Source organism: Juglans regia, chromosome 14, assembly GCF_001411555.2.
Source record: "Juglans regia cultivar Chandler chromosome 14, Walnut 2.0, whole genome shotgun sequence".
Lineage (NCBI taxonomy): Eukaryota > Viridiplantae > Streptophyta > Magnoliopsida > Fagales > Juglandaceae > Juglans > Juglans regia.
In genome coordinates this window covers 2,086,492-2,195,379 of record NC_049914.1, presented here as the reverse complement: position 1 = coordinate 2,195,379, position 108,888 = coordinate 2,086,492, and the positions used below count along the sequence as shown (strand labels likewise).

Here is a 108,888-nt window from a genome sequence, read left to right as displayed (position 1 = left end):
TTCAAAATAATTTGGATTTCTGCTATAGTGATTGGCCAAATATGAAGAATCAAAATTGATTCACCAAACATTAAAATATTAATTTCTCACTCCAAGCAAACAAATTAAATTAATTAGAATATAATTAACATTTAACATTTAGAATATAATTATTATTAACATTTAATAATACTTTTTTAATATTAATTTAATTAGAATATAATTATTATTAACATTTAATAAAAAAATTTTGTTAATAATTTAACTAGAATATAATTATTATTAACATTTAATAATATTTTTTTAATATTAATTTAACTAGAATATAATTATTATTAACATTTAATAATAATTTTTTAATATTAATTTAACTAGAATATAATTACTATTAACATTTAATTAGTAGAACTATAAAATGTGATAAAAATAAATTTAATTAATTAATTATTAAAATAATAATATTTTAGTATTATATAGAATGTGAATGGTTAATCCAATGTGAAGATTGAATTTAAATGAAATAGATAAATGTAAAAAAATGTGATATTAACTAAATTTTAAAGATACATTTATTCAAACCAATGAAAATGCTCAATACAGCTTCATACTATTTTCTCAAACCTTCACACACCTGCCTGACTTTTTTTTATTTTTATTTTTTTAAAACAAATCATGCGTTTCATTTCATTAGCACAGGATCCATTTCGAAATCAACCCCCCTGGGGTGTTTGTTCTTTCTGTCGATACCCATCATTCGGAAATTGAGAGCGAGAGATATGGTTGGGTTAGCACGAGATCCTTACAAAGAGGATTCGGTGAGAGAGAGATCAGGACTTAAGTGGGTTAGGGAGATGGGATCTTTATTGAGGATAAAAAATAGCATTTCTGAAGTTTTAAGAGTGAGGGGCGTCAGGGTGATGGGTGAGAGAAGAATAAGATTGGGTTAAGGGAGAAGAGATGAGTATCTGCCAGGGAGAAGAGATGGGTACTGGAGTGAGAAACAAAGGAGGCTCGAGTTTGAGAGAGAAGAGGATGGCTACGAGCATTCTCATTGGATTAGCTAAAAGTTAAATTCAATGAGAATTTAACTATTAGGTCATAAAATTGTTCACATTGAATTAATTATATTCTAAATATTTGAAATATAGCTACAGTAAAGTCTAAACTAATTTTTAAATTTGAAACACACTATTCATTCATCAAATCACTTTTATATTATTTCTTTCTCTCTCATTTTAATATTAATTATTTATCTCTCCATTTTAAATGACAATTGAAAAAATATAATTAGAATATAATTACTAATTAATATATAATATTATGAATAGTAAAATATGATAAAATAAAATAAATTCATAATTAAAAAAATTAAAAAAATTTTAAAATTTTTAATTATTCATTACTATATAATGAATAAATAGATAATTCAATGTGGATATTTGATGTGAATAGTTAAAGTTAAATTTATTTTATATTATTTTATTGTCATATAATAAAAAAATAACTATTCTAATATAAAAATTTATATGAATGTAATAGTTAAATATTAAATTTATCTTATATTCATTAAAAATATATTTTAACTTTAACTAATTCAACGAGAGTGATGTAAGGAAAGCTTGGGAGAGTGATAGGTGAGAGGGAAGCACCGTGACGTGGGAATGGGATTATAGACCGGATTCGCGAATCCACGTGGATGTGTGTGATAGTTGAGTAGATTTTTTCTTTTTATAATGGACTTGGCACTCCTACTCTGCGACCTACAAAAGCAAAATTGCCTCTTGGTCACTAACGTTGGAAACACTCGCAAGGCAATATAGCTATCATGACACGAAAAAGGTGTTTGCTCTTTAAGAACAGTTAGCTCTTCTATCGAGGAGAAGGATGCTTATCTCGTAACCATACCACTATGCTAGGACCCTAAAATAAAGGTGAAATGTGAAAGAGAAAGCACAAACTTTAGCTTTCAAGTTAGGTCGGTGGATGATAAATTTTAGAGAAGTGATACTTATTATTTTCACATTTATTATTTTTATTTAAATATATATATATTTATACATCAATATACATGTATTTAAATAGAAAAACAAAAATAATAAATTTTATATTAGTGTATGATGTAAAAAATTATAAATATAATTTTTTTAATATTTAAGTTTTTTTTTTTCCTATGAGGATCTTTTTTGGGGTATACGAGATTGATAATGGGAAAATATATATATATATATAGAAGATGGGTTTATTTCTCGTATTCTTTTAGTTAATGAAGAGGTACTAGTGTTTTGATAATTTCATTGACTTGGGGAATGTGCAGTGCATACTCAAGTATAGTATCGGATTAACCTTTCCAAAAGAACTAAAAAAAGGGGGAGAGTGGGGGTTGGATCAATAAGCCCAGAGTTACACAAACTCGACAGCTCAAAAAGTTCATGGCCACTAAGAAAGGGATGGGACACTGTGATGTTACTGGTCCTTTTTTCCTCTTGATGACTGATGTTTGGTAGTCTGCACGAACTCTATAAATGATTTATTTGGTACAGGTATCCATCCTGTCCAATTGAATTGAATATGGGTGATAATAGAAAAGAAGCACACCTGTTTCTTGTGGCAGACTCCATTGCTAAAAGGAACTTTGCTCCTCTCCTTTGTGTGAAAAAAAAAACAAGAAGAAGTTGATTTCCAACCAGCATCATGACCCCATTTTATGTGGTTCTAATACTATCTCTACCCCTTCTACCATATATGATGATCTAAGCCACCACACTGCATTTCTTCTTCCAAAAAAATATATATATGAATTATTTAGTTTCGTGTTATATTATTTTATAGATATTGGATTGGATTATTTGATGTCCTCCTTAAAAAAAATAACAAAAAGTTGACACCAACAGTAGGGAAAGTCAAATTTTCTTTAATATTCTTATAAAATTTTATTAGAAATGGTTTCCAAAATGTCAGGAAAATTAATAAGATAATATAACTTGGTTTACCTGGGAAATCAATAAGATTCCTTCTTAAATTATTACTATAGAGCTATGAATTTAGATGATTAGATTTTTAATTTTTGGGTAGTACTTAGAATATTTCACTATTATTTTTTATTTTTTATATATTTTTTATTATTATTTAATATTCTATCATTATTTTTTTTATTACTATTCACATAATATTTAATAAATATCTCATTACCCAAACATAATCCGAAATTGCTAGGTTGGGTGCATCGATCAAATGGAACACATTGAATATGGTCCGACAAGGGTCTTGATGGAATATTAGAGGTTCCACCTCAAACTTTGGCGTCAAGGAATATAAATATTATTGTATTGTATTTGGTGCTGAATGTCACCAAATCCAAACTAAATCACGAGCTTGCTTGCGTATCCTTTCTGTTTGGTAGTTGTAAATCGAAGACTAGTATCTTGTGTTAGACAATTATTGAAAAATATTTAGACCTCATTTTTTTTTCAGAAATTATCATCTTATATCATCTCATAATTACAATTTTATCAAATTTCTACAAAAAAAAATAAACAATTTAAATTTTTTAAATTTTAAAATAAAATTAGTATTAAAAATATATTATAATAATTTTTTATTCAATTTTTTAATTTTAATCTCAACTCTTCTCATCTCGTCTATTAAAACAAACGAGCTCTAATGCCCAAGTTCCAAGGAGAGATGAAACTTCCGTGCCATCCGGGATTATTTAAATTAAATCCTAATCTAATGCATGTATGCTCTCGATCATTGTCATTTTATTTTATTTTATTTTATTTTTAAGTATTATAATTATAAAGTGATTTTATAAAAATAATTTCACAAAAAAATATTTTAGTTAGAATGATTTGGTGGTGAGCATAGAGAACCCGGATACAATGGTCAAAGAGATACATCATCGGTTGAATTTGGCTTGACTTAAAAACTTTATTTTTCTAATTATGGTTAGCAATTAAAGAGATATTTTTTTTAAAAAAAAATATGGAAAGATTTTGACAGAAACAATAAGTACGAATGTTGTTCTTTAACAAACAATAATGGGTATTATTATTACAAACAAGTAGGTCAGAGGGAATTAAAGGAAAGGGGCTCTGAAATTTAGTAATTATATTGTTGCAATTATATATTGCGTAGTGCTGTTGTTGCTCCACTGTCTCTATCATTCATGTCTACCTAGACGTCCTCTCTAGTCTTCAAGTCTTTGCCCTCTTCCAATATCACCATCACTCAACATATCCATGCCTTTTTTTGCCCACCCACCATATATATCCATCACCCTCGATCGTCAACCTTATCCGGCCACCACCATTTTTTTAAATAAAATAATTATTCTTAAATTGCATGAGAAGCCATTTCTATATAAAAATAAATTTATAAATTAATATAATTTAATATAATATATCATATTTATTTTATAATAAAAAATTATAATATAATATGTCCCATAAAATTATATTAATTTATAAATTTTTTTTTATAAGATTTATTTATAGATAAAGCATTTATAAAATTATATATTAGTGACTCATAATCGGTTATTAACAACAACAAAATTAACACGATATTAAAGAAGTGATCATCATCATATATAATACTATTTTCATCAGATATTGTTGAATCTACGTACATGATTTTATTTTCATCTGATCTGTTAAAACCAGCCTGCATGCATATTATGTATGCAGGAATCTAAGGAATTTCAATCTTCCTGCCTTGTCTCATTTGTTGTAGTTGCTCTGAATTCTCAATGACAAAATGCATTATATATATATATATATAAATACTTGATGGGCCTATTATAAGATGCATAAGAGGATCTAGATAATTAATTAAGAACATTGAACTTATCCCATGCATGCATAAACTTGGACTCTCCGTTGCATTGAAATCTTCACCAATGTCTAGCAATATTTTTTGAGATTGGTATGATTCATTAATAACGGACGAACCTTCCATTTATAGTAAGCATGCATGCATTTTGCCAAAGAGTACGTACTTGGATCATAAGCAACGATCGATATTATTATAAATTATTCAAGCTAGCATCGGGAGGGGACAAAACTCACATGCATGCCTGTCCAACTAGACTCTGGGAAATGTAAAACCCAATATCAATACGATGTAAATTAGGAGCAAAAACCAAATAAATAGTGTTGTTTAAATTGGTGGAAGATATGTCATGAAACAACACAAGAGTTTATATCCTTTAATATAATTAATGTATATTTTCTCAACAACATATAATAAAAAAACAACCACGAGAGAAAAAATAGTAATTATATTTGAAATATCATCTACGTAGCATAATTTAATTTAAAAAATACATTTTAAAATCTGAATATTACAAATAAAGTATTGTTATAAGAATTATATGTGATGTAAAGACTTTCAAATAACACTACTCAATAAAGAAGTATAAACAAAATAAAAAACACGATATGATCAATAAATTTCCAAATCTATATACATATGAGTTTGGTGTGTCTCATTATTACCTTAATCCCATATTGTTGGAATGATCTAAAATATTTGTATATAAAACATGCATGTGGAAAAGCAAGGCATCTATTAAAGTTGGAGTGCTTTTATGATATAGATTCAGCCCCTACCTTTGTTAAAGAGTCAAAGACCCATCACCCATGCGTGTGGACCATGACTCTAATTTGGAGGCATTGATCCTAATAATAAAAAAATAAATAAAAATAAATAAAGAAGCAAACTACAAAATGATGTTATTGTAGGGTATATCGCGTAAATGAACTCTTCCCATCATGGTATGGTCCATGTCTTGGCAACATCCCATGTGACACTTTCTTTCCTTTCACAAAGGGTGTCTTTAGCCTAGTCGGTTGTTCATTTCATCATTTTTATTATGAAAAATGATATTTATAATTTTAAAATGTTTATAAAAAGAATAATATTATATATCAGTCATTATTCATTCTAATATTTCACACTTATAATTTTTTCATAAGGTGTGAATATGTTTTTCATAGAGTGTGCGAGTGTTTTTCACAGAGTATGAAGTGTGGGTGTGGGGCGATAAATAATAGTTGATGAAAATAATTTTTTTTAATAAAAATTTAATAATTAATTATTAGACATTTTATTCCATCATACAATAATATGATATTATTATTTATTATGACAAAAAATGACACGTCATTTGCACTCTCGTGATACATAATCATTTCTCGAACTAGATCGGCCATTAAAAACAGTACGTGTGCTTTTTTATGTTGTATATATAGATATGTCAATTAGTTAATAATTAAGCCTCACTTACCAAATCTTTTTAGATATGTTACTTTTTATTGGTATTGGAAGCACATCAAATCATAGTTGGATAAAATTACCCAATGTTTGGATTGATACATAAATATTTTTCACAATGTGACAAACCATAATGACATGGCAGGATATGTACACCCACCCCACGCACGTAATAATTGAAAATAAAAAATATTTACAATCTTTTACGTATTTTACGACTGCATATGACATTATTTTTTTTATTAAAATCAAATATATAAATAAGACATATGTTGTGCTAAGTACAATTTACAATGCTCTAGAAAAAAACTAGAAGCAAGACCCCTTACTATTCTTATAAAATTTGCATTTTTTAAGACTCAACTCCTAACGTTCTTGTCTTTGAATATCATTTATCTAAATTAAGCAATTTAGAAAATAAAGAATAAAATAAGAAATGATTTATTGGCCTGACGGATGGAGGAGTGGCCATATAAAAAAAGGCAGAGAAATTTAAGGCGTGGATAAAACTTTTGTTATAATTATATAAAATTTCTAAATATCTATGAATCGATTAGTACGAGAGAGATAAATATATAAATAAATGTTATAATATTTAATATGAATTTAGTATTATTTATTCAAATAATAATCATAAGTCAAGAGTTTGATGTCCTATGACATATGACTCAGCTCTCAAAATGAAAAATATGGATTCAAAACCCCATCCCCATTGGGAAAAAAAAAGAAAAAAGAATCATATGAATCTTTGACTCTAGAGCAATGCTATTTATAAATAAGAGTTGGACTACGGCCATTGAAAAATGTCACGAAGAAATGTCTCGAATTTTTTTTTTAATTTTTTATGTATTTTTTTAATTATTATAAATATTTAAAAATAAATAAAAAATTAATAACATCTTTAAAAAATACTTTTTTAATCACTAAGTTAAAAAAGAAAAGTTTAAAGACACTTTCGAAACCTAAATTCGGTGAATTTAACATTTCAGTATAAATAAATCAAGATACATTCTCTAGATTTAAATGTTAAAATAATATAATTTTATTCACACAGACTTATTTTCTCTCCTTAAAACTAAGCCATTAATTATGCCCAAAACCACCCTCTCATGCATCTATATTCGAAATTTATTATATTTGTTTTGAAAATTTGAATTAATAATAATTAATATATAAGATTTGTTTTTAGAATTATTGTTTTGTTTCCAAAAATAAAAATAAAAATAAAAATAAAAATAAAAATAAAAATAAAGATGAGATGAATCAGTTAAAACAATAAAATAAAATAAATGTAAAGAGCGTTTCGGAATCTCCGAAATCATCACTAAAAAAAGCTATTTTCCCCCCAACGAATCTAAACAAAACGCCACCCCATAACACACAGGCCACCCACCGAAACAGACATACACAGAGAGAGAGAGAGAGGGTGGGAGGGAGGCTCTCATCTCATGGACTCCGCTTCTCAGATCTCCTACAAACCCTACCCTCGCCATACCCATAAACCATGAACAATATGCTACATCCATTTATATTTCCTCTCCCGAAAGATTTTTAGATTTTCTCCGTTTCCCCCTCAAGAATCTCTCTCCTTCTTCCAAGAAACCTCTCCGTCCCCCACCTCGGCTCCATTACGATTCCTTCTCCTCCATTTTCTTGGAATTCTTCTTCCAGAATCGAATTCCGTTTTCTTCTTATTTCTTGGACTGATAGAGGTTTGATTTCTCGTTTATCGGATTCTGCGATTTCCGGCGGCTCTTAGACCGTTCTTGTTGGTTCTCTCCACGGCATTTCCCCGTTTCATACTGTACGGATATAATATCGCCGTTTCTGTCTGGTTTCGTTGATTCCTGGTTGCAGCATTCTTTGGATTTTTGTTTGAGTTTGATTAGACTATTGGCTTGAATTTCGGTTTCGGATCGGTGTGGAAGAGATTGGTTAGGGTTTGTGAGGTTGGCGACGAAGGTAGTGATCGTGTAGTGGTGCGGTTTTGTGGTAAATATGGACGATAGAGGAGGGTCATTTGTCGCTGTCAGGAGAATTTCTCAAGGCCTGGAGCGAGGCAACACCTGCCATTCAACTTCCGGTAAATTTTATTCTGTTCCAATTCCCTTTGTTCTCTAACTGTCTCCGACTTTCTCTCTCTCTCTCTCTCTACGTTACTGTCTCTATCTAGAATTCTTTCTCTCTCTCTCTCTCTCTCTCTGTACACGCACACGTATGCATCTGAATTATTCTTTCTTTTGGAGGTTTGGATCTGTGACTTGAAAGTGAGTCATGGATTTATAATTTTGAGCATGAATGAGGTTCTACTCTGACTTCAAGTGTTCTGCTATTCTAGTTTGCTGTGGTGGGTATAGTTTTTAGACGGCCTCGAAGGCTAGGCCTTTTGAGTTCTATATTAAAATTATCGATTACTGGTAGAAAATTTTTTTATCGCGTAACCCATCAAATTTATTTTTTTGTTGCGTAAATTCAGTGCATGTGAAGCTCACTCACTACCACGTCCATGTAATATTGGTTTGGTTTTTTCTACAAAGCAATTACAGTAGATTTCTCGGCGAGTTACTTGATATAAAAAAAGTGGATTTCTACACTAGGTTCTTTCTGATGGTTATACATCTTGTCCCATTGATGCCTATATGATCGAAACAGTGTCTCTGGATATAATGCAGTGTTGGAATTCGTATTCTTTTTCTTTCCTTTCTGAAGCAGCTTCACGTAATTGTAGCTTTTGCTGGATTTGATAGGTTAACCCATAATGCACTTAGCGGTTCTGCAAATTCCCCCTTCTCACAGTTTTTAGTTTAGCTAGTTGTTAGGCCGTACATGTCTCTCACTTTTGAGTCCACTTTAGCATTGCCGCTTTATAAAATAAATAGGATAGTTTTTAGAACTCTAGTTATTATGTTGCATTGTAGTAACCTTACATTCCGATACTAAAACTTTGTAGCTGAACATTAAGAAACTTGATTTTCATCAGCGGGCAGTTTTATTGTGTTACAGCTGAAGTTGTGGCAGGATCGGCAGCATGGCTTGGCAGAGGTCTTTCTTGTGTGTGCGCACAAAGAAGGGAGAGTGATGCTCGTCCTTCATTTGATTTAAGCCCTGCTCAGGTAAAATTCATTTGGTTTGATTAATTAACTGCTGTTATGCATAAATGCCTCAGTTCATTTGTTCTCTTTGGGTACCCATTCAATTCTAAGTCTCTAGATATTAAGAAAAAGTATATTTAGCAAGGAAATTTTCATGTTCTCTACGGATTGTTATAACCACCATTTTCTCCCAGATTATGTTTGCTGGATGAATATTTGGCTACTGGCTGGTATTAAACAATATATTTTTTTGTTGATCATGGCTACTATCTTGTTGGACAGGTGTCCAATGTATTTTAGCTCTTATTTAATCCACATGGAGATTTTCATTTAAAGGCTATATTATTTTTTCAGGCAGTTCTGTCTTATGTGTGGCTTTTACAAGCCTCTCTGTGGGTTTTGGAGTCATATCTTGAGTTCTTGAATTTTGGGTTTCTGTTGATTTTTCCATCTTGGCATGGCCTTAAATGCTATGTTGTTGAGTGCTATAACAAGGATCATTCTGACTGGATTTGTTGTCACATGGAGAAATTTAATGTTATTTATTGATTTGTTCCTTACACTTTATTTACCGCTTATATCTGATGTGTGCATTTGCTTGGATGTAAATTGAAGTGACACCCATTTTCATTTTTCTTTTATGTTAAATGTCATTGAGTGCTTGTTAGGGAATGCACTTGACTGATGTGGAAACCAGCCCTTGGTACATGACAATTGATTATGAACTGACTTTATGGGTATGTATTAATACATGTTTCTTTCTGGATATCATCCTAGAAGGCTCTTCTCTTTTGAATAAAGAGTGCCAAAAGGTGTAACGGGTTGGCCATATAACTTGGGACTGTTCTTCGAACAGTCATATGATGTTGCAGTAAAAACTCGAACAATAGTTCAAGTTAATTACTCAAAAAAAATCAATTGGGAGATCTGGCAGAATAGAAATACCAGTATAGTTTATTGAAGGCTCATGCTTCCAAAGATGGACAGTAGCTGTATTAAGGTACCGATTATTATGATGGAAAACTGACAATTGAAATGCTGTGAGGTGGCAGCTCTGTTGGGACTATAAGGAAACTTATGGGAACTATAAAATACTGCTTTCTGCTAGATCTTCCACCGCATTTCTGGTGTGACACTGTTTTCCATGTCTGGCACTATTTGAATTTTACACAAACTTTGTATGTGCCTTTAAATTTTTGTGGTTTCCTGCATTTAATGAACCTTCACGTTAGGCCAGTGTAGTCACGAAGGTGTTTTTATTTATTTATTTTTATTTTATTTTTAATGACAGTTTCATCTTATTTCCCCTTATCATCAACTACCATTTAAATTTGTGAACTAATTTTATTTGACTTTGGTGCTGTCAGGAGGAATGCTTGCTGATGCTACAGAGTCGTATAGATGTTTCCTATGATTGTTCAATCCCTGAGCACCAGGTACCCCATTGGCTGAAGACCATGTTCAGTTTTTGCGAGTAGAGTTTATTTTTAATTAAATATAGGAATGTACATGAGATCCTGCATCTTCTATCTATATGGTCCATTAGTTTGTTAAACATGCATTCAGAGAAAAAGTTGTTAAATACACATGGCTTAATCATGCAGTCCAGTATTTATTGAATTTTGAAGGCTAATATTTATGACATCTCATTCTTATAGGACGCTTTAAGGGCTTTATGGAATGCTGCCTTTCCTGAAGAGGAACTTCGTGGTCTAATATCTGAGCAGTGGAAAGATATGGGTTGGCAGGGGAAGGATCCATCGACGGATTTTAGGTACATATGATCTCATTCCTTATTCCTGTAGCATGTTCAATGCTAACTCGTGCTTTTTTTTTACTCCTTTTTATTTTTTTTTCACTAATTAATGGAACTTGATTTTTGTCTGGTAGAGGTGGTGGTTTCATATCACTGGAGAATTTGTTGTTCTTTGCCAAGAATTTTCCGGTATAGCCTGTTCCTTATCTTGTTCTCTATCCCATTCCCCTTTTCTTTTCCAAAAGCATCTCAAATGCTGAGAAATTATCAATGGATATAACCCTTTTGCTATGAATAGTTTATCAGAGATGGCTCACTAGTTTAACATGCATAGGTGATGCTATTGTATATGTCCTGTGTACTTGGGCATTTGCCTATTCCTTTATCAGTCTGGGCGTGGATGTTTTTATTTGGGCTTCTTGTTTGGGCTGCTGGATTTATGTCATTAATTTCCTGGCATGGATATTGGCAAGAATTGATTGAAACTTAAGGATGTGCTCATGAACACACACCTTTGGCTATTTGCTACCGTCAATTTGTTTGAAGTGTGATTATATGAAATGTTGTGCATTTTTTTGTGAATTTAATAGTAGGAACAAAGTTTTACCTATTTCAGTTAATGTTATGCATTCTTAAAAAGTCAAGTAGGTCGAAAGGGTTTATGCAGTGGGGATATTTCGTTGAACTGAAAGTTAAAATGATCTTTCATTAGGAGTCCTTTTCACTCACTCTAGAGCTTGAAATTTTCTTTAGTATATAGTTTGCAGTTCAAAAATTTGCCGTGGGTTAGTTTTTCTTGAACTTGTACTTGAAAGGTTTCATCTTACGTATGACTTTCTTATACGTGTATATGTATGGAAGTATTTTTCTTTTTCTCCTCCTTGCTTACTTTGCCCATGTACCAAAACTTTAAGGGTAATTCACCATTCTTTATTCCAGGAATAAAGATATCTACTTGAGGATGAAAGCTGTAACCCCTTGAATATGGAAAATCTTAAAGTCTTTTGCACATTTGAACATAACTCATTTAGTGGGATGCACTCTAAATATATCTCTGAAGATGAAGTTTGAAACTTTTTGCCCATGAATCTGGAAACCTCCCATATCTGTTCCCATTTCAATAGTGCGTGGACATTTTCATTGTATATTGCATATTTTGATGCTGACATGGCGCGAGCTGTTCATTTTGAGAAGCTTGTTGGGAAATGAACTGGGAAGATATATTACTCCTGTTACTGATCTGAGACACTTTGTGTAAAACTTTGCATGACTATACTAAGTTCGTATAGTAAGTACTGGATGCATAAAACCACCTTGTCTATGTGTCTGATTAGCTTGGTTTTATTTCTGGAGAATGCTGCCGAGTTTTTAAAATTTTAAATTCCAGCAGGTTTAAATATGGTCTTTTATGCAGCTTTTGTCATTCTTTTTAATCTTGAAGCTCACTGAACCTTTTTAATGTAGAAATCCTTCCAGGATCTTCTCCGAAAGCAGGAAGGTGATCGATCAGTCTGGGAATACCCATTTGCTGTAGCTGGTGTGAACATCACATTCATGCTTATACAGATGCTTGATCTGGAAGCAGGTTAATAATTTTATCTGCCTTTTCTGAATGGAATGCTGTTTTTACAAGAATATTCATCTTTTTTGGTTGCCAAATCACATTCTGTGGCACACTTTGCCTCTAGAAATATTATTTGATTTTGTAAATAGTTTTAAGTCCCATATTTTGCTTTGTTCCTGTGCACATTGGAGTGTATTGAGTATAGGGTACTGCTTCCATTGTGGAAATTGAGCCTCTGTCTGTAAAATGATTCCATTAGTCTTTCCCCCTTATTTTTTTTTCTTGTGGAGTTTTTTTTTTTTTTTACTCTGGGAGTGTGGGGGACACTAAAATAGATTTTTTGGTACTTCTGGTACTAAGTTAAGGATTTTATATTTGACATGGATCTTTTTTTTTTTTTAACAAGTATATTTGACAGAGATCTCTCAGCCAGTATCTTTTTGACACGCACCCTGTAGGGATCATTTTTCCACATTTCATGTCATGTAATTTGAATAAGAATTGATCTATCTCATCATTAACTGTGTGCATCAACTTTACAGTCAAACCACGGACACTGGTGGGAGCAACATTTTTGAAGTTCCTTTCAGGTAATGTTTGGATGGTTCTTAGTTTTCCACTGCAGTTTTACGTTGTTGTTTATATATATGGAAGTTGGTAGAGAACTAAATGGGAGGAAGCTCTCCTTCCTGCAATGCAATGCAATGCAATGCGTATGGATTTGCTGGGCTATTGCTTTAAAAATTACTTCTGATTTGAATGCCCAATATGAGGATTTATGGTTGTAATGCATCTACTTTATTCTTTTTATTTAACCTCTTTATTTGCTGTTTCAAGTATTTTTGCTAAAGACAACATGATGTTGTTTGCATGGCAGAAAGTGACTTGGCATTTGATCTTCTCTATTGCATCACATTCAAGCTAATGGATCACCAATGGCTTTCCATGCGTGCATCATACATGGATTTCAATGTATGTATTCTCCAACCAGAAAGTTCCTTGTAGACATAGGAAAAAGCTATGAAGAGAACATTTTTCAGATTTAAGGAAAATCTCATATGATAGTATCTGAGATTTGTTTGTGTAGCACCAGAGGCTATTCACCTGGCCACTTTTTGATTGCTCGTAATTTGTCCTAGTAAATTTTGTTCTCTTATGTTGTGTATTTTACAGACAGTGATGAAATCCACTCGGCGTCAGCTGGAAAAAGAGCTGCTGCTAGAAGACATCACACGGTTGGAAGAGTTGCCCTCATACAGCCTTCTTACCCGATAGTATAAAGGTTTCTAGAGTTTTAACGTGTAAGGGCTTGTAACAGCAAGATACATGCCATCAATGGAGACACTTGATTTTAGCTAGGTGGTAATTGTATATGACACTGCTTGCTCTGGCGACAGCATATTACCGTTTGGTTTCTAAAAAAAGCGGGTTTCTAGAGTTTGTAAGGCTGAAGAAAGTATGAAAAATGATTTCAATCAGCATGTTTTAATGCTGAAGTTCAAATCTTTTTCTTTCGGAGAAGACTTGTCTGACACATTACTGCAAATTCCATTATGTTATGGAATTGGAACCAATGTGGTGGGTTTTGGTTTTCATTACACCGCTTTTTCTGTAAATGTTTTACTGGGTATTGTTGGTTTATGTTGGCGCCTAAATGCTTGGAAACCTCTTTACATGTATCGTTTTCAAGTAGCCAGATTATGGTTAGGATATTACCGGCCAGTGGATAAACTTGGAGTTTGTTCTTCTCATGGAGAATTATGGCAATGAAATGATTGGATTTTTCATCCTTAGTGACCCCATCATCATCAAATGTCATTATTTTAAATGGTAAATGGAAAAGTCATTTAAAATATTTTGTTAGTTGGTACTAAGATGACACATTCAAGATGAATAACAATACTTACTTTGAAAGAGATGATGAATAATACTCGGAAACCTTAATTAAATGATTGAAAGTTTGCTGAAAATAAAGAATAATCTTCCAATTACTTGATATCACATCAATAATGGATGATGCAACTTTGGAAGGTTAATTACATGGTGTTATGAATAACATTTACCTTATCGGCAAAACCTAAATGGTCGAGAATTCCAGAGGCACGGAAGAACAAATAAACAAGTAAAAACTCCCATTTCACCAGGTTTGCATGCTTTTCACTTTGGCCAATGCAGGAAACACAAACTCAAATAGTGATTTAAGACAGAAACTGTGTGGTGAAGTATAGCAGGTGAACAATCTTGACCCAACACTCGCATAAGAGACCGACGGACGTACACGTCCACCACTCCAATGATTCCAAAACCAACATGAATGCATGACCATCATATCACATCAAAGACCACTAATTTGGTTCGTGTCCAATGTCGACAACTTTCATCTAGTTCAATCCACTCGTATCACACAAACATACAATCTTTGGGGAGAGATTTCAAGCAAACAATTCCCGCTAGGGCTGCAAACGGTCTGGTCCAGTCCGATCCGGAGATAGACCGAATATTTTTGGTCCATAATTTTTCGTGATCGGACCAGACTGAACACCCAAAGGGACCGGACTGGACCGATAGCTATCGGTCCGGCCTTTTTTTTTTTTTACTAATTAATAAAAAAAAATTATTTAAAATATTAAATTAAATTAAGTGACTTATTAATGTGGATTATGTAACAAACTCAATAAAAAAATATTTTATATGATCAATGATAATAAATTAGATGAAAATTATATTATTAATTTATATAATTAACTAATTGATATTATATATTTATTAATTCATAGAATATTAACAAGTGTTAATAGCATATTTAAAATTTTATATTATTAATAGTGATAGGTTAGATGAAAATATATATAAAATATTGTTAATTTATAAAATATTAACAACTATTAATAATATATTTAAAAATTTATATCGTTAATTGTACAATTATTATGTATAAAATATATATAATATTTTTTTAATTTTATTTTTCATTTGGTCCAATCCGGTCCGAAAAAATCATGAACCGTGGACCGGACCGAATGTTTTTTATCCTCTAAAATGAGGACCGAACCAGACCGATCTAAGTCTCGGTCCGATCCGGATTAAAACAGTCGGTCTGATCAGTCCGACCGGACTGTTTATCACCCCTAATTCCCGCTAATGTTTTCATTCAAAATGGCTTCCATTGCAATGGTCATCAGAAGCAGACCATTTAAAATACTTAAATTACTTTGTGTTGATTTAATAAGGCATGTATAAAGTAGAGTTCCCACTTCCCAGGAAGCAGACGTAACCAAGTTAAGTCAAAACTTCATAACCAGCTTATCAAAACAGTAGTGTTTTCAGCGATTTTGTTTTTATCAGATTGTGATTTTTGTTTTTAGTGTTTTCCACCGCTTCCACCGTTTTCTACTGCGAAGAGAAATCATATTCATCTTCTTTATTTCCTACAGTTTTGCTCTTATCAGATTCTGATTTTGTTTTTCCTGTTAGACGCTTTCACCGTTTGCCACTTCGTTACCTACCATAAATAGAGTGCTCCCGTTACAACATTAATCACAAATCTGATTCTCCGCTTTGGGTTCTAAATTCGCCACTCAACACTCCAGTTTCAGAGGTATGTCTTTTTATGTTCATTGTTCCCTTTTTTTATGTTCATTATTATGAACTAAATATTTCTGACTATTTCTTCAGTTATTTATTTATATGCAATAAATAATTGTTAGAAAAAAAAATAAAAAAAAAAAGAAAAATTCAAAACGAAAAAAGAACAATAAAAAGTTATATTAATATTTGGAATAAGAAATCTCAATTTAGTTAGTGACTTTTGAAATCAACTAGCTATGTTTCAGTTTGTATTTGTGCTCGGTTAATTACGAACTTTTCTATGCTTTAATGAAAACACATGTTAAAAAAAATTAAATTATAAACCAAAAAAAAAAAAAAAAAAGATTTGTAACATAATAGACATTTACGTGACAAAGAAAGTAGAAATTGCAACTAAAAAAAAAATTCCAGCTACAAATAATAATGTAAAAACTAGAAATTACAGCTAGAAAAAAAAAACATTTGTAAACAGAGTGGGTCGTTCTTTATATGTAATATATAGATGAAATGTTATATAATATATGTACACACACTCATTCTGTTTATATATAGCACTCATTATTTATATGCAATATATAAATATCTGGATTTACATCTTAGGTATAACATCTTCGATTTCATATTTAAGATAATAACAAAAAAGAATAAATAAATATGCACATCTGACAAGTAAATAATATTACCATATTAGACAATAACATCAAAGATTTCAGATTTGAGATAATAACAAGTGTAATAAATCAACAACAGATCCAGAGATGCACAAAACCAAAAAAAAATCTATACTTTTACAAACACAGGTTCTAAAATAAAAGAACAAACAAAATCGTTCAGATGTAAAGAATACCTGTTGAGATCCATGAACATCTGTTAAGTTCTCTAGGAAACAAAATAAATGGAGGAAAAGAAGTATACGACCAATAACAACAAGAAGAGTAAAAAAAAAAAAAAAAAAAATTTTGAAAAATAAATAGAACATAGATTTGAAACATATAACCTAAGAGTAATAAAACAACAAATAAATATCATATCGAACCAAGCAAAAGTGAAAAAATGTATATACAAATTAACAAAAAGAGGTAAATATTAAAATTTCCAGATCCGAAAAACAGATCTAGAGATATGTAGGCATTTGAAAAAAAAAAATAACCCTGCAACTAAAATAATTACTAAATCAACCCAGAACACAAAACTAGAAGTCAAAAACAAAACAAAAAATGAAACCTTTCAAATAGAAACTTATATCTGTGTGGGTTGACAAAAAATTATTTATGCAAAATAAAAAAGGACCACAGAGAAAGAAACAAAATAGATCAGGAAGAACAAACTAACATACAACAAGCGAAAAAAAAATCATTAAAGATGGAGGTTCAAATTCGTAGGGTTGCGAAAAAGAACCTTGTGAAAAATCAGGAAAATACAAAGAAAGATAGAGTCAGCGGTTTTTTAAATATCTCCAGATCTGTAAGCATTCGAAAGAAAAAAAAAAAAAAAATGGCCCTGCAACCAAAGTGTGAGGAACCATGAAAACCTCTAAGAGTGGATTTGAATGTTGAGTTGAGTTGATATGATAAAATATTATTAGAATATTATTATTTATTATTATTATTATTTTAGAATTTAAAAAAGTTGAATTATTTATTATATTTATGTTAAAATTTAAAAAAATTATAATGATAAATTGAGATGAATTAAAATGAGCTTAACTTCCAAACGAAGCCTTAGATATGAAGAGATGAGAGAAAGAGAAGAAGAAAAGTGAGAAAAAGAAGAGAGAGAGAGAGAGAGAGAGGGGAAGAAGCATCTAGAAGAGGCGACAGGAGAAAAATAATGACTAATGAGTTTATGCGGGCTGGCATTGAGTTAGGGGTTTTCTTTTCCTCAAAACGGCGCCGTGTTGGTTTGGGATGGGTCGGCTGGATGAGTTTTCCTCAAAACAGTGTCGTTTTGTGGTTTGGGCTGGTGGATGGGTTGGGATCCATGAATGATTATGGGCTTAGATATATTGGGCTGCTTTATCTTCTTTATTCTAGTCTTCATATGATACAAAAACTCATTGTCATGTGTTTGTAAAGCTAGCTACTAGCAAATATTTTATTTAGGTATATGAATTGCACAAAAAATTGTATTAAGGATTTAAAATGTCAAAAAATTAAAATTCACATTGTTATTAAAAAAAAAAAAAAAAAAAAAAAACACAAACGGGCTGGATTGAAAGATAAAATTAAGAAAAGGAAAAAGAAAAAAGTAGTTTAAAAATAAGATGAAAAAAGTTATTTTTATGAGAAATCTCACTGTTGAGATTTTTATAACTATAATAAAAAGGTTGTTTGTTTACTTGTTGAGATTTTTCAAAATCTCACTGTGGTAGTTTCTACTACCATTCCCCCACCTGGCAGCTTGAGCACAATGTTGGTCGCATGCATATATTTCATAATTGTAACTTGGTTCTTGTAAGTCATTGTATTATAGTTATAAACATTATATACGTAGATCATGTATATAATATGTATTGTAAACAAGAAAAAAAATTCTGAAAAGATAGACATAAATCTGTACTCCATTTATAGTTAAGATTTCTATGTTATGGTTATCAATATTTTGCACATAACATATGTGATTTTTTTATGATAAAAAATAAAATCTTAAAATATAGATGAAACTCTATCCATTAATATTTAAAATTAAGAAATTGTATAAATCTAATATAGATGACAAGTAACCAATTTTCCATATTTTTTCAATTGGGCACACGTGCATGTACGTGTCTGGGGGAGACATTTGAGTTTCATGTTATTCAGGCTTGGTTATGCAATTACTTTATCCGTCGGTTGTGCTGAATGATTGGGGCTTAGGATTGTCAGCCCAAATGAACTAGCTGGGGCCGAATGTTATAGGTTTGCTTTATCGGGCTCCTGGGCCTTTGCAGTACGCGAGTAGGCCCATTGGAAAGAGGGAATTTTGATCCTTCGAGGAGCATTTTTTTTCTTGCCTAGGTTTTAGTTCATATCACCGTCGAATTAAATAAAGGATAGAATTATATCTGGCCCAGCGTAGAACTGATCCTCTCACCTTCACGTATTGCAGAAAAAACCTATACATATGTGGAAGCTGATCAGCCTGCAATAATTAAGATCGGTTGAAACTTAATCCTAGCTAGTGGAAGTGGGAATATTTAGCAAACATATCCAAGCTAGCTAGCTAATTCCTATTCGTTCCAAACAAAAATGGTATATAGATTTGTCACCCTGATGAAAGTCAATGGAACTGTCTTATTTTGTGGAAATTATGATCTTGTTGAGCATTTGGATAATATTACAAAAGTCAATGGACCTGTCTTATTTTGTGAATAAATCATCATGTTTTCAGGAAGATAAAAAGATGGAGATTCGGACAAGATCATCTCAAACTGCAGGCAATTTGGATCCCGAAATGACCATGATCTATTTTGGAGATCATAAGTAGATCAGGGAATTGTGATCCCCAATGTAATCCAGTACTGTACTTTGCGGAGAGAAGATAAAAAAAAATATACTATAACGAGACAACAGTTCGAGAATAGCTTAAGTGAACAGTACCACATCTGGCATTTGAATTCTGCTGATGTCTGTAGCCCATTTCTCCACTTTTTCTATTTCCACATGATTGAGAGAGAGAGAGAGAGAGAGAGAGAGACAAAGAGCTGTTGTACGACATGCATGGTGGATTTCCGAGCAGAGCCGCTGGGCATGCTTCATATATACATGAAATCATAGCCGCGCTTTAATGATGATCTTCATGTTCAGCTTGTGATTCTTTTCTGCGCGCTAACTTGTTACTTTGGTGTTGAAAAAAGGTTCAGAGCAATAAAGATACGTATAAATATTGCAATCACTACCCAAAAGCTGCATTATATTCGTAATAACATGATCATGATGATCACTAGCTAGCTAGCACTTCGATCTAGAGGCCTAATTAATACACTGCAAGACATCCTCTTTTGAAACTGATCATGACAGAGAGGTACGTACGTATGAACATTAATAAATATATCAGCGATTAATCCCTCAAAATCATATCGACATAATTTAATTCTGTCACAAACTGATACAATATATATATATTCATTAATATTACAACAACGTTTTTGGTTCTCGATCGATCGGATTGAGGCTGCGCCATGCATCGATATTCAATCAGAATGAGGTAAAGCATTCGTGTTCGGATGAGTTTGAGTCATCACAAGGAGAGTGGTTGTGTCTACCTTCATAGGTTGTTATCACCATTCGACAATCCTCTGATAATCGTTCCACTCTCTTCTTCACCCGGCAGTTATTATGGGTACATCGGTAATAACTTCTGCCATTAGCCAACATATATATAAGTAAACATATAAATCATGAGTACCCTTTAATATTCCTGTTGTAAAATTTGTAAAGGAAAACAAAATCTAGTAGCACTTCATCAAGTGTATAGGCAAAATTAAACATGTTTTCCCTTGATCATAAACAGTCTTGTAATTCACACAATAAGAGATCATGATAATCTACTGATCATCAGCAGTACTAAGAAAAAAAAATTCTATTCTTTTGATCATTTTCTCGCTTTTTTCTCTTCTCAAGATCAAATTCATTATGATCAACGAGATCAAGGCATAGATAAACCCAAAAACAGTATCATGATCATCAAATTCATGTAAAAATTTCACTTCATAGCTAGCAGTCAAAAAGGCTTATTATAAACATATAATTCATATGACAGCCAGATCGTGGCTAGCTAGTGGCCGGTGTACCAACCATTTTTGCCATGCGTAAATTTAGCATGTGTGTGTACATAAGTACATAAATTAAGGAAAAAAAAAAAATATATATATATATATATTATTATCAAGAAAACTGAGCAGTAGCAGTGTAGCACTGTAAATTGAATCATCTGCAATCATGCAGCCTCCTATTGAACGTTACTAGCTAATATATCATAGATTATATAGGACTTGGCTGAGGTAATTGTCCACTGGTTCAAGGGCTGATATCTTAGTCTAAGTTTCTTTTCCTACGGTTTCTTCATGTATTCTCTCGCTACTATCAATCTAAATATCCCTTCTTGCAGCTATATATTTTAGTTGTCAGTGTATTATCGTTTTTCAAGTACTGCAAGATGATAATTAGCAATATTAATCGTTCCTTTTGTTTGCAAGATGAGAATTAATAGAGAGCAAGAAACACAAGCACAGGGGCGCACGTCCTTCAGGATTCAACACAAAGCCTAGCTAAGAAATGCAACACATGCGCAAGGGAAACAAGATGAGTAGGAGAAACTATATAACGGTTAAAATATCCTTAGAAATGCCCGGCCCCAAGAACCTCATCCCCGCATGATCTACTATTTGTAGATTTATAATGTCGCAGGAGGAATATAAACGGCTGCAGCTAGTGAGCATCAATTTCATGACAATCATACTCAAAAGAGATCCATGATTCTTGAAGCGCTGCTTGCCATCCATTTCACCATGTCGATCTTCAAAGTTAATACGAGCCCATGCATGCATGGTAATTGGGATCTAATTACATTCTCATAAAATGCACCAAATTATATATTTTATTGTGAGTAACCGGCTAGCAGCTCATTAGGCCTTTCTTAATCGACCTAGATAGCTAGCTTGGACTACTAGCTAACAAGGAAATATCATGGCATGCTGATGATCAGTAATCATCCCTCCAGATTAATTAACCAGATCATAATCTAGTCATGAATGCGCGTTTAATATTATTATATGCTACCAGATTCAATGCATAACCCTTTTTTTTGTAATTTTAATTTTAATTTTTTATGTTCTAAAAAGTTTATCAAACTAGCACACAGAGACCCAGCAGGTGTAACTTTCAACTCTCAAATATTTCAAAAGTACACCGACACAAGCACTAGCCTATGTATTATATGTCAGGTGATGATCTTTTCATTACTGTGTGTACGCAAAATGTGAAAATTCGCAACTTCAGGTTATCCTGTTATTCCTGATCTTAATTTAGGCATGCATGTTTATCCTAGCTAATAATATAATTGGTCTCTAGTGGCCTATTCAATAATTGCATGGTAGTTGGTATAGCACATACCAGCTTCATGGTTCTTAATTAACTCGATCTTTCTGGGGCTTCCTTTAATTTCTGAGACTATATATGCAGTAGCTATCATTAATTAGCTAATTAATGCATTGTTTGGTTAATTTACTTTATTATTTATAAGTACAATTATACTTTCACGCTTTCTAAATGACAAGGGAAAATTATAAGTTAATTTCGTAGTTAATTCTCACGAGAACAGCAGGAAGATAAGCCTACCTGAACCGTAAAAAAAGACCTTTATATTTTATACAGAAAGCAAGAAGTAAGCAGAGCCTTTTTCACAAACCGAAAAAGAAAGGGCAGACACGTGCACAGAAAAAGAAAGAAAAAGAAAGGGTATGCAGAGATAAGACCCATTGTTCATCATTCAACTTGCCGCGCGCTAGCTGTTGTAAGCAGCTGGGTGCATGTCAGGTACTTCTGGGTTTTCTAATTTCTTTCAATATATCTCCTCCAATTATTCATCCCGCGTTATATGACGTATATACGTACATGATAATAGCTCTCTATTAATCCTAAATTGGCCACTTTTTTTATTCATTATATTTTAGTTATAAGTACGTACTCGTCATGCAGCAATTTTAATGCCGTTTATATCATATATTTAAGATATATATATATATATATATATATATGCTCACTATACACACAAATTAACAAAAAAAATGCTACACCCAGTTTTGATTTTGGAACAATTGTGCTTAATTAAAGATCATGGATATATAGTAGTGCTAGTACTTCATCAATCCATGATCACACCCATGCAATAATTACGTACTTATAATTTTACATGCATGTTTTTTCTTGTGACCAATATATATATATATATATAGGAGGAAGTACTAATTCAAAACTATCTAGAAAATTACATAAATTATAACCCAACATTAGTTGATCAGGAGGAAGATGATCAACATTGTTGTCACGATCGAGAGGCCGGAGACGATGACTTTCGCATGTCTTTTTCTGATTTAACATTTCATAATGACAGAGAACTCACTGCATGTAATATATATATGATTATATGGCTCTTACAACTCTCAAAAGCTAATTAATGACACTAATAAGAGACCCTTTCTAACCCTAAATTGACTACGATTAAGACGACTGATCTGGTGAACTGGAGGCCGTAGCTAGAAATAGTGCGGACTACGTACTCCTAGCTACGGCCTCCCGACCTAATTAAGTACTACATTTACATATAAGTGATTACGTTCCATATAATCTTTTAATGATTGAATATGTCAGCCAGCCCACGATGGAGTACTATCGTTAGACTGAGCAGAGAAGGAATGACACAAGGGAAAAAGATAGAAGAATTTGAGAATATAAGTTAATTCCCATGCAGTATAACTCACGTACTAAAAGAACAATATTCCATATTTACCAAAGATATTAATTAATAAAGGATGTGCGAGCTAGCACCATGCATGCATTCGTCGTATGGTATCTCTACAAACATCTCCAGTACTAGTCTGTCTTGTTCATTGAATCAAGTAACTGAACTAAAGAAACAATATTTAAATTTTTAAGCTGGAATTGAATTCCAATATGCATGGAACCACATTTAGGAAATTTATTTATATATTATAATACCAGCAGGAATATTAGATCATGAATGAGTGAAATCATAAGACATATTTTGGAAGTACTGAGTCCCGATCGAGGAGCATATAATATCATGTGTGTACGTGTGTGTGTGTGTGTGTGTGTATCTTGATCGAACAATAATTTAATCAGGCCGCCACACTACAACGTACGATGTATATATATGTTTCTCCTTCATGATTAGACGTCCCTCCCTCTGCTAGCTAGTTTAACATGATGATTTACCCGGTCGAGACGATATATATGTACTACTTCGATATTACATATGGGCCAATAGTAGTACAACGTTATAAACATAAATGCATGTCATGATCATGCTGTGCATGCATGGTGATCAATCGAATTAGCTAATTGGAGTACATGCATGCAAGAAAATGGACATAACTTTCTGGCCGGGTCTGGCTAGGCCTATTTATGCAGCTTGAACATGCATGTAAGCTAGCTAGCTAGCTTGATCCAGAAAAGTAACTTGTTTGATACTCCTTACCATCCATAAACTAAAGATATAAATTAATTATGATCTATAAGTTAGGATCAGATATGTACTGTAATACCAAACCTCGATCGGCTTGAAGCTAAATCTATGATATTGTCATGTAAATTCGACAAAATCAGTACTTAGGCCAGGTGACGTACGTACTATAAACCATTAATCAATTAATAAATCAGAGCTAACTAATTATGCATCAAAATTAAACAAACTTATAATTACTTTTGCATATATATTGTACTTTTTCCTAAAATTACTTGAGTCTTCTAATTAGTTATGAATTTTCAATGCCATCCACAATAGTAATTATCTAGTAATCGATCGAGAATTAAGTACTTAATTAAGGCGTCTTTATTTTGCATGAACGGGTTTTACATGAGTACTTTACAATGCTATATATAATATGGACGCGAGATTAAGCATAAGAATGAGTACTAATACATGAATTTGCAAATAATATTTACTAATCAAATCAGCTTACCTTCGTTTATTATAACTAATTATTACCATGAATATATATGTTGTGTTAAAGCTAATAAATGTATGTTTTATCCATATAAATGTGACATTAAATGAAAAGCTAGCTAGCTAGCAACGGAAAAGAAAGAGTACCTTGGATGAAGGCTATTCTTGACAACTTTCTGGCCATATTTCCTCCATTTGTAACCATCGTCAAGGACATCCACATCACTCCTTGTTTGGAAACAGAACCTTGGCTCTCTAAGCTTCCTTCTCACCTTCACCTTGCTCTTATCCGAGTTTGAGCTCCTCCACCTGCCAAATTCCTAATTAATTAGATCCATTTACTTCTTTCTTTTCGTTTTAAAGACAAGCAAAGAAAGAAATGAGGAGAACGGGGTTAATAATTGGAAGAAAAAGAAATCCACTGATGGAGTTGGGGATTCGGGTATCAATGTGTATCAAGACTTTTATGCCATGAAGTACTACTTGTGCTCTCGCACCCACGAGTGAGAGAGAGAGAGAGAGACAGAGAGACAGAGGGAGAGAGAAAGAGAGATTAATGCAATGACATGGTGTGCAAAAAGCACGCTTGCTGTAAGGAAACAGAAGCAATATCTCTACCATATATATGCGTAGATCTCCTTAGATTCTGTGGAAGAATGTAAACTACTATAATTTCTTTTGAGGTAATTGTCTTATACGTGCATGTTTGTTATTTGGGCATTAGGGGGGAGAGAGAGAGAGAGAGAGAGAGAATACCCATGAGAAGAGAAATTAAGAAAACGATCAAGTTAGGAGAAGGATACCATGAATTGTTGCCATCGCTAGCATTACCGGTACAGTTTTCATCGTTGACGGCCTTGGGATCCATTGTTCCGACCTAAATTTTCAACAAGAAAATTGAAATACAAAACGATCGAGCAGCAACTCCATCAATAGATATATACTAAAGTATTGAAAGAAGCATACAATAAACTAATCCCTCATTAAAAAATAATGTCAAGGGGCACAATAGTATATAAATTTGGCAAAAATCTAGATTAATTCAGTCATGTTTTTTCTCAAAACAGTGCGCTAACCACCTGATCATTATTCCAAGAAGATCTAGTAACAAGGTCGTTATGGCTGAACCCCATGTTGGTGGGGTTTGTGTTGGATGTGACGCCAGTACTAGTGGTGGCGGTGGTTGTGGTTCCGCCGCCGCTGAGCGGCTGAGAAATTTGGGAAGACTGCGAGGGAGCCAAGAAACTTAGGACCTGGTTATCTTCAAACTGTACAAACCCCATTTCTGGGATCGCTTGTGGAGTAGTTGAGAAAGAAACTTGCAGCTCGTAATTTGGAGCTGATCCTCTTTGATCTTCTTCCATTATTTCGAAGCTTTTCTTTTCCTTGATCCTCTTCTAATTGCTAATAGCTAGCTTTGGTGCATGTTGTCCGTATAACAAACAGTCGGTAACGAAGGGTTTTTTTTTTTTTTTCTTTTGTGGTGTGGTTCACACTTCACACCCGGTCATGTAGTTTTGGTCAACTAGTAAACGCTAAATAGAATGTTTCTTGCAGATGAATTATTCCTTCCCATCTTCTTATGGTTGTCTACGGAGTCTACATATACAAGACTGGCACACACTGTTCTCTGTCTCTCTCTCTGACGCACTCACACATGCACGCACAGTATACCAACAATTTTTCTTTTTCTTTTTTATTAAATAAAGTTCAAATGTTTCTCATGTATATTGATCACACACGCGGTATGTATATATGTATAAGGTCAACAAAAATATTATAAATCCAGCCAAGATAATATATATATATATATATATATATTCCTGATGTACATTTCAACTTAGTACGTAGTATATATACTCCTCTATTCGGGGATATATATCAGACATGACATGATATATATAGGAACACATGTACCATAAAGATTGAAGTGAGCATGATGACAAACTCATTTAAATTTTACAGCACAAGAAATAAACATTAATTAAGCAGCTTAGTGCACGTTTAATTAAATCCCTTGTTCGAACTGTATTTTCTTTTCATACGATCGATCGAGGATACATATTCTCTGTTTATAAATTTGTAGTACTACTGCTGTATATATCTTTGGTTTGTTATATGAATTATAAGGGAAATGAAATTAGTTACCAAACGGGATGTATATAATATACATATATATATATATAGAGAGAGAGAGAGAGAGAGAGAGAGAGAGAGAGAGATTTGTGGACATAACCATGGATATATTATGAGCTAGCTGGATCCTGATCCTTATACAGTGTAAAATTAACACACACATACACACATATACAGGATATATATATATATATATATTTAATTTGAAGAGTTTTATCCTGATCCCCTGCATGCATGGCCAGCACGTTTATATTTTCTAAATGTTATTAGATTCCGGGAGGGAGCGTGTTTAAGCTATGATTACGAGATAATTTCAATCCATCTTAAATTAATTATTGATAGAATTTACTATTTTTTTAATTTTTTTATAAAAAATTTAAACACATCTTAACATAATTTATACATTCAAACATATATCAATATATTTATATTTAAACACATCTTAACAGAATCCATAAAATTTTATTTTACAGATTAACTCAGATGATCTCAAAATACAATTGTAGCCTTACTCGCTTCGACGCGCAAATGACGCTGTCATCAATGGCCAGTACCGTCTTGCCCTCTTTCATGCACGAGGTTCAGTACTGCTGCTACGAACCCCAAGCAAAGATATTGTATTTTACATCAAATGACAATTATATCATGGGTCAATGTGCAAGGATTTTGGCATTTTGCAGTAATAAGTTCAACTAACACGTACGAATTTTTTTTTTTATGAGCCTAGTTTAAAGTAATAGTTCTTTTTATGACATTAATTTACAGCAATAACTTCAAGAAAGGGAAATAGAATTTAGCATTTATTATAAAATATTTTATTGGTATTATTGAATATCTTTGCCACGCGGCAATTCCCACGACTGATCACCAACGATAGAAATTAATCGTTGCAATTATTTTTTTACAATATATAAAAGTATGACTATTACCATCAAATTTTATCGAACTCTATTGACCTGATCGATCCCTTACTTCGAAAAAATTGGCTTCATTGCTGATCTTATTAACCTAGCTCGATCGCTAAGAAATAACTAGTAACAGTACTTAAATGTATTTGTATTTAGTAATGTAATATTATATATATATATATATATATATAAAAATTAATTAGGCCTTATTCATAAGTAGTACTAGTGAATCAGTCATGCTAGTAGTGCAAATGAAGCAAAAGAATTTAATTAATAATAGAATGAAGAGTACCAAACTCAATCTTAGTTTACCAAACACCTATCATCATCATCAATACTTTATCTTGTAGTGTCTGTTTCTCATTTTATTTAGACAAATCGTCGTGCACGTTTCGATCGAAGTTCCTAGCGTAGTACAGACTCAACAGAGATATATTATGGAGCTGATCCATATATATATATATATAGTTGATGATGATCATGAACCGTACCAAAACATCGATCCCTCAAAGGATTAATAACCGGTTTCGAAGAAAGTGACAAGGTTGTCCTGTGCCTTTTTATTTAGTCCTTATCACTGAAAACATTATAATTTGCTCATAATTTAACTAAAGCAATTAGCACCATTAAGATGATTTTTCTAGTTATATCACGTACCCACCCTAATTAGCTATAAGGGAGTCTTAAGATCCCACTTTGAGAAGTACTTTTGCCGCTTTTCTCTGTCCTTTTTGGTGGGATGAGGGGTTCGGATCGAGTCTTCGACCGGACACTTTAACGTAAAATTATGAAAAGTAGTTCACATCTCTAGCTTGCTGCGCATAGAACTAGCGCGCATATATTCTTCCTTTTCTTTCCCTGATCAGAACCCAGAGAAAAGGAATATTTGTACGATTCCATTACACAACTATTCATGTCATTAATTATATTATTTTTATAACAATTTTTAATATTGATATTTTTTTTTTGGAGTGTGGTACTGTGTGATCCACGGTTCACCCCCAGGCCACAGAGATCAGAAAAAGGAGAAAGATCAGGAGGGGTGGGGGGTGAGGCTGTTGGGATGTGGAAGTCTAAAGAGCAATGAGTGGTGAGGGTACATCAAAACTTCCATTCATGTCAAGGGTGTCTATGGCAGTTGAAAGAATGAAAGTGATAGAGCCCCTCAAATCCTGCCAAATCAAATTCCAATATATATGTTTATATATGTCCACTCAGACCACCCTTCACTGCAAAAAGAGAGAAAAAAAAACTATCATAACCCCCACACACAACATTTTTCTTGGTAATCTTCCCTCTTCCCCACTCACTCTCTCCTGTTATGTCATCCACAGTCCCTTTCTCTGAAAAGACCCTCTCAACTCCTCCCACAATACCAACACCAACAACAAATAGAAAAAAAAAAAAACCCTCTTTCTGTCTTTAATTATCTTGTATGCAATCTCTTTTGGAATCCTTAATCTGAGTATTAACCTATTGTCAAAAAGCTTCTGCCTCCATATTGTCACCAGAAAGCATGACCTTTTGACTACTACTCTACCAAATTAAGGGATCTTCACTCTTCAGTGCTAGCTGCCGCGCGCTGCAGATAGCAGAAAGAGCCAACCATGTTATCTTATAGCTTGAGTACTAAGCATCATGTGCTCCTGATCAGACTTGATATCAAAACACAAAACTCCACTTCAATATATAATAAATATATATATATATACAGAGAGAGAGAGAGAGAGAGAGAGAAAATATTAAAAAATCTAATGTTCGAAGATTACACTATGATCATCAGCATTTATCAGAAGTAAGTTACACAAATTTAAATGATCATCATGATTCATGGCTTACGAAACTTGCCTGCATATAGAGACTGTACTTGTTAATTTACATCCTGCATTTTCATTTATCTGGATGCTTATATCATTTGATGGGTTATTTTTCTAACGTGGCAATTTCTCATTGGAGTTAGATAATCGATGTCGGTGTTTTAACATGTGTTTTGGCTAGAGATGACACTAATGTTCACACTCGAAAGCGTCGTTTCACCAATTCTATATACAAAGAATATTCTTAAGTGGCTGTCGTAGTTGGTTTGTCCTTTCGGCTTTTGGAAGGGGCTGCGAAAGGATAAAAAGTAGCTGCAAAGGTAGAAATGTAATTAAACAAGATCATAAATATCAAAAGTATAATCTTCCCTTTGTTTTTTTGAGCGTATAATCTTCCTTTTCACTTCTGAAAGATCTTTCTAGATGAAGCAAGAAACACGGAGCGCGATGCCTGGAGACATTAATGTGACCTGGGTTACAGTGAGAGAACCTGAATTAATTCGTGTTACACCATGCCCATTGCCCGGCCAAGCATATCTATATTTAGAGCTCCCTCAATAGATTTTGTAAAATTTAATTTTATATAAAATTTGAAGAAAAATAGCTTAAAAATATTTTTAATAGATCATTTATTTTCAAATTTATTTTACATTTTATTACAGTGTTCAGTTATATTTAGCATGAACTATTCACAAATGTAAAATTATTTTATTTATTTATTTTCTTTTCATATACTTTATCTTCCACAATAATTTCTCTCCTTGTACTTTTTTTTTCCAATAAACTATTAAATAATATAATATAAAGAAAAAATAGATAAATTGATATGTGATATATTGTTAAAATCAATATATAAGATAGAAAAAGTAGATTTTGGTGATATATTTTAAATGATAAGATACATAAATCATTGGAAGTGCTCTTAAGTGCATGTGGATAGTTATGAAGAGTGATTTTGTCGTCCTCTGTGTAGCTGCTTTTTTTTTTTTTTCTTCTTTTTATTCCTCTATTTTAGTATTTTTGTCTGTTTAACTGGAGATATTTTGATCTTTTGGGATATTTTAATCTTTTCATTTTTCAAGAGATATATTTCAGTTTTAACTTAAAAACCCCTATCTCTCTCTCTCTCTCTCTCTCTCTCTCTCTCTCTCTCTCTCCCCCTTTATTGTTCCACTTTAACTCTCTCTTCTCTTTTCTCTCTGTCTTTTCCCTTCCCGAAAGCTCTCTCTCCTTTCTTCTCTTTGTCTTTTCCCTTTCCGAAAGCTCTCTCTTCTCTCTTCTCTGAAAGTGATGCTCTCTCTCTAGTTTTGTTTTTTCGATATTTTTTTTTCCTTTTCGGTATTGTTAGTTTGAGCATTTTATAACAGTTTGCTGGGTTTTTTTTTTTTGGGATGTCATTCGTTTGGAGATTTTATATGGCCGGTTTGCATGTTGGGTGTTGTTTGTTTGCGAGGAAATAAAATTTTCTCCTCGCATTTGCATATTGTGGATTTGGATGTTTCGGGTTTTTTGTTTTGTTTTTTTATTTTTTAAGAAAAAATTAACTTTTTTCTTCATATTTGCATGTTGCGGGTTTGCATGTTGTGAATTTTTGTATTTTTTGAGAAAAAATATATTTTTTTGTGGGTTTGTTAGTTTTTTTTTTTTTTTTAATGTTATTTGTTGTTTTTTTTTCGTGTTTTGGTTTTGTTGATGGTTTTTTTTTTCATGATTTCGTTATCTACAGATTTTTAAGAGATGGGATTTTTTTGGTTGTTTGATTTTTTTTTTTCCTTCAAATTTGCATGTCGTGAGTTGTCCTGTGGGTTTGCATGTTGTTTGAACTCAATTTTTTTACTTCTCATTTTGTTTTTTAAAAGATATAATTTTTTTTGATTGTTTGACAGATTTTTTTTTTTCTTTTTTTGCGTATTTGCATGTTGTGAGTTCTTTGTTTTGAGTTTTCTCTCTTCGGATTTGTTATTTGTAGCATTGAGTTTGTTTTTGTTGATTTTTTTTTTTATGTGGATGTGCATGTTGTGTTTTTCTCTTTATTGATGGATGGTTTGTCTTTGATTTTTTTGGTTGTTTGAATTTTTTTTTGTTGTGTCATTTGTAGTTGTTCTATTTTTTTGTCTCTTATCTGCAATATTTTTTGAGTTATATTTATAAATTTGTAAGAAAATATATATATTTTTATAATGAAATTATGTTATTTTTATTTCTATCTATATATATATTATATATATATATATATATATAATGACCATATATATTTTGTCTCCAATGGGCAAACGTCCCTTGGACGTTTTATCACTACTAGTATATATATAAATATATATATATATAATATGTTTATATATACTGAACACGTAGTACTGTATATATTTTAAATACTATAGAAAATAACAAATATTTATTCATCAAATAGATCATGAGCTCTAATAATTAATTTAATTAGCTCGGAATAATGAAAATAATAAGTACACAATTACTTCAAGCTTTTTGAACGTTATATATGTATGCAGTAATGTCATATTCATTCTCAACAGATAATAAGGTAACTATAGTTGATCACATGTTTAATCACTTGCCAACATCCGAGGGGAAATATAGCTATCTAGCTAGCTAGGGACCCCTCTCCCACCTTAATTTTCGTAACCAATTAGGGGGCCGTCTCCCCAGCTCCCCTCAGTTCCTCGATCGGGTGGAAGCTGACCGAGCCTTATACTATGATCTGGTCCAAAGGACATTGGCTACATCAGAAGTATTGGTTTGACTGATCATTTTATAAGTTTAATGAGTTTATAGAACAACCTAGCTATCCATTAAACAAACCACAAAAACATACTTAACTCCTTGATTTATAATGAAGATCAGTAGTGCTATATACGTATAATTATAATTTTATTTATAATTTTACTTACAAAATCAATTTTATCAGTTTTTTTTTTCAAATTCAAATTTCATTATAATCTTTAATATATTAATAGCTGACATATAAGTACATATTGTTATGTAAGTAAAAATTATATGTATAAATAACATTTTTCTGTATGAATTAGTCTACATGCATACAGTATTTATTTAAGGATTATTTATGTAAGTTCATATAATTATATTTTTAAAAAAAATTAAAATTATAATAATATTTTTTTAAAAATAATATTTTTTTCTTTTATCACTATTTATCAATGAAACTGACAGTTTCTCGGGACTGCAAATATAATATTTTCTCATATAGATACATGACAGGACGTGCATGTGGACCAGACTGTAACTCAGCATGTAATGTGCTCCACATACTGCATACAAAGACTTTTTGATTACATGTCAAAGGAAATCAACTGAAATTCATGATACTTCGTGGGCGCCTTTGTTCATCATGATGATCACTTGGATATATATCCAGTATTGCCTTCCGTCGACGTTGGTTGCACGGTCGACGTTTAATCTCCTGCTAAAAATAGTGCAACCTTCATATGTTGATGATACGGGTAAATTAAATTTATGATTTTTACTTTTGCAATATACTAATTAAATATACACCTAGCTGGCTAACATTTACTTATCAAAATCATGTTTTACAGTATTTGTAGTTTACCTAGCTTATATATATTTTATTGTTCCAGCAATTTTGATGCTTTCAGGAGGAAATTAAAATGTTGTAAACAGTATCAGTGCATTATTTAATTAAGAGTAGCTTTTCTGCAAGTTTTCTTAATTAAGTACTCTATCTCCAGCTACCTGCATGCTGCATTGTTCCTTTGACGAAGCTTTCAAAACCCTTGTTCCTGCGGTACGATGGGCAAATAATAAGGAACCCAAACCGCCCGAAGGTTTTGCTAGCATGTTGGTTAATTTCTGGGATTGAGAGATTACTTTGAATATCCCTTGCATCTGTTTGTTTGTTAATTAATTAAATTGGGTTGATTCTGTTTGATGATTATTTATGAAACCAATGATCAGGTCGGGGCGCTGGATTGAAAATTAATTAATTAGATCTCCAAGACCAAGAATCCAAACTGATCCCATGCACACCCCCTAAGTTACGTAATTAATAATCATCATTTGATGATAATAATGATGCATGATATACTATCCTTTGGAAGATCTGAGACTTCATATATATATATAGATGATTGGATATCGGATCTTTTATGGGGTTCAGATAATATTGTGTTTTTGTCTATATATAATGAGTAAAATTATAGCCAAGTTCAAAGGAAAGTTTGATTGCTTTATATATCATGAAGATAATCATGAAGCTAGTTAATCACCCAGAAACTAGCTAGATAAAAAACTAGCTAGGACCTGATACAGATATTAATTAATATAACGCATCAGTAACCATTACATCTAACTATATATACCTGTAAATATATATCCATTTTGGATCATGATTTGAACTCCTACCGGCCGGTCTCACAGTACACACGAAATGCTATATGACTGTATTTGCAATATATAGATCATCTTCATAGCTAGTGAAGATCATAATATATATATAGCTAGGCCAGGTGATTTGATGCTTACTAGCTTGTAAGAATTTATCTAAAACAATATCTTTTGATCATGATTTGATATCTCATTTTAGAAATTATATGCCTAGCTAGATCAGTACCTAATTAATTAGCTTGTCATGCGGATATATATATATATATATATATATATATATATAGCCATCTAGCTTAGGCTGATCACGATAGGATTTGAAGATAATTGATTAATATATGCTGAAGTTTTATGCCAGCGTTTTCACCATTAATGAGCTTATACCCATTCAGCTCGTTCCGTCAAGCTGCCAATATTCTGAAAAGCTAGCTGTAAATAGTGCTATATATAATTTGTTCGATTTTATATATCTTGTTCTAATTTGGGTCGAGGCACAGTCTTTACACTGTTAAGTACTAAATAATCAGCTTGTAGAATATTCTTATTGTCCTCCAAATCATTGACATGCAACCCCCCCTATGCATAATGCAGATCAATTGTGTGTGTCACATGCTGCATGATACTAGGTCATACAATATTCTACTAAAATAATGCATTTCAATCAATACTGAGCATGAACAAAGTTGAATATAATATACCATAAAGGCAAAGTACTATTATTGAATGGAAATAATTAATCCAATAAGCCCTGATAATGATAACAAGAACACACTACAAGAAATAAGGCTTTTTGCGACGATTTTATGACTGTTGGAAATAAAATCGCCGCAAAAAGCCTTTAATTGCGGCGATTTTTAAATCGTCAGGAGCTTTTTATATAAAATTTTTAAACTGGTCTTTTACAACGATTTTTTAACTTTTTGCAGCGAACGTATTCGACGCAAATACTAATATGGTCATTTGTAGCGATTTTTAACTTTTTATGGCGAAAACAATCGCCGGGATGTTAAAAAACTTGTTACGACGATTTTTAAATCGCTGCAATTGCAAAAGTGGCCTTTTGCAGCGATTTTTAACTATAAAAATCGTCGCAAATATTAATTAGGCTTTTGCAGCGATTTTAAACGTGTTGCAAAAAATAATGTAAAAGGGTGTGTGTATATATATATAAATATATATATGCAATTCCCAAGATCCTCTCCAGCCTGCATGAGAAAGAGATCATCAGATGGATGTTTGTGGTCAATTATTGTAAGTACTGGCCGGCCGGGGAGGATCTTAGGGTTTTGAAATACGATATATATATATATTCTCTGCATATATAACTAGTGCTTCTACGTAAGTAATTATTCTCATGTGCACACACATACGTGCATGCTAGCTTGATCTCCAATTTCAGTGGATGGAGAGATGATCATCATCACTAGAGAGAGAGAAACCTATATATGTTAGTGTGATTGTTTCCATGATGAGAGGCACAATGGAATATTGACAGAGTTGTTGTGCCATTGGAGCCTTAAAAAGTAGTGAAAGTGCAGTAGTAATGAAGTCGACCTATTATATATTGATCCATAAATTGAAGCAACATCGTGAGAATTATTAATACTACCAAACAATCCCTAAACACATAGCAACAAGGAAAAAGTAAGTTTACCTACGGATCCGACATCTTCATGATTTCTGTATTCAAAGTTCAAAAGTGTCATAAATAATACTCTAAAAAGATCACAATTTGAAGCAATAAGAGAGAGAGAGAGAGAGAGGCCAATGCAGGCGGAACATATATATGCTGAATTCCATGCAGCAATCATGGCCTTTCAATTAATTTCTAAAGACTTCCAAATCTCATGATGATAGAGTGAGGCATCGGATATTTGGTGGGTTCCACTTTGTCTTACTACCCATGTCCCTTATCGACTTTATTATATATTAATTTGTTTCAAAATTAAGTTTCTTAATTCATGAGCTGTCATTAGATCAGTAGTACTTAATTAACAATATATATATGATCTTCACCAACTGATCAGTACTTAATATAATTTGTATCCCCTAGCTCCCAACTACTTTAAGTTCTATAATCTCTGTATTAATTATTATAATATGATAATACAAACTAATTTATATTAATTATAAATTCATAAGTGATACAGTCCATGCAGTACTTTAATGGCCTATATATATGTGTGTGTGTGTGTGTTTGTACGTAGTGTATATAGGTACTGCTGCATGAAGAATTATTTTCGAATTAATTATAATGATTTGCAGATTAATCTCGATCGAGATCAACGTCGAGAAAGAATTTCACCGTTACATGATATGATACTTATAATATTTAATTAGCTAGGTTTTCAAACATATATATATATATATATATTTATATATACACTTCATTAGTTGTCGGCCGGTGATCTTAAGATCAAACACGTACGTTTCGACTGAAAGTGATCTCGATCTGTTTGTCAACCTAAGTTGTACGTACGTAAGATTTTCTAAAAAATGTACGTCTTAAGTATGGGATACAAATATTTTTAGATATTGGTTTTCAGGGTTGTATGAGGGTGAGGTTTTTAGGTAAACAAACAGAGATTACAAAACGCATGATATTTTATTTCTACAACTAAAAACTAGCTAGCTAGATTTCTAAACCATATATTATGTACATGTATTTGATCTAGAGAAATAGATGATCAGCTGAGACTATATATATGGGTATAAACCTGCTATTTGCCCTATATATACTAGGCAAGGTTTGCACGTTCCCCACCCCATAGAAATTTATTATAAGAGATTCGAAGAGAACAAATTAAAATAGATCATATGAGAAAAAAGGAGAATTCAAGCAATATTGATGGTGGCAATATGCATAAGGTGGCATGGCATTGGTGAGGTAAGCTAGCTAGAACGGCTGCAAAAAAGATGGCAACAAAAAAAAATATTCAAGTGGGGGAAGACATGAAAAATCCTAAATGGATTTAGAATTTGAAATCTTTTTACTTTAACATTTAAAATCTTACCTTTTGTCTTTTAAAAAGTAATAATTCTTCGCATCAGTCATTATTCATTATTCCACACCTTGCATCCTATAAAAAATAATATTTACTATCCCACACCTCACACTCTATATATATATATATATATATATATAAATTGTCAGGTGGAAGTGTATGAGTAAATAGTAGTTGATATATAGCAAAATCCTTTTAAAAAATATAGTACTTTTTATATATTAACTAGGACATATTGACAGAATTTTAACGCGTTCGTCTCTCGTCTATGTTTTGTAATATTTTTTTTTTAAATAATATATATATATATATATTAAAAATTTGCATCTAATATTAGTCATCCAATAAATCTATCCACTTTGTATGTATTGAATGATGGGTGAAAAATCATCCAACTATTTTCAAGGATAAGGCGATTGAAGCAGACGGACCAGGATACGGGCTGTGCAGCCCAGCTTAAACATTACGATATTGATTTATTGGTGGAGACGAGCTAAACTTGAGGTTATATAATATAGCCTCAGCAAAATGGATTCTAGAATAGGCTTTCCCTATACAAAATACGTAATTAGAAGCCCAATAGCCCACCCCATAAACAACATTGCTATACTTGATGGCCCAACCCCTCTCCTCGTCCGTCTGCCTGCTTGTCTCTCTCGCTGTGCTCTGACAATGGCTCCAAAATCTTCAACATGTCTGGAGCGTTACGGTTACGATTTGCTGTTGGGATCCATTGCTGCGTTCTACGTGATCATGGTTCCGTACACTAAGGTTGAAGAAAGCTTCAATGTTCAGGTATTCTTTTCACTACTTTTTTTGTTTTGTTTTTTTTTTTAATTTCAAGCGAAAAGAAGCTTCATTTGCTTCTTGTTAAATTTCCAAGAAAAAGGGAAGGGCCAGGAGTATCAAATAAATAAATAAAATTTCGAGTGTTATACTGCAGAAACTTGCTCGACTTGCGGGATCAAGCGCCCTGGCTTTTGGTTGCCGATTAAAAGTCGTTTCGGGAAATGAAGATTATAACTTTACTTTCTCGCAGTTGTGTGTGGGAAGTTAAGTTTAAAGGGATTTCAATGGTAGCTTTACCCATAAAATCTGTATAAACGGTAAAACGGAGAGCAAAAGAGAAAACTGGGCACTCATCAATGTTAACTATGATATACGATTTATGCCCTAATTCGTTTCGAACATTGAACCTTAAATTTTTTCTTCCTTTTAGGGCTCTTTTGTTTTCAGAGATGAGATGAGATGAAATGAGATGAGTTGAGATTAAAGTTAAAAAGTTGAATAAAATATTGTTAGAATATATTTTTTAATATTATTGTTGTTTTGGGATTTGAAAAAGTTGAATTGTTTATTTTATTTTGTGTGGGGATTTGGGAAAGTTGTAATGATGAGGTGAGATGAGATGAGATGAGATGTTTTTGAAAAACAAACAAGGCCAGTGTTTGGGACCTGAGTGAGAACCCTATACTTTGTTCAATATTATTCAACTATGTGGCAGAGATGATTTGATATTTTATGCCAGACAGAACAAGAACCTTAACTCGAGTCTACCGAATAGGCCTTAAACCGGACATAACTTGAACCCTTTGATTCCACATAGAGGGCTTGAAGATTCTGAGACTTTATTCTCGACATTCTGTTTTCATCATTTCAGAATCAACTTCTTATTGCATGTCATAGTTTTTTTTTTTTTTAATAATAGTTTTGTCAATCTTTTATTTACCCAGGCAATGCATGATATTCTTTATCATCGACATCACTTGGATAATGTAAGTTTTACTTGTCTGTATCTTCAATATCTTTTGCATATTCTATTAAGCTGGGAATTCTACTTTTGATCTAATTGTTTAGTTTGGATCCTTTGTTTCCATAATCAGTATGATCATTTGGAGTTCCCTGGAGTGGTTCCTCGCACTTTTATTGGTAATCTTCAATTCTTCTATGGTTAGGGTTAGTGCTTATTCATTCCGTTAGGGTCGGCATACTACAGTTTGAATGTATTTTTTCTAACTATATGAAATAGTCGAATAAAGATTAAATTATTTCTTCTAGTAGGCCAAGTGTTCTAAGAGCATTAAATTAACTCCTTGCAAAATATTGTCATTCTCGTAGGCGCCTTGCTTGTATCAATTTTGGCATCTCCACTTATATTGGCAATGAAATTGCTGCACTTGCCAAAGATTTATGGTCTTTTTGCAGGTGGGTTATTTGAATACTTGGACATAATCATATGAATTTATTTATCTTAGATTGGAGTGAAAGTTGGTTCTGTTGAGGTGCTGCACCATCCGTAACATAAAATTCGCGGAATCTTTTTCTTTTTAATTTTAATTTCAGCACTTCCTTTACGCTTCTTTTTATGTGTGTGATTGAAAGAGGGTCTACTGTAGTTACAAGTGGTTTTGACTGTAAAATATAAATCTTTTATGAAGAATTTCTCTGTTGTAAACACTGAATATATTGGTCCAATACAGAAGGATTTACTAAAAAATTACTTATCAAAAAAGGATTTACTAAAAAATTATTAAACCATCTATTTTATAGCAAATAGTAGAAGGCTTATTAGTTTTGATGTGCACATACAGATCCAGAATAGGTGATACAATTTTTTTGTTATGCCTAGAAGGCTTGTTAGTTATGGGAGTCAAGCACAAGATTTCACTTAGATTAAAAAAAAAAAAAAAAACCGTATTTAAGTTGTAATATTAGCAGCGCATTTAGTCCCTTTCCTTTTCAAGGATTCAAAAAGTGGACTTCAGTGTGAACATATATAATTTTTTATGGCAATTTCATATCAATCAGTATTTAACTTATGGTTATTTTGTCTTTTATATTTATTACTCCTTGAAGTAAGCTAATCTATTTCTACTGTTGTCTAGTTCGTATGGCATTAGGGTGCATCATATTAAGTATGCTACGATTTTTCCGTCTTCAGGTACACTCCTTCTTCTTGATGTTTTTCCTTCTTGAGCAACTGGTTTTATTTGCATGTACTGATGCCTGGAATGTTGCTATGCTTGCATGAGGACCCAACATCTACCTTTCTAAATCTTGATTGGAAATAAGAGACTGATGCTGCATGTTCTTGATTAGCTTTATTGACTCTCTTAGAACCAAAGTCATGGCCAACTTGCATGGCCAGGATACCTCATAAACAAGGTTGAGTTTAGGATGCATGTTTTTGCAGCCAAAATAATGTGATTCCATAACTATTGATAGTGGTATCTACAAATATAGAATAAAAACTAGTCAATTAAAAAAAGAGGCGACAAGAAAATTCATGAACCATCAGGGTGAACCCTTGCCAAAGGTTTTTAAGGATCTGGCTTAATCTGATATCATGCCACCTTAAATTCTGATCTTTTAACCAAGAATTTCCGCTTATGCTCTTTTTTTACTCAATAGAAATCATCTTACTTATCATAAAAAAAATTATTGTTGAACCCCATTATTAGCCAGATATTTTTAATCAAAATTGTTGCCTAGAGAAATGAGTAACTGACTCTGCTTGTTCTTAGAAAGATATGAAAGATGCAAAACGTTAATTTGGATTTGTAAATCAATTTTCTCTATAACGTATTGGCCTCTTGGTATTTAATCTTTCATGGATCTAGGTTGAAAAGTTAGTTTTTCTTTTTGAGCAGGTTAGAGATAAGTTTGGAAATCAGGTAGAAGCTTTCCTTGTAATACTAACTGCATTCCAGTTTCACTTGCTGTTCTACTGTACCCGTCCTCTTCCTAATGTACTAGCTTTTGGTGCAGGTAATCACTTCTTGCTGTGATTGTTTTTATAAGTTTGCTCATTAACAAATTATCTTATGGCAGCTGGCACTGATTTTCTTTTTCCTGTATGTTTTAGTTAATTTGGCTTATGGACATTGGTTGAAGGGGAACTTTTATGCTGCATTAAATTGTTTGGTAAGTGTTTTATTTGCCAATGTATATATCTATATATTTAGTTGTTTATGATTGGGCGTATGTTATTGAACCATGAATGGTATACTTCCTGTGTACCTGGGCTATGCCTAATTACGTGGATTAATAAATATTTATTACTTATAAAAGAAAAATGTTATTGAACTATGAATGGAACTTTTTTCTCTGGGATACTGATACTTATGCTTTCACATGGTCAATCTGTAATTCAATATGTTTGCTGTTATTCCTTATTCATAGAATCTTTTTATTATTTTAGTTGCTTAACTAGTAATTGCATGGGTGGCTTTTGCTGAGATATTTTTACAGCTCTCTGTTTTTTAATTATAACAGATTTTTGCTACGATCATCTTTAGATGTGACATGCTGTTACTTCTTGGCCCTCTTGGACTGATGCTTCTGTTGGTAGGTTGCTTGTCATATCAATTCTTTTTGTTTTGTTTTTTTTTGTTTTTTTTGTTTTTTTGCCCCCATCTCTTGTATTGTCACTGTAGGATCTGGTCACATTGTGATTCAAAGTTTCATATATTTTATTGTCCCTGTTCATCATTTCCATTTATTGTCCCTTTTCATCATTTCCAGGTTGATACTCTTGTCATTATAATTTATTGTAAAAGTACTGAGAAGGAACTGGGTTAAACAATATAAATCAAAATCCTTATTTAGCAAATGTTACATTGTGGGTTGACACAACTAAGTAGAATACTTAAAAGAAATCTACACAAACTACCAGACTTCAGCTTAATAGAAAATATAATTATAGGAAGTCCCCAGTTGGCACATCATAACTTCCTAGCTTGAGCTTATTTCTTTGAGTGTCGAGGAGAAGAGTCTCTCTCTCATAGGGCAAGGCTGGAATTGGACTCACTTGGATGTGGAACATGTGTCCCTTATTTCTTTTTATAGGACACGTGTCCCATATCTAATGGATCCAATTTCAATAGAAACTGGACCCATGCCAAAACCCCATCACATGTAGCTTTCCTAAGCCTTCATCTCCACTATCTCCAAGATAGACTCGTGCATTCTTTTCAGCCTTTATATGATATACATGAGAATTTACCTATCCAAAAACAAAATGATATACATGAGAATTTAATAGTATCAATGACAGACCAAGTCAATTTCACCATGGAAGGCATTAAAGCGCTGCATTGGGATGACTCTGTTGTGCATAGGTTGGTTAATTGATCATCTTTTTCTTTTAATGTTGTGTATATATACACATTTTTATTACATCTTAATGGTATTTTCTACATGATGACAGCTCCTGAACTAATATCTAGTATTTAAATTCTCCTCAGCACAGGTCTTACCATCTTTGTTGATTCAATTATGTGGAAGAGGATACTGTGGCCTGAATTTGAAGTTTTTTGGTTCAACTCTGTTCTGAATCGAAGTTCTGAGTGGGGTGTATCCTTCTTAAAAGGATTTTTCAATTATAGATATGATCTGTTGCACAATTGATATTCTATAGAAAATATTGAATTACACCCTCTATTTATGTGATTTATTTTTATTTATTATTTATTTCTCTTTTAGATCCTCATAAGCATATGCATGCAAGCTAGTTATCTGTTTGCAACTTGCTATATGCACTTGCGTTACATTTAGGCAATGCTGAGTCAGCTTTGCTTGCAGACATTCCGTATACTGGTTAATGAGAATAAAAGACTAGTCCCGCTTGTATACTGAAGTGATTAAGTGTGGTAGTGCAATCTTTTCTTTTATAGCTCCTTTTTTATGTCTACTCATAGAGAAGTCTCATCTGACATTTTCTTTCGTAAGTTAGTGGAATCTTATTATTTACTGATGCTTGAGATTATTATTTCACCAATTTTACACTGTCTGTATTCCTTAACATCTTGTTTTGTTAGACACATCCCTTTCACTGGTACTTCACTTCAGCGCTTCCACGCTCATTGCTTGTTGCATATCCTCTGTTTCTGGTGAGTTCGGCGACTATTGTAAAAAGTACAAGATGTTATCATGCTAGGTTTTCCCTTATGTATTTGTTATGGTGCTACTTGGCATTATGTTTTCACTGCTGAAAATGGTTACTTAGTTTCATTTGGATGGTGCCTTATAGTTTCTATAATGTAAATATTAGGGTTTCCTATGCTCTAGACTTTAATGGCCTGAATTTTCATGACTTTCTAGTTTCTCTTACTTCGACCTAGATAGGTCTTTTCTCTTGTATATCATCTTGTGTACTTGGGTTTTGCCTATCTCTATTTATATATATCGATTACTTATAAAAAAAAAAATATATTAGGGTTTCCTATCATCAATAAGGGTGGCCCCAAACACTGTATGTATTGACATTTGTTGATCCAAATGCTAGTTTTGGGATTAAGGAAGGTTGGTGCAAAATAACACAATGGAAACAATGTTGCTGTCATGTACTTTTGAGCCATACTTTGGGCAGTATCAAGAATCATAACCTTGGTCCTCTAGAGATTTCTTTTCCTGTTGAAAAATGATAGGTACTAGGCAGTGTGCCATGTTAGGGCCCATGCAATAGGATTTTTGGGATTGATTGGGAATTAAAAGGGTATTGGTTAAGATTTGGTTTTGGCTCCAAAATTTAGTCGGAACTATAAAGGAGAATAACTTTTTTTTTATAAGTAAAAGAAATTTCTGTTGTAGGGTCCTAAAGCTATCTTTTTCGCAGATTGGGCTGTTACTTGACAGAAGGGCCTTGTCCTTCGTGCTTCCAGTTTTGTCATTTGTTGTACTTTACTCTAAGCTTCCCCACAAGGTATTAGCCATTGAAATATTGTAATTTTCCTCTCTTTATATACGGTTCTCAGCACCTATTTTCAATATTATTAATAAAATTTTCTTTCTTTTGCCTTTTAATAAAAAATTCTGGCTTATATTCAATTATTATTTTTCATCCTTGAGAAGGCACATTATACCATGTCAATTTGATGATGCAGGAGCTTCGTTTTATAATTAGTTCAGTTCCAATCTTCAACTTATCTGCAGCAATTGGAGCTACTAGAATGTATGTTGCAAATGTTGAATGTTCATCAATCTCTGAAGTATTTTGTTGGCAATGTATATGGATTCTCATAATATCGTTTAAAGTTGTTTATCCTTTTGAAAGATAAATTGGGATGAACATGTATACTTCCAGTGTACCTAGGCTATGCCTACCTTTATATCAATAAAATAACTTATTACGTATAAAAAAACAAAGATAAATTGGGATGCCTTGTCGCTTCCTTAGGACTGTTGCTAGAAAGCTGTAGTCAGATGAAGCAAGAGTCTAGGGCTTGTTTGGACATTTGGAGTATCTCATAATTCTGTGAATAGTAGTGAAATGGTATGTGAATAGTAGTTAAATAGTTTGAGTTACGATGTTTTATTGAGTTTTGGGAAAGGAGAGAGAAAAAGTTAAATAAAAATATTATAAAGTTAAAAATTTGTTTGAATATAATATTTTAATATTATTTTTATTTTGAAGTTTGAAAAAGTTGTATTGATTTTTGTTTTGAAGTTTGAAAAAGGTATATTGATTTTTGTGTTTTGTTTTGAAGTTTGTAAAAGTTGTAATGATTAGGTAATGATTAGATGAAAAAACTGAAGATTTAAAATTGGAAAGTGTTTCGTGTTTGAGTAATGTTTGGGAGGGAAATTGTGAGAAGTCTGAGAAATTTTGAGAATTTCTCATCTTATCTCATTACCCAAACGTACCCTAAATCTTCTTCCTTAGCTCATACTTTTATTCTCCCTTCTTTTCTTTTACGTGCTCGGATCCATCCACTTAAGGAAAGTGTTTGAGTGGCGAAAAATAGTATGGCTGGTTTTTCTTGTATGTTACATTTGTCACTTCCTTAGGCCTGTCACTATAATGGACGAATAAAAAAAACAACTATAATGGATAAATGAAGCTTTGAGTTTGGCCTAAATATACATTGGTTCGAAACATCAGTCAGTCAGTTACTTTTGTTCTGATCAGGGTTTTCAGTTGGTTTTCTTTTAACTTACATCCATTTTCATCTCACCATTTATCCATCTTGATATGCCCTCACTTTATGAAGAAGTGATTCAAGTGTTCTTCTACTTGTAAACACTGAACTTTGTAGAACAGCTGGTCTTCTAGCAATTTTAATGTAGTAACTTGTAGCTTGGAAAGAAGAAAATAAATAAAATAGAACCATGCAATGAAATGACTGGAACTTTTTGGCTTTCATCTGGCTGTCTACATGCAATATTGCTACAGGCTGCATGGGCAATATTAAAAACAAAAAATAGTCTCAAAACTAGAGGATGTTTAACTTCCATATTCCTTTATCTGAAAGCATGCCATTTTGCCAATAATGTATGCACATTTTCAAGCCTTTCTATGCTTTCAATTGCTCATGTATTTTGTGGTTTTGTATCCCAAATTCTTACAGCTACAACAACAGGAAGAAAAATTTCTGGAAGTTGCTTTATTTCATTATGATGGGACTCCTATTAATCAGGTTGGATGATAAACCATTCTTTCTCCCTGAAAGGCACATAATTAATGTAACTCTACTAAAATGGATGTATAGGCCAGAAAGATACTCTAATATGTAGTTAATTCATTCGTCTTTGCTCATAAGTAGTGTTTAATGCACATTTCCTATAGCTTCCATGCATGTCTATCATCTATAGTATTTTTATGAACGCTGATCAAGAAATTTTTTTTGATGAACGATTTCGAAACATTTCCTTTTCCAAGCTCACTGAAACAGGAGACTGAAATCTTGCTCCTTGGATAGCCATTAAGTCTTATGTCGGCTACCATTTTTGGATGTCCTATTTGAAAGGTTGATGTACAGGATTTAATTATTTTCCTAAACTGGGCTTTCTTATTTATGTTTTTTTATAAGAAATTCTTTTCAGAACACAGAGGGGTGCAACCCAAGTACATAGGAAGTGTCCAATAGAAAACATCTACTATAGAGATGAAAAACATTTTGGGTCAAAGAAGACATTTTCTTGCATAATATAAGAAATCATATTTTTGAACTTATAATTGAATGCTTGAGAATGCCCTTGAAAATCTGACTCTCCAAGGTAGACAAATAATTTGGATGAAAGATGTTGTTTCTGCATTTGTACTCATTTTCTATTTTTCAGTGTAGGATGTACCATCATTACTTTCATGGCATCATTAGAGAATTACCCTGGTGGTCATGCTTTGAAAGATTTGCATCAAATTGGTAAGTTCTCTCTCCCTCTCCCTAACCCCTTTCTTTCTCCTATAAATTAATATTCCTGTGCGCTTATTGTTAAAAATTTAAAAGTTGCAATTTTGTTTTGATCCCAAATCAATTATCTCTTTGAGTGACAGAAAGGACTACCTCTTTGAAATACTAAATATCTTAAAAAATGAGGAAAGAAAAAAGAGGAAATACGGTCCCTAAAAATGAGCCAAAATAATTAGTTTTTGACCATACTTATAAAAAAATAGCTTTTGACCATCTGATGTGTCAGCAATTATGGTATGTATTGTTGTCTGAGATCCGGGCCATACAATTTTTACCTTAATTAATTTTTCAAGAAGATTATGCTTTTCTGGGGAAAAAACTGAGCATTGATTGTTTTGACAGGCCATCTTGCTAACAATACAGATGAGCAGTGGGTGCACATTGATCCCTTTTCAGCCATGAATGGAATATCCCGCTTTTGTGAATATGATTTCCCGTGGAGGTAGACAGTATTAGTTCTTAGTCAGATGGATCATGTCTTTGATCGGTAGTTGTCTATTTTGGAGGAATGCACTGTTGAATATACTGACTTGTTGGGAACAAAACTAATCGATAATTTCAGGGACGACAGTTAAATGGTGCAGGGTGATCTATTTTGTGACTATATTCTTAATCATTGCAACGCTCTGAACATAATGACATTTCTTTAAGATGGCTGTTTTACTCTTTATACGAACTGTATGTATCACTCAGTCTATGTTTGCATTTAAAAAAATAGTCTGAGGAAAATAGTCATTGTGCTTCAGTCTGATTTTGTTACTGAAAAAAGATTACACCTTTAGACCATTTCCATTTGATATCCTCTTTGACACCATTTCTGGTTAAAACATCGTAGAAACATTAGGAATGGTAAAATGAAATGTTATATGTAGCCTCTTTTTCTGTGACAACTTTTGTTAGGTGGATATTATTGATTGATGGATGCATGCCAAGGTAATAATAAATTAATCATAATAATGGTAGTAGTTTCTGGATGAATTATAAAAAACAACAACAATAAATGAATAAATAGATTGGTAAATAATAAATAAAATCTTTGACCAGAAATGAAAATTGAAAAACCTGAAATGAAAACCAAACGAAAGAATGAGAAAAAAATATGACTGCGCCATATCTTTGCTATTGCTGACGATAAATACATAGACAGTCCTCATTATGCTTTATGTATTTATTTGTCGAAAACATAGCTTATTGTTACATGGAATGCTTGAGATTGTTTTATTTGAGTGTATGTAATGATGTCTATGGGGTGAAATGTTTATGTTAATTTATACTCTGACTGCTATGTAACGCAGGTATTCTAAAGAAGAAGGGATCCCATTACAAGAGTTTTGCCACAGAAATTTTACCTATCTTATAAAGTGAGTTTTCCTTCATTCTCTCTTTATTTTCTCATCCTCAAAGCAGCCATTGGCCCATTAATGTCAACGGCGTATCTATTTAGAGAAGTAATCGTTCCCACACCTCATCATATACCGCATCTGACAAAAATGACCTAAATAATAGCTCACAGAGGACTCAATAGTATTGTTTAGGAGTCGTACTTCTGTACTCCATTGTACTCTTATCCAACCGTGGCACACTCACTCACAAAAATGCGCGATCATGAAGTCAGTTCGCATACACACACACAGAGAGAGAGAGAGAGAGAGAGAGAGAGATCGTCATACACAAACATCCATACACAGGAGAGAGAATTTGCCTTTTCTTTTTTCTTCCCGAGATACTTTGCAGAGCTACGCATTAAGTGCTATGCATAGCGGTCACCACTATACCACACACACAGTGGGATGATATCAATTATTAAGATGTAAGCATGGAAAAAGAATAATTCTTGGATAGAATTTTAGGAGAAACTGTTTGTAAATGTGTTTGGGTGCTTATCTCAATTGCTGCCTGACATTTTTTTCCTACTCAACACTGAGAAACGGGATTGAAAGAGCATGCTTCATCCTACGCGAAGCAAGCCCACCAAACTCATTCTGCCTAATAGTGGGCATTCAGCTTAGCGAATGTTCCTTTTGCCCTGACTCTGAGCCATTTGGACAGGAAAATTACTTTAAAAATATACCTCTATGCTAAAATTCTTTTTAACTTTTCGTTCTCTCCTTCTAAACAATATACACTCCAGATGGACTACTCTCACTTCTCCCGCCCCCCCCAAAACCTTCCCCCCTTTCGCCATCCCTTTTACCAAACATAGTCTTGGTGCATATTTGGGTGTTGTTACCATATCATATAAATATCTTCTTTTCATCTGGTAATAAGAAAAAAATTACGCTAAATACATAACCCTATGATTGTATTCTTCTTCAACAAGGTGAAAGACTGCAACAGCCTAAATCTTAGAAACTATTCTTCTTTTATTCTTTTAGATGGGGGCAGTTTGAGGTGAATAGGAGAAGAACACATGCTGTTTTATTTTATGCATTGATGCACTTATTTCAATTATTCTTTGTATGTGTAATTTCATTATTGTTCCCATCTTTGCAGTGAACATCCGACTGTTGATGGATTCAAGTGTCTATTCACCATAAATGGGTTCTCACGTGTTCGTCTTCAAGCTCGCTTCCCACCAGTTTTACTGGTAGAGAATCAACATTACATGCAGATTCAAAGGTTTGATATGCTCAACACTCAATATTTTCTTTTGTATGTCTTCTGCAGGTTAAAGAACCCAAAGTTTATATTCATAGAAACATACTAAACAAAGATGTCATGGATAGAAATTGGCCAGGGTGCTGGTGACTGACTATATGAGGTAAAGTCCAGTATCGTGAACTTGAAACGAAGTATTATATAAATTGCATTTGCACTTTTCAAAGCTTTTTTCTGGGCAGTTGGAACCTTTTGTTTGAAGTTTTCATTCTATGTGATGAAGGCCGAAGAGTGTAACAAACTGTACCCGATGGAGCTCCTACTTTGTTGAAAGATGAAACGGTGGCCAGTTCTGCAATGTTGTTTAACTCGTTTCTTTGTCTAATTTAATTTACGTTCTTAAAATTCCAAGTAAGAGTATACCCAGTTTTCAGACCAATTTTGACTTGATTAAAACACAAGTGTCGTATTTTTATTAGGACACCTATTTTTATTTATGTGGATCCGAGCAAAGATTGTACTGAGATCCAAAATATTCGCATTTCCAACCCCATACAGCAAGCAGTAGCATTCATCCAAATGTGGATGGGTTTGGCTCTACATCCGATAATGCAATGATGCTTTTAAGCCAAACTAGATTCAGTTTTTATGGCATGAGCAAGTCTATAGATACAAGGAGTGATAGAATATTTGGGATGTAATTCAAAACATTGCCAATTATAAACTCAATTTACACCTAGAAATATTTTTTCTTTCCTGTCATCAAGAGCTAGAGCCTTATGTACTACAACAAGGAATATAAAGAAAAAAGGGGCAAAAAGACAAAAGAAAGACCGGAACACTTGGGGAGTTTGTTTACTGAAAAGGTAGAGTTGGTCCATGTTGAGATTGGCTGTATAGTTGCAGGTCCAACAGATGACGCTTGAATGGTAGTTCATTGTTGGCGTGGTCAATTTGTATTCAATATAACAAAGATGTTATTGGTCAGTTCCTCTGTTCCTAGTCATGCCTGACCTTTTCAAAGTCGTGCCCGACTCCCTTCCTAGAAGGAGGAGCTAGCTAGTTCATATATCAAATTTCATCTCATCTTTTATACTAGAGAGCATTAAGAGGCTTTTTGAAAAGAACATTCTCACATTCTCTCCTCAAGGTCCGAGCATCATGGCATCGTATCATTCGTATGGAACTATGCAAAGGCCAGCTACCTCAACAGCACCCTTACAGGTTGATCAGCCTGACGATTCAAAGGACTCGACACGAAAGAGGCACAACGACTTCAAGCTCCTATGCCCTTTCAACATCCCCTTAAGCCCCGAAGCCGCTGCCGTCAGAATTATCAGAAACTTGGGAGATTTCGGACTGTACTACACGCTCTTTGTATGGATTATACTGTTCATAAGCCTTGTGCCAAAGCGCAAGGTTTCTTTAATTTTCTTGGTGGCTATGACGGTTGTGACATGCTTGTACCTATTACTGCTACGTGCGCTGCCTAACTCTGTTGTGCTGCAGAGTTATTGACAAACGATTGGTGCTAGCTTTGCTAGCCATCGTGACCGGGGTTGAGCTCATCCTGACACGCGCAGCCATCCATCTTCTTGTTACTTTATCCTGTGGAATACCCATCATTTTGGTTCATGCAGTTTTGCGGGTGAGAGTTGATCTTTTTGTGGGCGAGGAGGCTTGTGCTGCTGGGGAATTGGTTCCCTTGGTGGCCATGAAAACTGGTGATGTTGAGTCTCCAGCTTGTGTGTGATGGAAATTGAAAGGACTGTATGAAAAGATATTTAGACTTTCTTGGATGTTTTGGACCAAAGAGGTGATTTTGTTTTTTATTTTTTTGTTGTTTTCCTTGATAGATGGGAGAATTTACAGTCCACAATTCAAACCGATCATAAATTTCTCAGTTGATTGAAAGATCCCTCCAATCTCTACCAAATGACTTGAAAATCTAAGAATCTCATGAACAGAAAGAAATATTTATTTTTCTCATTCGATTTGAAGAAATAGAAGAACGTTATGCCAGAACCATCTGCATTATGCACGGTGAATCAGCAATATCCACACACCTATTGGTATATGATAATTCGTTTTTATTTTCACAGAAAATCGTTTTCTTGGATGGTTTCAAACACATAGTAGTAGCGGTTTTGTTATGTTTGTTTTCACAACTTTTCTTAACTCATCTCATCCAAAATAAAAATAAAAAATATATATATATTCTAATAATATTTTATTCAACTTTTAAATTTAATATCATCTCATCTGTAAAAATAAACTAGGTATTCGACTAAACTGGTGTAATGCTCATTGTGCCCCTGAATAATTAAGGCAAAACGTGAAGCGTTTTTTTTTTTTTTTTACAAATTTTTAAATATTATTATTTTAAGTTAAAAGGGAAAGAAAGTAACTTCCTTAAAAATCATTAAAATATTTATCCCAATTTTACAAACATACAATATTTTTTATTTTTCCGTTTAATTATATAATTATATTGTTTTCTTATATAACACTAAAAATAGCATACATGATTAGATGAGAAATGAGAGACGTCTTTAATAAAAGTTTGCTTAGTCCTGGCTATAAAATTTTGAGAATTATACAATCTACTTCTTTTAAATAGAAAAATTAAATCGATAAAAAAAAAAAGTAAAATTAAGATTTTAAAATTTATATTTTAAATAAAACCATACCACGTAATGGTATAGTCTAAGAACTCGCAAGTGAAATGTAACAAGGGACTATGTTTCTTGTCCTGGGAAAAAACAAATTTGAGAAGTCCCTTGTTTGTTCCCAGGGCAAAAAGACCGACCCAGAAAAAAAAAATCCTCTCTTCACTCTTTCGTACCATTGCACTTGCATAAACATTCCAAAATCCCAACAAAAAAATGATTCTCAAACCCTATTTTCACCACTACAACGCTTCCCTCTCATCATCCCTCTCCTACTCCCGGCCACTGCCATGCAGGGTTCCCACTTTGAGACTACCCAAAACTGCAAATTACCGGGGCGTGTCCATCCCCATCACCTGCTCAACCTCAAGATTCCGCAGATATGGGACCGTGGACTTTGAGCGCATACCCACGGTGAAATGGAACGCCATATACAATAGCATAGCGCTGATGGAAAACCCTGAGCTGGGCTCTGCGAGCGTTCTGAACCAGTGGGAGAAAGAGGGCAGGAAACTCTCAAAATGGGAGCTTTGTAGGGTGGTCAAGGAGTTGAGGAAGTACAAGAAGCACAAGCAAGCCCTTGAGGTTAAAAAAAATTATAGAAAACAATGATACCCTTTTTTTATTTAACGTGTTTGGTCTGTTTTACTGAACGGGTAGTGCTATTTTTCTGCCGAAAAGCCAAGCTCTTGGGTTATAACTGAGAAAAAAGAAGATGTTTTTGGTGTTTAGTGATTCTTTAGGTATTTGCTAAATGGGTATCCGTTGCTATTGGTGGAATTCCTTATAAATGATGTGCTGGTTCGATGGGATTGCGAGTTTGTGCATCATTTCTGTTTCTTACTCTTTAGGTAAAAGCTACTTAATTGGTTATTTGGTGCTATGTTAACAAGCTCTGTAGATTTATCAGAAGTCAAGGAGAAGCCAGATACTTTATTAACAAGTTTTGTATATTTGAAGTCTTATTCCAAACAAAAAAAAGAAAAAGAAAAAGGATTTTGGCCAAATATTACAAATGATAATGTTCTCCAGTAGAGGCACAAAAAAATTCTCCTTGATCCCTATTTTATGAAATGGATCACCTGTTTCTTGGTCTACCAATAAATAGTGTACGTAGATGTTCTTGCATCAGATAGCAATTTTATATCTCATCGGGGACCATCATTTTTATTTGGCTGCATTTCTTATTTGGCTTTCCTGTAAATTAAAGAATGAAGAGCATTTATTCTGCTGGGTTTTTCTGTTCAGAAGTTGCTTTATATTGAATTAGATGGTAAAGTTTATTCAACTACATGCTAGAGTTATCATAAATGAGCATTTCGTTGAACTAATTCATTCTCTAAAGTCGCATGATAAGGTTTTCATTAGTTGTGCTGGATTTTTCTGTTCACGAGCTTCGATTTATTTGATGAGGGCATGAACTTCTAATTAGTTATATGAATGGGTTGGTAGTAAGCGTAAATCATTAAAATAGTTCATTCTATGCATGTGACCTCTTGGAAGTTTCTGTTAATTGAATGCTGAGCCCTGAGGCATTGAGTTATGGCTTTGTCCTTTTCGTTGATGAGCCATGTCATGATACCTTATTTTTATCTTTTGGATGATATTAACCCCTAGGGGTTGGTTCAAGTGATAGGCGTTGGGCTTGGGGGTATGCTCCCCCCAGATCTAAGGTTCAAATCCTATTGGGTGCAAAAAATCTCTATGGATGATCGGATTAGGGGATTTTCCCCTTGAATTACCTGAGGTGCACTTGCAGGAAACTTCTTGCCGAGGACCTGTGCACCCCTAGGATTAGTTGGGACATTGTTCCCGGACACCCAATGCCAATCGAAAAATCTTTTGGATGATATGCCTTGTCTTGCATTATTCTCAGTTTTGAACTTTTATGATTTTCAGGTGTATGATTGGATGAATGACAGAGGAGAGAGGTTTATATTATCCACTAGTGATGCTGCAATTCAGTTAGATCTTATTGCCAAGGTTCATGGAGTTTCTGGTGCTGAAGATTATTTCATGAAGCTGCCAGATTCTTTGAAGGACAGGAGGATCTACGGAGCTCTTCTCAATGTGTATGTGAGGGCTACAATGAGAGAAGAGGCAGAATCTTTACTTGACAAAATGAGAAGTAAAGATTATGCCACACATTCACTTCCTTTCAATGTGATGATGACTCTCTATATGAACCTCAAGGAGTATGATAAAGTTGAGTCGATGGTTTCAGAAATGGTAGAGAAAAGCATACCGCTAGATATATATTCCTATAGTATTTGGCTATCATCTCGTGGATCACAAGGATCTGCAGAAAAGATGGAAGAAATATTTGAACAGATGAAACTGGACAGAACCATTAATCCCAACTGGAGTACATTCAGCACAATGGCTACAATGTACATTAAGATGGGGCAGTTTGATAAAGCTGAAGATTGCTTGAAGCAGGTGGAGAGTAGGATAAAAGGCCGGAATCGGATACCTTATCATTATCTCATAAGTCTTTATGGTAATGTTGGTAACAAAGAAGAGGCTTATCGTGTGTGGAAAGTTTACAAAACAAGTTTTCCAATTATTCCAAATTTGGGATACCATGTTATAATATCATCTCTTGTTAGGCTAGGTGATATCAAAAGGGCAGAAAAAATTTACGAGGAATGGTTACAGGTGAAATCATCTTTTGACCCTAGAATTGGAAATCTTCTCATGGGTTGGTATGTTAGGGAAGGAAGTTTGGATAAAGCTGAGAGTTTCTTCAACCATATGATCGAAGTCGGAGGAAAGCCAAATTCAAGTACATGGGAGATTCTTGTTGAGAGGCATATGGGAGAGAAGAGGATTTCAGAGGCTTTATCCTGCTGGAAAGAAGCTTTTATGGCTGCGCGATCAAAGAGTTGGAGGCCAAAGCCTGTCAATGTGTCTGCCTTCTTCAAGCTCTGCGAAGACAAAGATGACACGGAAAGCAAGGAGGTTTTGGTTGGACTATTGAGGCAATCAAGATATCTTGAAGATGAAGCATATGCATCACTCATTGGTTTATCACTTGGAGACAGTGGGGGCAGATAAGGATGGGTCTGAAGTGCTGCCCAACCAATTTTAGAGTCGCCTGTGATACTTCTGCTTCTGTTATCTACATAAGGTGCAGGGAAGTTCTTACTGGGGATAGGTATGCATCACTCATTGGGTTATCACTTGGAGACCAAAAGATCCCTTATGTATTGACTCTTTATGTAATTCTCAGCACTTTGTTACGAATTAAATTGACGAGAGAAAGAAGCTTCTAAGCGAGAGGAAATGTGAAACAACAAAAAAGAAAAGGAATATGTTAGAGCTAGCTTTACTTTTAATTAATTTCATTTCTCGAGACTTTTCGTTGAGCTTCTTCTTCTTCGATCTTCTTTTTTTCTGAAAATAATTTTGGTAGATATGTTATATATACACACTCAAGTCCCTTGTAATTTCGGTCAGTCATCGGATCATAGTTTTGATGTGAAAATATTCCGTTTTCAAACCTATTTCTCCTTGTTCTTCCAATGTATTAACATGATCCGGAAATCTGATTCCTAACGGACGAGTGTGAGCGCGAGGAGTCTGATTAATTTGAAGTTTATAGGGTGGATTAATGGAAGTGATCACAGGGGGAGAGGGATTTGGAGGAAGATCATTATGATCAGGGTGGACACATACAGAGCTAGTTCTGATGGTTCTTCTGCATCTTACTCCTCTATTGATCAGATTCCTAAGCAACTAATTAATTGGTCATTACATTTAGCTATAGTTTTGACATTTTAGCTGAAGAATACTATTTAGCAAACATGAGGCTTTTGTGGCCGCTGAAATCTCTTTACAAAATTTTTCAACTTATCTCATCTCATTTAATTATTACAATATTTTTCTAAATTTTCACACAAAATAAAATAAACAATTCAATTTTTTCAAATCTCAAAATAAAAATAATATTAAAAGAATATATTTTAACAATATTTTATTTAATTTTTAACTTTCATCTCATCTCATCTATGAAAACAAATGAGACAAGACAAAACTTAACTAATAAAACATAAAGATGAAAGTTTTTGTGAGGGAACAAAAGCAGCTTAGGCTCAATTTGGATTGAGAAACACTCTCAACCCATCTCATTTCATCACATCTTACAATTACAACTTTCACAAATTTTCACATAAAATATAATAAATAATTCAAAATTTTTAAATTTCAAAACAATAATAATATTAAAAAATAATATTCTAACAATATTTTATTCAACTTTTAATTTCATCTTATCTCACTATCTAAACCTAACCTAATAGAGAATTAAATGCTCGAGCTTGAGAAGAAATAGAAGAGTACTAGATTTAGAAATAAAGAGACAAAACTCCACCAAATTGATGAAGAACAAAAGAGAGAAAGATAAGAACAGTACACACGAATTCAACGCTAAAAAACTTCATCATAATTCTAGGCATCAACAACCCCGGGTGAGTCCTCAGCTGCAGATGATTTCTTTAATAAGTACTTGATAAAGATTCAAATACAAAACCTCATTGCAAAAGGCACAACAGCTGCGATCAGAATATAGCGAAACTTCATCGATTCCTTAGGCGTGATAGCGAATACAACAGACCCACATGTTACAATCATTGAAGCCATGGCAACCAACACTTCGAGATGAAAAGGGAATTTGTATGTTAGGGACATTATGACCAAGACAGCTGAAAATGCCAAAGAGTTGGAAATCAAGAAAATATAATAAGCTTGTTTTTCGGATGCATAAATGGCTCTTCCTGCTTTGTGTCCATCTTTGTTATCTTGCCAAACTCCCCCACATCAAAATTAATTTAAGCATCAGAGGTACTACAATGGACCCTGAGTTCCCTTTCTCTACTGTGCAGGTAATAGTCCGAGTGTTGTCAGCATAGAGTCGCCCAAGCCTACGAAACACGACATCAACCTTTGGAGCTTTTCTCATTTCTGCCCACCCATCTGATCTAATTCCTTTCCATTGCTCTCATATTATCGGTTAGGGCTTATTTTGCACTTGCAACCAATTTAGAGAGGGGTGGAAAAATCTCGTTGGGCCTAGCTCAATTCAGTACACGGATTTCTCTCTATTTTTTTTTTTTTTCTCTTTTTGCTGAAATACACGTGAATTTCTCAGTCCAATTCTTGCCCCTTTCCATCCGGCATCCACAGAATCATTTGGAAGGTCCGAATATGGAGAAAACCTACTTTGCAGTGCCCCCCATTGTCCAACACCAAGGAAGGTGTCTACATATCCAACAGGCTCCCATGTGCTTAACTGGGCTTGGCCTTTTGAGGATTCTGTGTTGGGCAGAAAAGGACAAGAGAGCAGCAACCCCAAATTGTTTCAGCACTCAAAGCTCCATCCGAAGTTGAAGCCAAACCACAAGTCTAACAACCCCTTGTAGTTAAAGGAGGAAAACCGACGAATTCCAAACCAAACCTAACGCCCAAACGCCAACCGAACCAGATGGAAGTTTTGGCTGCCGAACATCGGGTGTTGACGGTTCCACCATATAGCATAGCTATCATGCTACTTACCCAAAGTTGCTTTCAACCACCCCTTCTCTCTCTCTCTAAAAAATGCCACCCAAAAATAAGTCACAGCCACCTACGCCCACCCCGTGCGGTTGATTACATGACACTATTTGATCGTACGAATGATATCTATCCCATATTTTGTTAAGAAAGACTTTGATGATGATAGTGGCCCCAAAGTCAGAGGTGGACCTATATAGACAGACAGACAGACAGACAGACAGAGAATTGGTGTGGGAGAAGGGTGCGCAGCCTATCACACCCTTCCCCCACGGTGCACGTTAGCCCTCCCCACCCCCTCCACCTATGCGGTGGCCTCCTCATCCATCTAGATAGATCTCAAAATCAGCCGCACACTCCTCCCTCCACCTCAATATGTCACCAAACACCACTTTCTTCCTTATCTCCTCCACTCCCTCATCTCCTTCTCCACCCTTGTACCCCACCACTACCTCTCTGCTTTTCCCTCTTTCTATTCTGCGCCACCCACCTTATCCTTCTTCCCCACCCTGATTTCCCAACCACCACCTCTACTTCCATTTCCTCCGCTTTCCAACCTGCGCTGCCTTTCTTATCCTCACCCCAAACCCACCCCTGGATCCTCAATAAGAACGAGAAAAGAACGTCCTTTTCCGTTATCCTCCACCATGGCTTCCTCATCCTCGCCGCCACCCGCAGACGACGCCGCCGCACCCACCACTCCTTCGGGCCCACCCACTGCCGTGGGTATAACGCTGTCGCTACCCGCACCCCCACTGCCTCAATCCGAGACGCAACCGCCCGCATCATCAGCCACCACCGCATCCCGCCGCCTCCCGCCGCCCTGCTGGTCCCACGACGAGACGGTCGCTCTGATCGACTCGTACCGCGACAAGTGGTATTCCCTCCGCCGTGGAAACCTCAAGGCTACCCATTGGCAGGAGGTGGCCGACTCCGTGGCCCGACGCTGCTCCGCGGCCTCCCCTCCCAAGACCGCCGTCCAGTGTCGTCACAAGATGGAGAAGCTCCGCAAGCGCTACCGTACAGAGCTTCAGCGCGCCCGCTCCATGCCCGTTTCTCGGTTCACCTCCTCCTGGGTCCACTTCAAGCGCATGGACGCCATGGAAAAGGGCCCCTCCTCCGGATCCTCCAAAAAACGCGTGAACGTGTCCGACAGCGACAACGATAACGACATCGACGCCGAAGATGACGAAGATCAGGATTTGTACGAAGAATTCAAGAATGGAGGAGGTCCCAATATGAGGCATATGAGTAAATTGTATAGGAATAATGGGATTGGGGGTGGCAGCGGTGGTGGTGGGGGTGGTAGTGGAGGAAGTGGGTTTCGGATCAGAATCCCGTCCGGGGTGGGTATAGCGCAGCCCGGATCGAAATATTTCGGTAAGGCTGAGCACAAGTATAACTCTAATCCTAATTCAACCCCTAACCCTAACCCTAGTTCGAGTTCTGGCGGTAATTTTGGGGCCAGGGTTTTGAGGGAGTGTAATTCGGCAGGGTCGGGGAAGAAGGAGAGGGACCCGGTGACGGAGATGGTGTCGGCGATAAAGGTATTAGGAGACGGGTTTGTGAAGATGGAGCAGATGAAGATGGAGATGGCGAGGGAGATTGAGGCGATGCGGATGGAGATGGAGATGAAGCGTACCGAGATGATCTTGGAGTCGCAGCAGCGGATTGTGGAGGCGTTTGCCAAGGCCTTCTCGGAGAAGAAGAAGAAGAAAGCAAAGCGAATGCCCTCCCCGGAGTCTTAGAATGCCTTTTTGTACTTGGATTTTGTGGGTTTCATGGCCATGTTATTCTCCCAGAAGAAGGGTCTTTGTTTCTGTAATTTTTTTCTTCTGTTAGCAATTGAGAATTTGGGAGTGGTTTGGTATTCAGACATCCGTGGAGCTTGCTCAACAGGCCAAGTGACAGAGATGATTTGAGTTTCCTAGTTTAGTCGTCATGTTTTATTCGGCTTATGCCACTTTTCTTAGAATTAGTATAACTATGTGGAACCTAACTAGCTGTAGCTTGATTTTCACTGAAAACGTAGCTTTATTGTCGATTCTGTGTTTTGATTCCAAGCTTATTAGGAACAAGCCGTGTCTTAAATAGTATTCTTTTTTCTAATGCTAGTTCTGCATTTCTAACTTCACCGGGCGATGTTTTATTCTCGGTATTGTTCATTTCTGTGTCGTTACCATGTTTTGTTTCTCTTGATCTGAAGTTGCTAATCTTTTGTAGATTAGTGTGACGCTGTGTTGATTGGTAAAGACTCCTGGACTTGCAATTCCTTTCACATGTTTCTGCTGTTGCTTTTTATGATCATGTAACCTTAAATTTTCATGGGTGTGTTTGTTAGACTACAGAGATCTCATGGCACTTAAATCGAATTATATTACCTGATCGACATGATAAGATTTGAAAACATGAAAAAGAACAGTTGGCTTGATTCGGATCATAGTGTTTGGTATGCTTGTTAAGCATATATCCATGAGGATTTGGCACCCTGCTGCTCCTGCACATCACATTGCCTCAGAAAAATTTTCCATTACCACCGGATGAGCTTTAGATCTAGCACCACTTTGGCGATAAAACACTGTAATCTCTATTTCTAGGCAATTCTTTCAATGAAGAGCCAACTAATGATGGTGATTGCTGCAGATGCAAGCACTGAACTGGGCAAGTATGTGAAAGCCACTTTCATGTCTCTCCAGTGTAATGTCTGTCTATGAAGCCAAATCTGGATTTCCCAAAGGGTAATATTCAAGGATAAATGGTGTTTCAGGTTGGCTAAAGTCCTCTCCATTAAAGACCGGGTTAATCAAGATCCTCTTCATACTTGTTGTATATGCAATATGCATGCTTTATTGGTTGAGCAGAGCTATGTGCCATTGATGAACTGACGAGAAATTCGGTATCATTAGCAGTCACACTGGGAAAAGTTTTCAACGTCACGTTCGGAACCAAACAATGAGAATTTGAAAGAAGGCAGTAGAATATTCATCAAGGCTCCGTTTTGTTGATGGACTCAATTGAGATTAACTCAGCAATTAAATTGAGTTTAATATTTAAATACTCAATCTTTAAATTATTAAATTTATCTCAATTTAAAACTTCTTTACATGTAGAATTCTTAACTTTTTTTAATTCAATACTTCTTTATACGCAGAATTCATAATTTTTTTGAACTTTCTATAAATATATCTAAATTCATTTTAACATTCAAATATATTTAAATTTATCTTAAGTGAACTTCATAAAACTCATTTTATCATCTTAATTTATTACTAAAGAGTACAACTCAGATTAAGTTTACTCAAATGAAAAGGGTGTGTTTCAAATAAAAGAGAGAGAAGTGCGATCCCATGAGGCCTTTACACGAGGTTTCCTAAGGGTTTCCGATATAGGATATTTCGGGAGAAAAATGGCAAAAAAACATGTGGAAGGGAATTGAACCCGACGTGAATCGAACACGCAACCTTCTGATCTGGAGTCAGACGCGCTACCATTGCGCCACGGATCCCACCTGATTTAGTTAATGTATTTATTATACTAATCATATTCTTGGACTTAACCACAAACCCTTTTAGTTAATGCGTACTTTTTTCAGCTTTTACTGTACTGCTATGCGTACTCACGATGCATTTAATATTTCTGAATCTACTATTAACAATTGTATAGGCTAGGATATTGGTTTTATCAAAAGTCTAGTCAAATGTAAAATTTAATGAATTTGATCAAAATTTAGCTGTATTGGATTAGATAGAAGTTGTGAGCTAAAATAAATTTATAGTATTCTTCAAATTTAAAGTATTACTATTCATCAAATAAATGTATTTTTTATTATAATTTAATCCCGCAAACTGAATGCCATTAGAGTAAAATGACCTGACACTCTTCCTCCCAGTTGTCATATTGTATTGAATTAATGATTTTGATCAAAAGTGTAACCGAATGATTTTTTTTATATATTTTAAATTTCTGTTCGAATAAGAATTAATGATTTTTCTAACTAATTTTCCATTTCAAGAAAAAATTGATTGAAAAAATGTATTTGTTAGATAATTAAGTTGAGGAAAAAAATTAATTGGGAAATAATAATTTAAGTATAAATTAAATTATTAATTAACATATATGGTTAGTGTAGTTCTAAAAAATTAAAAAATATTATTATTAAAAAAATAATATTATATTATTATTTTGATGAATCAAATGACTAATCCAATGTAGAGTTTTGACTAAAGAGATTTTAGATTTATGAAAAACATGTAATTTTTATCAAATTTTGAATATGGCTTTAATGAAGCCAATGCCAATGCTCTAAATTGTATGAGCAGTAATGAGATAAAATAATTTTAAATAAGTTAAATAAAATATTATTAAAATATTATTTTTTAATATTATGATTATTTTAAAATTTGAAAAAATTAAATTATTAAATTTTATATAAAAATTTAAAAAAATTATAAAGATGAGATGAATTAAAAATATTCCTATATTCAAACAAGACCTAAAAAATAAGCGATCAAATATTTTCATTTCTCATTTCCAAGTATGTACAAATTTTAATGGCTAATAATAGTTACAAATCCCACTCTGGAGCAATATAAATTTCCCAGAAATCAAATCCCTTCTAAAAATAAAAAATAAAACTTACAAAGGTTCAGTAAATTACTGAGCCCATTAGCGATTTGTTGGAACCATGATGGTGCAGGTTTTTGCCAACCCTTCGAATATATATCTATGTTTCTGTTGAATTTCAGTATCCACTATTTTGTCTTTATTCTTTCGAACATATAGCGAGAATAATATATTCTATGACCAACTTGAATTTGAATCTGCCTCCACAATTTCATCGAGTTTCAAGATTCAGGACTTGTATTTGATTCTTCGGACTCCGGACCTCGGGTTTGGTAGGAATCTGTACAATCTTTTCCACAATTTCCAATTTTCCACTCACTGTGATTAGCCAGGCTTATTGAAAACTAAAAATTATGGGAAGAGCCGACCACCCATACAACTGATCGATCCTCTTCTCTTTCTCATGGAGGGGTAGGTCTCTCCCCTGGAGTATCCTTGAATAAATACATACCTCGTGCAAGGAGCCTTTTGCGTAACAAAACCAAATATTAGAGGTAGCCAAAAATAATAATAGGTGGATGGGACAGACATACAGACAGGGCGTTTCATCTTTTATGCAGCTCTCTTTTTTTCACAATAGAAAATAATGGGCTAAAATTTCAAGCATTACACTTCATTATTTCAGAATTGTGTTTATAAATTCAGAATACACAATCCAATTGAGAACAAACTCCAGCACCTAAAAGGCAATAAGACTTTCAAGGCAACTTGGCTTCTGCTGCCAAGCCAAAACAAAATTGTGAGCTAAGCAAAACCGGAAACGAGATAAATGTATACTTGAATTCCCACTCAAGTTATTAGAAATGGCAACTGTATCCGACCCAAACCCCTACCGAGTTTTTTCTCAAAATGGGTAAGAAAAAACCAAGGAATCGCATAGCTTCAAACCAGCAATGCAGATTTATAATATTCCTAATGGATAAGTCAAGAATGCTCAATTTGTCCAAAGTGCATAACCATGAACCTCAGTAGGACAAAACCTTAATGAAGTGTCAAGTGTGACGAAATACCCACATTTTTCTCCATCAGTATAGCAACAACACTTATCTATGATCCAGATAACAAAATGCCAATGCTTGATTTGTTAAAAAAGCTCAGATTGATTGATGGTAATCAATCACAACACGTCAGGATCTCCCATCCTCAACTTCTCCATAAACTACACGACTCTAAATACCAATAATTTGGCAGAGGCAAGTTTCCAATGGATCTCTCACAAGGTGAGATATTAATATTAACAAGTGCGAATCATGACAAAATACAACTCCATTCACACGGTATATTCAGTTGATATTCCTCAAACAAAAATATATACACTTCATTAAGCACCATCCATTTAGTTTCATCTTCTACATTTCATTGGTTAGGGTCTTCTCAACCAGTCAGGAAGTAGCAATAATCTTCCATAACCAAAGAAATACACAATTCCCAGTCTGTATTAACCAGCGTAAACAAACTGATTTGATTCAAAATCATTTCATTTTTATCATTTTTTTACTAATAGCACCAAAGCTTATAATACCAACCAAAGAAAATCAAGGCCAACATTCTATGACCACTTACTTTCCCATACTTCATAGGTATTCCAAACAAGCTCAGTATATCTACTACCTTCAAGAAGTAGCCGGTTCACTAACTTTACTATTCAATGAAGGCTGTATTGCTTCAAAAGAGCAAGTGATCCAAAATAACCAGAGTGTCAGGTAGGAGCCACAACTTTACCAGTGAATTCAATCACAAGAAGATTTCCCAAAATTCCTTGTCCAATTACAGAACCCTCAATCTCATCATTCTGTGTCCAGAAGAACAGATGATGCAGCACACCTCCACATTTATCCATCCAGTGAAGTCATACAGAAAATAAAATGCGTGATCATACATATAGCATGCTAAGCACACTTCGTCTTCATTTCTGATCAATTAAAAATTTCCTTACAGGCATATATTCCAACTTAGAAAACTAGCACTTCAGTAGATTTCTAAAATGGCTTGAACCAACACAGCTCCTTTTTCCCACAAAAATCCCCTCAACATATCAAAGGCTTTTAGACTTGTCACATTCACTCCACTGTAGGCATCATAATGCATAGTCTTCATTTAGTTCACATCCTAGAGCAGCATCTTTGTCATGACGCATCTGTCCATAGACAAATTCACTTGTGACCACACTGCTCCAAGTATTACCAAGCACACTTCTTAGAAGATCAAAGAGATGCCATGCTTCTGGGGTAAAGTGATCTCCAATAAAATAATACTTGGGCATACTGTCTAAAATTCCTCATGTGCTTTACCAAAGGAAACATCAAGAAGATAAATACTTACCTTAGTAATATGATCCAGAACTACCAGTTCCCATGTAACTGCTACCACCCATCCCACGACCAGAGTACATTGATGAGTAAGAGCTACCACCAACCTATACAGAAGCCAGATATAGAATAATTACACAAAATAAAAAAGATTTAATGCTAAACACTGCCATTCAATTGGAGAAGGTTAGCATACATCACTTCCACGGGACACATAATCACCACCATAGTTTGCCGAGTATATTCCACCAACATCACTACCACTGAAAGAGCCTGGAAAAAAAAGCAAAATTGGAGAACAAGATCACTTCAACAAATGCACAATTGATGGTAAATGCAAGTCAGGTTGCTACCAACTTAACACACCTCCTCCATAACTCATGCCCTGACGACTGCTGCTGCTGTAAAGCACATGTGAATCCTGATTTGAAGCAGAACTTCTGCCACTACCATATCCAAGATTAGATCTCCCAAGCCTACAAACCATAACAACGAAAAGTGCATTAACACAGCAACAAATGGATTAGAAAATGGGGATAAGTAAAAACTACTTTTAATTCAAAAACAAGAACATACCTATCACCATAAGCATCACCATACTGAGAAGCACCAGTACCATATTCATAGTCTAATCGAGCTCTAGATTGGCGGACACCAGAGTCGGCATAACGCGGGGGTACGTCGTCCTAGAATTATAAGAGACAAATCAAATGCACCTTAGAAATTACTCATATATGAAAGAATTGGAAAAACATAATATGGTGTAAAAATAACATTATGGCAAAACTGTATACACAGTCAATACTAACCAGAGCAGCATATGGGCGTTTTGAACCAGACATGGAGTCATAATCACGGGCACGTCCCTCACGGTAACTTGGAGGAGGAGGAGGAGGTCTTTCAAACCTATGGCCATAGCCACCATCCACATAAGCTCTCCTTGGTGCTGGACGTGCTGTACTTCTAGGAACATCAGAGTAACCAGGACCACGGGATGAGTAGTCATCTCTATATGATTGGCGTCTCTCTGGGATGGCCCTAGGACCATAAATTGCAGCAGCTCTGCTCCTTGGAGGAAGTTCATCACGCCGACCATATTCCCTCTTCAGGCTACTTTTTGGATATGAATTAACTGTCAAGAAAGTGCAAAACTATTTATTTATTCATACAGGTAAAAGTGCAGTTCTGCATCCACACAATGCACAAAATTAACCATACCAGGCACTCTCCTGAAATAGGGCCTAGCTGGAGGAGCCAGGGGCCTGCCTCTTGTCGGAATGGACACAACAGGGCGTCTATCTCTCAATCCACCAGGTCTCTTCATACTGGCTGGTGGGACACGACTTCCAATGCCTCTTACTCCACGCACAGGTAGATTGCGTGGTGTTGGACGACCCCATGAACTCCTCACAACTCGTCCAGCCCCATGACTAGATCGCATATCTCCGCGACCAACATGCTTTCCTTTGCCTCTCTGAAGTGGTCTTGACAATCTGGCCCTAACTTTAGCCTAAAAGGTGATGACCATAGCTATTACTCAAGACAAGGCAACTGATGCCAACAAGGATATCATTGAGTAATACTGAAAGCATCTAAAGCTCTTAAGAACCAAGACTAACCTTGCTGTCTCCTTCGCCCAGCTCTGCATTGTTAATACTTTTAGCACACGTCACTGCAGCATCATGAGTGTCAAATGTGACAAAACCAAAGTCCCTTCTCTTGGCAGAAGGCATATTCCGGGCAAGCTCAATCTTTTCAATCTCTCCATATTTCCTAAGAAGCTCTCGAACACGGTCCTCATCCCATGCAGCAGGCAGACCATCCACAAATACAGTTTTAACCTGCAACTTAAAGTATGTCATCAGCAATTCCAAAAATATTCACTAAGCACGTTCAATTGAAATTCCCCAGACAAACAAAAAAGAAAGTATAATACCCAATGATATATTCAACAAAAACTAACAAAAAAAAGCCTTTAAAAAAAGGCCCTGAAAACACAACTTTTGAGAACTTCAATCCACTTTTTTCAAAGGGATGCTGTATCCCATATAAAACTTAGATTCAGTGATGTTAGAGTAGATTGATGCCCATATCCAAAATCTAATCTCCAAGAGCAAATACAACTTTCAAGTACTCAGTAAGATATTACTAGCATCCCTACAAGCTTAACAAGATATATCCAAGATCAACATCACATTTCAAAAAGAGTCAAACCATCAGGAGCTGCAATCACCCTAAAGAATGCAGAAAGTTGGAGCCAAAAATTACCTGTGCCATAATTTCATCACCAGGGTCAATGAAGGAATCTGCAAAAGAAACCTTTGCAGGCCTATCAACTCCAAACACAACATCTCTTTTCTGAAGGCGCTTAAAGGCATCCATGGCTTCTGAACGAGATGAAAATTCCAAAAATGCAAACCCCCGATTCATTCCCTCATTGTTACTATCTTCAACCAACGTCAAATCCTCAACATTCTCAACTCCATAATGTTTCAACTTCTCTTTCAACTGGAACCAAAGTTGACAACCAATTAGTCGGGAATTTAGCAACTCCTACTAAAGACTAGTTAGGTTGATGGTGACATTAAGTGAACCAATATACTTACGGCTTCTTTTGTCCATGTCTTGCATATGTTACCCAGAAAAAGGGTGTCACTGTCTTGGCTTGGAGTAACACCACATTGTTTCCCATTAATCTGGAATTGCAATCATTAACACGTACAATTTACAAGGTGAAGACATATAAGTTCCTATTTCAAACCATGAGAAGATCAAAAATTACCATCGGGTGTTTGAGCTCAGTAACAGCTCGTTTTGCTTGCTCCACAGTTGCAAAACGCAAGAATGCAAAACCCTTGTTCTTCTTAGTCTGAAGATTCATCATCAACCTGACTTCAGTAACCTCACCAACTGCACCGAAAACTTTCCTAAGATCATCCTCAGTTGCAACCTTGTCTAAGCCACCAACAAATACTTCAAACTCTTTACGTTTGCGTCTCTCCTTCACAACTTCGTGGTGCTCCTCTTCATCTGCATCAACCAGTGTTGCATGCTCTTGATCCTCACCAGTATGCTCATCCTCCTCTTCGCCCTCAAGTTCTTCATGAACATCCTCCATTTCCTCCTCAACCATATCACCCTCTTCTTCTTCTTCTTCTTCTTCTTCTTCTTCTTCATCTTCTTCCTCTTCCTCTTCATCAGCATCCTCCTCATGTTCTTCCCCTCCAACATCTCCCACCTCCTGAACATCCTCATGTTCTATTTCCTTCTCATCATAATCAACCCCACCATATTCTTCAGGTTCATATTCAGGGTCATTATCCTCCAGCTCCACCCGTTCATCTTTTTCATATTCATCTACAGACTCCTTCACCACGTCTTCTTCTGTCATGAAATAAGGGACGATGAACCAGCCAGTCATAAATAGGCTCAAGGAAACTTACAGTGCAAAAGTAACAGAACCCGCAACAAGTGTTCATCCTATTACTTATGCAATTCCCAAAATTATGACAATACATGTCTATCAGTATATGATAATGAGATCTTATGTGACTCGCACCCTATAATAAATATATAGCCGTCATCCTAGGCTCCAACAAAAACAAAATTCTCAAGAAGAGGAAAACAATAGCACATGATCTCTCTGTGGTCACTAACTGGATTATCAAAGTCGCAATGTGCATCCAGTAGGAAAAACAACTCAGCCCCTGATCATAACATGTGGATTGAACACCACATGTTCGACCCAATCTGCATGTTCCAACTGAACCAATTCCATAGAGATCCATTCTACCCTTATCACTCTCTTTTTTATGAAGTTTTTTTTTCATGCCACCAGGTGTCTTAAAACAGTGTCCCAACTAATTCCAGGGGTGCAGGCTCTCGGCAAGGAGTTTCCTACAAGTGCACCTCAAGTAATTCAAGGGGAAAATATCCATCCGATGGGCCTTAGAAATTGTTTACATCCAAGAGGATTCAAACCTTTGATCTAGAGGGAGCATAACACCAAGACCAAGGACTTCACCACTTGAGCCAACCCCTAGGAGCATACTCCAAGTTTTACCTCATTTTTCAAAGCCTCAAAAGAGACTGTAGTAGTGAGTATTTTAAGACGTTCAATTTTATACGCCAAATAAACATAAAATCCAATAAAGATCGCAACTTCCTATTTCATCCATGAGCAAAAACTATATCAACTAAATCGGGCAGCCAACAAAAATATACGTATTATTCAGAAACAAAGTGAGCGGGTTTACCAATAGAAACGCAAAAAAAAAAAAAAAAACAATACCCAAACAGGGAAAACCGACACTGAGCCTGAAGCAAAGAACCACACAAGCAATTCCTCATAATCTGCCACAGCCCCATAGAGAAAAGGAAAGCTTTTGAACAATTCCAACAAGTCCAACACACACACAACGAATGCATAGAATCTACTTTTTCAATCCAATCCAAAATAAAGTTCGATGTCCAAAACAAAACTTACTTTTCACCGGACCCAAGCCGTTCACATCCGCTTTTGCCTCCTGTTCCAGTTTCACGGCAACCGGCTTGTCCAAGACCTTGACTTCCTCTACGATCGGAATCGAGACTTCCTCCACGACCGGAATCGAGACTTCCTCGACCTTCACCGACTCCTCAGCCGCAGCGTCCGGCGGCTGATTCTGAGCCTTCGCGGTCCCTCTGGTGTTTCTTGCCGTTCTCTTCGGCCCCGCCGCACCCCTCTTCACCATCCGCGGAGGCATTGTTTCACAATTTAGACGAACAAAGGCTCAAAATTTCAAAGATCGACTCAAAAAAACCTTATTCGGCCTCAATAAGAACGCAAGAAAAGCTTAATTTAAAATTGAGATGAGAAAAAATCAAAGGCCTAAAAGAAGATCCCAAACTTGAGAGTCAGGACTCAGAATGAAACCCCCTGTGAGAGAGAAAGCCGAACCCTAAAAATAAAGATAGAGAGCGCCCTGAAAAAAGTGATGCGAAAATTAGATTAGATTATAGAAAATAGGAGCTTATTTATAAAGAGGAAAAAGCTACTTTTCCGGAGCCACGGGACTTTTTTTTTCTTAATACTTAAGAAATTAATTTTTAATAATATTAAGATTTTTTTATTATTTAAAATATATATGAAAAATTAAAAATTAAAAAAAATTAACGCCCCTCTCACAGCTTTAAGCCACTTAAAGTATTTGTGGTCTGCTCAACAAAATTAAATTTTAGTTAAAAGAATAATTAAAGTGTAAATTAATAGATAACAATGTATTCAACAAATAAATAGTAATTTTAACTATTACTAATCAAATTTGTTCAGCCAAAGGATTAGCCAAATATTATTTTTGAATTAAAATATTATATTTTTGCTTGCTTCTCTTCCGTACAAGTAAAAATATATTATTTTTTGCTACTTGCTTCTCTTCTTAACCATGTGATGACTTTTTAAATATAAACTTTCAATATAACTTATCTATATATATATAAAATATATATATTAAAATCTTTATTACGATTTCTAATTTTGTAACACTTGTTAACTCATATTTTCTTCATATTATTTTAAAAAATAATTCGAATTTTTTTTTTTTTTTTTATATTGTGGACGTAATCGGAGAGAACCCTTTCCCTTTGTTTAAGTGCAGAAGAACATTCACAAAAAAAATCCAATTTTCATCATATAAATCAACTAAGAATTAACTCGAACCTTATATATATGGTTTTTCATAATATAATTAACATTCATAAACTAATCGAGGCCAGTCTCAGACTCTCATATTCCTATTCATTATGAGACAACACAATTAGTTCCATTTCTCTGTTGCATATCGTCTTCAAGTTTGGTTCTGGTCTGCATCCTTTAAACTGTAATCACACCAATGGCAAAAAAAGAGAAAAAAAAAACATATTTGGGAAATTTGGAAAAATAAAGGAAGAAAGACAGATGCCCCACATAACCTTTATATGCATCTTTTAAACTAAATGCCATGTATGCCTGAAACTATGCCACGTTACAAGGCTGCGTGGTTCACTGTTGATAGGGAAAATATCAAGACGTCTTTTAAAAGGGATTTCCAAGATCAAAGTTCAATACCTACGTGATGCATACAAATATGCATCAGGAGGATTGGGAGTGGGGCTTGTGGTTCTCTTATGATTTCCTTCAACATGGGGATTTTTTAAACCATAACATCACCTACTCACATATAGACTTGACAATTGCAAAAATTGAATGAATGTGAATACTCCGTCTTGAACCAACCCCCTACGGTTCCTACCTCTTCCTCCAGCAAAAAGCAAATTTTTAGAAGTTAAAGAACTTGAAAGCCTTCAATATCTAGTTCTTAAATCGTAATCTATTAAGAAAATTTTATTTTACCTCTATATATAAAGAGAACTTGAAACCTCTAAGAAACACTGAGAAAAAGATAAATTTTGCCAGCAGAAAGGCAACAAAACTCCAGTCATTTATTCCCAGTCACTCTCGTTATATCCTTGAAACCCTCCAAATCATGAACAGAAATTGATTGGTTCCCAATGATTTTTTATTATTATTATTTATTGGTTCTCAATGATAATATTGAAGTTAATAATATCAATGATGTATAGAAATTGGAAGAAAAATGGTTTTGAGTGCTTACCACTAAGAGAACCGTCAGGCGTTCTAATCACGAAACGGTGTGAGATCAATGTTTAAGTGCTGCTTCCCCTTGCTTACCCTCTACAAGATGTCAAAAGAGGAAAACATCCAGCTCAAGGGCTGTTAAATTATTTGCAGCTAAAATTCCAAAAGAGAAAAGAGAGAAAAAAAAATTGTGTATTAACTCTTACAACATCAGCAACATATTTAATTATTTGATTTGATTTTACATGGAAAATAGATTAAGCATGTTTTCGTTTGTCCATAGCAATCAAAGTTAAGTTGACAATTAATTGTAAGTACTACAGTGATTAAAAGAACCATGTACAATAAGTATGGTAACAGACTTACAGCGATTGCCACAAGCTCTTCCAGCAGTTCCTCCAAATGACGAAGAGGCTATTTCCAAAAAACAATCAAAACATAACCTATTTAGAGCTTCAATAAAACTCATTATAATTAAAAATATCTCTACATATGGGAAAACCTCAAAGGAGAGTAAAGTGTCGGAGAAAAATTCCATGACTCCTAGGAAGCATGATGTATGGAAAACTCACCCATTGAGTTGGACCATCACATGGTGCATTCAAAGGATCATCATGCACCTAATCATCCAAAGAAGATGTTAGGAAAATAATAATAATAATAATAACGATGAAAATGAAAATGTTATACTTCAGTTATAAAAAAAAATGTCATACTTCTAAAAGCGAAGCCTGTTCATAATTCATATTGCACTCATTTGATTAGCATTCAATTTATATTAGACAGAAGGGAATATTTAATAAGGACAGTTCCTCCTTCCTGGCATACTCAAGGAAACACCAGTGTGCAGGAGGTACTGCCTGTAATTTCATTATTAACTCTCAAACATTCGAGTTTCACATTGACACAAATCAGCAATGATCAGCTTCAGCATATTCCTGGTACCTCCATGAAAATTCCATCCACTCCAACAGCAACTGCTGTCCTTGCAATACATGGTATCAGTTCACGAAGACCTCCACTGGCAACACCTCCACCATCCAGCTATATGAGAAAGTAGAAGTTTAACCCCCTTGATATGGGAAAAGTGAGAACCAAAAGCAAAATCAGGAAATGACCATCCTACAACATTTTATTTTTTTTTTGGCACTAAAATTGTGGGAAATCTTGTCCCGTGAGAGCAACATAGATATATGGCAAAGAAAAGCATGCTACAAAATTGAATACTCCAGTTAGAGTCGGTACAAACACTGGAAGGAAAGAAAAAAAAAGGCTGGACACAGTCCATATCACCTGCATCATAATGGTATTCATTTAAAAGGAGTTGAATTGCTAATGATGACACCCTAGACCCTGTGACTATCAGCTTAACAAAGGAATCAAATGCCTTTTCTTTAGAAGAAATCATTGGCCAAAATTGCTACTATACAGCACCAAAAGAATAAGGACGCCACATAAATGAGGCATTATTAAATGGAACATTCAACATCAGCAATGCCTTTCTTTCAACTATCCATATTCCAACATAAAAACCAGTTTATTATCTTGATATTACTAAATAACTATACTGCTCCCCATATAAATTGCTAGCCATTTGCATTTTTGACAGGGATGTCATTCATGACCTCTCTTTTGACGTAAATAACAAGGTTATTTGCACAATTCACAGAGAAGCAGCTGTGCCACGTCAAGATTTTCCACACCTTTTTCCCAGCAGGCTGTTGTAATGCATGTGTGACATCAGCTACCTGTAGTGCAACACCTGGTTAGACTGGAAGGTCTTCCAGACAATAGTACATATACAGATGCAGCATGCAGCATGCAGCAAACATCACCCTCAACAGGTTAAGATTGAAAACACACATGCACATATTATAGTTGTCTTCATGATGCTTCCATTTAGTTTTTTACAAAACTCTCTTGTTGATGTAGAATGTAAGATGTTATATCTTTTAAATTAAAAGATAAATGAAGAATGACAGAGATCCTCGAAGAGGGAGTTAAAGAAAATACATTTTAATGCTTGTTGATTAAAATAAATCATTATTAAAAAGAATCTAAGCAGTTGAAGAATATGTCAACATGTGTGGACGTAGATATACGTTTGGGTTTAGTCTACCAGTTGAAAAGTAATACAAAATTAATTTAGAGATGGCTTGTATGCCAAAAAGAAAAGGACCAAACTTCACCATCTAGTTCACGGCCTTGTTACAAAATTGTAGATCTAGAACCTTGAAGGCACTTAGCAAGTTTAACTTACAACAGGACAATTAGCATCTCTAATCCATTCCAAATTGCGAGGATCAACAATCAAATCATCTGCAGAACAACAACCAAATATGCTTAAAGAACCATTTGAATCTTTGAAAGTACAGAGCAGAGTCAATTGGTCGAAGTTTTAAAGAAAGTATAGGGCTCACAAAAAATTTGTAACAGCTTCCAATTAAGCATACTTGCAGAGGGAGAGCAACCAACTACTTGTGCATTTGAAACCAAAACCAGAAAACTTACTATAACCAAACATAGTTCCTCTTTCACAAACCATCACATTTGGATTTCCAGCCGATCTAACCTTCTCGGCAGAATTTACCATGACCTGAAAAATATGAACAATATATAAATTAGAAGAACAGTTGAAGCAGAAAAGCTGTATAACTATACAAGTCAACAGAGGTTCTAATTTGTCACATTCATAAAAATACTCACAGAAGGAGCACAGAATTGGCCTTTCTTGATATTTACAATTTTGCCAGTCTTCGCCGCTGCAACTAGAAGATCCGTCTGCCATTGTAGTAGGTGATAAATGAAATAAATGGTTTTTTTTTTCTAGATTTGAATAAGAAGAGATCACATGCCCATTTATCTTGAAAAATTTTCTGATCATGGATGCTGAATGTATGGTAGAAAAAAAGTTAACCTGACGGCATAAGAATGCTGGAATCTGAATAATATCTGCAACTCTACCAACTGATTCACACTGGCAAAAGAAAAGATAAACATCAGATTAATTGTGTCCTTCACAGTTTGAACAAAACCAGTTTCAGACTTAGAATGTTATTTCATTCTGATAAACTCGTATTGACACCTCAAGCAGCCATGAAGAAGGCTTAAGTAGTGTCTTTAGGTTAATTTTCAGATTTGGCAACTTGGAGCTTTTCATGTGTAGTGATAACAAACAACTTTCAAACGAAGCAAGACTTGCATCATCTTAAAGCTTACATTATAAGAGTCTAAGGTTTACAAAAGTTTTAGGCCTCGTTTGTTTTCAGAAAACATCTCATCTCATCTCATCTCATCTCATCATTACAACTTTTCCAACTTTCAATACAAAATAAAATAAACAATTCAACTTTTTCAAATCCCAAAACAAAAATAATATTAAAAAATATATTCTAACAATAGTTTATTCAACTTTTTAACTTTAATCTCAACTCATCTCATCTCATCTACAAAAACAAACGAGGCCTAATCTTTTCCTGCTACTTGGACCAAAAGAAAAGTGTTTTTTCCAGTACAGGGCCAGATCAGTAGCATCAAATTACTTTTTAAAGTGTTATTTTTTCAATTGTATTGATCTATACTATTTTTGAATTTCTATTGTGGACATTGCTACAGACCAAAATCAAGGTTTCCTACAACTGAAGATGCATGACGACATCGGCCACAGTTCTTCATTTTCCTTGTTTTACACGATTAAATGCATAGACTTCAGGTCATATAGGTATATGTTCAGAAATGCTCACGTGGTACACAATTAATCTGGCCAAGGAAATTATAACAACGCTTTTCCCTGTTTAAAGAAATCACAGTTTCCTTTATGTTTTCTCTCTTTTTCCCTTCCCTTTCCCTTCTTCAATTCATCACAACTTCATCTTATGCAAAAAAAAAAAATGCAATTCACTCTTATATCCCCAAAAAGATTCATAAAAATTCCTATTTCTCATTGAGTCGTCAACACCCACCATGGGTGTAGCCCAACAAATTCTCCTGAGAAGGCCATTTGGCCTTTTTTTTCATACATTTTTTAATACCCTTAAATATTTAAAAAAAATCGCAACATCATTAGAAAATACTTCCTTAATCATTTAGTAAAAAAAACACCTATCGGGACCCACTGTCGGTGGGTTTAGTGTTTTCCTTTCTCATTTGCTTGGGAAGGATAGTGAAATACATCTGAACACCTAATTCTGAAAGCAGGGATGCTATGCCAATGTATTATCCAATCTCAATTGACAACAAGTACACATCCAGTTAAGAAATACGGCAGCAGCCTTATGTAAAGTGAAATCAAGGTAAAAATCAAACAGAAGGAACAAGAGTACCACTGTAAAGAAAAAATACTTGCCTGGATAGTTTCATGGACATCAGTCACTACAGGAATGTCATATGCTATTTTAACCTTCTCAAGTATCTGCAGATGAAGTGGAGAAATAAGAAAGATGTTAACCTTCTCAAGTATCAATTCAACTTTTTAGTTCATATCCACATTCATGGTTTCCAAAAGTATATCACAATGGCAATAGTGACCTGAGCAATGTACTCAGCAAGAGAGAGAGAGAGACCTGAGCTATGTTATCTTAACCTAATATCAATGATAACCCTGACACTTTGGTCATAATTTTATTTTATTTCATACATCTAATTATAACACCCAATGGTATTTGTATATGTATACATACATCTGTCATATAATATATGATAGATACATATACTGTCTATATACTCATAGCACCACCTTGCTGCTCAGTCTGTTCACTGTCCCCAGCTCACTTCACTTTGATCATCCCCCCCCATGGGGGAAGTATTTCTACACTCGCTCTATATGCGAGCTAGGCCAGATGCTATGCCCCTGAAATTCCGGTCATAATTTTATAGAAAGAAACTTCCAGGCCTATAACTGGCAGTACCAAGCATTTTCTTTGTCTATAAACATTTTGTTCTAGAACCTTCTCTGTATTTCAAAAGAACCTTCTCTGATTCTGACTATAAGTTCAAACAGCAGAACCAGCCTTTGTCAACCACTTCTATCTTACAACCTCTCAGTGAACTCTTCTCTCAGCTGCAGTATGTACTTTTTTTTTTTTTTTTTTTAATGAATGTTAGGTAGGACAATAAAGTTTATAGCTACCGTATAAACTTTGTTGTCCTAACATTCATAAAGCAGAGTCAGAAATTTCAAACCTTCATCCCAACAACTTCAGATGCAAGAAAAAATTCTCCCTTCCATTATGTATTGAGACATCCAACATTATCAAGATTCAAAACCTCAAAAACTACAACGGTTGAGAACTACATAATAATAATCAAAACCTTCAAGCCTTCGATCGAGCCAGGGCCTCGAAATGATTTTGAGGATGTTCTGTTAGCTTTATCGAAGCTTGACTTGAAAACCAGAGGCAACCCAAGTCTACAAGATTCAGAAACAAACTCTATCAGAAATTCTACAAGGTTAACTGGCAATCGAAATGAATCTGTTTAGCTGCATTTCTTGAAAATAAATGTTCTCCTTGATATTGTAGAAAACTGCCAAGAAAAAAAATACAGGAGATTCAAGGTTATCATTTTTGCATGAAACATGAGTATCAGGGGTATTTTGATACTGTGTGTTTTCAATAAGTTTCAAAGTCCTAAAACTAAATAACAAGTAATATAAACGCCCCAAGCAATACAACCTTTATAGAGAGAAATGACTCTTTTAATCTCCATAGAACAAAGGAAAAAGTTACAATTTTCTTCAACCAATCTATTTCTGCATCAAAACAAAACTATGCCATTTCATTAGAACACCCAATTTTGCTCACGAAGAAAATGGCATAGATCATAAATAGAGGGAGCATACTTTGATGCAACAGTCTTTAAGTGCTTGGCCATTCGAAAAACATGCTCCTCAGATTCAATCACATTGGGACCCGCTAATAGGAAAAATGGTTCTGCTGCCTGTTAAGATTGAGAAAATCAAATAAGTTATGAGGATCTCAACTCACATCTAAATAATCCAAAAAAGCTAAGCAATACAAGCCTTGAGCTGGTTAAATAGCACTGCTGATGAATCCATCTCCTCCACTACGCTTAAGTACACGAGAAGCTGCATATAGCAATTTAAGCGAGGAAATAAATTAAACCACGAAAAAATAGCAAAAAGATAATGAGAGTTTACAAATCACCAACAACTTATTTACCATTTATCAGTCAATTCTTGTAAACTCTTTTTCATAATTGTCATTATGCTATCGAGCAGATAGGACTTGCTCACGTATGTGGTAAACATTTCCTACATAACGAGTGCGTACATAAATGGACACATGACACACACACGAACACTTTTACTTACATCCGTATATTATTTACATACGCACCTACATTCGCAGACAGAGTTATTGTGTATGCAAACGCATGCATAATACAACTTCGTGGATACAAATTTTATGCTCAATAACATGAAATCCGAGGCACAAACAGAAAGAAAGCAGCAATCGAGTACCATTCAGAAGAAATTAAAAGAAGAATCGAAAGGAACTTCAATCAAGCCGAAACATTGTAGCGGGTAACTTTTCCTACATTTTCTTAGAAACCGAACAGAGCGTAAAGCACACAAAAAAAGGTAATTAGAATGTCAGAGTTAACGCGATCTAAGTCCATTTTTGCGTCGCAAATCAGAAAAAAAAGAAAGAAGAAGAACAAACAGATTTTCAAAGAGATCAGTCTCCGAGTCCACACCTGGTTTATCCGAAGCGAAAGACAGCGAAAACGAGAGAGGTCCCAGAGAGCGTCGATAGAAAATTAAGATTCGGGTCTTACTTAATATCCGCGAAGCTATCGGGTTCGTTAATTTTGTGTAAATTCTTTTCAAAAACTCTAATTTATTTAGATTCATCGTTAATTTATTTATTTCAAAAACTTAAACGAAGAAAAGATAAACACATATTGAAATATATAATATTCACCATCTTCGAAAGATAATATTATCAACAACCAATTAATAGTTTTCCAGTGTGCCCATCGCCTCTCCTATAAAGTCTTTTTGCTCACCAGGCGAGGGGGGTTAATGTTTCGACTCCACCCACCTCTCCTCCTTGCCGGCTATGGCCTTTATTTCCATTTATTTCCATTTATCTATTTTTTGTTTTTTAAGTTTTCCAGTAGCACCGTTTATTTTTGCCAATCTGCTACTTTTCGGCGAACTAGGGTGGACACGCGCCCCTCTTCAGCTTCCCCGGGTGCTGATCGTCAAATTGGGGGAAGAAATCCGCCTATCTGTGCAGCACGTTCGCCTCACGCACGGCTTATGCATTGCGTGATCTTCACGTGCCACTGCACCTTAGAGAGCACTCTACTACCACGCACGGCAGTTTTGGGATCTACGGCTTCAGATCTTCCAGATCCAACTATTCTCTTCACTCCAACTGTGGTGCATGGATTGCACACACCGCCACTGCCAATAATGCCCCCTCATCGACGATTCGTAACAGCTTTCGGTTACTATATTATATTATCGCTTTCCCTAACTAAGGATCGAGTGGAAGTGGATGTGATAGTTCCTCCCAGTCAATCCAAACTAGCACGTTGCAACACACCTCTTTGTACTGCGGCTTCTAGCTACAGTTTTATAGTCTGTTCATTAGACTATTTAAAAACCGTCACCAAGCAATCTCTCCTTGTGAGAATTGGGTGGGAGTCAATCTTTTAGCTCCGATCACCCCCTTTGTTTTTTTACTTTTGTATTGTAATGTGTGTTGCCTTTAAAAAGACTGTAGGAGATTTCCACCCCACAGAACTTATGTCTCGTATCCGTTAATTTATCTATAAATTCTTTACTTGTAAAAAAAAAAATCCATCTATCAATAATATAGGAAGTGAAAGGTCTTTACAAGTGTAAATGAATTTCAACAAAACTAAATTAATATTTATTTTAAGTACAATTTTAATTCCTGTTATATATAAAACGTTAAACTCACGATCTCGATAAATAATAATTTTAAGAAAATTCTATTTACAAGTAAGTGTGAATAACACCTAACAAAACACTTACATAATATTATTTAATTTAAAAAAATTTAAAATTTAAATATTACAAATCAAATTTCATTATATAAATAATGTTGATAGCATATTCTACGCATTAACTTACAAATAGATCAATAACGGATCATGATAATAATTTTCCCTACAAATTTGAACATTATAATAGGAACAAAATTAAAGGTACACTTAGTTACTAAATGATTTTTAATCATGAGTGGCACTCTTATTTACTGGCCCCCACGAATTCCGACATCCCAAGTGTCCCGACCACCGGAAGTTTTCCGTCACATTAGCCAGCCTTCTATAAGAACTAATCTTCTTGAATCGCTTCCAATCATTGAGGACAACCTTTAAATCCCTCACCTTGGCAGTAATACTCCGACAACAATTTGCATGGACGGTGGTCACTACCCTAAAATCCTTGCTCTCTTGACAAAACCCACTAAAATAGAGGGTGTCCAAGAACCTTACAGTAAGATTCAGTTGTTTAATTATTCCCCCTTTAATTAGGTTTAATAGCACATCTTGCTCCTTCTGCCCCGTGGAGTTGTCCTTCTTAGAATACCATGTGTTCAACAGTGTAATGGTCTTGTTGTTCGATCGAACGTAGTAAAATCCGGTGTTGATCAGTTGTTTTTCCGACCATGGATCACCGAAAAACATGTCGGTACTGATCTGTAGATCCTCGGTTTCGTTTTTGCTTAGCTGTGAAAATGGGTTTCTTAGCCACATTACATCGGTATCCTGTTGCAAGGGAGACAATCATGTAATTAATTAACCAAAAGTCAAGTTTTATTTGAAGTGTCGTACGAGAAAAGAACTTAAAGAGGTCAACATTCAAACAAATTAAGTTCCAACTAGAAAGTTCAAAGCATCGTAACTATCTTTCAACATATACCGTAATAGACAAGACAAGTCATGGAATTTATATTCTAAAAAAATTAATTGATGATATAATTAGAGTCTTTTTACAATATTATAAAAAATAAAAACTTTTCATTTTTACACATGAATGTAGAATCGCATATACCATCTTAATAACTTTATTATTTATAAGAATGAGATATCTCTCACACACACAATTATATATATATATATGTATGAAGTTGTTAGATCATAGACATAAAAGATCAAAAGTGTCACCGTGGTTTGGAGATTTATGATTCTGGTTTCATTGTTTCAAAAACCTAAATGAACATGCATGCACTAGGAAGTAGCTAGGAAAACATATCTCCTCCTCTTATGACTATTTTTCACTAGAAAATTAAACCTAATTAATTAGTTTCTTTTATCAGGCACGTCACTATCTCAACTACGATAGAAAACACCTGCCCAGAAAACAAAACCTCCTTCTTGGAAAAAACAGGAAAAAAAAAAAAAAAAACATTTCAATGCATGACAGCTAGCTGTCCATGTTTTTTCTTTATACGTGACAGCTGACAAATCATACGTCCACTGCTCTCTGCCATTAACAGTTTTTCATTTTTTTTTCCTTTTTCTAACAAACAAGTTCATAGATAAATTAAGTGATTACGTGATATTAAATTTAAGTTTCGTTTGGATCTCAAATTTATCTCAATTTATTATTATAATTTTTTCAAATTTTAAAATAATAACAATATTAAAAAATAATATTCTAACAATATTTTATCATCTCAACTCAACTCAACTCACTTTAACATCCAAACATAAAAAAATGTTTATTTATCTTGTACCGTGCATGCATGCCACACATAAGGAAAGTAATAAAATAATGAATAATACTATATATAATCATAAATTGTACAAACGTTATGTAATTATTTTAAAAAAATAAAGTCTATTATTAAAAAATTAATTTTATTTTTATATGAGTCTCGTATTTATTCATTTTTTTACAAGTGATTATGCGAAACTTGTATACTCACGACTGCAACTATTATCTCTCTAAAATGATAGGAACGTACCGTGAAGATGAAGTTGTAGCCACGCTTGAGAACTTCCATGAGAAAATGAGTTCTTCTCCACATCATCTTGATGAAATCCTCCGACATGTAAATCTTTTCTCCCCCAAAATCCACGCCGTCCGTTTCCAATTTATAGCAGTTCAAGCGTAGGAACTGGCAGCGATCATAGGCCGTCTGATCTACGGCAACGAGTAAGAGGTGTTCAAGGAGTGGTCTAGTCTCCACCCCAAGCCAAAAGCTCTCAAGGAAGAGGTCAAGCATGGTGGTGTCTGCTCTGATGTCTTGGTCCGCGTAGGCCTTGTTTACGATAGCGATGATGACCGTCTTATTTGCCATGGAAGCTTTGGATAGAGCTTCTTCAAGCTCATCTTGTTGGGGGACATAAATATCGGTGGTCTGCAGGGATTATTACAGCTTAAAATTACTTTTTTGAAGCAAATTAAGAAAACCCATATTCATGTTTGTGCATGGAATGATCACGAAATAATTAAGCTGCAAGCAAGAAAAGTAGTACTTAATTATTACCGTTTTTGAAGGCGTGCAAATGGATTCCTTTTGGAATGCATTGAACGGATTGCTGATAGAGGAAGACCAAACAAAGAGGCCGTAGAAGATCCCAATGAAGAGCAACAAGAGTAGTGCAGGTTTTCCAATAGACTGTTGTGCATAATCCATGTTTTTGCTGATCATCATCATCTGGTGAAATATTGAATGTACGTTGACGTCTGGAGGGTTAGCTAGATCAGTAGTTCTCGCTTTAGGAAGAATTGATGCTTTCGATGCAATAGAAGGTTTTGGTCTGTGTGAAAAATTAAGGATCTTAAACACAGAGGAAGACGAAGAGGAAGAGGAAGAAATGGGTAGGAGCTAGGTTGGGTAGAAAACTCGCACAATGTGGCCGAGAGCTGAGTCCGACTTATATACGTACATGACACGCTTGCTTGCCAACGCTTAACCTACCTTGCTAGGGGAAAGATCAAAACGACTTACAAGCAGAAATTGGTAACTTTCTACCAAAAGTGCAAAATCAAATTCAGGAGATCGATCATATATATATATATATCTCAATATATATAAAGAGTTTATGAAACGGAAATTTTTTGTTTTAACAGAAATTTCTTGTTTTAACGGAATATGCTGGTTTTCATTAACTTTCATTCCGTTTGTAATAATTATAGAACACATGGATATAATTGTATTTTCATTTACATTCTATTTATAGCTACTTTTATGATTTTTGTTGGTTTCTATTCCACTATTAATATATTTAAATATGCTAATAAAGCAGATTTATTATAATAATAATCATTGATTCAATTTTCAATTTGGAAATACGTTATAATAGAAAAATAGATTTATATAAATTTATCTTTTTGTATTCATTATAATAGGAAAGCATTATAATAATTTACGAATAGCCTATCTTTCAATAATTTTTAAGATATATATTAATAATAAAATAATAAGATATATATACTTTATTTTTATTTTAATAAAATATATTAATACTTTAAATTGTACATATGTGACTCAGGCACGTAACACCTTACTAATTATATATATATATAATATAAAAACTGGTTGGAATAATGGGAGATCATTTTTTAGAACGTTCAAGGAAGAAATGGGTTTAATTTTGACTTTCATTGAGGGTTGTTAGAACGTTTCCGAAAGGATCATTAAAATAATAATATAGGACAAAGAATAATTTGAAAGATCAGAACCAACATTAAGAAATTAGTTCACAATACGGATGGGTTTGTTGGGATGGGTGACACGTATGTCGCCAACAATTCAAATGGTCACCAATGGGAGTTTACGTATGTACTTGTGTATACGAATTGTCAATGCTAGCTTAAACTAATTCAAAACTATTCTGCATGTGTACGTCATTACTTGACTTCCTTTTCATAATAACAAATTAATTAGCGGAAATTTATATTACATTTATAAGAGCGAAATGACTATATATAATAGTGACAACCAAACTTTATAAATTAAGTCAATTAATGACTATAGAAGATTCCATTTATAAGACCTAATTAAACAACAGCCACCTATTAAAGAAAGGGTAGTGCTAGAAGGATTGATAATTCAACGAAGAATTCGACTGATAAGTGCAAATGTATTTTTTTATTTTTTTCTCTAATCATTTTGTATATATCTTTAAATATTTTTAAAAAATAAAAAATTTATTAATATTTACTTTCTTAATCTTTAAGTAAAAAAAATATAAAATAATAATAATAATAATAATCATTTTGACCCAATTGCTCATTGGGCCCGGTGCTAGGGGGCTTGCTTGCACTTCCCTGGCTATCTTTCCAATAAATCTCTAATTAACCAGAAATAAGAACTTTAAATAAATATCAATACATGAGTGCCCTGAAATTTACAAAATCCAACATGTCTGGAGTTCCAAAGTGCCCCAACCTTTAACATACCCTTTTCCTTTTGATTACCAATCTTGGTATGTATAAATAGAGTACTTGCTGCTTATATAAATGCCAAACACGTATAAACAATCCAAAGAAAACAAAACATCCAAAAGGAAAACAAGAAAAAGAAGGCTTGAAAAAAGAGAAGAATGGACAACTGTTAAGAGAAAAAGGAGAGTAATCATCATTCTTAATTGGTTTAAAACCCTGAACAGTGTTCTGTGAACACTAGAGGATTGATCACAGAAAAATGCAGGTCCTCTGCTTTCTCTTTGGCTTCTTGGACTTTGGAGGATCAAGAACCAACTTGATAGAAGTATCGAAGACAGCCTTCAGATTCTGCATGTTTCATCAGTAAACTTTCATGTGACAGTTCTTGGAATTAAAAAAACATGCCTTTATGCCCTAAAAATGTGATACTCCCATATGATAAGGATAATGGTAAGTGGTGTATGAGATCTCATATTGCTTGAAAATGAGAAGTTATTACTTTTTATAAGGTTTCAAATGGGACTTCAATTATATCATTGAACTAGTCTTTTTAGAATATAAACCATGTGGTTTGGGCCTTCCATTGGGATGTTACAAAAAAAGCATTCGATTATCAAGAAAAGAGTATGTGACGGTGACCGAACAGGGAATAGTATCGCAACAAGTTTGAACTCAAATCTCATACCTGCTGTGTCTTTGAGCTGCATTCTATATAGGCTATTGCTCCAACTTGCCTTTTTAGTTCTTCGCCCTGGCATTAAAAGAGGTATATAGAATATTTTATTAAAAAGGGAACAGAATTCTTGACTGGCTGCATTTAGTTTTTGGCTATGTTTGTTTCAGCATAAGCAGATCAAGGGTACATAAACATCAGACTTAGAGCCATACAATCCAATGCAGTTGCACAACCATTTGGTAAAATGATCGATGTGCCCCCCCATGCTTTCAGCTGGTGATGAAAAGTAGATCCATGTACAGTTTGAATGTGGAGATGCAATAGTGTAGCTAACAGATGAATCAACAACAAAAGCTTAAAAATAAATGGCAGAGTGCATAGCCAACCTGTTTTGTAGAAATTGTACATGCCCCGGGATAATTCAATTGAAACTGTTCATCCTCTCTTAGATCTGCAATTAATTGAACCGCATTGAACAGAAAATAACAAGACACAAGCATGAAAAAGCCAAGGAAGAAAGGTCACGAATTTTTGTTCTGTGAAAAACTGTAAATACCAAACTTATGCATACATGTGACAGTCAAGAAAATCTTGAAAATTCTATAGGAAAAGAACTTTTCTTAATTCTTCAGTTTTCGTCTTCCACCAAGCATACTCGATTGTTTAGAGCATTAAAGCAAGGGAAAAGTTATGGAAACAGGCATTTACAGAACTAACAAATTGATAAAGCAAAGAATCTATCACCTAGTTTGGTCCCCACAAGAACAATGGGCACTGATGGGGCATAATGTCTCAGCTCCGGAACCCACTACTCCAACATAATAAGAGGCACAAAGAAAAAGAAACAAGCAGAAAGACATTAAGAATCTGATCAGTAGATACATTTGGTAGAACATTTGGTCAATGACAGAGAATCAAAAGAAGACTTCAATGGAGAGAGAGAAAAAAGAAAAAGAAAAAGCTTACTTTCTTTGCTATGTTCTCAAAGCTAGGCCTACTTATGAGAGAAAAGCAGAGAAGGAAAATATCAGCTCCTCTGTAACTTAACGGCCTCAACCTGTTATAATCTTCTTGACCTGCAAAAATTTTGAATTATTTCGATAAGATTTAAGTGTCTATTTTCTCTGCGTGGGTAGATTCATGTCATTAAATGCTTTAGGAAACATAGGATCCTGCCTTTGCGCCGACAGTCGGCCAATTACTTTCTTTGCCATGTTCTCAAATTAAGTGCTTGTTTGGTTGAAAAGAAATCAGTGAGAAATATATGAAAACTGAGTCTTTCCAATAGTTTGGGGATGATAATGGCGATCGCCATGGTTCTTATATAGTAACTAACTTAACAACCATCGAAACAAATCGAAAGATAAAAACAAAATCAAGCATCATTCAAATTAACCATGAGAGAGAGAGAGAGAGAGCACCGGCAGTATCCCAAAGACCCAGATTCACAGTCTTCCCATCAACCATAACATTGGCACTGAAGTTATCAAAAACAGTTGGGATGTAATCCTGTCAAACAATAAAAGAAACCCAAAAAGCAAAACCGGAGGGAAATCATACGCAAATGAGCATGAGAAGCAGCTAACAAAAGAGAACACAAGAAATAAAGGGCATGAAAGTGAAGAGAGGTTATACAGTCGGGAAAGTGTTGGTAGTGTAGGAGATGAGCAGGCTCGTCTTCCCAACAGCACCATCTCCAACTGTCACACATTTGATAAACCTTGTTGTTGTTGTTGTAGTAGTACTGTGGGTAACGGCAACATTCGTTCTGTTATTCATTTGACAGCCAATGATCTCTTAGTCTCGGACGAACCAGAATTTCTTTGAGATAACAGGATGTTGAATATAAAAGAGCGTATATATGAGAAAGAAAGTTGAAAAGTTGCAAAATTTTCTTCAGGCTTTTTTTGTGGGGGTGGTAAAGATCTGTGAGATCACTTTAATTCGAGCTGTCAGAGGCAAAAAGTGGATCCAAAAGGTATCCCACGTATGAAATAAATCATCATTTCAAATCCATTAATATAAATACTTTAACAAGAAATACATGATATAAAAATAAATTAACAAACCGATATTATTAGATATAATATATTAAATTATAAAATTATTTTTTATTATAAAATATATCTAATGAATCATACGAAAATATATTATAAATTTTATGATTTATTTGTGTATATTCTTTTTATATATATAGCATTTCTCATCCATTTATTCAAAAATAAAAGCAACAAATATATTAAAAAATAAAAAAGAAACACTAATTTTTACGCGATAAGAGCGCATGTTAAGCAATAAATTAGTTTTACCATGGCAGAGCCTATTTTTTGGTGCTTTCTAAATATTTGGTTGAATTGCATAGATCTAATTTGAGAGAAAAATTGACATATGATGCGGGAAAAAAAGATAAAATATATTTAGAAATTTTATTTTTTAGACATCCAGCACACCTTTGTAGAAGCTTTTCACATCAATTATATTAAAAAATTAGTAGTGTTTTGATTTTTTTTAAGTTATAATGTGTCTTACTATAAGTGAGCATATCGACTTGTATATACCAAAACTTAAAAAGAAAAAAATTCAAAACTCAAAAAGAAAAAATCCAAACATCGACTAGGCTAAATTCAAATTCATTCCATATTTTTATTTTTGGGTAAAATTCACAATCATAGTAGCTAGCTGTAGAAATTAATTAATTTATTTTTCCTTCTTTTAGAATTTGGTGACATATAATTTAGAATGAATCTGTATTTAATCCTTTCACTTTTCCTCAATACAAGTTGACTTGCTCGAAGGAAAAAAAAAAAAAAAAAGGAAATCTAGGCACCTTGTGTGAGGATTTACTGACCTTTTTATTTCCTTTCCAATCCCCAAATAATAGTGATCTAATGTGCTACATAAAACCTTCTAGAAAAAAAATAAAGAGAAGTGACTTCGGTTATAACTCTATAACAAGATAACATTTTTTTAATTTAAACACATGAAATCAAAAAAGGTTTTAAAAAAATTGAATATGTTATGGAAAATGACAAACATAAACTATTTTATACAATTATATTTTAAATGAATGGTATTTTTATAAAATAAGTTATAAAATAGTCTCAATGTACATAAATATTCTTATTTTAAAATGTCGTTATATAAAAAGTTGTTTCTATATCATTATTTATATCTTATCAGCTAGCTAGTAGCGTAATAGGGTGAATTTATCATTTAAAAATAAAAATAAAAAATAAAAGAAGCATGTTTAAGTTATACGACTGCTCTGTTTATCAGATTATTTAAAAATCGTCATCTAAGTAGTCTCTCTTTGTGAGAATTGGGTGAGAGTCAATCTTTTAGCTCCGATTATCCATTTTATTTTTTTTACTTTTATATTGTAATGTGTGTTGATTTTGGAAAGATTGTAGGGGATTTCCACCCTACCGAACTTATGTCTTGTATCCGTTAGTTTATTTATAAATACTTAATTTGGAGAGAAAAAAAAAAAAAGGTTATACGACTGCTAAAAGAAGCATGAAATAGGTAATGATTGTCGATACAAATTATTGCTTGAGAAAACAAGGGAAGCTCTAGAACGACGCTAACAAAGGAGTAAAGGCATTGAGTAATGATATATGCATAATTTTTTTTTTTAATTTTTTGTATAATTATATTTTAAAATGAGAATATTTATGTAAAGTGATGTTTTTTTTATAAATTATTTTACAAAAATATCTATCATTTAAAATATAATTGTATTAAAAATTATAAAAATGGTTGTATGTCCATCATTTTCTAAAAACCTAGTTGTATAGTATTTATCCAGCTGTGCATTGGAGAGAGTGGATAAAAAAAAATAAAAAATAAAAAATAAATTTATCCAAGAGCAATGTACTTAAGTATAAGCTTAAAGTTAGAGCACTGATATTGGACTGGACAAATGTTAGTGAAGTTCTACTTAAATGAGCTGCATTGAATTAGCTAAAGTCCTTTAATTGAAACTTTGAGTTACAATAAATAGAAAGGAAAGTCCAAACTTAACTAGTCATTGTTCACATATCAAAACCATATTTAATTTCAAAACTTTTGATTGTTTGCATTCTAATATTAACACTAAGCATATGTTAACTAATAATTTAGATATGTTTAGTGTAGTGGAAAAATAATTAAAAAATAATATTATATTATTATTTTAGCTTATTTTTACCTAGTCTAATGTGGGGTTATACATGAATGGCTTTGGCTTTTAATCAAACATCTAGTTTTAACCAAATTTTAACTTTAACTTTAGCTAGACTAATATTAATGCTCTAAGTATGGCGTAAATTCTTTGTAAAAAGATAGTCCTATTAATTTTTTTTTATATATATTTTTTCATAATTGTGTCTACTTTTTTATAAAATGAATTTATTGTATATATATTTAAAATTTGTACAAATTATTTATTTTAAAATAAATAATTTATAATTATTTAAATCTCAATAAACAATGATATAATAATATAAAAAAAAACAATGAATAATATTTTTATTAAGAAATATGCCATCAAAACTCAACTCTCACTGGTCGACCATGCCTGTGGTCTTTAGCATCATGCACTAGAGAACAAACGGGCTTCCTGAGCAACCCCCCAAAAAAAACTTGTGCTCAAAGCCCAGCTCAGCCTGGGAACTGTAAATTTGCAAGGCCTACCATCACAATGTCAGCCTTTCTACAAAGTAAGGGGAAGGATGAGGTAAAAGGGCCCAAGTTGGTGCCTTGGACTCCATTTGGATATTTAGAATCTTTTAGTATATTTATAAATAATAATTAAATAATAATTAAATGATTGAGTAATGATAAGTACAAATTTTAAACAGACAAATCTCATATAAGTTCTTTTATAAAAAAGTGAATCTCACTAATAAAAAATAATTTTATTTATTCTCATGTTATTCCCATTTTGCTGAAAAAGTAATTCCAGATATCTTGAGCAAACTCACAATATAAAAGTAGATAGTCCGCCGTTTCACCAATATTTCTACACAAATAGCACCAGTCCATAATTATAAGGTCACGTCTTCTAAGATTATCAATGATCATAATATTCCCTATAACTGTTGTCTAGACAAAAAAATGTGGCCTTGGTAGGTGCTTTAGTCCTCCATATGTTCTTCCAAGAGAAATTGTGCCTTTGTTGCATAGTAATAGAGTCATAAAAAGAGCATACCGAGAATTTTCCTTTCCTAGTGAGTCTTCATTCCATCATATCTTCCGTTGTGACAACAATAGAAGTGTTGTATAGCAAGTTAAGAAATTCTACCAAAACAGTCACTTCCCAATCATGTGCATCCCAAGTAAGGATGATGTTCCACTCCTGTGAACCTTGATTGATTACCTGCAGGTCAGCCACCATAGCTTATTTTTCCCGTGCAATTCTTAAAACCGTGGGATAAGCATCTGAAAAAGCAGTGGTTTATCCCATACAACACCTAGAGGGGGGGTGAATAGGTGCAGTTCAAATTATGTGGACTAATAAAATTTAATGGCAAGAAGCTAATAAAAGAAGACACAAATCATGCAAATAATCAACACAATGATTTGGTCACGAAGTGGAAACTCATTTGAAGAACGTCTTCAAATTCTAAAACCACTCCGGGTGTAAGCCACCACCTAAAATCCACTATAGAAAAAGTTCATTACAACCAATTTAGTGACACTCACAAAACCTTTGTAGTTCCTAAACTTGGCTTGCAACATCACGAGTGACCCACTCGATCTCTACACGCATGTAGTGTCGGAACTCCGACCTTCTATAGCTTTCCACGAGAACCTCTCGATCTCTGCATCAACAGCAGCTCCGGAAACCTTCCGGCCAACAAAACGTCCACTTCAATGGACTTTGAAAGAGGTTTGATTTTGAGAGTGGTGTGGTGGATTAGTGTTTGTCCAAAAGAGATTCACAAGGTGAGGAATAGGTTTCTCTCTTTGGCTCTTGAAACACTTAAGGTTTTGCTCTGTTTTTCCACACCACACAACAGAAATGATCTGTTATATTTATAGTCCCAGCAAGTCACGGCGCCCAAAGCATGAATTTTAGGTTGTCTTTGAACATTGGCTCGAGCGAGGTGTCGAACGAAGGTCGAGCGCACGTTATCTTCTGAAACCGCTCGAGCGAGGTGTCGAGCGAACGTCTCTGGATGTCTCTGGATGGGTTCCGCTCGAGCGCCACGTCGAGCGCACATCGAGCGAACCACTCTGTCTTGGTTCCGCTCGAGCGCCAAGTCAAGCGCACATCGAGCGAACCACTCTGGATGGGTTCAGCTCGAGCGTTACGTCAAGCTCACCTCGAGCGAACCACTCTGTCTTGATTCCGCTCGAGCGCCATGTCGAGCGCCCATCGAGCGAACCTCTCTGGAAGGTTCCGCTCGAGCGCTATGTCGAGCGCCCATCGAGCGAACCTCTCTGGAAGGTTCCGCTCGAGCGCCAGTCGAGCGCCAGTCGAGCCATGTTGAGCACACTTCAATATTTTTCATGTACCAATGCATCAACACTTGTTACAACTCAACTTTACATAGGTTTTCACAAGAATATGCCAATTGAACACATTTTTCCCTCAACAATCTCCCCCTTTGGCATTTCTGTGACAAAACCTCTAACCTATACATAGGACTTAATCCTAACACACCCAAATCAGGATTCCCATTATTTAGACAAAAAGTCTTGAGCACATTGAGATATTTCTGCAAACTTAACAAACGGTTAAACGGACCAATAACAATATGCAATAAATAATCTCATAAGCATAAACACTTGTAGCACAGTTCTCAGAAAAGACTTTTCATTAAGAATTAAAACATACATTGTTTTTCAATTTAGACAAACAATAGTAGCATGAGCAGCATGTGATACAAATAAAAATAGCTGCTCCTCCACAAAACAAAACAAAGCTGCCCCAACAGCTTTCTTGCTACTCCCCCTAAATCTCTATACTACTCCCCCTTAATGTATACTCCCCCTTGATCTATACTCCCCCTTTTTGTCACAAATTCCAAGGGTGTCAACTGTCCCCACCAGATTGACTGCCATCTTCTTCATCAAGCCGCTCCTCAATATCGTCGAAGCGTTTAGTCACAAGCTGCTGAAAGCTGTCAACTTTGGCATCAAGATGATCAAATCGGGCTTCAAACTGAGCTTCAAGCCGGGCAAGGTACTCAAGAACCTGCTGAAGGCTGGGATCGACTGATCCCGCTGCCGGGCCCTGAGGCTGTGAACTAGATGGCTGAGAAGTCGAAGGCTGAGATGTGGATGGCTGAGAGGAAGATGCAGGAGGATGCTCAACATCCAGTGGGTGAGGGGAAATGTGAGCACGACTCAACTGCATGGTCCTACGCCCAATGGGAGCCTTAAGAGGAACTCTAGGCTCATTAGGACGAAGCATAACAGTCTGAGAGAGGGCTAACCTAGTAATGAGGCAGGCGAGAGGCAAGCCAGTCCGTAGTTTCGGGGAATTAAACGCCCCAAGCATGACCCGACACAGATGACTCCCCAGATCAATGGAGACATCATTTATCAATGCATACAAAAGAGTGGCGCGGTCAGGACCTACATCACTCTGATGACCAGTAGGATAAAGGTTTGTAAGGACTATCCTACTGAGAATGAGAAACTCGGGTGAAAAACGAGAGGTGAGAATGGGTGTCTTACCATCCCAACTCGAAAAATGACCGATTAAACATTGAACAATGACAGTCGGACTTGGAGGAGAAGTCCGTGTATATGGATAAGTGGGGTTAGCCACTCGCGGGGCATGTAGCAAGTCCGCAACCATGCCCGGAGTCACCCGGAAAACAATGTTCCGGAGACTGACTTCAAAAGAGCCATCATCAGCGATGGCATCAATATTGGAGTAGAACTCCTTACCCAACTCCACAGAAGGAGTGGGATGACCAGTGGTCAAGGCGAGCCACTGGCGAGACTCAAAAATGCGAGGAATTACAGTCTCAGAAAGCTCACCAAGGAGAACTTCCCGCTCAACAATAAGAGAACGGGTGGAAAAATTTTGAGTGTAGAGTTCTCTTGCATAAGGATTGCGAAAATGTGCTTGAGCGGGGGCTGGAGGATTTTGGCGTGAACGAACCCTTCGAGACATGATTGAAGCTGGACAAAATCAACGACCGTTAGACAAGGCTAAAGGTAATGTGAAATGCCCAAAGCTTGATGAATGCACATGCCTAATTATGAACCAAGCCAAACTTATGCAATGTTGCTAAAACTATGTCAAAATGCACATGCACAATGCACATGCCCACTAACACAATATAACAAACCATTTTGCATTTTTGAGCACTTCAAACTCAACCAAGCCAAGATTGGGTTTTAAACCCAATGGAGGTCCCAAGCCTCAATGCCAAACACTATCCCAACACTAGAATAGACAAACATGACCATGAGGATAATGTAGTATCAATGCATGATGAAAATAAGAAATCAAACTTCATTGATGCATTTTACCGAGCACTTGGAGTGCATCCAAGTACAAACCAAATGAAAAACCCCTTGGGGGTTCTAAGACCCTCCTAAATACAAAGAGAATAGGAATGGACAACCAAGAGGTCCATTCAAACACCAAACAAACCAACAAGAATGCTCCATTTCGGAATCCCCAAATCAAGCCCTAAATTCCGAAATGCATGTATATGGAAAATGCATGAAGAAATTCAAGATAAAAACCGAAAATGATTGGAGAGAATCAAAGATTAGAGACTTACCGTGATTATAATGGGATTTCTTGAGAGAAATCAAATGAAAACACACGGTAAGAGAAGAGAGAAGCGTCGCGCAAGAAGGGGAAGAAGAAACGGCGCAGAGAGAAAGAAGCGGGCTGGGGAAAAAGAAAGCACGCGGGGCATTTTAAAACGCTTTCGCTCGAGCGGTAGTTAAGTTCGCTCGAGCGGAAGCCCAAAATTCTCAAAACTCAAATTTCATCCAGTGATTCAAGCATTAATGAAGTCAATTTTGAAGCTTGAAAAACACATCAAATGTAAAAGAGCATCATATTATCACAATTTACGCAAGTAGTAAAAACAGAGTATCACATGTAAGATGAACATGCGTGTTTTGTGAGTCCCAACTCAATCAAGAAGTTTCAACCAAAATTGTGAGTGGGGTTAGGCTAAAACAAGAAACCATAAGTGCATGGGGAGCCTTTCCACGATACAGAAAGTAAAACCTAATGCTGCTAGGACCTAAATAGTTCTGTTTGAATTCATGCATTAGGATTGGCCTATTGAGTAATATGACCCCTTTTTCTTTTTCTTCTTCTTTTTCTTCTTCTTCTTCCTTCCTTTTTTTTTTTATTTTTATTTTTTTTTTATTTTTAGAGAATTTTCATAGGAAGAATTTTGATATATAATCATGAGGTCATCTAGCCCGTGGTCAATTCTGTATACACGTAGAGCTCCCTTACATCTTTGATTGCCTCCCCAAGAACTCACTGGTGGCAAAACAACAATTGTTTGAGCTGGAAGTGTAGTGTGTGAAGCAGGTCACAACTTACAAATAGTACATATGTTTTAAACCTTTGTAACTTATAACGGTACATGATACAATTTTCAAAAGATATAAGTACCTAATATTTTCAGAATTGACATCACGAACACTCTTTATCCCACGCAAGTGCAAAACATTATTCATGATTTTTTGAGGAACACACACAACATGCTTTTAACAAACAGAACAAAAATGAAAAACAACTATACAACAAAAAAGAATGCATGAATGCATGACCATCAGTCTATACCATGTCTGGTCTGCTCCTCCCCCTTTCTCATCCACACTTGTCTCACTTTTGGATGATTCACCTTATCAACATTCTGTCTAGTAGTCAATTGGTCTAACTTCACATTGATAATCTCATTTTGTTTGGTCAAGACCATGACTTGGCTCCACAAGTTTTGATGCCCTTTTCTTGAGTAGGGCTTTTCAATTCTCTTAGGATGGTCCCTAAGCTCAAAACAGTTTGGTCGAATGTGACCAATCTTACCACAATTGTGACAAACGTGGTTTGCCTTGTGAACTTCATGTCTCATGGAGGGTGAAACATACCTGGAAGCATTCAAGAACTTCTTACTCTTTTTAGAAGGATAGACAATCCTACTTTTAGAGAAAGTAGGGGCATGATAATTTTTTAACTTGAAGCAATCTGGTCTAACATGACCAACCTTCCCACAATGATGACATATAGGGCTTGTGTTACGAGCTCCTTGTCTCTTGGGAGGTGGGACAGGCTTTTGCACATGTAAGGGTTTCTTACCCTTTTTCAAAAGTTGAGGTTTGCCATTCTCATTAGAAGCAGGAACAAACATTATTTTTCCTACCCTTTTGCATGAGATTTTTGAAGTTGAAGCCACATCAGATTTCCCTTCAATATATCCTATACCTCTCTTGTCACCAAAGGACTTTCCTGAGTTTAGGATTTTGTCAAGCTTTTGTTTCCCAGTAGACAAATTTTTCAACTTATCGTTTAACAAAATCAACTCACTTCCCTGCATTTTCACTTTATCCTCGAGTGACACATTCCTCTTTTGCAACTGATCGGTTAGACAATTTGCTTCATTCAATTTACCTTGGAGATCCTCATTTTCTCTTTTGCAAATATCTATATTCTCAATATGTGCTTTATTGAGTTTCCTCAATTTTACACACTCTTTGTACAACTTCTCATAGATTTCCTCCAACTCATCATCATCCCCGGATTCACTTCCGGATACACTCTCATTTTCAGACGTTGATTCACTTCTATGACTTTGGCCACCAACAGAAGAAGTGAATGCCATGTAGTTGCGATTTTTCTTTGGAGAGGGACTCTTAGAAGAGTCACTTGTCTCAGAATCATTATCATTCAAAGACACACCCTTTGCTTTCTCTATGGCCTTTTTGTAATTTGCACACTCAAGGCGAATGTGCCCAAAACCATGACATTCATGACACTGAATATCAGATTGTACCCTGTCTTTGGTGGCTCTAGTATATTTTTTAGAGCTCATTTCCTTCTTTCCTGAACTGGAATTTCCATTAACTCTCTCAAACCTTTTCTTCTTATCTCCCCAATTCTTTCTATTTCTAGATACAAACATCTTCCTGAATTTTTTAGCATAAAAGGCTACTTCTTTGTCACTCATAGCCAACTCATCGGACGACTCATCAGATGACTCATTGATAGTGTTGAGGGCTATGGACTTATTTTTCTTATCCACAGGAAGAGTATGCTCATAGGTTTGTAGAGAGCCCACCAGCTCTTCAATTCTCATATTGTCCAAATCTTTGCTCTCTTCAATGGCAGTGACTTTGGGACGGAATCTCTCAGGAAGAGATCTGAGAATTTTTCTCACAATTCTATTCTCAGGGATTTGTCCCCTAAATTAAAACTAGAATTGACAATATGATTGAGTTTGGCATAGAAGGCATCAAAAGTTTCATCATCTTTCATTCTAAGTTCTTCAAAACTTGTGGTTAGCATTTGAAGCTTAGAATTCTTAACAGCCTTGGTACCTTCATGGGTAACCTCAAGAATGTCCCAAGCTTGTTTACAATTTTCACACATGGAAATTCGCTTGAACTCCTCCTGGGACACAGCCATGAAAATCGCATTCAGGCCTTTGTTATTCCAACCACACTCGCTTATTTCATCCCTAGAATAATTATCCACACTTTTGGGAGTTTGAACTCCCTCAATGATAACAACTGGTTCTCTCCATCCTTTTGTTATGGAAACCCACACTCGTTCATCTACAGACTTTAGAAACGCTTTCATTCGGACTTTCCAATAAGCATAGTTGTTTCCATCAAAATATGGTGGTGATGTGAGAGATTGAGACTTATCCATTTAAACCACTATAACAGGAACACACTCAGGAACTGAATCCTAGCGGAGTGAACCCTCTCTGATACCAATTGAAAAAGCAGTGGTTTATCCCATACAACACCTAAAGGGGGGGTGAATAGGTGCAGTTCAAATTATGTGGACTAATAAAATTTAATGGCAAGAAGCTAATAAAAGAAGACACAAATCATGCAAATAATCAACACAATGATTTGGTCACGAAGTGGAAACTCATTTGAAGAACGTCTTCAAATTCTAAAACCACTCCGGGTGTAAGCCACCACCTAAAATCCACTATAAAAAAAGTTCATTACAACCAATTTAGTGACACTCACAAAACCTTTGTAGTTCCTAAACTTGGCTTGCAACATCACGAGTGACCCACTCGATCTCTACACGCATGTAGTGTCGGAACTCCGACCTTCTATAGCTTTCCACGAGAACCTCTCGATCTCTGCATCAACAGCAGCTCCACGAGAACCTTCCGGCCAACAAAACGTCCACTTCAATGGACTTTGAAAGAGGTTTGATTTTGAGAGTGGTGTGGTGGATTAGTGTTTGTCCAAAAGAGATTCACAAGGTGAGGAATAGGTTTCTCTCTTTGGCTCTTGAAACACTTAAGGTTTTGCTCTGTTTTTCCACACCACACAACAGAAATGATCTGTTCTATTTATAGTCCCAGCAAGTCACGGCGCCCAAAACATGAATTTTAGGTTGTCTTTGAACATTGGCTCGAGCGAGGTGTCGAGCGAAGGTCGAGCGCACGTTATCTTCTGAAACCGCTCGAGCGAGGTGTCGAGCGAGGTGTCGAGCGAGCGTCTCTGGATGTCTCTGGATGGGTTCCGCTCGAGCGCCACGTCGAGCGCACATCGAGCGAACCACTCTGGATGAGTTCTGCTCGAGCGCCACGTCAAGCTCACCTCGAGCGAACCACTCTGTCTTGGTTCCGCTCGAGCGCCAAGTCGAGCGCACATCGAGCGAACCACTCTGGATGGGTTCAGCTCGAGCGTTACGTCAAGCTCACCTCGAGCGAACCACTCTGTCTTGGTTCCGCTCGAGCGCAGAGTCGAGCGCCCATCGAGCGAACCTCTCTGGAAGGTTCCGCTCGAGCGCTATGTCGAGCGCCCATCGAGCGAACCTCTCTGGATGGGTTCTGCTCGAGCGCCAGTCGAGTGCCAGTCGAGCGATGTTGAGCACACTTCAATATTTTTGATGTACCAATGCATCAACACTTGTTACAACTCAACTTTACATAGGTTTTCACAAGAATATGCCAATTAACACATTTTTCCCTCAACAAAATGGGTTGAAAATGAGGTTTTGAAATGGAGGCCGGGATGGCTCTATGGTCATCCTGGTCTCTCGTTGTTGTTATGAGTCGACTCAGCCATTGCTATTTGAACACCTTAGACGTTCAAACGCCACATGAATGGTTAACGTTCAAAACAATATTATAATGTTTGAACGTCTACCTATTAGCATTTGAATCCACCATATAACCGTTTGAAGCAGTCGACACTCAGGGACACTCCATATTTCATATTTGTGCACCCACTACAGAAGCGGTCGACACTTAGGGAGATGCATAGGGTGTATAGGGTGAGGCATCTGCATAGGGCGTATCAGGACTTGACTAATGAAGAGAAACATTTATTGGTGTTAGTATTTTTTTATAAATAGTTTTTTGTAACGTCTTTTAATTTTAATGTTTTCAAACAGTGGATTTTTTAAATTGATTTAGTCATTAAGATTAGGAGATTAAGATTGGGAGTTACAATGGATTAATTGTTGGATCATTAATTGAGTGCTTATTAAGTTATTTCAGTTTATATTTTAATATTATTAAAAAATACCATCTAGTTTAGCTCGTAAGAAAAAAACGCATGCATTTCTTTATTTTGGAATAAAACGCCTCTTGGTCCCGCCACCTTTACGTTATGGTTCAAGATAAGCAATTTTTCCTTAAAAAAAAATGAAGACAACGATTTTTAATTATATATATATATATATATACTAGTTAATGTGCAACGTGGAAACTGTTGCACAAAACAGATCCCTCTCCAGTAGCTAGGTTCTCCAATCGAGGCTTATCCACAATGTCTTAGCTGTGGCCTAGCTAAAGCTCCAGCCATCAACAAAGGCAGCAAGCAATATAGGCTCCTCTGTGGAAACAACCATCTAGTAGGAAATTTAAGCAGATAGTGTAATCCCACCAGAATACTATCAAGGAACCCAATCTAGTTATACTTTCTCGATCAACTATATTCCTACCCTATGGAAGAAACACACTGCCATACAATTTGACTCAAGAGAAAGATGTATAAAACTATTTTAAACATCTTCAACATCCATCACATTTCCTTCTCATCAACCCATAATTAGCCATAACCCACATAAACTTTCATTATTAGACTTTTCAATATTCATTACTCTACACTAACAGAAACACATCTTGCTTCACACAACACTTACCTTCCCTATCCCCATTCTCCATGCTTTGTTATAGTATTCATTCCCATACATCTAATTACTGATAATTTCCTAGATGTACTGGCAGCAATTTTACTCTTCATATGTAGTTAAATATTCTCTCAAGATGAATCCCATATTTACAAGGATGATAAGGAAAAACTGAAAGTGAGCTAGGCATTGAGTAAAATGAAAAATGCTATAAGCATTACTGTATTAAATGGATAACCTTGTCTCCACAACATCTTAGAGCATTAGCATTGGTTTATGCATATGCATATGCAAAATTACCTCTTTTGCATATCCACTTTGTCATTCAAGCAAAATTCCCACATTGGCTTATGCATATTTGAAACAAAATAATAATAAAATATTATTATTTTATTATTATTACTTTTTTGCTAAAATCTATTTTTTTATATATATTTTACAATTAACATCCACTACATACATTTGACATTAATAATACAAATATAATAATAAAAAATATAATTTTTTAATAATAATATATTAAAAATATAATAAAATGAAAAAAATATATAATATATTATAGTAATAAAATGAATGTGCAAGTGAATGTTTTTTTTGTTATTGAAGGAGTGAGAAAATGAAAGGATTGTGTGAGAGAGAGTGGGAGGAGAGAGAATTAATTATTAAAATATAATATGTAGGGTGAATAGTTGTTATCTAAATTTAGATAACAACTGTTCATAGGTAGCCAAATTTATAGATATGCATAAGCCAATGTGGATGATTTTAGGGTCATATTATCCAAATATGACTTTAGATATAGATATGCATAGACCAATACCAATGCTCTAACATATTCATAACATCATCCTAAGATCAACCGTGCTTTAAATCATAAAAAACAAGTCACCAAAAATCACAAAACAACACTTGGAGTTTTTGGTTTTACATCTAGTCCAAAATAGAAACTTTTCTCTCTACTAACTTTGATCAATCTCTTGCTCCATGTCTTAAAGGCATGTGATCTTCAAAATAAAACATCACATGGTTTACCAATGTGTCCTAAAGAATATCCAACCATAAAACTTAAAATCACATGGCTAAAACTCAATAAAACATGGATCGAACCCAACAACATCAAATCTTAGGCCTAACCGAAATTCTCTTGCATAGAAAAATCATATCTTTAAAACTAATACTAAATATCTTTAAAATAACATCCTAACATGTATATAAGAGGTTTATGATCATCATATAAAAATATCAAAACCTTTGGAATAAGATTAGACCACAAAATATTCAAACTTTCACAAGCAAAAACTGTTTTTCTACTTCTAGTTTTCAAGTTTCTAGATCTAAAGAAATCTATCATCAAAAGCTTTATTCATGTAAAAAACCCTCAATGAAAATTCATAAATACATGCTAAAAACACTCCATAAAATTTTTGGACTAAGATATGTCCATTAGCTTGGTCAAAAATGCTAAAACATAATATACTCTCCAGTTTCACGCCCAAAATGACATTTCTATGGTTAAAACTAATTTTTACCTATTAAATGAGCATGAAATGAGACTAATAAGATATCTACAGAAACTATACTCATAGAAGAACAACGTTTATGAAGGATGCATCGTGAGACAATACCTACAATGGGTCAAAAACCTCCATGTAAAAAGACCCAGAAATCTGCCTGAGAGAGCTCTTCAGAATTTTTCTCTAAGAACGGGGTGAAATGTGTCTTGCACGACTTTAGACTTCTGGTGGGAGAAGTTATGGGCTTGAATGACCCTTGATTGGAGGTAGCTATATGACATAAAGTGAAGAATAGAGAGGAGTAAGGACTGCCTGCAGCAGCTGTGAGATAAGGAGCTTGATGGGGTGGATTTCTCATTCACATTAAGGTACTATTGTGTGCAGCCAATGGCAGTGAATGGCCTGTCATGTGAGGGAGAAAACTTCTTCAAGAAGTTTTGCCAAGGTGGCCAAATTCGTGGACCTTGGTGGGCCTCAACCAAGTGGGCTTCAATTTAGGATTTAAAGGGGGTTGGTTAGAGTTTGAGATGCTATCAAGCCCAAATCTAATTTTTCTTGGTCCAATCAAATTTCTAAGGTTTAAAAGGTTGGATAATGATGTCATAACATGGGTTTGATTAATTAATAACATGTGAAAGTGATTTAATCAAGTTATTAAACACAATACTAGAAATCGGATTAAAAAGGGTTTGGAGGCCAACTTTAGGGTTTAAGAAATCATTTAGGATTTTAGTTTCAACCAAGTTTTTGAGGTTTCAATTGGATTCCAACCATTTAGAGTTTCGCTAGGATTGAAACCTTCTTTGGCCTGTCACAATTTGGCTGATCAAATAAAAAAAGTTTTGCTTGGATAGCATGATCTCCACCTTGATTTCCTTCACAAATCTATCTAATGGTTCCTCATGGTGTCAAGTGTCTAATACTATTCACTATGTGTGGCTAAGATCTTATCAAGTGTCCAAATAAAACTTCTCTAACATAATTTGGACATTTCACACTGTAATTTTGAAAACACTGTAGTGGGTGCACTTATCGAGATTACTATTCATTCCAAAGAAATGCATAATAAACTTATTACTGAAAAATCCTAAATATTCATATTAACCTATAGTGAAAATCGTTTATTGAAATTCAACCCCGAAATGCTTCTAAAAATAATTTTATAATTTTGAACAGGCATTTTGTCAGGAATTATGAAAATGGACAATTGCGTCATAAAGTCCTAAATAATCAACTGAACCAATGGCATAGACCAAAACACATTCTGCCACTTTTAACTACCTCAAATAATTAAACTCATATTTCTAGCACCTAGAGCTATGCATAATGGGCCGTAAGCCCGATCCGTCCGAAAGAACCGATTGTCCCAACACGTGAAAGATGGGTTCATCGGGTGAAATGTATGATTTCGGGTTTTAGAAATTCAACTTGTCGAATCCGTCAAAATCGAAAAACACTAATGAAGACGAAAACCCTCTGAAGTTTGAACTAAATACGAAAACACTCTTCTCTCGACTGTGAAAACCCTAGTCACTGTTGCCATTCTCCGTTGCCATTTGCCGCCGCCGGTCGCAGAGGTCATCTTAGAGGTGCTCTCTCTCTCTCTCTCTCTCTCTCTCTCTAGGTAAGATTTAAGTTTTCTGCTTGGGTCTTTTGTGTAACAGCCCGTTAGAAATTCATTGGTAGAATTTCTATTGACTTTAGGAATCTCGTAAAAATCCCATAAGTTTTTACGAATCGACCAATCGCATAGGTTTTAGTTTGTCAATATAGTCAGTGTTATCGCTCACTATGGTGCTAGAAATATGAGTTTCTTTATTTGAGGTGGTTAGAAGTGTCAGAATGCATTACGGTCTACGCCATTAGACCCAGTGGACTATTTAGGATTTTATGGCGCAATAGCTTATTTTCATAATTCCGGACGAAACGTCTGTTGGAAATTATGAAATTACTTTTAGGGGCACTTCGAGGTTGAATTTTGGTAAACGATTTTCACTATAGGTTAATATGAATATTTATGAATTTTTAGTCCTAAGTTTATAATTCACTTTTTCGAAGTTAATAGTAACCTCGATAAGCGCATCAATTGCAGTGTTTCAAAATCACAGTGTGGAATGTCCAAATTAGATTAGAGAAATTTTATTTGGACACTTGGCAAGATCTTAGCCACACTTAGTGAATAATATTAGACACTTGGTACCATGAGGAGCGTTTGATGGATTTGAAGGAATCATGCTGTGAAATCATGCCACTTAAGCAAAACTTTGTTTCATCTGCTCAACCAAATTGTGCTAGACCAAAGAGGATTTCAATCCTAGTGAAATCCTAAATGGTGGGAATCCAATTGAAAGCCCAAAAATATTGTTGAAATCAGAACCCTAAACGGTTTCCCCAAAACCCTAAAGTTGGCCCCTAAACATTTTCTAATCCGATTTCTAGCATTGTGTTTAATCACTTGATTAAATCACTTTCACATGCTATTAATCCTTCAAATTTGTGTTAGAACATTATTATCCAACCTTATTAACCTTGAAAAATTGATTGGGCCAAGTGATATTGGATTTGGACTTGATAACAACCCAAACCCTCTTTAAACCCCAAAATTTAGGCCCATTCGGTTTAGGCCCATTAAGGCCCACGAATTTGGTTACCATTAGCATTGCTTCATGGCTAAGTTTTGAACCCCCACTTGGCTGTCCAGATCTTTGCAAAGAAAGGCCTAGAAGGTTCTTAAAATACAAAGCTAAAGGGCCACCTCACTCTTTCACTCTTACACTCCACCTTGAGAAAAGATCTTGGAATGATTTTTATGAGAAGAAAAGGCCAACACTCATCATTTCTTTCAGTCCTATCACTTTCCATAACTTGTGTAAGAGGCTCTTTAGTCCACTTCCCACGAAAAGCAACTCTCCTTTACACTTTTCCTTCATAGAACACAAAAGATACTCTCGGACAGTTTTTCGTACCTCTTTTGAACGCCTGTTTCGAAGCTTTTTGACCAAGCTAATGAGTAGATCTTGGTCCAAAATTTTTATGGAGTACTGTTAACATGTGTATATGATTACTGGTTGAGGATTTGTTGCATGATTAAAAGTTTTGATGAAATATTTTCTTAAGTCTAGAAACTTAGAAACTGGAAGAGGAAAAACAGTTTCTCAACTGTTTTGAGAAAGTTTAAATCTTTTATGGTTTAATCTTATTCCAATGGCTTTGATATTTTTATTGGAAGATCCTAAACATATTATATACATGTTAGAATGTTATTTTGAAGATATTTGATGTTAGTTTCGAAGATATGAAATTTTATGCAAGGAGGTATTCAGTTAGGCCAAAGTGATGATGTTCTTGGCTAAATTTATGTTTTGGTTGATGTTTAACCATGTGATCTTGCGTTTGATGCTTGGATCTATTTTAGAACATCTTTTTAAACCATGTGATGTTTGGGTTTGAAGATCACATCTTTATAAGTCATGGATCAAGAGGTTGATTAAAACAAGTTAGAAACAAAATTTTGTTTTGAACTTAGAAGAAAAACCAAAACGTTCAAGTATGGTTTTAGTGATTTTGATGACTTTTGTTCATGATTCAAAACATGATTATTCTTAGGAATATGTTATGAGTATAGTAGAAGAAAAATTTTGCTTTAATCATGAGTTTTGAAATTTGAAAAAATTACAACAAAATCAAGGGAAATAGCCTTGTAAGTTTCGGTCCTATAGAGTTTTAATGGTTGTGTTTAGTTTTAAATTTTTCTGAATTGAAATTTGAGCTTAAGACAAAATTTATATAAAGTATGTAAATTTTGGTGACTTTTGGAGTTAGGATGCAAAATCCTTAAGTTAGGGATAAAATGGTCATTTTTCAACATGTAGAGGATAAAATGGTAATTTTACTCTAAGTTGATATTTCTCCATATTCTTAATTGTTGGTGATTAAGTTCTAATTTTTAGAAATCACTACTTTCAGTTTCTCGTGATCGCACTTGAGTTTTGTCTCGAAGCGCGAAGATCGAGGTAAGTTGGCTTTTAACTTACTGTCAGTTTAATGTGTATGAGTGATAAGTAAGGGAACTAAATTGTATGTATGCATGTTACCATATGTGTCATGCTAAGTCATTACATATTTATCTGTTACACAGAATTTATTCTGTCATGAATTATCTATCTGTTACACAAGATATTCTGTCACGTATTGCTATACATTGCAAGTATGTCATGTTAAGTTAAGTATGCCATCTATTACATGTATTTCATGTCACGTAATATTCACTGTCACATGTTATGCCATGTTAAGAAATGTTGTCTGTTACATAGTATACTATGTTACGAAATGTTGCCTGTTACATGTATGCCATGTTAAGAAATGTTGTCTGTTACATTTATGTTTCAAAGTATGTCATGTCTATCGTCTTATGTTCAAGTCACGTTACGCTACATCAAGATTTCTGTCTTTTATGTCACGTTTATGTCATGTTCATGTTACGTCACGTTACGAAATGTCATGTTTGCCAGTTAAGTTATTCATGTCAATCACGACCCTAAGCACTAGGATGGGGTAATATCCTAGTGGAACTTCTTTGTTCACGCTGGAGTGTCTAAATAGGTGTGAAATTTTCTGGGTTGATGAAGTACAGTCAACAGGTTGCAAATGGGGCCTAATTAGCTGGTCACCGGAGCGCACCAGACACTAACGCCGATGGTGCCACACATTATGTTACGAGTGTCCACAGAAAGTGTGGCACAAACAGATAAGTCATGGGGCCACAACAATTGTGGAGCATACACTACGTGAGACACAGCAATTGTGACATGTAGAATACGTGGAGCCACAACAACTGTGGAGTACGTATTAATGCACTCACAGCTGGTATAGAAACCTGTGATGTGATGCGGTAATCGACAGGGACACATGGCTCAAGGGGACCTGTGTAGCACCCATATGGTCACTTTAATGATTAAATCTATTGAATAAGATTCCAAGTTCAAGTCATGTTTCAAGTTATGTTATGTTCAAGTTTATGTTCACACAATCATGGTAATCCCATGAGACAAGAATATGTTTAAAGTTCATGTTATGTTATGTTCACGTTTACATTATGTTCCAAGTTCACATTTATGTTATGTCATGCTCAGGTCCATGTTATGTTTCAAATTCACGTTTATGCTATGTTTCAAGTCCATGTTATGTTTCTCGTTCATGCTAAGCTTCAGTTTCAGTTTAAGTTATTACAGTTATGTTATGTTGTATGTCAAGTTATGCTATGATTACTTATGATTTGATTATGCATTCATCTTTTTACTGCCATGCATGCATCATTAACCTGTGTGGAAGTTTCCTATTAACTTGCTGAGATTTGTAATCAAATCTCACTGTGGTAGTCCCAACTACCCTTCCCCTCGAATGGTAGATTTTGTTACAGGATCTGAAGGAGAATCGAGAATCGACCAACTGGAAATGATCGACTAAACAATGGTGTGACGTAGATGGTAGTACAGTAGTTACCTCATTACTATTTGTATTTGTGGTGTTCAATCTCCAACACTCTTTTGATCAAAAACCATTTTGGACTAGTGTTGTGATCTCAGTTGTTTAGTACGTCATTATATATGAAATATGTTTTAAGTATTTGAGATATTTCGGTTTGGTGCATGGTATTGTTGAAGAAAAAAATTATTCGCTGCGAATATTGCATAATGCTAGATGCATATTAGGAATATTGCATTTTATATGTCGTGAACAGGGGCAGGTAACCTTGTGTTGCATGTCTCAACACTTCAAATGTCCGTCTGATCCCAAGCGGAATTTGGGAGCGTCACATTTTGTGGGATGAAGAGTTTATAATTGATGAAGATGTTTCTTTGGTAGTTTATATAATCGATGAAGGGATTGTTTGGAGTCATGGAGATAATCTTTGCTTGCACTTGTTTCTATCGTCCCTTAACACCATTTGATATTTAGATTTGCTTTTCACTTCCTAAGGTCATGTGAATTCGGTGTAAGAGCAATAGGAATGAAGATATTCTTTGAGGTTAGATCAATAGGGATTTATATGAAACAAATCTGAAGTGCTTTTGCAATGAAGCACCAAAATGGGATTTGGACTCATAGCTGAAGTGCTTGGCCAAGGTCCGAAAATGGATAGGGAGAATCTGCTGGCAATTGTTGGTGAGCCAACTCACATGTGTACATATTCAATGCGTTGCCAGGTGAGTCAGAGGCCTGTGAGGCTTTGGCGCTGAAACAAGCATTATTTTTTATAGGCAGGTAAGCATTACAATCAAAGTACAAGAAGTTATTATACATTCCTTTGGGTGCTGAACAAATTGAACTTGCTCTTCTAAAATATCAAGAGTCTTGAGCAAATAAGGTTTGCCACATTAAACACGTGCAATAATTGGTTTAAGCTTTAGAATTAAGTGGTGTCTGACATGGTATGAGAGCCTTGGATTGAATCTTAGGAACCCATTTGGTTTTCTTTTTTTGGCCCAGCTCTGCAGGGCCTCCACCTGTTTATCATTTGGTGGTCAGAGTGAGTTTGTTCGATTTGCATTGTTGGCTTACTAATAGAGCTTAAACTTCTGAGATGAATGCTCTTTAACAGTATTACAAGATCCAATGTGTAATAATTTTAAGTTACCACGGTGAGGAATTGTGTGTAATGTCTAATGGTATTGGGAAAGGTTGTGCCCGTAAAAAAAAAGTAATTATCAGATAGCTCCATTTCTATTCTCTTCGCTATTGAATGCAGTCTATCAGAGCCTAATTATAATGAAGTTACATACCATTAGGGTTCCCTTGTTCATAGAAAGTTGACAAATCTGAAATTTACATGAAAGAACCCACCTTTTTTTAAGGAGATGTTTGGATTCGCAAGTCATCTCAGCTCATCTCAGTTCATCTCAACTCATCTCAACTCATCTCACTACTACTATTCATTACTATTCAGCAACTTTAACTCACAAATCTTGCTACTATTCACAATTCATCTCATTACTATTCACAATCTATCTCAACTCATCTCAGCTCATCTCAAGTCATCTCAAGTCATCTTCGAATCCAAACATCTCCTAAATAGAATACGTGAGACTTTGAATCTTCAATGATGCTTCCATAGCAAGACAGATATTCATTTGAATCACTTACTGCTTTTACAATGTTCTGAGCTTCCCCTTCTAATGACACTACTCGGGCTAAGGAATTTTTTTAAAAAATATAACTGTTTCTTCTAATCCACAAACCCCTCATGATGACTACAACATCTTCTAGCTCACCCTTATTAAGCTTCCCTGACAAAACCTGTGAACAAATCTGCAACTATTTCAGAACCCTCCTGCAGCCTTAGGACCTCTCCTTGCTTGGCATCTCTCTTCTAATTTTCTCTTTTCCCCTCTCATCTCTTCTGTCCTTATCTATTTTCAAATTTGAAATTTTCTCTTTTCAGCTTATGACTGTTGAACTGCATTTTGGAAAGGGTAGTGCTACTTTATCACCCAAGTTTGCCTACTTGGTAGTTACATTATTCAGTTGAAACTAGTTAGTATTGGCACAATTTGAATCTTTTGTTGGACTTTTGAAAGCATGATCTGCTCACTTGGGTTTAATGTGACCTGCATTTCTTATGAGTACTGAAGGGCTGACAAATAAACATAATTCTCCCTCATTAAAAACCCAATAAAAAGAATAGTGTTAGCCACACGATTTATAGAGTTTCTATCATGCTACTGTCCTGACCAGCTTTGAGATTAACTTATCGACACATATATATTATTAAGAATAGTTTGTAACATGCCCAACTACATACCTTGTTCAATGTTCGCTGCAGTAGTAATAGTTTGTTGTCTAAATTTTACAAAGTTCTATGAAACAAAGGCATAATAATGAGAGAGCTTGACTTTGTATGCGCATTGGCATTTGCATCTTGTCTTTTTCAGCCCAAACTATAATTGTTATTTAATCATATTAATATAATGAAAAATATACATGAATGATGGTAGTTTTTCTTTCTTTTGAGTTTCTTTAAATCATAAAAATAGAGTAATTTTCAGTTCATATCCTAATACCTTGATTTATATATGTTATATTATATGTCAGCTCATATATGGATTGCTTTAACAGTGACACTCGTACAAATTTAAGAGATAATGAAACTGCTACTCCTTTGGAAAACCAATCACAAATTACTTCAAATATTAACTTGTCTAGTGACACAAGTCTCCCAGTCCCTCCTCGTAAAAGGGGGGTAAATAAAGACCTCTCAGCAGTGTGAGACCATTTCACTAAAATAGATGGATACCCTTTAAATGACCCAAAAGCAAAGTGTAATTATTGTCACAAGATTTACTCTTGTCATCCCAAAAGACATGGTACATCAAGTATGCTACAACATCTTGGTACTTGTAAGCAACATCCTCATAGAATCAGACTTACAGATCAACAGACTATGAGCCGTGAGGGGGCTCTTGAGGGAATTGGAGATAGTGATGTCAATAACTCGGCAAATGCATATAAGTTTGATTCAGAAAATGTACGAATGGCAATTGCTAAAATGATAATTTGTGATGAGCTTCCATTTATGATAGTAGAAGCCCAGGGATTTAGGAAAGTATGTAGATCACTTGAACTAAGGTTCCAAGTGCCATCTTGAACTACTGCCACGAGAGACTATATTAAACTATTTAAAATGGAGATGGAGAAGTTTAGGAAAATATTTAAGACGGTTGGGCGGGATAGTTTAACCACTGACACATGGACGTCGATTCAAAACTTAAATTATATATGTCTTACTGCACACTTTATCGACTGTGAATGGAAACTATACAAAAGAATTCTAAAATTTTGCATGATCCCTAATCACAAAGGAGAAACTATTGGAAAGTAAGTAGATTCATGTCTACAAGATTAGGGTATTGACAAGATCTTTACTGTTACAGTTGACAATACTTCCTCAAACAATGTTGCGATTGAGTATTTAAGGAAGTTCGTAGGAGGTCATTTGTTGGAAGGGAAGTATATTCGCATTAGGTGTTGTGCCCATATTATGAACCTCATTGTGAATGATGGGCTCAAAGATTGTGATGATTCAATCACAAGGGTGATCAATGCGGTTAGGTATGTTAGATCATCTCCCGCAAGAATGGATAAATTCAAAAAGTATATAGAGAAGAAGAAAATTGGTTGTACAAAATTGGAATGCCTTGATGTTTCCATAAGATGGAATTCAACTTATCTAGTGCTAGAAGTTGTAGAAGTATTTAAAAAACCATTTCTGCGATTGGAGAAGGATG

The 108,888-nt window shown here is 34.8% G+C and overlaps 9 protein-coding genes, 1 non-coding gene and 1 pseudogene across 19 annotated transcripts; 5 read left to right on the top strand and 6 right to left on the bottom strand.

The window, feature by feature from the left end:
- Window positions 1–7,612: 7,612 nt before the first annotated feature.
- On the top strand, window positions 7,613–14,259 carry LOC109016763 (ELMO domain-containing protein A-like). 3 transcript variants are annotated; one of them, XM_018999144.2, is made up of 9 exons: window positions 7,613–8,335; window positions 9,271–9,365; window positions 10,712–10,780; window positions 11,003–11,118; window positions 11,235–11,289; window positions 12,565–12,685; window positions 13,207–13,254; window positions 13,542–13,636; window positions 13,838–14,259. In XM_018999144.2, the coding sequence occupies exons 1-9, from the start codon at window positions 8,251–8,253 to the stop codon at window positions 13,937–13,939; spliced, it is 786 nt and encodes a 261-aa protein (XP_018854689.1). In that variant the 5' UTR covers window positions 7,613–8,250; the 3' UTR covers window positions 13,940–14,259. The 3 variants fall into 3 exon arrangements, with proteins under 3 accessions (XP_018854689.1, XP_018854703.1, XP_018854684.1); XM_018999158.2 differs by having other exon boundaries at window positions 9,256–9,365; window positions 13,842–14,259; XM_018999139.2 differs by having other exon boundaries at window positions 7,614–8,335; window positions 9,256–9,365.
- A 5,876-nt stretch (window positions 14,260–20,135) lies between these two features.
- Window positions 20,136–26,472, bottom strand: LOC109016788 (probable WRKY transcription factor 12). Of its 2 annotated transcripts, none has more exons than XM_018999166.2 (4): window positions 25,996–26,472; window positions 25,720–25,793; window positions 25,064–25,225; window positions 20,136–20,590 (listed from the first exon to the last, which is right to left on the bottom strand). In XM_018999166.2, exons 1-4 carry the CDS (start codon window positions 26,278–26,280, stop codon window positions 20,428–20,430), a joined length of 684 nt encoding a protein of 227 aa, XP_018854711.1. In that variant the 5' UTR covers window positions 26,281–26,472; the 3' UTR covers window positions 20,136–20,427. The 2 variants fall into 2 exon arrangements, with proteins under 2 accessions (XP_018854711.1, XP_035540952.1); XM_035685059.1 differs by having other exon boundaries at window positions 20,136–20,587.
- Window positions 26,473–37,779: 11,307 nt separating this feature from the next.
- Window positions 37,780–49,545, top strand: LOC109016718 (dol-P-Man:Man(7)GlcNAc(2)-PP-Dol alpha-1,6-mannosyltransferase). Of its 3 annotated transcripts, XM_035685385.1 has the most exons (21): window positions 37,836–37,951; window positions 38,100–38,262; window positions 38,890–38,931; window positions 39,040–39,085; window positions 39,275–39,361; window positions 40,042–40,097; window positions 40,807–40,924; window positions 41,022–41,080; window positions 41,432–41,503; window positions 42,213–42,276; window positions 42,408–42,511; window positions 42,976–43,047; window positions 43,773–43,859; window positions 44,041–44,108; window positions 45,505–45,573; window positions 46,217–46,299; window positions 46,690–46,789; window positions 47,643–47,708; window positions 48,841–48,934; window positions 49,015–49,108; window positions 49,229–49,545. In XM_035685385.1, the coding sequence occupies exons 3-20, from the start codon at window positions 38,893–38,895 to the stop codon at window positions 49,093–49,095; spliced, it is 1,365 nt and encodes a 454-aa protein (XP_035541278.1). In that variant the 5' UTR covers window positions 37,836–37,951; window positions 38,100–38,262; window positions 38,890–38,892; the 3' UTR covers window positions 49,096–49,108; window positions 49,229–49,545. The 3 variants fall into 3 exon arrangements, with proteins under 3 accessions (XP_018854646.2, XP_018854654.2, XP_035541278.1); XM_018999101.2 differs by lacking the exon at window positions 38,100–38,262 and having other exon boundaries at window positions 37,780–37,951; XM_018999109.2 differs by lacking the exon at window positions 38,100–38,262 and having other exon boundaries at window positions 37,780–37,951; window positions 49,188–49,545.
- A 536-nt stretch (window positions 49,546–50,081) lies between these two features.
- Window positions 50,082–50,744, top strand: LOC109016799 (annotated as a pseudogene).
- A 948-nt stretch (window positions 50,745–51,692) lies between these two features.
- On the top strand, window positions 51,693–55,059 carry LOC109016832 (pentatricopeptide repeat-containing protein At1g02150-like). The gene is made up of 2 exons (XM_035685448.1): window positions 51,693–52,199; window positions 53,514–55,059. The coding sequence occupies exons 1-2, from the start codon at window positions 51,831–51,833 to the stop codon at window positions 54,669–54,671; spliced, it is 1,527 nt and encodes a 508-aa protein (XP_035541341.1). The 5' UTR covers window positions 51,693–51,830; the 3' UTR covers window positions 54,672–55,059.
- Window positions 55,060–56,042: 983 nt separating this feature from the next.
- Window positions 56,043–59,329, top strand: LOC109016842 (trihelix transcription factor ASIL2-like). Its single transcript, XM_018999207.2, has one exon. It carries the CDS (start codon window positions 57,812–57,814, stop codon window positions 58,910–58,912), a length of 1,101 nt encoding a protein of 366 aa, XP_018854752.1. The 5' UTR covers window positions 56,043–57,811; the 3' UTR covers window positions 58,913–59,329.
- Window positions 59,330–60,597: 1,268 nt separating this feature from the next.
- On the bottom strand, window positions 60,598–60,669 carry TRNAW-CCA. Its single transcript has one exon. It is a non-coding gene; the product is annotated as a tRNA-Trp (tRNA).
- Window positions 60,670–63,080: 2,411 nt separating this feature from the next.
- LOC109016856 (heterogeneous nuclear ribonucleoprotein R-like) lies at window positions 63,081–69,055 on the bottom strand. 2 transcript variants are annotated; one of them, XM_018999220.2, is made up of 12 exons: window positions 68,583–69,055; window positions 66,879–67,480; window positions 66,703–66,792; window positions 66,365–66,604; window positions 65,716–65,937; window positions 65,315–65,606; window positions 64,906–65,228; window positions 64,673–64,782; window positions 64,463–64,572; window positions 64,293–64,369; window positions 64,110–64,203; window positions 63,081–63,955 (listed from the first exon to the last, which is right to left on the bottom strand). In XM_018999220.2, exons 1-11 carry the CDS (start codon window positions 68,839–68,841, stop codon window positions 64,111–64,113), a joined length of 2,418 nt encoding a protein of 805 aa, XP_018854765.2. In that variant the 5' UTR covers window positions 68,842–69,055; the 3' UTR covers window positions 63,081–63,955; window position 64,110. The 2 variants fall into 2 exon arrangements, with proteins under 2 accessions (XP_018854765.2, XP_018854759.2); XM_018999214.2 differs by having other exon boundaries at window positions 63,081–63,924.
- LOC109016879 (2-dehydro-3-deoxyphosphooctonate aldolase-like) lies at window positions 68,991–77,802 on the bottom strand. 4 transcript variants are annotated; one of them, XM_035685285.1, is made up of 15 exons: window positions 77,657–77,773; window positions 76,732–76,797; window positions 76,552–76,649; window positions 76,023–76,119; window positions 75,058–75,123; window positions 73,630–73,689; window positions 73,419–73,493; window positions 73,224–73,308; window positions 72,973–73,031; window positions 72,416–72,460; window positions 71,658–71,756; window positions 71,285–71,332; window positions 71,079–71,126; window positions 70,729–70,808; window positions 68,991–69,060 (listed from the first exon to the last, which is right to left on the bottom strand). In XM_035685285.1, exons 1-14 carry the CDS (start codon window positions 77,657–77,659, stop codon window positions 70,752–70,754), a joined length of 906 nt encoding a protein of 301 aa, XP_035541178.1. In that variant the 5' UTR covers window positions 77,660–77,773; the 3' UTR covers window positions 68,991–69,060; window positions 70,729–70,751. The 4 variants fall into 4 exon arrangements, with proteins under 4 accessions (XP_035541178.1, XP_035541179.1, XP_035541180.1 ...); XM_035685286.1 differs by lacking the exons at window positions 68,991–69,060; window positions 77,657–77,773 and adding exons at window positions 69,740–69,952; window positions 77,430–77,620; XM_035685287.1 differs by lacking the exon at window positions 68,991–69,060 and adding an exon at window positions 69,761–69,952 and having other exon boundaries at window positions 77,742–77,802.
- Window positions 77,803–78,778: 976 nt separating this feature from the next.
- Window positions 78,779–81,667, bottom strand: LOC109016901 (uncharacterized protein At1g28695-like). The gene is made up of 3 exons (XM_018999261.2): window positions 81,206–81,667; window positions 80,681–81,076; window positions 78,779–79,478 (listed from the first exon to the last, which is right to left on the bottom strand). Exons 1-3 carry the CDS (start codon window positions 81,374–81,376, stop codon window positions 78,939–78,941), a joined length of 1,107 nt encoding a protein of 368 aa, XP_018854806.1. The 5' UTR covers window positions 81,377–81,667; the 3' UTR covers window positions 78,779–78,938.
- Window positions 81,668–83,104: 1,437 nt separating this feature from the next.
- On the bottom strand, window positions 83,105–85,674 carry LOC108990452 (rac-like GTP-binding protein RAC2). Its single transcript, XM_018964420.2, has 7 exons — window positions 85,421–85,674; window positions 85,207–85,294; window positions 84,752–84,861; window positions 84,530–84,593; window positions 84,172–84,236; window positions 83,795–83,860; window positions 83,105–83,457 (listed from the first exon to the last, which is right to left on the bottom strand). The coding sequence occupies exons 1-7, from the start codon at window positions 85,562–85,564 to the stop codon at window positions 83,359–83,361; spliced, it is 636 nt and encodes a 211-aa protein (XP_018819965.1). The 5' UTR covers window positions 85,565–85,674; the 3' UTR covers window positions 83,105–83,358.
- Between the last annotated feature and the right edge of the window lie 23,214 nt (window positions 85,675–108,888).

Coding starts and splice junctions, on each gene's coding strand:
- LOC109016879 (XM_035685285.1), bottom strand. Junction 73,032..73,223: donor AGGAACTATGTTTGGTTATA/GTAAGTTTTCTG, acceptor GTTGTTCTGCAG/ATGATTTGATTGTTGATCCT. Junction 71,333..71,657: donor TGGATGGAATTTTCATGGAG/GTACCAGGAATA, acceptor TTGGATGATTAG/GTGCATGATGATCCTTTGAA.
- LOC108990452 (XM_018964420.2), bottom strand. CDS start 85,564: ATGAATAACAGAACGAATGTTGCCGTTACCCACAGTACTACTACAACA. Junction 84,862..85,206: donor GGGTCTTTGGGATACTGCCG/GTGCTCTCTCTC, acceptor AAATTTTTGCAG/GTCAAGAAGATTATAACAGG. Junction 84,237..84,529: donor TCTTGTGGGGACCAAACTAG/GTGATAGATTCT, acceptor AATTAATTGCAG/ATCTAAGAGAGGATGAACAG.
- LOC109016901 (XM_018999261.2), bottom strand. CDS start 81,376: ATGATGATGATCAGCAAAAACATGGATTATGCACAACAGTCTATTGGA. Junction 81,077..81,205: donor TTTGCACGCCTTCAAAAACG/GTAATAATTAAG, acceptor TAATCCCTGCAG/ACCACCGATATTTATGTCCC. Junction 79,479..80,680: donor GCTACAACTTCATCTTCACG/GTACGTTCCTAT, acceptor CCCTTGCAACAG/GATACCGATGTAATGTGGCT.
- LOC109016763 (XM_018999139.2), top strand. CDS start 8,251: ATGGACGATAGAGGAGGGTCATTTGTCGCTGTCAGGAGAATTTCTCAA. Junction 11,290..12,564: donor TCTTTGCCAAGAATTTTCCG/GTATAGCCTGTT, acceptor TTTTTAATGTAG/AAATCCTTCCAGGATCTTCT. Junction 13,637..13,837: donor CATCATACATGGATTTCAAT/GTATGTATTCTC, acceptor TGTATTTTACAG/ACAGTGATGAAATCCACTCG.
- LOC109016856 (XM_018999220.2), bottom strand. CDS start 68,841: ATGCCTCCGCGGATGGTGAAGAGGGGTGCGGCGGGGCCGAAGAGAACG. Junction 65,229..65,314: donor CTATTTCAGGAGAGTGCCTG/GTATGGTTAATT, acceptor CTTTCTTGACAG/TTAATTCATATCCAAAAAGT. Junction 64,783..64,905: donor AACGCCCATATGCTGCTCTG/GTTAGTATTGAC, acceptor TTATAATTCTAG/GACGACGTACCCCCGCGTTA.
- LOC109016832 (XM_035685448.1), top strand. CDS start 51,831: ATGATTCTCAAACCCTATTTTCACCACTACAACGCTTCCCTCTCATCA. Junction 52,200..53,513: donor AGCACAAGCAAGCCCTTGAG/GTTAAAAAAAAT, acceptor TATGATTTTCAG/GTGTATGATTGGATGAATGA.
- LOC109016842 (XM_018999207.2), top strand. CDS start 57,812: ATGGCTTCCTCATCCTCGCCGCCACCCGCAGACGACGCCGCCGCACCC.
- LOC109016718 (XM_018999101.2), top strand. CDS start 37,829: ATGGCTCCAAAATCTTCAACATGTCTGGAGCGTTACGGTTACGATTTG. Junction 40,925..41,021: donor TGTACTAGCTTTTGGTGCAG/GTAATCACTTCT, acceptor TGTATGTTTTAG/TTAATTTGGCTTATGGACAT. Junction 42,512..42,975: donor ATCGAAGTTCTGAGTGGGGT/GTATCCTTCTTA, acceptor TTGTTTTGTTAG/ACACATCCCTTTCACTGGTA.
- LOC109016788 (XM_018999166.2), bottom strand. CDS start 26,280: ATGGAAGAAGATCAAAGAGGATCAGCTCCAAATTACGAGCTGCAAGTT. Junction 25,226..25,719: donor AGCGATGGCAACAATTCATG/GTATCCTTCTCC, acceptor GGAATTTGGCAG/GTGGAGGAGCTCAAACTCGG. Junction 20,591..25,063: donor AAGAATAGCCTTCATCCAAG/GTACTCTTTCTT, acceptor GGCTAATGGCAG/AAGTTATTACCGATGTACCC.